Raw genomic sequence first — 109148 nt, 5'->3', positions numbered from 1 at the left:
AATGGAGAACCAACCTGCTAAGGAAGGTGAGGGGCCCTTTATTTTACTTAGACTTCCCTGGTTTTACATTCATTTATTCTACTGTAATGGACAAGCTGGGATAGTCACTATTAATATTAATCATGTGATACTGGAATAGCTCATTTGTTATCTCCCTTATATTTTATATTCATATAGAAAATATTTATGGGAAAACTCATAATATACAGGGTATATTCATTATAATATAGAAATATATAAGATCCTACATCCAGTTTATGTAACCAATAGTCACCTGGGAATGAGGTTTAGTCTCAGTTTTTATATGAAGCATTAAATAAAACATGTGTAGTCAGCCACTAGCCCACTGGTCGGATCAGATCATAATAAAGAAATTGACTGTGGGTACCATAGCATGCTTAGGTAGTATGGCAGCTCCCAATTAGTCATACACACACAAATTAATGAGATGGTATGGGGCCATGGGGAATGTGCTCGTTGCTATGGATATACCCAATGTCGACTAAAAATGGTTATTCCCCGGGTAAATTCATTCTATATCAGTGATAATTAGGGGACTAAACCCATTATTTGTACTGGATAACACATAAACATGTTAGTGAGACTATTGGAAGTTCCATGTGGGTTCATTCTGTGCTGTGATTGGTTTATCCATACAGAATGTGCTCTCCAGAGAAGGAAGCGGCTGTGGGTGCCCAGACACCAGCACCCCGGGCAAGAACTCAACCAACTGCCCGCTCTTCTCTCGTTACTGGGCGTCTCTATCGCTGCATCAAAAAGCACCTGAAGCATGCGAAGAAGATCTGGGACGACCCAGGGACGAGCCAGTTTTTCCATCTGGCCCGAAATGGCTCCGTGTGTTAGAGAGGCTCATAATCTGAAGTCCAGGCCCCGGATGAGTCTCCTGCCCAACATCACAGGAGATAGAAACATCCTCATCCTCAAAAAAGGTACCGTCTCTATGACATGTCTTATATACTGTCCCTACAGAGCCAATCAGTTTGTCAATATACAGTCCTTGTGAGCCAAAATAAAGGGAGTCAGTGTTTACACTTGGGGATCAGACAGTGGAGCTGCTGCTTAGGGTTCACTCCATGTATTTAGAAGGGAAGCGTAATACTCCCTATATTCAAGGGACAATCACTATGGTGCTACTGTGGGCTACACTTGTTATTAGGTAGCCAAGCACTGCATAAACATTGGAACCATGGGGCTGTGACCAACCTTCCCCCTGGGACTCACAGTAAAAATCCTGACCATCTTTATGGCTTCTCCAGGTCTGGACTTTGGGCATCCCATGTCCCTGTGGAACTATAACTATCAGCAGCAAGGCCAAGGCACAGCCAACAGCTGAGATCACTAGGGGTTTCTTGGAAACAGGCAGCTGTCATATTTCATCATAATTATACAAAAGCTAATTCTAAACAAATGTTTCTTCTCAACAGCAATGCAGTAACTGCCACTACCACCTGCAGCTCCACAAGCGGAACATTTTCTGCTACGATTTTCTACCCACCAATGATTAAGTCTCCAGCTTCACCATCATGTCTGTCAGTCCGACTCAATGACAAACATCTCCACCATCTCTTCCTATTAAGTCTCCAGCTTCACCATCATGCTGTCAGTCCGACTCAATGACAAACATCTCCACCATCTCTTCCTATTAAGTCTCCAGCATCACCATCATGTCTGTCAGTCAGACTCAATGACAAACATCTCCAATCTCTTCCTATTAAGTCTCCAGCATCACCATCATGTCAGCCAGTGAGAGTCAATGATGAATACCTCCACAATGGTTTCATCTTTGTCATCTCCTGCAAATTCATCAGCAGCCTCCTCTTTCATTCTAGAACAGCTTTGAACCAACAGACAACTAGACCTTTCACTGTACCATCTCTGCCCCAGTGATGCCTCTTTAACAACCATCTGACACTTTGAAACTTTCTTGTTACCCCAGTCAGTCATGTCTGTATGTCACTGGCCTCTACCTCTACATTGAATTGCCCTGTGTCCCAGGTAGTAGAAGTCTGTCTTCTAATGGGTCCTCCTGCACTGGCACAGTCTGCTTTTCTCTCATAGCCCCTGCCCATAAGGAGGTACATGCCTGTCTGCCTCTGCCTCTTCCTCTTCTCTGTTCTTTGAATTTGTCCTTTGCCACAGATAGTATGTCTGTTTCTAATGGGTGCTCCTCCTGCTCCTGGCACTGCATGGTCCTGTCTAATATTCTTCAAATGGCTCCTGCCCCAGAGGTACATGCCTGTATGGCTCCGCCTCTTCCTCATGCTCCTCATTGAATTTGCTATGCCCAGGTAGTTGAAGCCTGTGCCCTCCTGCTCCTGGCACTGTCTGCTCCACTCTCCTCTTCTTTGAAAAGCCCCACCCCTCAGGAGGTACATGTCTGTATGGCTCTGACTCCTTCTTCTTTTACTCATTAAATGGCCCCTGCCCCAGGAGGTACATGCCTGAATGGCACCGCCTTCCTCTATTATCTTGTTTGAATTGCCCCTGTGCCCCAGATAGTACTGACTTTTAAATGGCCCCTCCTGCCCCTGGCACTGGCTGTTCCCACCTGTTTTCAAATTGCCCCCTGACCTCAGAAGGTAAATGCCTTAATGGCTACACCTCTTCTTCCTTTTATTCTTTGAATAACCCCACCCCTAAGGAGGTACATGCCTGTATGGCTCTGCCCTGGCACTACTGGCTGCTCCCACCTGTTCTTCTTCAAATCACTCCCTGCCCTCCAGGAGGTAAAATGGCTTGTATGGCTCCGCCTAATTATTTTTTATTCTTGAATAGCCCCGCCCCTAAGGAGGTAAATGCTGTATGGCTCCGCCTCCGCCTTCTTTTTATTCTTTGAATAGCCTCCGCCCCTACGGAGGTAAATGCCAGTATGGCTCCGCCTCCTTCTTCTTTTAATTCTTTAAATAGCCTCCACCCCTAAGGAGGTAAATGCCTGTATGGCTCCGCCTCCTTCTTCTTTTAATTCTTTGAATTTCCCTACCTAAGGAGGTAAATGCCTGTTTTGGCTCCACCTTCATTTCCATTCTTTGAATAGCCCCGCCCCAAGGAGGTAAATGTCTGTATGGCTCAGCCTCCCTCTTCCTTTTATTCTTTGAATAGCCCCACCTCTCAGTAGGTACATGCCTGTATGGCTCCACCTCTTCCTGTATCTCTTTCTTGAAATTGCCCCTGTGCCCCAAATAGCACTGACTTCTAATGCCCCTCCTGCCCCTGCACTGGCTGCTCCTGTTCTTCTTCAAATCACTCCTGCCCCCAGGAGGTAAATGCCTGTATGGCTTCCCTCCTTCTTCTTTTTCTTTCTTTAAATAGCCTCCGCCCCTAAGGAGGTAAATGCCTGTATGGCTCCACCTCCTTCTTCTTTTTATTCTTTGAATGGCCTCCACCCCTAAGGAGGTAAATGCTTGTATGGCTCCACTTCCTTCTTCTTTTAATTCTTTGAATAGCCTCCGCCCTAAGAAGGTACATGCCTGTATGGCTCCACCCTGGCACTGGCTGCTCCCACCTGTTCTTCTTCAAATCACTCCCTGCCCCACAGGAGGTAAATGCCTGTATGGCTCCGCCTCCTTATTTTTATTCTTGAATAGCCCTGCCTCTAAGGAGGTACATGCCTGTATGGCTCCGCTCTATCGCTTTCTTGGAATTGCCCCTGTGCCCCAAATAGCACTGACTTCTAATGCCCCTCCTGCCCCTGCACTGGCTGCTCCCACTTTTCTTCTTCAAATCACTCCCTGCCCCTCAGGAGGTAAATGCCTGTATGGCTCCGCCTAATTATTTTTATTCTTGAATAGCCCCGCCCTAAGGAGGTAAATGCCTGTATGGCTCCGCTTCTTTTTATTCTTTGAATAGCCTCCACCCCTACGGAGGTAAATGCCAGTATGGCTCTGCCTCCTTCTTCTTTTAATTCTTTAAATAGCCTCCACCCCTAAGGAGGTACATGCCTGTATGGCTCCGCCTTTCTTTTAATTCTTTGAATTTCCTACCCCTAAGGAGGTAAATGCCTGTTTGGCTCCACCTTCATTTCCATTCTTTGAATAGCCCCGCCCCCAAGGAGGTAAATGTCTGTATGGCTCAGCCTCCCTCTTCCTTTTATTCTTTGAATAGCCACCCCTCAGTAGGTACATGCCTGTATGGCTCCACCTCTTCCTCTATCTCTTTCTTGAAATTGCCCCTGTGCCAAATAGCACTGACTTCTAATGCCCCTCCTGCCCTGCACTGGCTGCTCCCACCTGTTCTTCTTCAAATCACTCCCTGCCCCTCAGGAGGTAAATGCCTGTATGGCTCCGCCTTCTTCTTTTTCTTCTTTAAATAGCCTCCGCCCCTAAGGAGGTAAATGCCTGTATGGCTCCACCTCCTTCTTCTTTTTCTTCTTTAAATAGCCTCCGCCCTAAGGAGGTAAATGCCTGTATGGCTCTGCCTCCTCCTTCTTTTAATTCTTTGAATAGACTCCGCCCCTAAGGAGGTACATGCCTGTATGGCTCCACCCCTGGCACTGGCTGCTCCCACCTGTTCTTCTTCAAATCACTCCCTGCCCCACAGGAGGTAAATGCCTGTATGGCTCCGCCTCCTTATTTTTATTCTTGAATAGCCCTGCCCCTAAGGAGGTACATGCCTGTATGGCTCCGCCTCTATCGCTTTCTTGGAATTGCCCCTGTGCCCCAAATAGCACTGACTTCTAATGCCCTCCTGCCCCTGCACTGGCTGCTCCCACCTGTTCTTCTTCAAATCACTCCCTGCCCCTCAGGAGGTAAATGCCTGTATGGCTCCGCCTAATTATTTTTATTCTTGAATAGCCCCGCCCCTAAGGAGGTAAATGCCTGTATGGCTCCGCCTCCGCCTTCTTTTTATTCTTTGAATAGCCTCCGCCCTACGGAGGTAAATGCCAGTATGGCTCCGCCTCCTTTTCTTTTAATTCTTTAAATAGCCTCCACCCCTAAGGAGGTAAATGCCTGTATGGCTCCGCCTCCTTCTTCTTTTAATTCTTTGAATTTCCCTACCCCTAAGGAGGTAAATGCCTGTTTGGCTCCACCTTCATTTCCATTCTTTGAATAGCCCCGCCCCAAGGAGGTAAATGTCTGTATGGCTCAGCCTCCCTCTTCCTTTTATTCTTTGAATAGCCCCACCCTCAGTAGGTACATGCCTGTATGGCTCCACCTCTTCCTCTATCTTTTCTTGAAATTGCCCCTGTGCCCCAAATAGCACTGACTTCTAATGCCCTCCTGCCCTGCACTGGCTGCTCCCACCTGTTCTTCTTCAAATCACTCCCTGCCCTCAGGAGGTAAATGCCTGTATGGCTCCGCTCCTTCTTCTTTTTCTTCTTTAAAATAGCCTCCGCCCTAAGGAGGTAAATGCCTGTATGGCTCCACCTCCTTCTTCTTTTTATTCTTTGAATGGCCTCCACCCCTAAGGAGGTAAATGCCTGTATGGCTCCACTTCCTTCTTCTTTTAATTCTTTGAATAGCCTCCGCCCTAAGGAGGTACATGCCTGTATGGCTCCGCCCCTGGCACTGGCTGCTCCCACCTGTTCTTCTTCAAATCACTCCCTGCCCTCAGGAGGTAAATGCCTGTATGGCTCCGCCTCCTTCTTCTTTTTCTTCTTTAAATAGCCTCGCGCCCTAAGGAAGTAAATACCTGTATGGCTCCACTCCTTCTTCTTTTTCTTCTTTAAATAGCCTCCGCCCCTAAGGAGGTAAATGCCTGTATGCTCTGCCTCCTCCTTTCTTTTAATTCTTTGAATAGCCTCCGCCCCTAAGGAGGGTACATGCCTGTATGGCTCCGCCCCTGGCACTGGCTGCTCGCACCTGTTCTTCTTCAAATCACTCCTGCCCCTCAGGAGGTAAATGCCTGTATGGCTCCGACTCCTTCTTCCTTTTATTCTTGGAATAGCCTCCACCCCTCAGGAGGTAAATGCCTGTATGGCCCCACCTCCTTCTTCTTTTTATTCTTTGAATGGCCTCCGCCCTAAGGAGGTAAATGCCTGTATGGCTCCTCTCCTTCTTCTTTTAATTCTTTGAATAGCCTCCGCCCCTAAGAAGGTACATGCCTGTATGGCTCCACCCCTGGCACTGGCTGCTCCCACCTGTTCTTCTTCAAATCACTCCCTGCCCCTCAGGAGGTAATGCCTGTATGGCCCCGCCTCCTTCTTCTTTTTATTCTTTGAATGGCCTCCGCCCCTAAGGAGGTAAATGCCTGCATGGGCTCCGCTTCCTTCTTCTTTTAATTCTTGAATAGCCTCCGCCCCTAAGGAGGTACATGCCTGTATGGCTCCGCCCCTGGCACTGGCTGCTCCCACCTGTTCTTCTTCAAATCACTCCCTGCCCCTCAGGAGGTAAATGCCTGTATTGGCTCCGCCTCCTTCTTCTTTTTCTTCTTTAAATAGCCTCCGCCCCTAAGGAGTGTAAATGCCTGTATGGCTCCCACTCCTTCTTCTTTTTCTTCTTTAAATAGCCTCGCCCCTAAGGAGGTAAATGCCTGTTATGGCTCCGCCTCCTCCTTCTTTTAATTCTTTGAATAGCCTCTGCCCCTAAGGAGGTACATGCCTGTATGGCTCCGCCCCTGGCACTGGCTGCTCCCCACCTGTTCTTCTTCAAATCACTCCCTGCCCCTCAGGAGGTAAATGCCTGTATGGCTCCGACTCCTTCTTCCTTTTATTCTTGGAATAGCCTCCACCCCTCAGGAGGTAAATGCCTGTATGGCCCACCTCCTTCTTCTTTTTATTCTTTGAATGGCCTCCGCCCCTAAGGGAGGTAAATGCCTGTATGGCTCCTCCTCCTTCTTCTTTTAATTCTTTGAATAGCCTCCGCCCCCTAAGAAGGTACATGCCTGTATGGCTCCCCCCTGGCACTGGCTGCTCCCACCTGTTCTTCTTCAAATCACTCCCTGCCCCTCAGGAGGTAAATGCTTGTATGGCCCCGCCTCCTTCTTCTTTTTATTCTTTGAAATGGCCTCCGCCCCTAAGGAGGTAAATGCCTGTATGGCTCCTCTTCCTTCTTCTTTTAATTTCTTTGAATAGCCTCCGCCCTAAGGAGTGTACATGCCTGTATGGTTCCGCCCCTGGCACTGGCTGCTCCCACCTGTTCTTCTTCAAATCACTCCCTGCCCCTCAGGAGGTAAATGCCTGTATGGCTCCGCCTCCTTCTTCTTTTTCTTCTTTTAATAGCCTCCGCCCCTAAGAAGGTACATGCCTGTATGGCTCCGCCCCTGGCACTGGCTGCTCCCACCTGTTCTTCTTCAAATCACTCCCTGCCCCTCAGGAGGTAAATGCCAGTATGGCTCCGCCTCCTTCTTCTTTTTCTTCTTTTAAATAGCCTCCGCCCCTAAGGAGGTAAATGCCAGTATGGCTCCGGCCTCTTTCTTCTTTTAATTCTTTGAATAGCCTCCGCCCCTAAGGAGGTACATGCCTGTATGGCTCCGCCCCTGGCACTGGCTGCTCCCACCTGTTCTTCTTCAAATCACTCCCTAAGGAGGTACATGCCTGTATGGCCCGCCTTCTTTTCATTCTTTGAATAGCCCCACCCTTATGGAGGTACATGCCTGTATGGCTCCGCCTCTTCCTCTATCTCTTTCTTGGAATTGCCCCTGTGCCCCAAATAGCACTGACTTCTAATGCCCCTCCTGGCCCCTGCACTGGCTTGCTCCACCTGTTCTTCTCAATCACTCTCTGCCTCCAAAGAGGTAAATGTCTGTATGGCTCCTCCTCCTTCCTTTTATTCTTTGAATAGCCCCGCCCCTAAGGAGGTACATGCCTGTATGGGCCCCGCCTTCTTTTCATTCTTGAATAGCCCCACCCCTCAGGAGCGTACATGCCTGTACGGCTCCGCCTCTTCCTCTATCTCTTTTCTTGGAATTGCCCCTGTGCCCCAAATAGCACTGACTTCTGCTCCCACCTGTTCTTCCAATGGCCCCCACCCCAGAGGTACATGCCTGTATGGCTCCACCTCCTTCTTCCTTTTATTCTTTAAATAGCCTCCACCCCTAAGGAGGTAAATGCCTGTATGGCCCCGCCTCTTCTTCCTTTCATTCTTTGAATAGCCCCACCCCTAAGGAGGTAAATGCCTGTAAGGCTCCGCCTCCTTCTTCCTTTCATTCTTTGAATAGCCCCACCCCTAAGGAGGTACATGCCTGTATGGCTCCACCTTCTTTCCATTCTTTGAATAGCCCCGCCCCTCATTAGGTCCATGTCTGTCTGGCTCTGCCTGTTCTTCTATGAATTGCCCCTGTACCACCCCCTGGTGCTGCTTTGTTTCCCATGGAAGTGAATGGGAGAGGATTGTCATTAATATTGTAACTGTGTAACTGTGTAATGTACAAATAAAATGTTATATTGCAAATGAATTCATGAGTTTTTTATGTGTTTCTGTTATTACGTGATGTCGTCTCTCTCTCCTCTGGGATTCCAGCCCCGAATTCCCTCGCAGGGAACACTCTCTCAATCTCTTCATAAAGATCAGAATGTTATATAATGTAGTCCAGTCCCCGGCCAATGGCCAGACCCAGTGTACTTTTGTCCTCCAATATCTCTCTGTATGTTATCCACCCAATTGTAAGCTCTTGGGGCAGGGACCTCCTTCTTACTGTGTCTCTTACTACATGGCACTTAATGTCTCTATATTATAAGGCTTATCCTCCCTGTGGGCACTTTTCTACACTGACAGATGGTACAGCACTGAGTATGGGAACTATGGTGTAAATAGTGTGACAATGGCAGAGTTTTACATTTAAACCATTGATATTCAAAGGGTGAAACCTGATTGGCTGTTGGTAGCTCCACCCACTTTGTATAACAATGAACTGCAGCCCCCCAGTAACTAACTCTGCACAGTGTGGGGACCCTGCAATTAATGCCGTGAGAAAGGAGCAGTTAATATAAACCAATGACATTTACCAGGTGTAACCTGATTGGCTGTTTGTGGCTCCACCCACTTTCCCCAACCTTTACCCTTAGTCCCTCAGTGACCAACTGTGACAAATTTGGGGACACTGGCGTTAAACGTGTGAGAATGACAGCAGTTTAAATGTCCCCATTAAAATCAATGGGACAATCTGATTGGTTGTTGGTGGCTCCACCTACTTTTTAAAACAATATCTTTGAACGATTCTACAGGTATGGGACCTGTTATCCAGAATATTTGGGACCTGGGGTTTTCCAGATAACAGATCTTTCCATAATTTGGATCTTCATACCTTAAGTCGACTAGAAAATCATATAAACATAAAATAAACCCAATAGGCTAGAGCCTATGGGAGGCGGCCATTGTGTAGTTGGGAACTTCCTGGATAATGGGTTTCCAGATAAGAGATCCCATAGCTGTACTTATATAGTGTATGGGTGTTGCTCCTACCTTGGCTCTGATGGGTGAATTAGACCCGTTCTGCTTCTCTGGAAATTCACTGAAACACATTGAAGTCAATGGGCGACAATATTTAGTTTGACGGGCGACAAATTGTGTAAGAGATTTTTTACCCATTGCAGTCTATGGGCGACATTTTCATGGAGAAACTTGGAGAAAATTCCTCTCATCACTATTAATAAAAGAGCAGTTGTGCCAATGTCTCTGCCAATCCAACAATATTATTCTACTTCCTCAGTCCTGTTGTCTCACACTCATAATCCCCTCTGTATAGAGTGCAAGCCTCTGGGACATTTATCAAGTGACAAAAACAAAATGTGCATTTTAGTGAATCCCCCAGGGGCCTTGTAATAGGAGCAACATTTGCTGCAGTTCTTTCACTAACAGCGACTTGTGAGCAGCCAATTTATTCACCGGATTCTCTGCCAAATTCTGCACTTCGGCATCTGCAAATTTCTGTCGCAAAACTCGGGCAAAAAAAAACCCACTGCAAAAAAAATTTGCAAGAGACAAAAAAGTGAACAAGAGAAAATTGCTGGTAACGCTCCCTGGTTAATGGGGTCAGTGTCCATAACAAGCCCAGTAACTAATTCCCCTGTGTGGCCCCTGTTTCACCTTTAAATCTAAAATCAGAAAAACCCTCAAAAGGCTGGATCCTAATCCCCCCAGAAGTCTCGATTGGAGTTTTGAGCTTTAACATGAAGTTGGGGTTTGGCTTGTGATGTTATTTCCCCTCTTTCCTCGTGGTCAGAGACAGCAGAACATTTGCACCACAGAAAGGCCCAGAGCCCAAATCCCTTTTATTATCACTTTCTATTTTCTATATTTCTATTTAGAGCAAGTTGCTCATTAGTTTCCCAGTGTTCAGCTCACGTCTCCCCATTGACACCAGTCTCTGGGCTCCCTCTCTGCTGCCTCTGAACCCACAACCCAGAATCATTGTCATGAAGCAGCTTCTTCTCTGGGCTCCTCTCTGTGTGGTGGGTAAGTGATGAACTAGGGGGTCTGTAAGTATCACTTGCTGTTAGTATGAGGGGGGGCTGCTGTCTCCTCTGTATTTCCTCACGATCATTTGTGTTTGTAGCAGTCCCTCCCTCTAACCAGTTTAGTTGCACTTAGTCTCTGCACTCTCTCCAGCTCATTTATATCCCTCTTAAGGACTGGAGTCCAAAACTGCCCCCATACTCCAGATGAGGCCTCACCAGGGGACCTATAAAGAGACACAATTATGTTTCATCCCTTGAGTTAATGCCCTTTTTATACAAGAACTTTATTTGCTTAGTAGCCACAGAATGACACTGCCCAGAATTAGACAACTTCTTATCTACAAAGACCCCAAGATCCTTCTCATTTAAGGAAACTCCCAACACACTGCCATTTAGTGTAGAACTTGCATTTATATTATTTTTGCCAAAGTGCATAACCTGCATTTATCAACATTGAACCTCATTTTTCCAGTTTGCTGCCCAGTTTTCCAGTTTAGACAGATCACTTTGCAAAGTGGCAGCATCCTGCATGGAACCTATAGTTCTGCACAATTTAGTCTCATCTGCACAAATAGAACCAGTACTTTCAATGGCCACCTCCAGGTCATTAATAAACAAGTTGAAAAGCAAGGGACCTAGTACAGAGCCCTGCGGTACTCCACTAACAACACTGGTCCAATTAGAAAATGTTCCATTTACCACCACTCTTTGTAGTCTATCTTTTAGCCAGTTCTCTATCCAGGTACAAATACTATGTTCCAGGCCAACATTCCTTCATTTAACCAGTAACCTTCTGTGTGGCACTGTATCAAATGCTTTAGTAAAGTCTAAGTAAATCACATCCACTGCCATCCCAGAATCCAGGTCCCTGCTCACCTTCTCATAAAAAGAAATTAAGTTAGTCTGGCAAGATCTATTACACATAAAACCATACTGGCACACACTCATAGTATTGTTATTTGCTATGAAGTCCAGTATCTTATCCTTTATTAACCCTTCGAGAAGCTTTCCTACCACTGACGTCAGACTAACTGGCCTATAGTTTTGAGGCTGAGAACGGGATCCTTTTTTGAATAGAGGCACCACATTAGCAATTCGCCAGTCTCTCGGCACAATACCAGATCTCAATGAATCCTGAAGTAAAGAGGTTTGGCAATCACAAAGCTAAGCTCGTTTAGGGATGAATATAATCCAGTCCGAGACCATTGTTTCCCTGTTCAAGTTCAAGTCTTTTCAAGTCTCTTATGAATTTCCTCATCTATCAATACTTATATTATTTGTATTGGGACTATTAAGAAGGAAACCTTCATTCATTGGTTTCTGATTTGTGTAGAGAGATGAAAAATAACAGTTCAGAATCTCTGCTTTTTCTGTGCTAATTTGGGGGGCCAGTGCCTTGTGTATTCTCCCTTCCCTGAGGGGTCACATCTCCAGGGCTCAGAGTGGGGTTTTATTACTTCTAAGCATTAAATGTGACCCAGTAAATGCAATTTAATTGCCAAAATACCTTAAAAACAGGAATATCCTCATTGCCTTTGGAGAATAATTCAGCAGGAAATTGTAGATAACATTGGGCCTTTAGAGAGAAATTCACTTTTAACTCATTGTAACAATCAATATATCTCATATCTCTGATTTACATCCACTCTGGGGCTACATTTCTCTCTTCATTCTCCCCCTATAATTCTCTTCCTTCTGTCCAGTCCTCGTCCTCTTCTGCCTCCCACCCTGAATATGGCTGAGCAATCAGCTCACACTCTACCTTGCGGAGATGCTGAACACAAAAGTTCAACACAAAATGAATCTGAATAAAAAAAAAAAATCTAAATTTTAAGGTCAACCACCCCTTTAACATGTGACTCTTCCCCTTATACTCAGAGCCATATTTGGGGAAGATCATAGGGCCAATGTGTAGGGCCAATGTGTAGGGCCAATGTGTAGGGCCAATGTGTAGGGCCAATGTGTAGGGCCAATGTGTAGGGCCAATGTGTAGGGCCAATGTGTAGGGCCAATGTACTGCTCAGGAGACACTTTTCCAAGACCAATTTTTGGCTGGAGGTGCCAGTCTATAGTTTGAGCCGGATGGTTTTATCTTGGCATTTCACTCATTTGGCCAGTAGCCCTATAGGCATTCACCCTGATTGGCTCCCCAAGACCACCCACATCTGTAGTTTCCTAAAACCCTAAACAATGGTTGTTGATGTAAGTCTCCATCGCTGCTGATATGGCAGAGGTTCCTCATCATGTTGGGGAACATATAGTGTGGCTGAAGCTTCATTCCTCTGTAGCTAAATGTTGTGGCCCCAGGGTGGAACCCAGAGACTTTCTAAAGCTTTTACTTTTTTTGGTCTTTTCTGCTCTTCTTCTTCTTTAGTGTCTATAATGGGCTTGTGTTTTATGGGTTATCCAGCTGTAATTTGGATTTAATTCTCCAAGCCAAGTGGATGTGCGTCATGGTGAAGCCTTAACAGTGACGTGTGGCTACTACAGGGGCTACAGCAGCTATAAGAAGTACCTGTGTAAAGGGGCAGGGAGGAAATCTTGCCACATACTCATCTCTTCAGATGGGACAATGAAGGTGATTGATGGGAGATTCTCTATAGAAGACAATATGACCAGCTTCTCCATTACAATGGCCGGGATGAAGCCCCAGGATTCTGATATATATCAGTGTGGCATCGAGTTTACTGGCAATGATGCCATGCACCCTATCACTGTCACTGTTCTACCAGGTACTGGCACTCTTACCGGCAAGGATATGGTATGTTATAGCAAACTGTGTTGAGGGAAGAGAGTCATTTTGATTCATAGGCCTATGATTAAGTGTCCAAGTGCATGAAATGCGTAAGGTTTTCTGAACATCTATTGTTTTCCTAATTAAAATCTGCATTTTCTGTACTTCTCTTTGGGATCTGTGAGTGCTTGTCATTTGGTTTGATACCTCCACCTGGAGCTGTAGATCTGGGGCAAGTGCACCCAGACCCCACATATACACTGGTGAGATTTTATACCCATATGGCCATGCACCTAGAGTCTCTGTATTATATTTAATAAAGAAGGGATTGCATAAAACTCACCTTTAATAACAATAATCAGCAACTTTCCAGCAGACATAGAAGTAAATGTTTACACATTACTGTCCGGGTGGGATTGTCTTCCAGGTGTCTGTAGGGAGACTGCTCCTTGGGTGGAAATGGTGGACTTTCCAGAAAACTTTATATTTGTTAAAGAGAAGGATCTGGTGACTGTCTCGTGCCGGAAGCAGTTTGTGGAGAAGACATTCAGGCTGGAGTGCAGACAGGTATCCCATGAATTCCAGCTTTTCTCACGGTCTGAGGAGACAACTTGTGTAGGTGAGGAACATCTGGGTGACATCTACTTGTCATGTGATATGATTGGCCATTGGCATCTTCCTTATTCTTCTTTCTTCTCATTCTTACTCTTTCAAATTCCTATTCCTTCATAAGAATGAGCTATGAGGGTTGTAGGGGATTCAAGGGGTCCATCAGGTTGAGCGCATGTTGTCTTACTAAAAAGGCAGAGCACAAAATAATACAAAGCTGAGGTGGAGGAAGGTCTCAGTACCTGGAGAAGAGATGACCTTAAGGCAACCAAAGAGTTCAGCCTGAAAACCCTGCGCGAGGGAACGTTTGTATGTGATTTAATTACCAATGGATGGATAAGGCAGATGATTAACAGAAGCACCAAAACCCAAGAAGAGGTCACTGATCTCCAGCCACAGCCCCCCTAAACTTCCTCCCACCTTATACCCCTTCTGTCACTGTCTCCATCACAAAACTACAAGGGAAAGACCCCAACTTGTTGCCTATGAGTTGCCTCCATCTACTGTTTTTTTTACTTACAGAGAAATGCAAAAAAGTTGATCAGTGGGATCCGGATCTGACGTTTAATCCAGATGAAGAATATTATGGGCCAGATGAGTTGGTGGAGCTGTCGTGTCCTGCGGGATATAAACCCAACGACTCCATCATTCAGTGTATAAGGGACAAGAACACGAGCAGCTGGAATGTCACCCAGGTGTCCTGTGAGCCCCTCGGCCCTTCCCAAAGTAAGGCTCAAACTGCTGGAGGAACGGCGGTTTATTATCAGCATGGGAAGGGGTGAACTGCGCAATGGGAAGGGGTGGGATTCCCTACTGAAGTAGGTTTTTAGCAGGGAACATCTGTGCCCCAATAGGTACATTTCTGCTGATTCACTGCACATACTCTGGGCTGCTGTCACTTACCTGAACTCACCATATACAGTATCAGACGGGGCTGATTCATAAATACTGGCCAAATTTGCACCTGTGCAGTAACCTATAGCAACCAGTCAGTAATTAGCTTGTTTTCAGCCAGCTGCAGGTTGAGCACTGAAAGCAATCATCTGATTGGTTGTCATGGGTTACTGCCCAGGTGCAAATGTGCCCAGTGTTTGTAAATGACTCCCACTGTAAATGTCACAATACAAGGCTGATTAGTAACAACTTCACATTCACATTACATGGCAGCATAGGATCCAGCGCAGTCTGCACCAGAATATAATAATCAGCTTTTATGACAGAGAATGTTACTCTGTGCTGGATGATTTCACACGACCCCAGAGCCTACTGAGCATGTGCAGTGCCGCTGACCCACAAATGACGCCTAACAAGATCCATGATGGGGAGCTGCTGGGGCAAAGTCCTGGGTCATTACTGGGGCACTAAGTACAATATATAAAATACTCACTTAATACTCAGACTCTTTTTGAGGCTGTAGGTTTTTTAAATGAAATATATTTTTAGGTTTTTGCATTTCCTGTAAGTGGTGAGTGAATTTCAGCTGATACGGGAGTCAGTGTTGTGTCTCATGAGAGAGAAGTGGGGAAAGCTCAGCCCCCCGTCACCCACAAACCCACAGCCTCTCCTTTTAGCCCTTTGGGTTTCACACACTCCCCAGAACTGCCCAGAATCAGCCCCCCCCCCCGGGGCAGTTAGAGCTTCAGCTGAGCAAGAACCATAGACTGAGGGGCCGACACCAGTGGGCTTATAGCTGTATGGCAGCTCCCGCTTTTGGGACAGTCTCTATGCTGCTCTGCTTTGGGCCAATATCACTGCTGGTACCGACTGTGTGATAGCGAGTGGGGAAACCTCCCATTTAGTGTCACGGCTCATTGGGGAAACGAGTGCAACAAACCCCCCGACATTTCTCTTGTGTTGGTGTCAGTGAATCTCTGCGGATAAAACTTATGAATCAAACACTGACCCCCCCCCCCTTTCTCCTGCATTTTCTGCTGGTGACACAAATCATTTGTTTTAGGCCAAAGCCACACGGGGGCCACTTGTTGCCCAGGACTTGCTGAGGCCACAAAACTCCAGGGAATTCCCTGCCGTGGGCAACACTGAGAATTGTCTCTACTAAAGGATTTTACACAATTGTAAAGGGGAGAAATAAAATGAACTTTGGTGTCAGGGAAGAGCCACAGACGTCACTCAGTCCTACGTCTCCCCCGGGGGCTTCTGTTTGTGCAGCTGAATACGGGGCAATAAGAGGAGACTTGGGGGCTACTTGTCTCTATGAAGCCCCATTGTCTCCCTTATTCTATTGTAAAGGGCAAATATGAAAGAGGAAAATGAGGAGTGTCCCCAAAAAAGTCTTTACATATTGCGGGGCATTACTTTGCCTTTAGTTGTGGGTGGTATTGTGTTTGTTTTGTTAGTAGCTCCCCCCCATAGCAACACAGTAACCCAACTGCATCTCCCCTCATAGCAACACAGTAATCCAACTGCATCTCTCCCCATAGCAACACAGTAATCCAACTGCATCTCTCCCCATAGCAACACAGTAACCCAACTGCATCTCCCCCCATAGCAACACAGTAACCAACTGCATCTCTCCCCATAGCAACACAGTAACCCAACTGCATCTCCCCCCATAGCAACACAGTAATCCAACTGCATCTCTCCCCATAGCAACATAGTAATACAACTGCATCTCCCCCCATAGCAACACAGTAGCCCAACTGCATCTCTCCCCATAGCAACACAGTAACCCAACTGCATCTCCCCCCATAGCAACACAGTAACCAACTGCATCTCTCCCCATAGCAACACAGTAACCCAACTGCATCTCCCCCCATAGCAACACAGTAATCCAACTGCATCTCTCCCCATAGCAACATAGTAATACAACTGCATCTCCCCCATAGCAACACAGTAGCCCAACTACATCTCCCCCATAGCAACACAGTAACCCAACTACATCTCTCTCCACAGCCGAATTTAACCTCACGTCCATTAACTCAATTGGATGTTCTTTATGGAGGTAAGTACTAATGATTCCTAGGCACTTACCTATTCAGCCTTACTGAGGGGCACAGCACCTACTAATGTTACTCTCTGGCCCCTATTTATACAGTTCAGCTCCACTTCTGCTCTCAGATCCAGTAAATGGGAGGAAGATAACTCTGCACTTGTTGGTGTGGGGGGCTGTTATTTCGAGGGAACCCCTCTTCTCCCTCTAGTCTTAGGGTAAAATAAACCAATTCTCTTAATATAATCAGACAATAAATAGAACAAGTTCCAAGCTGAGGCCTAGAAGTTGGGCTAATGCTGAGCAGAGACCTATAGACCTGTGAGAAGAAGACAATCTGGATCTGTATGGGCTACTGATACACAAGGGCAGTGGTACCTTATCAGTATGAGGGGTTTTGGGCCCATGAGCTGACACTCAGTTACAATGTGCAGGAAATGATGAAGATCCCTTTCTTTGGCAGCTTCAGTTTGGCTTCTTTGACCATCGGCCTCCTGCCCGGAATATTCCTGAAGTTCCTGATATTCATTCCCATGGGTGGGAAACTCCTGTGTGACACGGGGAGATGCAGTTCCACTGAGGAGCAAGGTACCTACCTGCAGTCTGTATATCTCATGTACTGAAACATTCATGGCTGCACTAAACCCTCCCAATAGATCACTACAACTCCCAGGATCCATAGGGACTCCCTGGCACTGCCCTGCAATGTGGCCTTATCAGCAACTCTACTGAGTGCCACCAGCACATTTACTATTGGCATCTGTTTCCCCCCATGGGGCATTTAGTAGCCGGGCCCTGGGGCATTCCTTGCATGTGGGGTACAGGGGTTCCTTTTTGAGATGGGAAAGGTTTTTACCTGAGGGGATCGACCCAGTGATAAGTCTGATTATTTAAACAGAAGCGGCAGTTGTGGGTAATGATTCCTCCCTGTATATAAGATGCCTGGGACCTTCTGATCTCCAATATTCACTATAAACAGGTGTATATAAGAGACGTGACTGGGGTATATACAGTATATACAGTGTTTCTGATAATATTCACTATAAACAGGTGTATATAAGAGACATGACTGGGGTATATACAGTATATACAGTGTTTCTGATGTACAATATTCACTATAAACAGGTGTATATAAGAGACGTGACTGGGGTATATACAGTATATACAGTGTTTCTGATAATATTCACTATAAACAGGTGTATATAAGAGACGTGACTGGGGTATATACAGTATATACAGTGTTTCTGATAATATTCACTATAAACAGGTGTATATAAGAGACATGACTGGGGTATATACAGTATATACAGTGTTTCTGATGATATTCACTATAAACAGGTGTATATAAGAGACGTGACTGGGGTATATACAGTATATACAGTGTTTCTGATGTACAATATTCACTATAAACAGGTGTATATAAGAGACATGACTGGGGTATATACAGTATATACAGTGTTTCTGATGTACAATATTCACTATAAACAGGTGTATATAAGAGACGTGACTGGGGTATATACAGTATATACAGTGTTTCTGATGATATTCACTATAAACAGGTGTATATAAGAGACATGACTGGGGTATATACAGTATATACAGTGTTTCTGATAATATTCACTATAAACAGGTGTATATAAGAGACGTGACTGGGGTATATACAGTATATACAGTGTTTCTGATAATATTCACTATAAACAGGTGTATATAAGAGATGTGACTGGGGTATATACAGTATATACAGTGTTTCTGATAATATTCACTATAAACAGGTGTATATAAGAGATGTGACTGGGGTATATACAGTATATACAGTGTTTCTGATAATATTCACTATAAACAGGTGTATATAAGAGACGTGACTGGGGTATATACAGTATATACAGTGTTTCTGATGTACAATATTCACTATAAACAGGTGTATATAAGAGATGTGACTGGGGTATATACAGTATATACAGTGTTTCTGATAATATTCACTATAAACAGGTGTATATAAGAGACATGACTGGGGTATATACAGTATATACAGTGTTTCTGATAATATTCACTATAAACAGGTGTATATAAGAGACATGACTGGGGTATATACAGTATATACAGTGTTTCTGATGTACAATATTCACTATATACAGGTGTGTGGGGAAAGGTTGAGAGAGAAGGCGCAGTCTCTAATGTGTATCGACAGGTAAGTCCTTTCCCATTTATTATTCTTATATGGCACTTACTGCCCCTCCTCACATGTTTATCACAAATGCATCTGTTAATGAAGCTTCTCCCACAGATTCCAGCACTGAAATCAGTTTCAAAAAAACAAACAGATTTTTTTATATTTAATTGAAACTTGTATTTTCTTACTTTCCCAAGTGCCCTCATTCATGTGACTTGTGCTCCAATAAGCTTCAGTCTTTCTTTACTGCTCTCTACCCCCACATGAGGTGTAGTTGAACTGTACAGTCAGAAACTGCCCTTAACTTTATAGTTCAACAAAAACTAAGGGCCTCTTAACATTTACACCGTCAAGAAAAAGGAGAGAACAATTCCCAATTCTTACAAATTTTTACCTAAATTCATCAGCAAATAAAGACAGTTGGTGCCTCAATCTAAACTGCTAGTTCTTTTTGTCACATTTAGGCAAAAATCGAATTCATTACCCGATTCACAGTTTCCTTTATGAGATTAAGGTGATTAAATCATTCAGCAACAAAAATAAAGCGCAAGTTCTAATAAATTGATTAAAAAATATTAGTGAAAAAAATATACTGCTCTAGAGTAGAGTTGATGTTTTGTAGTTTCACCTCGATTCAAATGTGAGATTGGAAATATCAAAAGGGGGGGGGTTATATATAGTGATAGGAGACCCGAGGGGAGGGGCTCTACCTCACCTGAGTCACATGGTCTCATCAGCTCCTCCCCTGAGTTGCCTTCTCTCCACCCCTGCTTAGCTGTGCCAGCCAATCACCTCTCCACTCTCCTATATAAGCTCCTCCCAGCACTGCCCCCTATAATGTGAGTGTATAATGTCAGGGCAAATGTATTTCTGTTGTATTTCAGGGATGGGAAGAGAAGTCAGAGGCAGAGGCTGATGCCCCAGAGGAGTGTATCTATGAGGTTGGAGACCCAGTGTAATGGAGCAAATCTCAAGTCCAGGAGCATTAGGATCACCTGTAAATGTCTCAGCCACACACAGAGAACCAGTTAAAGGGCCAGTAACCCCTTTAATAAGCACCATCCCCATACGATTAGCTCAGTAAGACCAATAAATGAAGATACACAGGTACAGTATTTAACAGCATTTGCAGAATGGAAGGAGACTTTGCTGCATTTTAATGGCTCCCTTATGTTTCTCTGCCGTGTTTCCACTCCATGATAATCTCTTACACATATGTATGGTGGGAAAATGACCAGCAGGTGGCGCTGTTGTAACAAAATTCATTCATATTAACAGTACATGTATCCCTTAATATCTTGGAATCAAAACAAAATAAATAATGGATGTAAATGACAAAAATGCTTTATATTCACTTATTTTAAAGGTTTGCTTCCCCTTTAATCTTGCTTCTCTACAGGGGGTATTGCAAGTGCAGTCTAAGACTCAATATAACATATTCTCTAACTTAATGTCCCAATTTACTGCTGCCACTAATGTCTGTAAAAGACTCTGTATCCCTGTGAAATCTCCGTTGGAAAGAGCAATTAGGGTTAAACAGTAGGACCCCGTTGAAAACACGTTTCTTGGTCTTTCCCTGAGCCGAGTCTAAGTGCAAATCTCAAGTGTTTGGTTTGTTCCACATATAAATTCATCTGTAATGGTTGAACCGAATCAGTTTGATAAAGATAATCAGCAATATTTTTATTATCCACACAGAGATGTAACGTGTCTTGTTATTGCTTCATGATTCCTTCTCACTGTGTATTTGTACTGAGTTGAGCCGACAATAAAACTAAACCTTCCACTTATTGTTCCTTTATCTGACTTTCCTCTATCACTTGTAATGAAACAGAGGGGGATAGGATCACTATATATAAATATATAAGGGGATATGATCACTATATATAAATATATAAGGGGATATGATCACTATATATAAATATATAAGGGGATATGATCACTATATATAAATATATAAGGGGATATGATCACTATATATAAATATATAAGGGGATATGATCACTATATATAAATATATAAGGGGATATGATCACTATATATAAATATATAATATAAGGGGATATGATCACTATATATAAATATATAAGGGGATATGATCACTATATATAAATATATAAGGGGATATGATCACTATATATAAATATATAAGGGGATATGATCACTATATATAAATATATAAGGGGATATGATCACTATATATAAATATATAAGGGGATATGATCACTATATATAAATATATAAGGGGATATGATCACTATATATAAATATATAAGGGGGATATGATCACTATATATAAATATATAAGGGGATATGATCACTATATATAAATATATAAGGGGATATGATCACTATATATAAATATATAAGGGGATATGATCACTATATATAAATATATAAGGGGATATGATCACTATATATAAATATATAAGGGGATATGATCACTATATATAAATATATAAGGGGATATGATCACTATATATAAATATATAAGGGGATATGATCACTATATATAAATATATAAGGGGATATGATCACTATATATAAATATATAACGGGATATGATCACTATATATAAATATATAACGGGATATGATCACTATATATAAATATATAAGGGGGATATGATCACTATATATAAATATATAAGGGGATATGATCACTATATATAAATATATAAGGGGATATGATCACTATATATAAATATATAAGGGGGATATGATCACTATATATAAATATATAAGGGGGATATGATCACTATATATAAATATATAAGGGGATATGATCACTATATATAAATATATAAGGGGATATGATCAATATATATAAATATATAAGGGGATATGATCACTATATATAAATATATAAGGGGGATATGATCACTATATATAAATATATAAGGGGATATCATCACTATATATAAATATATAAGGGGATATGATCACTATATATAAATATATAAGGGGATATGATCACTATATATAAATATATAAGGGGGATATGATCACTATATATAAATATATAAGGGGATATGATCACTATATATAAATATATAAGGGGATATGATCACTATATATAAATATATAAGGGGATATGATCACTATATATAAATAAATAAGGGGGATTCATAGAATTCATATGGAAGAACTGCAGCCATTGGATCTGGTTCTGTTCATTTAATCAAAGGTTCATGTAACAGAATTAATGAGACAATTACACTGATTAGTTAAAGACTTTAACAACATCTTATAATTAAATCCATAAAATAACTTTATTATAATTTAATGTCTTTATTTTCTGAAATATTATTTCTTATTGGTTAGAAATATACAGAACATTTTAGATATACAGAACTAAATGTCAGCAGTGCGGCTCAGGTCAGACTGACCGGCAGTTCCTGGTTCTCTCCCATGTCCAACAGCTCCGGAATTCTACTGGAAATTCCCATAGGTCTCAAAGGAGTCCAAATAAGTCTTAGCCAGTGAGTAACAGAACGAGTACTGATCCTGCAGAACATTATACATTCACTGTGTGTACTGACCTGCACTTATATACACTGTTCTATTTATAAATTATACTATCACTCATGTATTATAAGGGATCATGTACCCCCTACTGTAAATGATAAGGATATTAGAAGTCACTGAGGGGTTGTTCTGTGACCATATAAAGGCACAAGGCTGCAGGCTGAGTTATACAGGGAACTCTGAGTATCACTCATGTATTATAAGGGATAATGTACCCCCTACTGTAAATGATAAGGATATTAGAAGTCACTGAGGGGTTGTTCTGTGACCATATAAAGGCACAAGGCTGCAGGCTGAGTTATACAGGGAACTCTGAGTATCACTCATGTATTATAAGGGATAATGTACCCCCTACTGTAAATGATAAGGATATTAGAAGTCACTGAGGGGTTGTTCTGTGTCCATATAAAGGCACAAGGCTGCAGGCTGAGTTATACAGGGAACTCTGAGTATCACTCATGTATTATAAGGGATAATGTACCCCCTACTGTAAATGATAAGGATATTAGAAGTCACTGAGGGGTTGTTCTGTGACCATATAAAGGCACAAGGCTGCAGGCTGAGTTATACAGGGAACTCTGAGTATCACTCATGTATTATAAGGGATAATGTACCCCCTACTGTAAATGATAAGGATATTAGAAGTCACTGAGGGGTTGTTCTGTGACCATATAAAGGCACAAGGCTGCAGGCTGAGTTATACAGGGAACTCTGAGTATCACTCATGTATTATAAGGGATAATGTACCCCCTACTGTAAATGATAAGGATATTAGAAGTCACTGAGGGGTTGTTCTGTGACCATATAAAGGCACAAGGCTGCAGGCTGAGTTATACAGGGAACTCTGAGTATCACTCATGTATTATAAGGGATAATGTACCCCCTACTGTAAATGATAAGGATATTAGAAGTCACTGAGGGGTTGTTCTGTGACCATATAAAGGCACAAGGCTGCAGGGTGGGTTATACAGGGGACACATATATAAAGTATGTACTTACTACATTAGGAATGAGTTGTCTTCTCCGTTTCTTGAGGGATCTCACTGATTGGGAAACATCCAGGAATCCATCGCTGCGGATCTGGTCACATATTAAACTTCCAGCACAGAAAATGCCCGACCGGGTTGCCCCATCACTGGGAATATATAGAGATGGGATGTTATTCGCCTCCATGACAATCCTCATTAGTTACTAAATACTTTCACATAATGACCAGAATATATGGGGCATTTAGAATATATAGTGAGTATTGCAGGTCATTTTCTATTGGCTGCAGTAGGAGGGGCCATCAGTGGTTCTGGCTTATGGTTGCCATCCAAAAATGTGATTCAGCTCTCTATTCCCTGTGGTACTTGCAGATAACTAGAATAAACCTCTCTTGCCCCCTGCTGGGGTACTTACCTACAGATCACAAGTACATGACTCTCTTTGTCCTGCTGCTGCAGCCGCTCCACTTTGCCAATGAGGCTAATGATGGCCCCCGGGTTCTGTGGAACAGGTTTGTCTTTAGGCCAAGAGTCCAGATGCCACAGCTGCACCTCAAGGATGGGCTGACAGAGAGCAGGAGTGACAGTTTTAGGTGGCACAGGGTATCCCTCTCCCTCAATGTTGCCTACTGTTCACTAGAATAGGAAACCCCACCATGATATGGTACCGGGTCCCCAGCATAATAAACTTATTCCCAGCATAATAAACTTATTCCCAGCATAATAAACTTATTCCCAGCATGCAACGCTCTTACACAAAGACTGTACTTACAGTATGGGAGCTGCAGTTCTGCAGTTCAGTTGAACAAACTACCCAACACTACATGGCACCGCCACACTTACATTGTGAGACACACTAACTTTACATTTTCCTGCTGAAAACCTACAGCAACTCCCTGTAATGTCTCTGCTGAGTGGCTTGCAATGTATTTTTATTGGTAGCCCATATAGGTGCAGGGATGTGACAATTTAGACACCCTCACATAATATTGGCAGGCACATCCTTAAGGTTCTAGACACCTAAATGGGTCCTGATGGGGACTTGTGCCCTTGCTCTGCTTATGTAAGCCCCTGTAGTTCTCACAGTGTACTGTAGATGGTACTGTGCTACAGTATAAAGGTCTAGGAAACCATGTGCTCTGGGTCTAATGCTTTAGCCCTTACCCAGCAGGAAGAAGGGAATGGGCAGTGGAACCTAGGAGCTTAGGCCCTAGTAAAGTGGATAGCTATACTCCAACGAGGGATTCAGATCCCGCATACTAATAACCCAGAAGTAGGAACGAAGTGCATAGACTTAGGGATGATAGAATTTCTCCTGGGTTCCACTTAGGGTACAGGCTGAAAGCTGGGAGTAGCTTCTCAATTGCTGCTTAACTACTGCTGTAACTTTCCCCTTGCCTGCAGGGATCTAGCTGTTCTTTAGTGCTGTGAGTATATGTGCTATCCTTTGTACTATATGTACTATATGTCCTATGAACTCCATTGTGGATTGTGCTGTAAACCACTGGCGCCCATTTCTTGTGCATTAGCACATTGTTACAGTTGCACTACACCCTGCCTCCACACTGTTGCGAGGGCTTGCACCTGAGAAAATCCGTCTCAACCGTGGCACAAATATATTTGAAAGTAAGCTGATTACAGAGACGGTTCCACTCAATGTATTACAGCGCTACATAGGTATCATTTTTGTATTTATTTGTTATTTGTGCTATTGGCTAACAAGGTCCCACAGTTTTTGTTTTGTACTCGGCACAGAGACATTGATGGCAATTTGACTTCCTCACCCTGGTGCTGTGTATATAAGTACTGCTGTATACTGTATATATACCCGTTACCCCATATACCCCCATCCCCATTCTTTGTTTGCACCGCTCACCTCTTTCTTATGCTGCAAGTGAAGTGTCGCCCCAGAGAAGCCGCTGTCTCTTAGGCTGGAAATCTTCTTGACCTGGAAGTTGCTGTAAGTTGATTCCCCAGACACCGGCCAGAAGTGCGGACAAAGCTGTGGGGAAAGAGATGTCAGAGATACATGTGTGTGACCAATAATAACTGGGGACAGAAGAGTTGAACTGATGCATCTGGCGCTCACAGACACACCTGTATCCCAGTGTAATGAGGCATCTGTTGTTTTCTGTCTCCTTCCTCTGGATCCACTACAGTTACACACATCTCACTTGTGTCTTTCTTCAACCTAAACTACTGTGTAACTATGTGTTGTATAATAGAAACTCTGTATAAACTGTATATAAACTCTGTATAAACTGTATAGAAACTCTGTATAAACTGTATATAAACTCTGTATAAACTGTATAATATAAACTCTGTATAAACTGTATAATATAAACTCTGTATAAACTGTATAATATAAACTCTGTATAAACTGTATAATAAACTCTGTATAAACTGTATAGAAACTCTGTATAAACTGTATAGAAACTCTGTATAAACTGTATATAAACTCTGTATAAACTGTATATAAACTCTGTATAAACTGTATAATATAAACTCTGTATAAACTGTATAATATAAACTCTGTATAAACTGTATAATAAACTCTGTATAAACTGTATAGAAACTCTGTATAAACTGTATAGAAACTCTGTATAAACTGTATATAAACTCTGTATAAACTGTATAATAAACTCTGTATAAACGGTATAGAAACTCTGTATAAACTGTATATAAACTCTGTCTAAACTGTATATAAACTCTGTATAAACTGTATAGAAACTCTGTATAAACTGTATAATATAAACTCTGTATAAACTGTATAATATAAACTCTGTATAAACTGTATAATAAACTCTGTATAAACTGTATAGAAACTCTGTATAAACTGTATAGAAACTCTGTATAAACTGTATATAAACTCTGTATAAACTGTATAATAAACTCTGTATAAACGGTATAGAAACTCTGTATAAACTGTATATAAACTCTGTCTAAACTGTATATAAACTCTGTATAAACTGTATAGAAACTCTGTATAAACTGTATATAAACTCTGTATAAACTGTATAATAGAAACTCTGTATAAACTGTATAGAAACTCTGTATAAACTGTATAGAAACTCTGTATAAACTGAATAGAAACTCTGTATTAACTGTATATAAACTGTATATAAACTCTGTATAAATTGTATAATAGAAACTCTGTATAAACTGTATATAAACTCTGTATAAACTGTATAGAAACTCTGTATTAACTGTATATAAACTGTATATAAACTGTATAGAAACTCTGTATAAACTGTATAGAAACTCTGTATAAACTGTATATAAACTCTGTATTAACTGTATATAAACTCTGTATAAACTGTATAGAAACTCTGTATAAACTGTATATAAACTCTGTATAAACTGTATAGAAACTCTGTATAAACTGTATAATATAAACTCTGTATAAACTGTATATAAACTCTGTATAAACTGTATAGAAACTCTGTATAAACTGTATAGAAACTCTGTATAAACTGTATATAAACTCTGTATTAACTGTATAATATAAACTCTGTATAAACTGTATATAAACTCTGTATAAACTGTATAGAAACTCTGTATAAACTGTATATAAACTCTGTATAAACTGTTTATAAACTCTGTATAAACTGTATAATATAAACTCTGTATAAACTGTATATAAACTCTGTATAAACTGTATAATATAAACTCTGTATAAACTGTATAATATAAACTCTGTATAAACTGTATAATATAAACTCTGTATAAACTGTATAATAAACTCTGTATAAACTGTATATAAACTCTGTATAAACTGTATAATAAACTCTGTATAAACTGTATAGAAACTCTGTATAAACTGTATAATATAAACTCTGTATAAACTGTATATAAACTCTGTATAAACTGTATATAAACTCTGTATAAACTGTATAATATAAACTCTGTATTAACTGTATAATATAAACTCTGTATAAACTGTATAGAAACTCTGTATAAACTGTATAGAAACTCTGTATAAACTGTATATAAACTCTGTATAAACTGTTTATAAACTCTGTATAAACTGTATAGAAACTCTGTATAAACTGTATATAAACTGTATATAAACTGTATATAAACTGTATATAAACTCTGTATAAACTGTATATAAACTCTGTATAAACTGTATAATATAAACTCTGTATTAACTGTATAATATAAACTCTGTATAAACTGTATAGAAACTCTGTATAAACTGTATAGAAACTCTGTATAAACTGTATATAAACTCTGTATAAACTGTATAATATAAACTCTGTATAAACTGTATATAAACTCTGTATAAACTGTATATAAACTCTGTATAAACTGTATAATATAAACTCTGTATAAACTGTATAGAAACTCTGTATTAACTGTATAGAAACTCTGTATAAACTGTATAGAAACTCTTCTGTATAAACTGTATATAAACTCTGTATAAACTGTATAATATAAACTCTGTATAAACTGTATAGAAACTCTGTATAAACTGTATATAAACTCTGTATAAACTGTATAATATAAACTCTGTATTAACTGTATAATATAAACTCTGTATAAACTGTATATAAACTCTGTATAAACTGTATAGAAACTCTGTATAAACTGTATATAAACTCTGTATAAACTGTTTATAAACTCTGTATAAACTGTATAATATAAACTCTGTATAAACTGTATATAAACTCTGTATAAACTGTATAATATAAACTCTGTATAAACTGTATAATATAAACTCTGTATAAACTGTATAATATAAACTCTGTATAAACTGTATATAAACTCTGTATAAACTGTATAATCTAAACTCTGTATTAACTGTATAATATAAACTCTGTATAAACTGTATAGAAACTCTGTATAAACTGTATAGAAACTCTGTATAAACTGTATATAAACTCTGTATAAACTGTTTATAAACTCTGTATAAACTGTATAATATAAACTCTGTATTAACTGTATAATATAAACTCTGTATAAACTGTATAGAAACTCTGTATAAACTGTATAGAAACTCTGTATAAACTGTATAATATAAACTCTGTATAAACTGTATATAAACTCTGTATAAACTGTATATAAACTCTGTATAAACTGTATATAAACTCTGTATAAACTGTATAATATAAACTCTGTATAAACTGTATAGAAACTCTGTATTAACTGTATAGAAACTCTGTATAAACTGTATAGAAACTCTTCTGTATAAACTGTATATAAACTCTGTATAAACTGTATAATATAAACTCTGTATAAACTGTATAGAAACTCTGTATCAACTGTATATAAACTCTTCTGTATAAACTGTATAGAAACTCTTCTGTATAAACTGAAGGTGCGACTGACCCGCCGTATGTCCTGCGCCGGGTGCATCACAATGATGGAGGTGCATCTATAATCCCACACCAGGGACCAGAGATCCGGCAGTGTCTCCAATTTGGGGAGCTGAGTGACAATGAACTGATCCTCTTGGCTGTTGGACTGGGGGAAAATGGGGAACATGAAAGGAACACGCAAGGAACACGGGGTTTCAAGGGAAAGACAGAACATTGGTACAGATGCCCCCAGGGTCCATCCAGAGATGGTTGTGCATTAGGTTCTGGGGTGCCCCCTAAAACACATATATGGGCACCAGGGGTTCTTAAACATGTGACTTAAACACTTAGACTGTAAGCTCTATGGGGTAGGGACCTCCTTGCTACTGTGTTCCTTACCCCATAGCACTTAAGCTCTGTGTCCTTATATGAGTTCTGTGTACTGTGTATATTTATTGTATTTATTGTGTACTTTTATATATTCTACTGTTATAGTATATTGTACTGTCATTTACAGTATATTGTACTTTTATGCATTTTATGTGACTCCTTAACAGCACTTTATACATCCGTGTGATCAGTATTATGTACCAGACAAACAATATAATATATAACTTATAAATACAGCACAGTGTCACATGACTGGTAACCAGAACCAATGGACAGGCCCATGAGAAGTGAAGGCCCCAGTATAGAAGGTTATAGGGACATAAATATATATATTATAGCAGAGTCGCCCTATTATCTACCCACAATACAGAATATTTCCATTCTTCCAGATGGTCGTTAGTGACCCTAAACTTATTTCTGGGAATACTCGTTATTACTGTTAAATGGGGCGAGTAGCTATAAGGCTGAGCAAGGGGTGTGATCAGTGAGTAATGGAGCGGAGTCTTGGCCAATGGGGCATGAGTTGGTCATAACAGGACATGATGTGGGAGCCTGGAGGTCAGTGGCCAGTGTTGGACTAGGCTACCTGGGCCCCTGTGGGCCACTATAAGCCCAGACATACCAGTAAGATGACTGCAGTACATGGATTGTGAGCACATTAGCCACAGACATACCAGTAAGATTACTACTATAATGGGGTCCAGGAAGTAGAACTGGAGGCCACTGGGAATATTTCCCTGAAGAAAATAACTCCTATTGTGTCTGGTTTAACTTTCTCTTTCACTAGATAACAAGTTATTTGGTTTATTGGAGGCTGTGTCTGGTTTATCCCACCCCAGGGGCACTTCTTGTCTGTCCCAGAGGCTATTGGCAGGGGTACAAATGAATACGTGGGTATTTAGGGTCCCTCTGGGGCGGGACATTATATAGAATATAATAACTGTACAATATACTTACATTTATAAACACAGCATTGATGTAACCAGGGGCGCCATGTTGGTCCATCACAGACATTAGGATTGGACGACAGTGATCACCTGAGGGTGCAGAAGTTATTGTTATATACGTGACAGCCAATCAGGAACTGATACAAACAGGCCACACCCAGAATGGTACAGGGAGAGGGAGGAGATTATCCTGTACATGGAACATTCCTTCCTTCAGTATCTATAGACATAGATTTGGGTTGGAGCTGCCATATGGTTTCCCTTAGGCAGCACAGTATAATGGGATTTTTTAATTAGGTGAAATACAGTCGCACCCCAATTTTATAGGGCAGTTTATAAATTGTGAACTAGTTGCACCTCCTGCAGTCGTCGGACATTTCTTATTGTGGGAGTTTGTGCCTGTGGTTCTGTTTCACTGCTTATATCTACTCATTAACCTACTCATTAACCTACCAAATAACCTACCTATTAATCTACCTTTAACCTAACCATTAACCTACCCACTAACCTATCCATTAACCTACCCACTGATCTATCCATTAACCTACCCATTAACCTACCAAATAACCTACCTATTAACCTACCCATAAACCTACCTATTGACCTACCCATTAACCTATCCATTAACCTGCCCATTAAAGGGAAGATAAACACTGCTGTTCCCCCATACTTTACCCATTGTTCTTGCACTGCCAAAACCACAATATATTTAACATTTTATCAAGGTTAAGGAATGTTGGGAGCTGTAGTTCAGCACCATTCATGTCATGTAAATATTGCTTAAAGGGGTGGTTCATCTTCAAGTTAACTTTTAGTATGTTATAGAATGGCCAATTCTAATCAACTTTTAAATTTGTCTTTATTATTTATTTTTAATAGTTTTTTAATTATTTGGTTTCTTATTCTGACTCTGTCCAGTTTTCAAATGGGGGTCACTGACCCCATCTATAAACAAATGCTCTGTAAGGCTACAAATGTATTGTTATTGCTAAATTGTATTACTCATCTTTCTATTCAGGCCTCTCCTATTCATATTCCGGTCTCTTAATAAATCAGTGCATGGTTGCTAGGGGAATTTGGACTCTAGCAACCAGATTGATGGAATTGATGGAACTGGAGAGCTGCTGAATAAAAAACTAAATAAGTCAGAAACCACAAATAATAAAAAATTAAAACCAATTACAAATTGTCTCAGAATATAACTCTCTACATCCTACTAACAGTTAACTCAAAGGTGAACAACCCCTTTAATAAAACGTTTCCCCGTCTCTCCAGGGTCAGTGTCGTTATTAATATGGAAAGGAACCCCCCAATTAGAATTCCAGCTGATCTGTGGGAATCTGTTCTTTGTTCCTGCAACTGGAAGGGTTAAACGTGGCTTCTTTATCCCAGAACAAGTAAACAGCAGAGTGTCGTCCCTTCTGATGCCTCATTCCAATGTCATATCTTGGGGCCACATCTCCCCATGTAGCATAAGAGCAAGATGGCCGCTGGGAAGCAGCATTCTCATTGGTCAGTTGCATCAGTAATGATTTGTTTGGGGCATTTACATTAGAGAACTAGGGGCGCAGTGGGGCAGCTGTACTGAGGGTTTCTACATAAAGTGCTGCATTTCAGTGCCTACAAGAGAAAGACAAAGTTGGGGTACCACTGTAAGGATTATAGGGATCAAGACTAATGGAATGACCTGGAATGATGTCGGGATGAAGATTCTTGCAGTGATTCTCATGGGCTTCTCTGTACGAGCAGATTCTATACAGTTCTGTTAGTTTCTCCACAGCCTGAAAGGGTTAACATGTGATGAACAAAACAGTGGGGAGCCAGGAAGTAGGTACAACCCCCCCCCAAATTACAGATGTTGTCCAGGTGCCCCTCACATGGAAAGTCACAATGATGGGAAATGGGCACAAGGCCACTGATGCACCCGGCACAAAATGTGTGAGGCTTCTGAAATGTTGTTATAAATATAAATATATATATTATTAAATTAGTGCCCATTTCTGACTCTAATACCCCCCCTGTATATGGGTCGGTATCAGAGGTACTTCCATAGTATATGTTGGGTGAGTATCTAGAGGTACTTCCATAGTATATGTTGGGTGGGTATCTAGAGGTACTTCAATAGTATATGTTGGGTGGGTATCTAGAGGTACTTCCGTAGTATATGTTGGGTGGGTATCTAGAGGTACTTCCATAGTATATGTTGGGTGGGTATCTAGAGGTACTTCAATAGTATATGTTGGGTGGGTATCTAGAGGTACTTCCGTAGTATATGTTGGGTGGGTATCTAGAGGTACTTCCATAGTATATGTTGGGTGGGTATCTAGAGGTACTTCAATAGTATATGTTGGGTGGGTATCTAGAGGTACTTCCATAGTATATGTTGGGTGGGTATCTAGAGGTACTTCCATAGTATATGTTGGGTGGGTATCTAGAGGTACTTCCATAGTATATGTTGGGTGGGTATCTAGAGGTACTTCCATAGTATATGTTGGGTGGGTATCTAGAGGTACTTCAATAGTATATGTTGGGTGGGTATCTAGAGGTACTTCAATAGTATATGTTGGGTGGGTATCTTGAGGTACATCCCAGGTATGTGTGTGTATCTCGAGGTACCTCTCAAGCATGTATTAGGTTTCTAGCTACAGTTGGAACAAGTGAAAAAGAAAAACAGAGGTATCTCTGCACAGCGCCCCCATCTGACACAGTAAGTATAGGGGGTGGGGCACAGGGGCCAATGAGAAATAGCAAATGAAGGATCTACCAACCTGGAATTCCCTGGTGAAGCCGGATGTGTTGGTTCCAGGATCCAGGGTCTGCATGTGGCGCATGTGAGTCAGGACTCCCTCTACTGGCAGACTGGTGGAACTGCACACAAGTGTCTCCAGCAACACGTCATACAGGAACATGTACTGACCCTGCAATGTGTAACCAAAGAGACTCTCAACTCATTGGCCTTTGCCTAAATACACAACTCAACCTGAAACCTAATTTGCATTTTCAAATGTGGGAAAAAGAAAATAAACGATGATACAGCTGAATGCGACTCCTGCAAGAAGTACAAGAGTTGTTCCCATGCACTTGGCTGGCCAGTCCTACAGGCTCAACTAAAAGGTTTATTTTTGGAACCACAATGATTTAATTTACTGAATGAAACGTCTCAGTCACTGCACAGAGTAATGGGGAAGAGGTTTGGGGACATCATGTGACAAGGAGATTCATTTAAACTGGGAAGAAAAGAAGAGGAATAAGTGACACTGGCAGATAAAAGGGGCAGAGGAGCTTCCAGTTTGGTTACATGGGGTTAATTGTTATAGTTTCTCTCTTCTCACAAGGTACAAAGCTGTCAGTTTACCTGGTTCTGTATCATATTGGGTCGTCTCCTGCGCATCTGGAGGGCACAGTCATAGACATTCACCTTGCCCTCGGCCCGTGCCCTCTTCAGCAATATGTCCAGCGCCAGCAGCGTCCCCGTCCGACCAATCCCTGCACTGCAAATTTAACCCAAAACACTTTCACTATGCACAGAACATACAGAATGCTCAGTGTGTAGAGACAGCAGAAGGAGCACATTCTTGCCCCGGAGAGCTTACAATCCACATAATGTCCAATAACATCACTAGGTAACATTTAAAGGGTATTTATAAAGGGGTTTCCTATTTGGCAGCTTCACATCATGCAGAGTAGAACCCTGTCTATAGCCCCAATGAACATCAGGGATCTTACCTGCAATGCACTATAACTGGGCCTGACCCGGGAAGCTTGCACTTATTCATCTGGTCCATCAGCTGCAGAAGCCCAGATGGCTTACTGGGAACTCCATGGTCCGGCCATTGCAGGTAATGCAGATGCTCTACTGTCCTTTGGGCTGAGTCTCCCACCTGCCGAATGTGGGAGATTTGGGTTAAAGAGACAGTGTATCTCATTCTACCTGTGCCAGTCAGTGATTAGAGGTGGGACCAGAGTTGCAGCTTCTCCTGATGTTGGTAATGTCAGAGAGCAGGGCTGGGACATTGAGGGCAGCTCAGTAATGCTGTGGCACATCCCTATTACTCACTATCACTTGCTAAAGTTTAACTGGTTTTTAACACTTTAAAAACCAAGCAGGAGGTTTTGAACCCGACAGCCCCTTAAAAATGCCCATTTGGCAACCCTGTGTGGGACAGATAAGCATGGGCATCAACAAATGAAATGATTATTTATTTTTTCTAGTAATTATATTGGCATGTTTGGGGTTAATATGCTGATTATACATTTTCTGTAGTAAATATACTGGCACATGTAGGGTTAATATGATTCCCCCTCCCCCATTTTCTGTAGTAATTATATTAGCACGTCTGAGGTTAATGGGCTTGTTACTCATTTTCTGTAGTAATTATATTGGCACATCTGAGGTTAATGGGCTTGTTATACATTTCCTATAGTAATAATACTGGCACATCTGAGGTTAATGTGCTTGTTATACATTTCCTATATTAATGATACTGGCACATCTGAGGTTAATGGGCTTGTTATACATTTCCTGTAGTAATGATACTGGCACATCTGAGGTTAATGGGCTTGTTATACATTTCCTATAGTAATGATACTGGCACATCTGAGGTTAATGGGCTTGTTATACATTTCCTATAGTAATGATACTGGCACATCTGAGGTTAATGGGCTTGTTATACATTTCCTATAGTAATGATACTGGCACATCTGAGGTTAATGGGCTTGTTATACATTTCCTATAGTAATGATACTGGCACATCTGAGGTTAATGGGCTTGTTATACATTTCCTATAGTAATGATACTGGCACATCTGAGGTTAATGGGCTTGTTATACATTTCCTATAGTAATGATACTGGCACATCTGAGGTTAATGGGCTTGTTACACATTTTCTGTAGTAATGATACTGGCACATCTGAGGTTAATGGGCTTGTTACACATTTTCTGTAGTAAATATACTGGCACATCTGAGGTTAATGGGCTTGTTATACATTTCCTATAGTAATGATACTGGCACATCTGAGGTTAATGGGCTTGTTATACATTTTCTGTAGTAAATATACTGGCACGTCTGGGAATATTTTGGGATAAATATATGGGTTGGTATAAAGGGTTATTTCCACAAAGTGGATGTGGCCAATAAATCTTTGCTGTACTTCCCGCCACAGAAAATGTTCAAATTTTGGGAGGTAAAATCCTGTCGTCAAACAGGTGACCCCACTCACTGGCTCCTATACTGGACTGTTGATGCTCCCTCATCTCTCTTGGTTCTGTTGGGCCCTGCTGGCTGCTCACTGCCCAAAAACTCTCTCCTTACGATGAAATAGTTTAAAGATGGCCGTGTGTTCCACTGTGGAACTCACGTCCATCTTGAATCATTTAGGGAGTTTGAGCTCTGCAGGAGGCAGGAGCCAGCAAGCAGTATGGCAGCACTAAGAAAGAAGGCTCTTATATTCTGCCAGCAAATGCTTTCTCTCCTTTTTCTGCAATCATCTAACTGACATATTTGGGGTTGATTTGTTTTTTGTCCATTATTGCAGTGATCTTACTGCCATGTCTGGATTTAGTTAAAGGGGTGGTTCACCTTTAGGGTTAAGGAAACACGAGCAGATTTGGTGAGATTAGTCGCCCCGAAGAAGAGGTGATTTGTCGCGGGGGCGGCTAATCTCCCCGAATCTGCCCATGTGTTCTTACCCTTTTCGTTTGTTATAGAATGGCTAAATCTGAACAACTTTTCAATCGATGTACATTTTTTTCTTTTTAATAGTATTGTATTTGGTTTTTTGTTTGCTTTTTCTTCTGGCTCTTTCCTGCTTTCAAATGGGGGTCACTGACCCCATCTAAAAAAACAAATATACAAATATATTGTTATTGTTACTTTTTATTCCTCATCTTTCTATTCAAGCCTCTCCTATTCATATTCCAGTCTCTTATTTACATTGCTAGGGCAATTTGGACCCTAGCAACCAGACTTCCGAACTTGCAACCTGGAGAGTTGCTGAATAAAAATGGACAATTGCAAATTGTCTCAGAATATCCCTCTCTACATCATACTAACAGTTAATTTAAAGGTGAAGAACTACTTTAATGCTCATAATGCATTTCTGCAGTGATCTTACTGGCATTTAGGGTAATTATTGCTAAAGACAGTGGTAAAGCTCAGTGTCTGTCCATATGTACTAACCCAGAATACTGTACCTTCTGTAGGGTGAAGCTGCGGCTAATGAAAGCTCCTGTCTGGCTCGTACTTTCTACTGAAACTCTGATGTCTCCATATGTCTGGATCTCTTCTGGCCAATAACGCTCACATTTTACCTGGAACCCCCAAAAAAGTAACAGTTACAGAAACATACTGGGGGAGCACCAGTGGCCACAAGCTGGAGCTGGTTCTTTACTTTATCTAGGAAGCCCCCCAGAAAGTAACAGTTATACAGACACATACTGGGGGTGCACCAGTGGCCCCTGGCTAGGGCTGACTCTTGGCTTTATCTAGGAAGCCCCCCAGAAAGTAACAGTTATACAGACACATACTGGGGGAGCACCAGTGGCCCCTGGCTAGGGCTGACTCTTGTCTTTATCTATTGGCCTGAATTCCCAGCCAGCACCATGACTCTCCTTGTATTTCCTATGGGAAGGAACTTTACACTGACTGGTCACAATATGGAAAAATACCTTTTAGAAAACATTTGAAGAAGTCAAAAATGTATGGATTCTCCTCCCCACTTTTCCCATCGAGAAGATTATTCAATATACATGTTCCCAGAATTCCTATTGAGATTATGATGTGACTAGTGATGGGTGAATTTGCGAAAAATTCGCGAAACGGCGCCGGTGTCTAATTTCTGACGCCGGTGCCCGTTTTTGACGTTTTTTCGAATTTTCACAAATTTATTCGCTGATGGCGAATCGCGCAAATTCGCCCCGAATTCGCACCTGGCGAATAAATTCGCCCATCACTAGATGTGAGCCAAGCAAGTCACTGGACTCCTGGATCAGGCTACGGGCCACTAAATCCCTTTCAGGGCCACATCCTTCCGACACTCTGGGTGATCCAATAGGAAGAAACAGATTTTCTGATGATGAGACATATTTGCCCTTGTGTCTATTGTTGAGCCAAACATCCACAATTGGCCAAAGGAAAATCCCATAAAACTGGTACCAACCACAAAGCAGCACATTTGCAGAAAGTCCAGGATCTCCTCACCTTGTTCTGCTCCTCTAAAGCCGTCAGCATCACAATGACTGAGCTCTTCTCCTGCCAAACCATGTGCCAGAAATCTGCCAACGTCTCTGGGAGGGGACCTGGGACCAACACATGCACCCCTCATGTTACTGAACCCCACATTATTTGCAGATAAACCTGTGCCAGGATTACACCCCAACTCCTACTGGTCAGATGAACCCTATCACTAAGCTCAGGAGGAAGTTTATTGTACTCATGGTGTCCCTACACAATAACTAATGGGCTCATTAATAACCCATTGTCATGTTTTTTACCCACAATAACTGTTCCCATAATGTGTGACCATAATGTGTGACCACAACTAAAACGTGTGTTTTATAAAGATATAATGTATCAGAGACTCAGGCTGTAGCGTTGGCCAAATCATTATAAAAGTCTAAGTTCAAGGCTGAGGTTGGGAAGAGACTTACCTTGGGTAGCTATGAAGAATTTGGGCTCTTTGTATCCCTGAAATGAATAGAATGTGGCATGAGGGAAATGTATTTGCTGTGTATATACAACAATGGAAACAATACAAATAATAAAGACTATATAGAGGAATTAGATGTTTAGTTGCACCAATTGGAGATCCAATTCCTTGTCTGACAATGAGTTTGGCACTAAAGGTGGAGAGAGAAGAAACAAGTTCAGTTCCCAGGGGTGTTTGTCAATGAGTTTGGACAGTCTGTGGCCTACACACCATGATCAACAACAGTTCAGCGGCAGAGCTGAGTCCCGACTCACTAGTGGAAGCAACTCCCAGCAGCAACTCCCAGCAAAAACATCTAGTGGGATCTTCCCAGAAGAGTAGGGTCAATTGTAGCAGTAAACAGAGGAGCAACTTTATATCCACCCCCTTGGGTTAGGAACATTGGGCAGGCAGGGTGATCTATACTCATAACTTTATATTGGGAATAAGACACAGGCAGGTGTGTGGGACAAGACTCTGTTGCTGAAGTTACATTCTTAATAGAACAAATACTGTACAAAAAGACATTGGGCTGAGCAGAGTGTTGTTACTATGAGTAGAGCGAGGGGACAGTCTGGTACTGAGGTTGTGTATCAAGGGATCACTGTACTCACATCTATGTACGAGGCATTGATATAATCCGACCCTGAGGGGTTTGAGCGCAGAATCACACGGCAGTTATCATCTGAGGAGCAAACACAGAGCGTGAGAGCTGCTGAGCATTCTGGGTAAATGAGTACCACAGAGTTACAGATCTATGATAATTACCCTACTATTTCACATTACACATAGTTGTACTTACAAGGGATAACATTTTTGTATCGGTCCTTAGTTTTGTTCTGCTCAGATGAGGCAGCGGCACAGGGGTACAAGGGGCCCGAGGGCAGTTCCTGGAAATGTAGGCAAATATCCAATAAAGCTGAGAGTACAAATCCCAGACAACACTTAAGGAGACCATATACAGGCTGAGAGAAGCTGCCTATAGACAAAGTCAGCCCAGTGTATGGGGCCCCAGATGGGCTTCCACGATCAATATCTGGCCAGAAATCGGGCAGGTGTTGATTGGGTACGATTAGAATTCCCATTGGATGGAGGACCGTATCAGCGTTGAGATGTGATCTCTGGGCCCTAGGGAAGAGATCTGCTCATTTGACCCCTTTATACCAAGTCACAATTCCCTTTTATATATAAGGTCAGTATGAAGAGTAACTTTAGGGAAACACCTAGGAAAAGCTTGTCCTACACACCTTGTATTCCTTGGGACGCCCCACAGGTAACATGTTGGAATTCTCCTCATCACCCTCTTTATTGACCAACAGCTCCTCATTCCGAAACCTTTTTACAACCTCAAGTAGATCATCGACTGGAATGTCTCTCTTCTTCTTACCTGTACAGATCAGAGACACAGGCAAGAACTCCACAAATAAGTTTCCATGGAGGAGAAGAAATGGATCATAGCTGTAAGATGTGACAGTTTTACTCACCCTTTATTTAATTAGTCTCTGGAAGGGTTTATACAGCAACAAAGATATGATGGGAGTACTGCTACTAGCAGGTTACAGTATAGCTACAAACACATAACAGTATACATACTAGCAGATGAGATTATGGGTACAAACAGATGGGAGTATGGGTACTAGCAGGTTAGGGTTAGTTAAGAGAGTATGGGTATTAGCAGGTTATAGTATGGGTACAACTAGATGAGAGTATGGATACAACTAGATGAGAGTATGGATACAACTAGATGAGAGTATGGATACAACTAGATGAGAGTATGGCCACAACTAGATGAGAGTATGGGTATAACTAGATGAGAGTATGGATACAACTAGATGAGAGTATGGGCACAACTAGATGAGAGTATGGATACAACTAGATGAGAGTATGGGCACAACTAGATGAGAGTATGGATACAACTAGATGAGAGTATGGGTACAACTAGATGAGAGTATGGGTACAACTAGATGAGAGTATGGGTACAACTAGATGAGAGTATGGGTACAACTAGATGAGAGTATTGGTATAACTAGATGAGAGTATGTATACAACTAGATGAGAGTATGGGCACAACTAGATGAGAGTATGGGTACAACTAGATGAGAGTATGGGCACAACTAGATGAGAGTATGGATACAACTAGATGAGAGTATGGGTACAACTAGATGAGAGTATGGGCACAATTAGATGAGGATATGGGTACAACTAGATGAGAGTATGGGTACAACTAGATGAGGGTATGGGTACAACTAGATGAGAGTATGGGTACAACTAGATGAGAGTATGGGTACAATTAGATGAGAGTATGGGTACAACTAGATGAGAGTATGGGTACAACTAGATGAGAGTATGGGTACAACTTGATGAGAGTATGGGTACAACTAGATGAGAGTATGGGTACAACTAGATGAGAGTATTGGTATAACTAGATGAGAGTATGTATACAACTAGATGAGAGTATGGGCACAACTAGATGAGAGTATGGGTACAACTAGATGAGAGTATGGGCACAACTAGATGAGAGTATGGATACAACTAGATGAGAGTATGGGTACAACTAGATGAGAGTATGGGCACAATTAGATGAGGATATGGGTACAACTAGATGAGAGTATGGGTACAACTAGATGAGGGTATGGGTACAACTAGATGAGAGTATGGGTACAACTAGATGAGAGTATGGGTACAATTAGATGAGAGTATGGGTACAACTAGATGAGAGTATGGGTACAACTAGATGAGAGTATGGGTACAACTAGATGAGAGTATGGGTACAACTAGATGAGAGTATGGGTACAACTAGATGAGAGTATTGGTATAACTAGATGAGAGTATGGATACAACTAGATGAGAGTATGGGCACAACTAGATGAGAGTATGGGTACAACTAGATGAGAGTATGGGCACAATTAGATGAGGATATGGGTACAACTAGATGAGGGTATGGGTACAACTAGATGAGAGTATGGGTACAATTAGACGAGGTTATGGGTACAATTAGATGAGGGTATGGGTACAGAGTATGGCTATTAGTAGGATACAGTATGGATACTTATAGCAGATGTAGGTGCTGTTTGAACTCACTCACCATGAGCATTTCTGTTGCCCATTGGGTTCCAATTGGACAGGCCAAAAGAAGACTGACACATTGCAGATCTGAATTATCAATGACATACATAATTAGTATAAATATAAAGGGAAGACCTAGTGTAAGCTCTTGGGAGAAGGGGCTGAGAGTATCAAATTGACAGACAGTTCTTATTTAAATAACAAGATATGGCCCAAGGGGCCCCAACAGAACTAGAGAAGGTACAGGATACTCATACACAGGGAGTAATGGCTGAATTATAAGTACAATTTAACTGCTAATAAAAGTGCCAGCCGCCTGTTTATCTAAGGGTTAATACCATTTTACAGGTACACCTACCACAGGGGGCAGTGTAGGGACTAGAACATCATCTGGGGATATTTATAGTGAAGGTCCATGTACTGCTCTTCTTCTGCATTGTCTGGGTGGGTGTCACATTGGAGGTACAGTATTATACAGTATTATATAGTATTATATAGTATTATACAGTATTATACAGTATACATATATTATATAGTATTATACAGTATACATATATTATATAGTATTATACAGTATTATATAGTATTATACAGTATTATACAGTATACATATATTATATAGTATTATATAGTATTATATAGTATTATATAGTATTATACAGTATTATATAGTATTATATAGTATTATACAGTATACATATATTATATAGTATTATACAGTATTATATAGTATTATACAGTATTATATAGTATTATACAGTATTATACAGTATACATATATTATATAGTATTATACAGTATTATATAGTATTATACAGTATTATATAGTATTATACAGTATTATACAGTATACATATATTATATAGTATTATACAGTATTATATAGTATTATACAGTATTATATAGTATTATATAGTATTATACAGTATACATATATTATATAGTATTATACAGTATTATATAGTATTATACAGTATTATATAGTATTAGACAGTATTATATAGTATTATACAGTATTATACAGTATTATACAGTATACATATATTATATAGTATTATACAGTATTATATAGTATTATACAGTATTATATAGTATTATATAGTATTATACAGTATACATATATTATATAGTATTATACAGTATTATATAGTATTATACAGTATTATATAGTATTATACAGTATACATATATTATATAGTATTATACAGTATAATATAGTATTATACAGTATTATACAGTATACATATATTATATAGTATTATATAGTATTATATAGTATTATACAGTATTATACAGTATACATATATTATATAGTATTATATAGTATTATATAGTATTATATAGTATTATACAGTATACATATATTATATAGTATTATACAGTATTATATAGTATTATACAGTATTATACAGTATACATATATTATATAGTATTATATAGTATTATATAGTATTATACAGTATTATACAGTATACATATATTATATAGTATTATATAGTATTATATAGTATTATATAGTATTATACAGTATTATACAGTATACATATATTATATAGTATTATATAGTATTATATAGTATTATACAGTATACATATATTATATAGGTTCTGATCCAATGACTGAGTTGCTTTTGGGGACAGACATTAGACATTAGAGCAGGTGCTGCCCCCTATAGGCACTGAGTTTGCAAGAGAAGACATTGAGCCTGACATGAGTGGGTTATTGGGGTGCCCCAACTACAGAACCAGAAATGAGAGGAACTCTCAGGTTACATTCATTGTTATTGACCCCCCCCCCCCCCACAGGAATATTGATTAGTGGGAAAGTATTTATTGATAAAATCTGTCAGGGACACAATCATTGGTCAGTGAGTCTATTCATGGTGTGGATTCATCTCACACAGGTGATCCAAAATCCTCACACCAGGTACAACACCCCAAGTCTTACTCAGTATTTCGCCAGTTCTACGGATCTGAATAACAGAATTACCTGGGTATTTATACTTTGGTACCTCCATAGCAGCACCAAGGCTGCCCAATACAGTGGCCCTACAGACTGCCCCTCCCTTGCTTTGCCTTTATATACAGGAGGGGTCCCCAGTATTGACAGTAAAGACCCTACTCAAGTGCTATGTTCACCCTGTTTTGGGGGTGCTATAACAATAGTTGCACAATACTATAATAAACTGTTCTTACCTCCCCCCAGTACCTGTCACTTCCCTCTATCCCTGGGGCAGGTCACTCAGCAACAGAACTGGCTGATCCCCCTAATTCTGACCTTGTCTGATAGCAGAAACATTATTGGGGTCCTGAGGAAGGTGCTAGAGTTTGTTGCTCAGAGCACATAGGGTACCTGGGGGCAACACACAGTCCTCTCCTTGCTTGTTACTAATTATCTCTTCAATCATCATCTGTGATATTATTATTATTCACTGTTAGAACAAAACTCTACCAACCTGACCAATCCCAGCTTGCAGAAGGCCAGCAGGACCACCAGGAGCAGCAGTAGGGCCCCGCCCCCTACAAGTCCTCCAATCAGTGTAGGTGGGAGGGGCTGGTTTCCTGCGACTAAAGACAAAGACAGAGGCCGTCATGATACAGGTCATGTAAATAAATAAATTGCCTTTCATGCCCTGCTCTAAGCTCAGCTTATGAAGCCCATGGAGGGGGGACATAGTTCACTGCAAGACCCTTTATAGGTGATGTGTAGGTCATAATATAACGGAACTCAACACTTTTATCATCCCAGACCCCCATACCTGTTGTACCGACTGTATTACAAACTGCTCATGGGTTCAGTACAATATTAGCTTCCAAAGGAGTCCAAACATGACTGGGTTTGATACTGGGGGTGTCAGGAATATGTGGGCAGTGGGGCAAGTCACACAGATATTGGTCTGTAGGGAACTAGTACCAAAAACAATGACCGGTCAATATATATTATATCATTTCTCTCTATGTTCCATATATCGTCATTATATTCTTACTCCTGATCATACTCACAAGAGGTTATAAAAACACTCAAACTGCTCTGCCACTACCTATCTAGTTACTTGATGCCCTTTATCTGTAATAGATTGTCAGCTCTTCTGCCCAAAAACTAAATTTGTTTTGGAGGAGCAGTTTTTGTTGAGAGTTCATCCCATTGGTTTCCCCTTGCCCCCAGAACCAGGAAAGTCTATATTTAGTATACTGTAGGTATAAGTACAGGTTTTCTATGTTTTTCTCTTTTATTTTATATTGTGATGATTTTAATGTACAGTGTCTCATGCACTAATATAACTTTTATAATATTAACTATAAATTGTAATATCCTTACTGCTATTAAACAACTTATAGCCTTAAAGTGTGTAATTGTAAGCATTAAAGGGTAAGTAAACCTTTAAAATAAGTGAATGTAAAACTGATGAGGGGGCTATTCTAAGCACTTTTGTAATTTACCTTCATTATTTATTTTGTTTTTATTCCAAGATATTAAGGGATACATGTGCTGTTAATATGAATGAATTGTGTTACAACAGCGCCACCTGCTGGTCATTTTGCCACCAGTCTGACCACCAAGTAGTCAAGGAAGTTGTCAGGAGAAAGAAAGATTCTGCTCTGATGTTCTTTTGCTTAGGAAAACCATTCGAAACCTTTCTCGCATCTTTCTTTAGCAGAAGAACATCAGAGCAGCCTCTTTCTTTCTCCTGAAGCTTTTACACTTCTTACAAAGAGGTCTCTAATATTAGCCTAATAATATCCTCCCATATAATCTGTTTTATAAAATTGTCCACTGTGGATATTCATCTCTGTTGCTGCATATTAAAGACTGTTGCTGAACTGCAACTCACCACATTATAGGTGTGTGGGCCTCATATAGATTGATGGGGACATATATGAGCTGCTGACATTGCACTTTAGTCTCATGAATTATAAGAATGGCTTATTTACTGATGAATTATGTATTAATGAATTATTTCATTAAATTAAGGGTCAAACCAGTAGAGATTCTTATTTTTTAAGATTTGTATTGTTTTTCCATATGAATATTTTGGCCTGTGAGTAGACTGGGAGAATGTAGAGGTGCAACTTACTGAGGAAGGGATCAAATCTGGTGCAGGAGGATTTATTCACCTGTCAAAGAACAAGGAAACATCAATTCATAGAGAACATTATGATCTCCGTTTTTCTCCATTTCACACACGCTGATAAAAACTGATATTTCCCAAATCATTTTAAATCAACAAATTATCTAATGGAAGTTCAGTTGCCCTTTAAAGCCCAACAGAAGTGGAGTTGTAATTCTAATTGCTGCCCCTTACTCCAGGGAGGAGCGAGTTACAAGAGGATTCACAGAGACTAGGGATGCGCCGAATACTGGATTTGATTCGGGATTCGCTCAGGATTCGTCCTTTTTTAGCAGAATTCGGATGCGGTTGAATCCTTGTGTCTGGCCGAACTGAATCCTAATTTGGATATGTAAATTAGGGACGGGGGAGGGAAATCATGTGACTTTTTATCACAAAACAAGGAAGTGAAAAAAATGTTCACACTTTTTCCTTCCCTGCCCCTAATTTGCATATGCAAATTAGTATTCAGATTCGGTTCGGTATGCCAGTGTTTTTCAACCTTTTTTGAGCCAAGGCACATTTCTTTCATTGAAAAAATCCCGCGGCACACCACCAGCTGAAAATGTGAAAAAAAGCTTATATTAACAATATAAGTGCTATTGTTAATGTAAGCTTTTTTTTAAACATTGATGCATGAGGCAGAAAGTTGTCAGTAAGAAAGTAGAAGGAAACATATATGAAAAGGCCAATTGAACTTTATTATATCATCTGCAGTCTTTTTACCTGATAAGATTTTCCAAAGCAGGGTAGCGCTGCCCTCTATTTAAGATGGTTGGGGCAATAGTTCTCTCACGAACACAGAGATTAAATTATTTTGTTATTGTGTTTTTTTGTAATAACACTCCCCCAAATATTTTATAATTGCTGCCAAGACCGTTGGGGTTTTATAAATAAACAATACTGATAATCAAATCTCAAATCTAACTAACTAGATCTGGTGCTTCAGCTAGCAACTGTGCAAAGGGAGAAGCAGGTCACTTATTATTATTTTGTTATTACAAAAAAACACAATAACAAAATAATTTAATCTCTGTGTTCGTGAGAGAATTCTCACATTCATCATTCAAGGCCAGGGTAAGCTTGCTATGCCGGGTACCCACGCTATTGCCCCTACCAGCTTAAATAGAGGGCAGCGCTACCCTGCTTTGGAAAATCTTATCAGGTAAAAGTTCAATTGGCCTTTTCATATATGTTTCCTTCTACTTTCTTACTGACAACCTTCTGCCTCATGCATTGCAGCCAGACAGCTAGAAAGAAATATGGTTCTCCTTATTACAGCATGGCTAAGCCGCAGGGTCTTCTTCCTTAATATTTTGATAACAGCACTAGCCGTTCACCTGTCAGTCCGTGCACTTCTGCCTTCTGCCTTCACATCGAAGCTGCGCGCAGTGCAGCCAGCGACCTCCCTGATCAGCCAACCCAGGCACGGCTCTTCTGCCCGCTCAGGTCACGTGACGTCACGTGAAAGGTCCGCGCACTTCGGCCTTCAAATTGATAGCGGCACACCTAACATTAGTTTGCGGCACACCAGTGTGCCGCGGCACACAGGTTGAAAAACACTGCGGTATGTGGTCAAATCTTTCACAAAGGATTTGGCCAAATCCCAAATAGTGGATTCCCTAACCGAGACACACAGGGGCACATTTACTTAGCTCGAGTGAAGGGTTAGAATAAAAAATACTTCGAATTTCAAAGTATTTTTTGGCTACTTAGACCATCGAATTGGCTACTTCGACTACGAATCGAATGATTCAAACTAAAAATCGTTCGACTATTCGACCATTCGATAGTCGAAGTACTGTCTCTTTAAAAAAAACTTCGACCCCCTACTTCTCCACCTAAAACCTACCGAGCACCAATGTTAGTCTATGGGGAAGGTTCCTATAGGGTTTCTTGCCAATTTCTGATCGAAGGAAAATCGTTTGATCGATGGATTAAAACCTTCGTATCGTTCGATTCGAAGGATTTAATCGTTCGATCGAATGGTTTTTCCTTCAATCGTTTGATTGAATGAATTGCGCTAAATCCTTCGACTTCGATATTCAAAGTTGAAGGATTTAACTCTGAAGGTCGAATATCAAGGGTTAATTAACCCTCGATATCGACCAATAGTAAATGTGCCCCACAGTGTAATGTTTCTCTCTGATGTTTATTGGGGATCTTTACGTTTGGGACATTATTATTGACACTACTCCATGGTTACTCATAGTTTTATATCTTTATAAAGAAGAAAAAGATGAAGAGAGATCAGAGAGACCCCAGTCCTCAATCCTCTCAGCTCAGATCAGATGTAGATTTGGTGACAAACATTTCCTAATGAGAATATTGTCTAATTCAGTCAAATCTAATTCTAATCACCTTCTAAATCTCTTTTCCATCCTCACTGGGTTTATAGTGTAAAGGTGCCATACACGTTACAATGACAATGTTTCCATAAAAGATCATTCATTTCAATACACACGTGTAGAGCTGAATAAATACATATAAATACATATAAAAACAATAGAATTCTATCTGTATCTGATGATTCAGCAGTAACAATGGCCGATGTTCAGGTCCCTTCAAGGCCCCAATCAGAATGTTACAAGGAGCCCAACTGATGAGCCGAGCGATATCCAAATCTTCTGCCAATATTGATCAGCTCATCTCCCGCTTTACACGTATGGCCACCTTAACCGCCATTGTATCTGTCCCTTTCTCTATTCTGTACTGCTGGTTCTGACTACATGTACCATCGAGTCAGTGTTGCAGTAATGGGGTCACTTGTCTCCAGTCTCCAGAGGAGATAGACCCTGTGACTATGGGGGAGGGCTGTGAATATATTGGTGACCCCTGGTTTTTTATTGGGGGGGGCTGAAAGTTCCAAAATGAGCTGTTTCATGAAGTACAGAGCTGGGCAGTTGATGCTCCCTCTATGGTCACTTCCATTCCCAGCTTTGCCTGAGTGATCAGCGAGTGTCGGTTCTGACCCAGTGAACTTGCTCCTAGTCACTGAGACCAAGGCTGGGAATAAAAATGAAGCAGAACATCAGCCAATGCAGCTCTTGGAATAAACTCAGTGTAGTAGAGATCTACCTGCTTCCATGTGCTGGTGACTCTCAGGTACACCGTGTAGTTCTGATGTGGGCTCAGGGGAGCATTGTAGAAGCTGCCATAGTGCAGCCCATCCCCGAGGGTCAGACTCCTACTCCCTGTAACATTCTCAGCTGGGAGTAGCAGTGCCGTGTACAGACTCGGGGTATGGCTGCAGTTGTATCTTGTGCTGCTGTAACTGCTGCAGAAAGGACTCAAGCTCCCGTTCCATCCTCTGCTGATGATTATCTCATAGGAACTGGGGAGGGAATGAGATATAATGAGTAGGAACAACAGGACAGAGGTGCAAAACAGAAGCACCCACACCCCAAACACATAAAGGAAGGTTAATTGGCTCTTCACAACACTAACCCAAGTCTGCCAGCCTTGTGTAATATATTTTATCAAGCCCTTTTCAATAGAAACACGGTACTAACAATTGATAAATAAGGGGTGTTCTTTTGCTTTCTTTATTAAATTGTACCTACTGATGTAGGTCAGACCTCCCTTTTCAATCAATTCTATTTGTATCCTTGTAGATAGATCTTTTCCTCTACCAGACAAAGTAATGTAGATTGTAAGCTCATTGGAGCAGGGAGTGATGTGAATGTGATATGCACCTTAGATTGTAAGCTCACTGGGGCAGGGACTGATGGGAATATGATAGGAACCTTAGATTGTAAACTCACTGCGTCAGGGACTGATGGGAATGTGATAAGGACCTTAGATTGTAAGCTCACTGGGGCAGGGACTGATGGGAATGTGATAGGGACCTTAGATTGTAAGCTCACTGGGACAGAGACTGATGGGAATGTGATAGGGACCTTAGATTGTAAGCTCACTGGGCAGGAACTGAAGGGAATGTGATAGGGACCTTAGATTGCAAGCTTACTGGGACAGGCACTGATGAGAATGTGATAGGGACCTTAGATTGTAAGCTCACTGGGGAAGGGACTGATGGGAATATGATAGGGCCATTAGATTGTAAACTCCCTGGGACAGAGACTGATGGGAATGTGATAGGGACCTTAGATTGTAAGCTCACTGGGACAGAGACAGATGGGAATGGAAAAGTAACCAGGTCTGGATTGGGAGTCAAAATAGGCCCTGACATTTCAAGTAGACAGAGGCCCAATCAGGCCCCACCAGCCCAATAAACAGTGAATGTCTATGGCATCTTACAGCAGCACCTCTGTCATTTACCAGAACCCACAGATTGTCAGTCTGGGCCTGATAGGGATCCATTGGGGCAGGGACTGATCAATAATTTGGGTAGTGTGATGTGTGACTTTTTGGCAATATAAAAATAACAGGAGCCAATAGCAACACACAACACCTTTGGAATTACCCATATAAACCATTTTTCTATATTTATATTTAAAGAAGCTGATTGGATGGGGTGAGTAGCACTTATGACCTCAGCTTTGCACCCCTTAACAACACTTGTACCTGCACCCAGATTAAATAAGTGTTTTTCTGTTATTTCCCTGGGGGATAGAGGCGTTTATACATAGGGTATAATTCAATAGCCCCCAAAACAAAGGATTTTACACAGTGTTATCCTGTGTTACCCCAAAGGATTCTTATTATATGTAGTGTTACCTGTGGCAGTGTTATTTTATGACTTTTCGGGTCTTTCCAAGTCTCACACTAAATGACTATCCAGCGACTAATCTCCCCGAACTGCTTTCCCCGTCTTCCACCTGCTAGAATGAAAAATCGCCTGTGGCACATCATTTTCCGAAGTCGCCCGAAGTTTCCTTGTGAGGCAACTTCGGAAACCGAAACACCGCACGTTCCATGCCGCAGGCAATTTATCATTCTAGCAGGTGGAAGACGGGAAAAGCAGTTCGGGGAGATTAGTCGCTGGATAGTCATTTAAAGTGTGAGACTTGGATAGACCCGAAAAATTCAGGGAGATTAGTCTCCCCGCAAAGAAGAGGCGATTAGTCACCAGGCAACTAAATCTCCCCCAATATCCCCATGTGACCTTACCCTAAGGGATCAAATAGGCATTTCCTCCAGTCTTACCCTAAATGACCTTCAGGCTGGACCCGACCCACAGTCTGGGAGTCACTGATTCTTGCAAAGGATTTGATACATAGAGTGTTTTGTACATTCACAATTATTCTGTTACCCCATGTTACCCCGAGTGTTGTGCCACCACAATTAATTGCTTTAATTCATACACAATTATCCCGTGTTTCCTCCAGTGGAATAAATGACTGTGTGTTCTCCCGGGGGGATCAATGTTATGTGAAGAGCAATGATAAGAATAACAGGTCTGTTCCTTCATGACTAACCTGATTGGTCCGTGCTGATTGGGAACAGGATAAAGGATAAACATGGCCGTCTGTTTGTCTAATTTGATCTCATTCATTTGGTGCTTCAGAGGTTCTGGTCACAAAGAAAGGATTGGTGGGACCCATTGGATTGTTATGATTTAATGTAAATATGCTTTAAGTGTTATACATTATACCATTATATTTCAAATATATGATTGGCTGCCTGTGATAGTGGCTGCACACGCCCAGTCAGTTCCAGTCCCTACAGTAAGTACACACTTACCATAATGACTTTCAGAATATCAGGGGAACAAAACGTTACTGCAGGTTTGAGGGGTGAAAAGCCCAATGGAAGGGATAAGGTTTTGTGGCTACTGAAGGTTTCTATGGCTTATGGCACACAGGGCAATTACCCCTGAGACACCCTTGTTGGGCCCAGGAGTGGGAGACAAGGGGAGATAAGACTTGTAGTTACAATATATTTGCTCCAATCGGATGGGACTGAGGTTTATGTGCAGGTCACAAAGACATACAAGATGTGCCTTAGAATTAGGAAGCTCCATAATACCAGAATCCTCTATTTTTTATTTGCTAAATGGGATCCATGGGAACCTTTTCTTGGATTCATCATTTTATTTGTATAATGGATTAGTCAGAAGTTGATCTTTGTTGCAATACTGCCCCACAGTAATAGACATGTAGTAGAGCCTTTCCCAGCATTTGTGACATTACATTTACTCTCATCTACTTCTCAGCTTCTTCATCTTCATCTTCCCATCTTTTCTACGTACAGCCATGTTTCTTACATTACATTTTACAGATTAGCCAGAGATTATTTAGGGTGGCACCCCAGAGAGGTGCAATTCCGCTTCTATTTCAAAGGCGTAATTTGGCTGCATCAGGCCCACCCACAAAATAATCTACTAAGGGGCCCGGCATGAAACCCCCCCTTTCCAGGCTCTCACTGCCTCTATTTTAAAGGTATAACCCCCCCCCCAAGACGGTGGGATCTACTGTATGGGTAGTTACAATTACGCTTAAGATTCCTAACATGTTTGAACATTTTGCCCAACACATTGTGGTCCTACTGTAGCTCCTCATGTTTCTGTGACTAACATTAGTCCTACAAGCTGTATCCAGACATGGGGTCAGTACCTCCAGTGACTACCTTGATGGGGCAAACTCTGTCTGTGCTCACTAGCCTGTCAGCCTCTGAATATGTCAGTCTGCTCCATTTAAACCTGGTCTACTTAAACCATCTTGGATTTTAATCAGGTCAAAGAAGTTTTTCTATTCTAACCCAAATATATAGGTTCCTGGGTCTAGGACTCTTCCCTACAATCTTCTCTAGGGGCCCTCTCTGTGGTCAACCTTAGGGGCTGCTCTCTAGTGACTGATTTGCAAATTGCATTTATTTATTAAAGAATATATTTGACCTCTCACATGACTATTGCTACGGATCCCACAATCCTTACCTGCTATAGGAGTCTCATGAGTCCAGACTGCAGGTTCCCCAGGTCCAGCTGAAGTGAAGCCTTGGAGAGTCACAGTGTAATTGGTTCCATGTTTGAGCTCCATATTAAACTCCCTCACGTTGGGTCTCAGCCAATGAGATTCTGTTTCACTGAATGACAAGTCGTATTCTCTCTGGGCCGAGATGTTCAGCTGATCAGATTAAAGACAAATATTATATTTTTATTCATTCCAACCATTTCCCCATTGTAACTAAATGATATTGTACCATAAAGCAGCACTTGTGTAGACCCTCTTTATCTTCTCTCCCACAGCAAAGATAATAAATAAGGAAAAATAAGGAATTACAAACCAAAAAAACAATAAGAAAGATAAATGCATGAAATATGCCCCATGGGGCTATGGGAATGAGGCAGGACTGTGTAGGAACAGATAGAAAGGGAGGCAATATTTTGTACCCTGATATTTATTCAGAACAAATGGGTCCCTATAGATGTCCTGACCCCCATTCTCCTGTAGCAGCTGTGCTAATAATAGTGGGGTACAGGGGTGGGATCACTAATATGCATAGAGGTCTCTGTTACCTGGTACCCAGTAAGAACTCCATGTGTCTCTGACAGTCGCCATTTAAGTATATTATTATTATCATTAACACTTGGACGCTGAGTGAAATCTGGTCTCCCCGGAGCTGAACAAAGGAGGAAAAACATAAATATTACAGGTTAAACAAACATCACCCATGTCACATGCAATAATTTCCCTGAAAACAGAAACAAGGGGAAGCAACACAAAGTTAATCAGGATGAACCCTCAGGTACCCTGTCTGTCCTATCTACACTAACTGACATTATAATGGCAAAGTCATTCATGTAACTGTATTTACTGGTCTGCACAGAATTGTCAGCTCATATGGTTTTATCTCTTACTTTCATCCAGCACTCCTTTACTGTTTCTGGCCATTCAGGTCTAGCAGTCCATAGCAACCAGTGAGCATGTCAAAGCCAACTCATGATTGGTTGCTATGGGTTACTAGACCTTTTGCAAGTGTTGCATTGTTTAAATCATTCCCCTTATGGGTTTCAAGCAAACATCTCATGTCTGGCATAGCCAATACTCCCCCATTATGGATTTCACTAGCCAATATAAATGCGCTGCTGACATTACTGTTCTATTACTGTTCAAAGACTTTGAGATATCATGTGTCTAACACTGCAAATGCTAAACAATGATTCCAAATCTGAGGAGCAAGGAGCCCAATGTGGCATCATCACAACTTCATAGGATTGTCACACGGGAGACTGGAGAAACATGTGGATTAATGACATTTTCATAAAAAAATTATATTTATCTTTGTCATTTTTTAATGTTATTAAAAACATACACATCCATATACAGACACACCCATACACACATGCACACACACAGATTTATACTTTATCAATACTTTATTATGAATTTAAAGGCAAAACTTCACAACACGATGCCCTATTCAACAACATATGTCCCCTAGGCCCCTTATCCGACTTGGAGCTGGGGTTATTTTTAAAGGGCAAGTATCACGAAAAATGAAAATGTATTATAAGCTTCATCATAATGAAATAAGAAACTTTCTAAATATAATCAATTCAATATTCTGCATAGTTTCCGAAATAATCAAGTTTATATTCACTATCCTTCTCTCAGAATCTGTTTCTCTTCATTCTCTCTTCATGCAGCAGTTGGGTGTCAGATATTCACTGACAGTTACATCCAATATATCTTATAGGGGGGCTCCTTTTGCCTAGAAGATGTATTAGAGGTCACTCTATTAAACTCACCAGACATCATGTCTCTCTACATGCAGGATTTGTGCAAAAGCCAGTTATTTTGTTACATTTTGTTTGTACTGGAATCAGTTGAGTGACCTCTAATACATCTGCTAGGAAAGGAGCCCCCCTATAAGATATATTGGATGTAACTGTCAGTGAATATCTGACACCCAACTGCTGCATGAAGAGAGAATGAAGAGAAACAGATGCTGAGAGAGGAATAGTGAACATAACCTTGATTATTTCGGAAACAGTACAGAATATTTAATTGATTGTATTTAGAAAGCTTTGTATTTCAGTATGATGAAGCGTATATTACATTTTCATTTTCACAATACTTCCCCTTTAAATAAACCTTTTCACCTGGAGGACCAGAAAATAACACTGATAATTAGTTGCTTCATTACAAAGTGTAGGGGGGTCCCTAATACAAGATACAGCTTACTGGGACCAGTAACCAGATTTTAAATGATCCCTAATGACTGTATGTAGGGGTGTAAATGTGAGGAGCTATGCCCTGGAGTGGAATATGTTCCCACTGGCCCAGGGGTAGTGATTACAGTCCCTCGTCTATAGGAGCAGAGGTTCAGTGTCCAATAAGTAACAGGGCGAGTTTTAGCTGCTGTGAACAAATCAAAGAAAACAAACAAGGAGACATTAGGGGAAGCAGAAAGACCAGTATTAGTTGTACAAAGGGAATATGTTTGTGATAAAAATGAAAAAAAACCCCACAAGAGCTTTGATATAGATTTGACTTTAATACAAACAGATTCTACTCAGAAGAAACTATATTGTCCCAATCAATGGTTGTTTGAATAGTGCATTATGGGGAAACCATTGGCCCACTTGGGAAAACCTGGAACCCTCATTCCCAGGCCAACCAGAGATCAGAAATGTTTTTGGACAATCCAATAACAGAGTGTAAATAGCTGAGACACTTATATACCTGGCGACCAATAAAGCTGGAGGGGCAGATGACTTTCTAGTGGCACAAAATCAGCTTCAACACAAGTTGCCTGTGTCTAATCTTCCAGAAACACTAAAGAATTCTCTAAACATTAGATCCCTTAATTCCTCATTCTTCTCAGCAATAATTATACAAATTATTAAATAAGGAAAAGACCTGGACCTGTGTGACCCCTACTGCCCTATCTATATGATCTCTCACTGATCATCAGGTGTAGGATAAAAAGTCAAGTTACAATGGGGGTACAAGACAGACCAATCCCAATGAATCTGTGGAATGTGATTGGGAAGAATCAGGGAGGAAATAGTACTTTATGATGAATATATAATTCTGTTTGTAGCACATGCGGAAGACTCCCCCATGTCTGCCTTCGATATACTCACTGAATTTGGGACAATGAGTGGATGGCAAGTCAGTGAAAGCAAATCAACCCTGTTCTCTAATTACAGACCAATAACATCCCAATAATGTCCTGTAAATTGTTGGTGGCCCCAATGGGAAGGGAGGGAGGGTACTTCCCAACTCATAAAACTATTTCATGGCCACAGAACTCTTTGAAGAACTTTATCCAGACATGGCCACCCACTGATAATCCTCCATGCTACAATGTTTGCTTCATTGAGACTAATCCTATTGCCCCATACAGATGTCTATAAGTCCCACATCCCATTCCAGTGGTACTAGAAAGTACAATTAAAATGTGGTCAAGAGTAAAAAAGAAACAAACAACCTTCCTCTCATCTTTTCCTGAAATTAACCCTTTGGAGAAATTCCAATCTTCCTCAAACATCTTATGGACTTTTACCATCACAGTTACATCTAAATGATCAGACTCGGAAGCCTTTCAGCACCATTGTGTTTGATTTATGTAGAGTGCAACTGAATTAACTTTGATCATTGCTTTTGATGCAACATCCCCCCTGTCAACTATAATGATATTTAATGTAATACCAGAACCAGGCACAGATCCCATTTATTCCTCCCAGTAAATACAGGGGAGGTCATTCCTACCTGATTCCTTTGTCCTGATGGTTCTTCTCTCCAGTTCTGTCCATTTTCCTCTTCTGTTCCCAAAGAAGATTATTATATACTCAGTGTAGGGCTGTAACTCACTGAGTGTCACTCCCTCTGTCCCTATTTCTGTCTGACTCTTTCCTTGGCTTTGCCCCAATGTCTCATAGGAAACACCAATGTGCCAGTATGATTGGCAGGGCCCAGGGCCACATTCCCATTGGAGGGAGATGCTGGTGGGAGTGACACGTGTCACAGTTACCTGGAAAGCTGTAAGAGTAATAGATTTGTGTCAGTACATTGTGCTGGGAACTGACCCAGTTGATATACAGTAAGGATATAAAGTGTTATTAGTGGGGGTGCATATTATTTACATGACACTGAGCCTAATCCCCTCAGTGTGTCATAGTAACATAGTAACATAGTAAGTAAGGTTGAAAAAAGACACATGTCCATCGAGTTCAACCTTTTTTTTTTATTAACTACCTATCTGCCAGTTGATCCAGAGGAAGGCAAAAACCCCATCTGAAGTCTCTCCAATTTGCCTCAGAGAGGGAAAAATTCCTTCCTGACTCCAAAATGGCAATGGGACCAGTCCCTGGATCAACTTGTACTATGAGCTCTCTCCCATATCCCTGTATTCCCTCACTTGCTAAACACCATCCAACCCCTTCTTATACCTATCTAATGTATCAGCCTGTACCCCTGATTCACTTCCCAGCTCTCCCTGTAACACCCCTTTCCCTCCTCTAATCTCATTGGCTCCCTCCTGTCTGCTGGGAGGAGCTACTGGTGAATAAAGCATCCGACCCTTCCTTGTACCTATCTAATGTATCAGCCTGTACCCCTGATTCACTTCCCAGCTCTCCCTGTAACACCCCTTTCCCTCCTCTAATCTCATTGGCTCCCTCCTGTCTGCTGGGAGGAGCTACTGGTGAATAAAGCATCTGACCCTTCCTTGTACCTATCTAATGTATCAGCCTGTACCACTGATTCAGGGAGAGAATTCCACATCTTCACAGCTCTCACTATAAAAAACCCCTTCCCAATATTTAGGTGGAACCTCTTTTCTTCTAATTGGAATGGGTGACCTCGTGTCAGCTTGAAAGACCTACTGGTAAATAAATCATTAGAGAGATTATTATATGATCCCCTTATATATTTATACATAGTTATTATATCACCCCTTAAGCGCCTCTTCTCCAGAGTGAACATCCCCAATTTGGCCAGTCTTTCCTCATAGCTAAGATTTTCCCTTTACCAGCTTAGTTGCCCTTCTCTGTACCCTCTCTAATACAATAATGTCCTGTTTGAGTGATGGAGACCAAAACTGTACGGCATATTCTAGATGGGGCCTTACCAGTGCTCTATACAGTGGGACCCCCTCCTCCCGTGACTCTCTGCCCCATTTAATATAACTCAAGACCTTATTTGCCCCTGATGCTGCTGACTGGCATTACCTGCTACAGACAAGTTTATTATCTACAAGGACTCCAAGCTCCGTCTCCATTATGGATTTGCCTAGTGCAGTCCCATTAAGGGTATAAGTGGATATTGTTACATCCCAGGTGCAGGACTTTACATTTATCAACATTGAATCTCATTTGCCACTTAGCTGCCCAGATTGCCAGTTAGTCAAGATCCTGTTGCAAGTGCCACATCCTGGATGGAATTAATTGGGCTGATAGTTTTGTCTCATCTGCAAACACTGATACATTACTTACAACACCCTCCCCTAAGTCATTAATGAACAAGTTAAATAAAAGTGGCCCCAATACTGAGCTCTGAGGGACCCCACTAAGAACCTTACTCCAAGTAGAGAATGTCCCATTAACAACCACCCTCTGTACCCGATCCTGTAGCCAGTTTCCTATCCATGTGCAAACGACTTCATTAAGCCCAACAGACCTTAGTTTAGAAAGCAGTCGTTTGTGGGGCACAGTATCAAACGCTTTGGCAAAATCCAAATAGATCACATCTACTGCCCCCCACTATCCAGAATCTTACTTACAACATCATAAAATGCAATCAAATTCGTCTGACATGACCTATCCCTCATAAAGCCATGCTGATTGTTGCTCATAATGCCATTCACTAGGACAACATTCTGAATGTGATCCCTTAACAAGCCTTCAAATAATTTGCCCACCACAGATGTCAAGCTTACTGGCCTATAATTGCCAGGCTGAGATCGTAATCCCTTTTTAAATATTGGAATAACATCAGCTTTTCTCCAATCCATAGGCACCATACCAGATGACAGTGAATCTGAGAAAATCAGAAATAAGGGCTGGTCTAAAACTGAACTAAGCTCTCTTAGAACCCGGGGGTGTATGCCATCAGGCCCTGGAGCCTTGTTTACATTAATTTGTATTAAAGCTTTATGAATCATATCCTGAGTCAGCCACTGACTAGATTGAGCTGAGCCATTAGTGCAGTTATTAAGTGAGCCTGGGAACTCAGACTCCTCTATTGTATACACTGAAGAAAAGAACTGATTTAACACATTTGCCTTTTCTGTATCTGTTACAACCATACTGGTACCATTATTTAATGGAGCAACACTCTCAATCTGCATCTTTTTACTATTAATATATTTAAAAAACTTTTTAGGATTAGTTTTCACCTCCACCGCAATTAACTCTTCATTTCTTTTCTTAGCCTTCCGGATTGCTGATTTACAACATTTATTACAGTGTTTATATTCATTAAATGCAGCTTCTGTCCCTACAGACTTGTAGCTATTAAATGCCTTTCTCTTCTTTCCCATTAACTTCTTTACTTCTATATTAAGCCACACAGGATGATTCTTAGAGCTTCTACGTTTAGTCCTTAAGGGAATAAATTGAGAACAGTAATGATTTAATATCAGTTTAAAGGACAACCATTTCTGTTCTGTGTTTTTAGCTGAAAACCTAATGCACCAATCAATACTCTGTAGGGCAGCCCTCAAGGCACTAAAATTAGCTTTTCCAAAATTCATGGTTATAACATTATGGTCACTATTACCCAGGGGTTCAATGATTTGCACATTTGCTATAAGTTCTGGCTCATTAGAGATCACTAAATCAAGAATAGCATTTTTTCTGGTTGGCTCCTCAACAACGTGTGCTAAAAAATTGTCGTGCAATAAGTTTATAAACTTGTTCCCATTAACTGATCTGGCAGTACCGTTGCTCCAGTCAATATCTGGCTAATTAAAATCCCCCATTATCATTACTTTACCCAAACTAGCAGCCTTTTCTATTTGCATCAGGAGCTTATCCTCCTCCTCGTCACTTACATTAGGGGGTCTATAGCGACCCCTACAATTAATTTGCTGGATTCTTTACAATTGGTGAAGAACTCCACCCACAAGACTTCTGCCCCCTCATTTTCTAACATAACCTCCTCCTTTATATTAGATTTAAATCCTGCCTAACATACAGACATACCCCTCCTCCTTTTCTATTGCCTCTGTCCCTGGAAAACAAAGTATAGCCACTGATATTTACTGCCCAGTCATGTGACTCATTCAGCCATGTTTCGGCCACACCAATCACATCATATTTTCCTTCCATCACCAGCAGCTCCAGTTCTCCCATTTTACCAGTCAGAGTCCTTGCATTTGTAAACATACATTTAATACTGGCACCATATTGAACATATGACATGTGCTCCTCCCTGTCCTTGTTATTTGTATCAGTACTCACCAATACAGGGGTTTAACATGTTCCAGTTAGGGTGGGCACCACGCCATTCACATGTAATTGCCCCAGATATGGCATGATACCCCCGGGCACAGGTCACTGTTACAAATTCCCATTGATCATAGAAATCTTTGTTCAGAGATAAAGGATTGATTCCTGGTCCTGTCGGCTTTGCACATTGTTCTGGAAATAAAGAGAGAGAATAGAAAGGAATGAGGGAGATTTAAATTGTAATTTGAGCAAAAACAGCTAAAATGGGGAGGAAAAAGAACAAATAAGAGAGAGTGTTATAGTAGTGAAGGGATCAAGAAAGAAACCAGTGTATAAATTCACATATAAATAAATAAGGAATTAATATAAAAGGAAACATTGGATACAAAGCTTGGCACTCACTAAGTATTAAACACAGTATTTTATTTTGATGTTGTGAAAAGCCATAGTTACAAACATATCCCCTTTTTCAGCAGTTACAGGGAATTAGAAGAACCACTAAAGGAGAAGTTCATGAGTACCACATTTACTAGTGTCCTTTCATTGGAAATTCTCCTAGAGTGTGCCAGGGTACCAAACATTTTGCAGTGGTCACTCTCTATTGGGTCACACTACAGAAATCCATGGCAATGATATCTAATGAAAGGTTGGGTCGGGCCTGTGGCAAGTAACAAATCCCAATATTCATCCTGCTTCCCAGTAACTACTAAAGGTCTGACAAGAACCTCTTGTAAAAGCAGCATAATGATTTGGGTCAGTACATTGTATAGAGGAATAACCCAGTTGATGGGCCTTTGCTCCCACCCCTGAACAAGACGGTCCCACAGCTCCTATTAACTGTGGCAGAGCAAGTACTGGAAGCCAAAGTAGACAATAAAGTTGAGGAAAGTATATTTGAAAATGAGGAAAAGTACAGTAAAGCTATAGCATAGGCAGTAAAGATAGATCGACTTGTCACAGTAGTGGCCCCACCTGAAACTACACTCAGTAAATACAGTCTCCACCTCCCCTGAGATTACAGAAGCCTTTTCAAACTACAGGTATAGGATCTGTTATCTAGAAACCAGTTATGCAGAATGCTCAGAATTACAGAAAGGCAGGCTCCCACAGACTCCATTTTATCCAAATAATGCAAATGTATAACAATTATTTCCTTTTTCTGTGTAAAACAGTCACTTGTACTTGATCCCAACTAAGATATAATTAATCCTTATTGGAGGCAAAACCAGCCTATTGGGTTTATTTCATGTTTATATGATTTTCTAGTAGACTTAAGGATCCAAATTACGGAAAAATCCTGTAATGTAAGGTATCCCAAAACTCAGGGCAAACACCAAGGTCTCAGTCACGGCTCACAATTCTGCCTATAGCAGTCACCTTTCATTTTGGGAGGAGCCCTCCACTACTCAGATGGCACCAGGTCTTCAAATGAGAGGACCAAGGAGAGAGTTTTGGGCAGACAAGGGAACAAAACAAGTACAGGGAAAAAAGGGGAGTAGTTAAGGGACAAGCCGCGGTCAATGCCAAACATACAGTCTGGTAGTGTTGGACCGAGCCAGCCGGACACTGGGAAAAACCCAGTGGACCCCAGCCCTCATGGGCCCCACTGGCCCAGACTGGCCCTTCCCCCTGCCCAATCACATAAAGAAGATGGTATGCGCCAGTGGGGGGGGGAGAGGGACAGATGGGGCCCTGCGACCGGGGATGGCAGCCCCTGGGGGGCGGGGGCCCTGATGTGGCAGCCCCGGTGGGCCCTGACCCCGTCTGTCTGATCCTTGCAGTGCGGTACAAATTCAGGAGGCAGAGATCACAGGCCGAGGTCAATTCCAATCAGTAACAAAGTACAAAGTCAGGATCCATAGAATGGTCAGGCAGTGAATTAGCAGAAGTCAGGGAAAGGCAAGGGTCAAAGAACAGAGATAACAAGTATAAGTGCACCCAGGAACAATTAGGAAATAGACCTACATTGGGCAGTGAGTGTTTGGTCGAGGTCCCTGTAAATATTTGAATTTCACATCAAGTTCAATGACGTCAGACATGGCGCAGTGAGAAAACCGAAGAGGACACGTGCATTGGCAAGACCCACCAGGAAGGACGTGAGTGTCAGGCATCCCCACTGCCCCACAAGACTACCAGGTACCTTTAAATTACCCCCTTTCTATAGGGGCTATCGGACCCCTAGGCTTAGAGGAAATTAGGCCCGAATATCAGAGACAGGGACCATAACCTTTCCGATGTTCCAGATATTGTACTTTACCTCTGGAAAGGTGAAAGTCCACTAACCTCTGCACCAAATATTCAGGCTGACCTTCAACAGAAATCAGAGGAGGAGAAGAATGCCACTGAACAGCTCTGGCAGGCTTTAACAACGACACATGAAAAAAATAGAAATTTTAAGTTCATGAGGCAGTTCTAATCAGGGAATACTTCGGATACAGGAAAAGGACCAATGAATTTAGGTCCCAGCTTGGCAGAAGGAACATTCAGTGGAATGTTCTTAGAAGATAATCAGACCCTGTCATCAACTTGATACTCAGGTGACACTTTATTATGTCTATCAGAGACTCTCTTTTCGGCAGCTACTACAGAAGATAATGAATTTTGAACCTTCTGCCAAATCTTAGAAAAGGGATCAACCAATGGCAGGAACATCTGAGGAATGACCAGAAAATTAAATGACTCTACAGTGATAGCCAACAACAGTAAAGAATGGAGAGTGGACAAATGAGTAGCCCACAGAAGAAAGTCTGCCTATTATGACTGATGATTGGAGACGTAACATCTGAGATATTGCTCCAAGGGTTGCGTTGATCTTTCTGTCTGGCCGTTGGTCTGGAGGATGGTAAAACTTGTAGGCACAAGGTTATTTTAGGTGATTACATATATTATACACCCAGATCAAGTGGATTTTATGCCTGGAGAAACTACTGCAGTATATTTTAGGTCATTATTCACAAACAAATTACATTACAAATTAGATACAAGAATGCAAACAGAGCCGGACCTCCAGACTGCCCCCCACAAACAAATGCACATCCATGTGTTTGTTGGAACTTGCTAATTCGGACTAGGGGTAGACAACAGGGAAGGTACGTGCCTAGTGCCCCCAAGCTTTGCACCTTAGGCACATGCCTCTTCTGCCTACTCCTAGTTCCATCCCTAAACACAGGCTCCGGGGTAATATTATCAACACCCAAGGTGACAGAACTCCAATTTAAAACTATGGAGGAGATAACATCACTATATGCTGCAAATAGTCTGGGACTCCTCCTGACCTGTAGGTAATTACTGATTATGGGAAATATGTTGTCTTAACAATAAACAAAGACAAGTCAGCCAAACTGTATCATCACAACCAATCTCCTGTAATAGATGGAAAAACCTGAGTGGCCTGGACCTCCAGAATTATAGTACTATTATTTGGCCTCACAAATATCTGTCCCCAAGAATCTGGGGAATACTTATATAATAGTCCCTATAGATCAGGACAGTGTCGGACTAGCCTGCCGGGGCATAGGGTAGGATATTGGTAGGCCCCTGCCTTGGTGGGCCCTAGAGCAGTGAACATTGATTGGGCAGTGGGCCCACACGCCGCTGCCCACATCACAGTGCAGGAAGATCAGTGCAGGAGCAGCAAACCAGCTCAGAGCAGCAGCAAGCATGTCTGTGTCTGCCCAGTCTGACTCTACTTAAATTACTGGAGTAGAGCCGGCGAGGACCACGTCACCTCCCGCTCTTAGACATGGTGGCTAGGCTGCCTGGGTGTGCTGTGCGTCCCCTGATCTGCCGGGGCGTAAAAAAAAAATTTCGCTCATGCGTGCATGCGTACCGTGTCCCTGCATTCCTGTATGCAAGTGGCCCGTAGGTTTGTGACCCAGTGGTCCCCCAACGTCCATTCTGACCCCGGATCAGGAAGTATGGCACCAAAACCCCAGGGGAGTGACTGGATTACTGCTTAGGTGTCCTCTTCTGTCTATATCAGTCACCTTTGGCTTTGGGTCTGGCCCACAGCTACTCAGGTGTCTGTAGGACGTACTGCATGAGAATCCAGTACTCCCACAGGAGCAGGCAATGGCCCCAAATGTATATTCTAGGGGAGGAGCTGATAAGAAAGGGGCTGGACCTAGTCAGGCAGGCCGGGTCAAAAACAGATAACAGAATCATGAGGCAAACTCAATTTCAGGAACAAGCCGGTCAGAATCAGAATGTTACACAGGGATGAGACCAGGAGTCAAAGGAACAGTTGAAAACTAACCCTAAAAAGTTTGTTAAACATATTATTAATAAAAAGATGCAGGTTGAGAGTGTTGCTCCATTAAATAATGGTACCAGTATGGTTGTAACAGATACAGATAAGGCAAATGTGTTAAAGGACAAGGAAAGGCAAAACAATAAAATCCCATTTTTACTTTCTTTAATGAAAAATAAACCTATCTCCAATATACTTTAATTACAAAAATGTGTAGAGTTGTTATAAGAAACCTGACTGTATTCAGTGAAATTCTCCCTTCATTTACTGCTGTGGATAGGAATTGTCAGACGGTCCCTAACTGCTCTGCAGGGAAACAATCATACTTATGAACAGCAGGGGGAGCCCCCGCCTTACTTCCCAGCCATGCAGAACTCAAGCAGCTTTGTTTATGACGATCCCTAAGCAGCCCAGACCACACTGAGCATGTGCAGGGTCAGGGTCAGGCCAAGATGTATAACAAAGTTACAAGATGGTGACCCCCAGTGGCCAACTTTGAAAGCAAAAATCATTTGTTTGATTAGGCTTGTGGTGCAGTAAGTTCATGCTTATGTTTAGTATACAAAATACAGCATTTCTAGCCTTATTCTATTTTACACTTTCCTTGTCCTTTAAATCAGTTCTTTTCTTCAGTGTATACAATAGAGGAGTCTGAGTTCCCAGGCTCACTTTATAACTGCACTAATGGTTCAGCTCAATCTAGTCAGTGGCTGACTCAGGATATGATTCATAAAGCTTTAATAAAAATTAATGTAAACAAGGCTCCAGGGCCTGATGGCATACACCTCCGGGTTCTAAGAGAGCTTAGTTCAGTTTTAGACCAGCCCTTATTTCTGATTTTCTCAGATTCACTGTCATCTGGTATGGTGCCTATGGATTGGAGAAAAGCTGATGTTATTCCAATATTTAAAAAGGGATTACGATCTCAGCCTGGCAATTATAGGCCAGTAAGTTTGACATCTGTGGTGGGCAAATTATTTGAAGGCTTGTTAAGGGATCACATTCAAAATGTTGTCCTAATGAATGTCATTATGAGCAACAATCAGCATGGCTTTATGAAGGATAGGTCATGTCAGACTAATCGGATTGCATTTTATGATGTGGTAAGTAAGATTCTGGATAGTGGGGGGCAGTAGATGTGATCTATTTGGATTTTGCCAAAGCGTTTGATACTGTGCCCCACAAACGACTGCTTTCTAAACTAAGGTCTGTTGGGCTTAATGAAGTCGTTTGCACATTGAAACTGGCTACAGGATCAGGTACAGAGGGTGGTTGTTAATGGGACATTCTCTACTTGGAGTAAAGTTCTTAGTGGGGTCCCCCAGGGCTCAGTATTGGGGCCACTTTTATTTAACTTGTTCATTAATGACTTAGGGGAGGGGATTGTAAGTAATGTATCAGTGTTTGCAGATGAGACAAAACTATCAGCCCAATTAATTCCATCCAGGATGTGGCACTTGCAACAGGATCTTGACTAACTGGCAATCTGGGCAGCTAAGTGGCAAATGAGATTTAATGTTGATAAATATAAAGTCCTGCACCTGGGATGTAACAATATCCACTTATACCCTTAATGGGACTGCACTAGGCAAATCCATAATGGAGACGGAGCTTGGAGTCCTTGTAGATAATAAACTTGTCTGTAGCAAGTAATGCCAGTCAGCAGCATCAAGGGCAAATAAGGCTTGACTTGTATTAAATGGGGCAGAGAGTCACGGGAGGAGGGGGTCCCACTGTATAGAGCACTGGTAAGGCCCCATCTAGAATATGCCCTACAGTTTTGGTCTCCATCACTCAAACAGGACATTATTGTATTAGAGAGGGGACAGAGAAGGGCAACTAAGCTGGTAAAGGGAAAATCTTAGCTATGAGGAAAGACTGGCCAAATTGGGGATGTTCACTCTGGAGAAGAGGCGCTTAAGGGGTGATATGATAACTATGTATAAATATATAAGAGGATCATATAATAATCTCTCTAATGATTTATCTACCAGTAGGTCTTTCCAGCTGACACAAGGTCACCCATTCCGATTAGAAGAAAAGAGGTTCCAGCTAAATTTGGGAAGGGGTTTGTTACAGTGAGAGCTGTGAAGATGTGGAATTGTCTCCCTGAATCAGTTGTACAGGCTGATACATTAGATAGGTACAAGGAAGGGTCAGATGCTTTATTCACCAGTAGCTCCTCCCAGCAGACAGGAGGGAGCCAATAAGATTAGAGGAGGAAAAGGGGTGTTACAGGGAGAGCTGGGAAGTGAATCAGTGGTACAGGCTGATACATTAGATAGGTACAATGAAGGGTTGGATGCTTTATTCACCAGTAGCTCCTCCCAGCAGACAGGAGGGAGCCAATGAGATTAGAGGAGGGAAAGGGGTGTTACAAGGAGAGCTGGGAAGCGAATCAGTGGTACAGGCTGATACATTAGATAGGTACAAGGAAGGGTCGGATGCTTTATTCACCAGTAGCTCCTCCCAGCAGACAGGAGGGAGCCAATGAGATTAGAGGAGGGAAAGGGGTGTTACAGGGAGAGCTGGGAAGTGAATCAGTGGTACAGGCTGATACATTAGATAGGTACAAGGAAGGGTCGGATGCTTTATTCACCAGTAGCTCCTCCCAGCAGACAGGAGGGAGCCAATGAGATTAGAGGAGGGAAAGGGGTGTTACAGGGAGAGCTGGGAAGTGAATCAGGGGTACAGGCTGATACATTAGATAGGTACAAGGAAGGGTCGGATGCTTTATTCACCAGTAGCTCCTCCCAGCAGACAGGAGGGAGCCAATGAGATTAGAGGAGGGAAAGGGGTGTTACAGGGAGAGCTGGGAAGTGAATCAGGGGTACAGGCTGATACATTAGAAAAAAAGGTTGAACTTGATGGACATGTGTCTTTTTTCAACCTTACTTACTATGTTACTATGTTACTATGTAGTAATCAGAGTGACCAGAGCACCTAGGAGCAAGCAGACTTATAATGGGCAGTGGGTCAGTGCAGTTTTATATGAGAACTGGCAAACAGACACCCAACACCAGAAGACGGGGGGGGGGGGTGGAAATTACTGATGATCCATTAACCCACCTGGTGTCATGAAAGGTCAAACTCATTTACATTCCTAAGTAGGGTGTATATCACGGCACACAAACTATATTTTATTGGCTGTAAGGAAAATGATACATCATAGAACCACTCCCCAGCCCACTACCTGCACATGTGGGGGGAATGACCCAGAATTAATATTGGGAGATGGTCACACAATATTTGACTGATGGACTGGGTAAGTCACACTTGACAAAGGGCATGGCCCGAAACATGTTGTGTAACTCTATCCCCCAATAAAGAATCCTGCAGTCAAGTTTGCTGCCTTGGATTTGTTCCACAACAACACAAATGTATCGACTTATCAATTGGGATATCAAACACAGGATAACCCGTGGAATAAACGGACAAGAAATCTTGGTGAGCCGCACTTACTTTCTAATTTGTACCTATTTCAGACACTTTGCTAGACATCCTAGAAGACCTAGTGAATGTAAATACAGCAGAACATACCCTACTTAAAATACTAGTTTTCTATACCTGAAAGACTATTTATACACCAGATGGGGCAAAGGGACCCTCAGCAAAGAAATGGAGGAGGTTAGTAAATGCAACATTCCCTCATTTATGAAAATAGAGGATGTCTGGGCAAATACCAGAAAGTCAGGGGTCCATAGATGACAATAGATCCAGCTTCAGACAGAGTATAAATAAATGACTGGGAAGAGATCAGTGATAATGAGGTAGTGCCCCCCCTCAGAACATCAGTAACCCCTCCATGTACTAATGTTTGTTATAACGTTTATGTTTTCATGTTAAAATCAATAAAACACATTTTGGAAAAGAACCCCAACAAAACTGCACAGTGTATCATTGTTAGTGGCCAGAATGTACCACATATTATCAGGGTACAAAGACTGGGGGAAGTTTGTGCTGATATTCTGCATTCCCCTCAGGGTTACACTGTCACATGATTACTGTTACCCCCCCCCCCATTAAGCCCAAACTCATGGTACTTACCCACACAGTGAATAGGGCCTGTTACATCCCACACATTCTCATATTGTTCAGCTTTACATGTTATTGTGTTGGGAGAAGCTTTATATCCTTCTTTACATCTCACAGACACCTCATCCCTGGGCCAATAATATGATTTATCAGGAACAAGCTGCACATTTGAATCCATGGAGAGGGCAGATTTCTTGCATTGCTCTATAAGAGACAAACAGGACAGGCTCTTACTATTCATCATATGTCATTTACTCTCATTGGGAAAAGCTTATGGGGGGAGTGGGAGACTCTGTATTGCCCTGATGGTCAGACTTGCCCCCCACGTACCAGTATCTCATAGACTTCATTAATTTCCCAACTAACTGATTAATTTATTGCCCCCCCCCACTGATTTTACATTAAATGTTTAGAAAACAGGACAGTGGCCAAAATTGCCACCCAATTGAGCAGAACAGTCCCGCTTTTGTACCGAAATGTCCCAACTTTCTCTTTGATCTTCTGCACTGAACAGCCAGAAAAAGATACAAACTTGTGATTTCTTTATAGGACATGCAGGGAATCAAATGATCATTGAATCTTTCCTACTACCCATGTCCCAATATGAGTTTCACAAACCAATAAATCAGACCCATCAACACCCCCAGATTTCCCAGACACCATCCAAATGTATATACCCACTCTGTGCTAGTTTTGAGTCTCCCTCCAACCCCAAGTCTCTCTTACACCCCCATCCCTGTTACACACAAATGTTCTACCACCTCTCTCCCCTTCCATAACCAAGTGGCACTGACAGAAACTCTTAAGGAGGAGGGAGCTGCCATTCGCTTGAATTCTAAAGGGCTTATTATTGGATGTAGTAGATCATCTAACAATCACTTGTGCCAAAGGAAAGCTGCTCTTTGCCAGATCTCTGAGCTCACAGCCTGAATGTTGCCCCATCTGCTCCTCTTTGATAGAATAAATGCATCACTGCCGGGTCAATCAGCAGGTCTCTGTACTCTCATGTCTGTACCTTCTGTTTGAAGAATGATTTCTCTGGTTTCCCAGTATAAAGGAAGGGGATTTCCCCCAGGGAGATGAGTAAGTTGCTGTGGGTGAGTAAATACCTGTGCAGGGAACAAGATTATCCCATTTGGGTCTCATCTCATTTCTCATACATGTTATTGTCTTGTACTTAGGGTAATATCCCTGTACACATGACACTGTCACTGATATCCCTGAATCATAATATTCCTTGTATCCCTCAGTCTTGTATATTCCATTTATCTGTGACAGACGACACTGGGCTGGAATAAGAACAAAGTACATGCAATTATTATAATCACACAGGTTATCCTGAGACATTTCAGTTAATTCCTTATCATACAATTCTGGGGGTATCTGACATGTTACTGTGGGAGGTTCAATTATATACCAGTAACATGTAAATAAATATATATGTAAGGGGCATTAGGGTTAAGCTCCCATATGGTCTGAAAATCTCCACATGGTTGGAAATGCCCTACTCTGGGCAGTGTTGGGCCTAAATTGTATGTGAGTGTGAGTGTCCCATGTACAGTGAGCCCTGGCTTTGACCAAAAGGTGCCACTGTTGAGTCATTTCTTTACAAAGAAGAGTTGCTATGTACTCAGTCTCTATTTCCCTTCCACCCCAGTCGGGTTGGATGTGGCTGGGTGGTGAGGCCCTTGGTGGGCTTGGGGATACTGGGACAGTGATGATCATGTGAGAGCTGAACTGGAAGATGTCTGGAGCTCACAAACAGTAGAGAAACTAAAGGAGCTGCCTGGAGATAAATTCCAGTGAAAGAGGCTTGTGTGTGCTTACACTCCGGATAATTGTTGGAGCCGGGTCTGATAGTGCATACTTTTGTGAGACTGTGGATGCCTGTACCAGTTCTTGTGTGAGCCCTCTACATGAGGAAGTGTATTGGAAGGTTAAAGCATGTGGTCCCCTCTGTGAGGACAGGTTTTTATTGAGAGTCTGCTATATGGGAGCACCTGCCTTGTCCAAAGGGAGAGGTACTTTGGGGCAGATAGCGCTACCTGGAGAAAGTTAAAGAGATCTTGGGGGAAGAGACTGAATTGGAGTAATAAAGCATATAATTACAACAATGTATAATTACAAAGTCATTAAAGTGGACCTGTCACCCAAACACAAAAAGCTGTATAATAAAAGTACTTTTCAAATTAAACATGAAATCACATGTACATCTTTAATTAAAGCATTCATAGCTGTTGTAAGCTAATTTAAAAATCGCAGCTGTCAATCAAATATTGTCTGCCACTCCTCTATGCCTAGGCCCTCACTCTCTATGCAGTCTCCCCCACTCTCTCCTCTATTTCCCCAGTCCTTGATATATTCCACACCTTACCCAATTGTCAAGCCATCCCCCGCCCCCTTACTTCTTCCCTAATATCTGTGCAATCTCCTACTCCACCCTACTCCATTGTGACTATTCATGCAATCTCCCACTCCATTCCAGTCTCTGAGTAATCTCTCCTTCCTAAGTACTTATATGAGTGGTGCACTGGGGGTATAATCACATGTGTAGTAGACACCACTATTTCTGGGAGACACAGGGGTGTTCACCTTTGAGTTAACTGTTTAACTGAGTATTATGTAAAGAGGCATTTTCTGAGACAATTTGCAATTGGTTTTCATTTTTTACTATTTGTGATGTTTGAGTTATTTAGCTTTTTATTCAGTAGCTCTCCAGTTTCAGCAAACTTGTTGCTAAGGTCCATATGATCCTAGCAACCATGCACTGACTTGAATAAGAGACTGGACTATGAATAGGAGAGGACTGAATAGAACGATGAGTAATAAAAAGTAGCAATAACAATACATTTGTAGCCTTACAGAGCATTTGTTTTTAGATGGGGTCAGTGACCCCCATTTGAAAACTGGAAAGGGTCAGAAGAAGGCAAATAATTAAAAAATTAGAAAAAAGAAAAAATGAATGCCAACTGAAAAGTTGCTTAGAATTAGCCATTCCATAACATACTAAAAGTTAACTTGAAGGTAACCAGCCCTTTAAACCCCCTTACTCACACACTCTGCAATCTCTGTAAAATCGCCCAATCTCTATACTTCTATTGCAGATCTATGTGCAATATCTCATCCTCCTGTCATTATTTTAATATTTATTCATTTGTAGCCTCCCGATCACCTAGATCTCATGTTTAAAGGGAATGGGACAGTATTATAAGCACTTACTGTACAATATTAGTCCTCATTATTCTTCTGCACATGTTCCTTTCTTTCCCTGCACAACATTGCTCAGAAGAAGAAAAGCAATTCCACATGAAGCCCAGGACTAGTAGCTCTACTGTTGCCCAGACAAGTCATTGTGACAACAGTGAGTTGAAATAAATCATTGTGAGGTGCCCTTAAATCCTGTGGAATGCTAACTTGTCCTTAAAAGAATGGAAACTTAACTCTAACTGGGCTCCATGGAAAGAGTGAGTCAGTGCAAACAGTAAATTACACATCTAATTTATGCAGTTGGCCAAGTTTATCAGTCATTTATCTCATTAGCAAATATTGCTAAACTTGAATCTATTCGAATACACAGAGAATGGCAACATGAGGCTCAAAGCCAATAAAGGGGAACACACTCCTGTTCCCATCTGACCCCAAACTTGAAGTACTTACCCACACACCCAAAGGGTATATTTATATCCCACACATTCTTATCTTGTGCAGATTTACATGTTATTGTTTCCTGGGAGGGTTTATATCCCAGTTGGCATCTCACAGACACCTCAGTGTTGGGCCAATAATATGATTTATCAGGAACAAGCTGCACATTTGGATCCATGGAGAGGTCAGATTTCTTGCATTGCTCTATAAGAGACAAACAGGACAGGCTCTTACTATTCACCATATGTCATTTACTCTCATTGGGAAAAGCATATGGGGGATTGGGAGACTCTGTATTGCCCTGAGGGTCAGACTTGCCCCCCATGTACCAGTATCTCATAGTCTTCATTAATTTCCCAACTAACTGATTCATTTACTGCCCCCCCCCCACTGATTTTGCATTAAATGTTTAGAAAACAGGACAGTGGCCAAAATTGCCAGGTGCCTAATTAAGAGCTGATTTGTTTTAGTGACCCACTCTATGTAATGAGTGTGATGTGACCATTGATGTTTGTGAGTGGAAGCTAAGGGGACCCATAACCAGTATCCATTAGAACTTTACTCCATGTACCCTGAGCCACGGGAGATGTGGCCACATAAACACTCACACCAGTGGGTTACCAACACAACTGGTTATTGGGGGCAACACTCACATAGACATTTACTGACCAACTTGTACAATAACCTGTATGTGCAGTCACTTTAATAGGGTGTTTATATTGAGTTCAATTGCATTACTATGGAATCATAGGGTCTACAAAACAACTGTATTAATATAATGAACTTGCAATGTACAATCTCTGTGATTCCTTTATAGGAAATGCAGGGAAGCAAAGGATCATTGAATCTCTCCTACTACCCCCATCCCAATATGAGTTTCACAGAACAATAAATCAGACCCATCAACACCCCCCAGATTTCCCCAGACATCACCCAAATGTATATCTCCCCCCAACCCCAAGTCTCTCTAACACCCCCATCCCTCTTATACACAAATGTTCTACCACCTCTCTCCCCTTCCATAACCAAGTGGCACTGACAGCTGCAATTTGCTTGAATTATAAAGGGCTTATTATTGGATGTAGTAGATCATCTAACAATCACTTGTGCCTAGTGATGGGCGAATTTATTCGCCAGGCGCAAATTTGCACGATTCGCCGCCAGCGAATAAATTCACAAAACGCCCGCGAAAATTCGCGTCAAAAACGGGTGCTGGCGCCAAAAACGAGACGCCGGCGCCGTTTTGCGGCGAAGCGAAACGGCGCAAATTCGCCCATCACTACTTGTGCCGCAGGAATGCTGCTCTTTGCCAGATCTCTGAGCTCACAGCCTGAATGAAGTGTTTCCCCATCTGCTCCTCTTTGATAGAATCTAGTGCTGGTAATTTGTTTACCAGAACCTTATTATTTACAAGACTCCAAAACAAGGAAGGTTCTTCAGAATAACTGATTTATTTATTAGACAAAACATTGGAATCCTGTTAAGCTTGCCACAATGTCACACTTAGTATGGCACGGAGGGCTCCAAATGTCATGCCCGTTTGACCAAGTTTATATAGATTTTACAGAGTATTCACTATAAGGAAGAAGTACATGAAATTGCCAGACATGGCCAAGAAAGTACTTACATGTGAGCAGCTGCAAGTATTACTGGAAATCATTACACAAGTAACAGTTTCCTGTGTCCTACGGTTTGTAAGCCTTGTGGTCTAACACTACTAAATATAGCCAGGATGTGTACTTGTAGTTCTGTAGCTACAATTCTATCTCGTCTTCCTAACTGATGTTAACCCTTTAGCCTAGCAGGGCCTTGGCATTATGTGAACACAGTTTGATATGACATTATAGGGCCGCAATTAAATTTCCTGCACCCACCCGGCTTAGGTCTTGTCTTAGCGTATTTAGGAAATTGGGGAGTGATTTGTCCCTTTATACAGACAATTTGCCCTTCATTGGTGGTCTGTTCTCCTTATTAATTCATTTTATAAACAGTAGGCAGCACTGCCGGGTCAATCAGCAGGTCTCTGCCCTCTCATGTCTGTACCTTCTGGTTGAAGAATGATTTCTCTGGTTCCCCAGTATAAGGGAAGGAGATTTCCCCCCAGGGAGCTGAGTGAGTTGCTGGGGGTGAGTAATTACCTGTGCAGGGAACACGATTATCCCATGAGGTGATCGCCCCATTCCTCATACATTTTATTGTCACTCTCGTAGGGTAATATCCTCCTATACACTGCACTGTCACTGATTCCTCTGGATAATAATATTCCTTGTCTCCCCCAGTCCTGTTTATTCCATTTATCTGTGACAGGAGACACTGGTCTGGAATAAGAATAAAGTACATGCAGTTATTATACTCACACAGGTTATACTGAGATATTTCAGCTCATTCCTTATCATATAATACTGGGGGTATCTGGCATGTTACTGTGGGAGGTTGAATTAAACCAGTAACATATAAATACATATATATGTAAGGGGCAATAGGGTTAAGTTCCCCTATGGTCTTAAAATCTCCACATGGTTGGAAATGCCCTGCTGTGTTCAGTGTGGGGCCTAAATTGGATAAGTGAGTGTCCCATGTACAGTGAGCCCTGGCAGATTCCAGATTTGGCCAGAATGTGTCACTGTTGAGCCATTTCTTTACAAATTAGAGCTGCTATGTGCTCAGTCTCTATATCCCTTCTACCCCTGTTGAGGTTGGATGTGATTGATGGATTCTAGTGAAAGAGGCTTGGGTGTGCTCACACTCTGGATGAGTGTTGGAGCTGGGTCTGAGAGTGTATACGTTTGTGAGACTCTGTGGATGCCTGTACCAGTGAGCCCTCTGCCTGAGGGGATGCTATTGGAAGTTATTCTGTAAAAATGTTTGGCTTCCGCACCTTCTACGCATCTGCAACCACAAGTTCAGAGTCCTAAATAGCTAAAAAACCCAACAAAGTACCACAGAAGAAAGGAACTGCTAAAGAGAGTTATTATGTTGCACAATCTATAACAAATTGAATGTAAAATTAACGGTGTTGTGCTGAAATAAAGCGTGAACAAGGGAATCACATCTTGGTGTAATTAAATATTGGCCACTTCAATTAATAATTAAATTCATATTGTGAAAGATAAAAATTAGTGTCATAATTGAGTATTGTGAAAACCAAAAATAGCTAATTCATAGTTACAGTGCTGGTAGTGTGTAAAGTGCCAATTGTCTGGTACGAGGTTCACAAGTTAAAAACACTTAGGGGCAGATTTATCAAAGGACGAGGTGAAGTTTGGAAGTCAAAAACTTCGAATTTCGAGCTATTTTTTGTGTACTTCGACTAGGGAATAGTCATACTTCGATTCGAAGTTGAAAAAAGTACTGTCTCTTTAAAACTTCGACCATTCGCCACCTAAAAGCTGCCGAAGTGCTGTTTTAGCCTATGGGGGACCTCCTAGAACCTGTATGGAGGCAATTGGTGGAGTTTGAGAGATCAAAGGTCGAATTTAAAAAAACTTTGAATCGAAGTAGCGCTTTGACCGCAAAAAACTTCAACCACCATTCGGTTGGTCTTTTTGAATTCCAAGTTCAAAGTTTTTTTAACTTCGAACTTTGACCTTTGATAAATATGCCCCTTAAAATTGATAGATGTATACTGATCTGGTATATAGATTATTGGGATTATAGCATCTATAATAGATTGATATACATCGGCCTAAATGCCCTCTAGTTACACATAGTATGTTGTGCACACGACCAGGAATGGTGTCTGGTCCGGCAGCCTTTCGTGGATTGACCTTGGTTAAGGTTCACCTCATGTCGGCCGTGGGCAGACAGATGACTTGGTCGGTGAGAGGAGGTGTGGCTTTCCTCACAGGCTCTTTGTTTAGCGCGTAAAACTGTGCGTAGAACTTGTTCAGTTCCTCTGGGAGTGTGGGGTCTTCATCGTTGCTGCTCCGCGCAGGCTTGTACTGTGTGACAGCCCGAATGCCTTGCCATAAGTTGCGTGAGTCTTTTGAGTTGTCAAAATGATTTTGAATCTTCAGTGTGTACTCCTGCTTTGCTTGTCAGATGGTTCGAGAGAGGTTGGCCCTGGCTATTTTAAGAGTAACTCTGTCCCCTGATCGGAATCGGCATCTCTCTCTCTTAGCCGTGCACGAACCTTTGCTGTAAACCAGGGTTTTTTGTTGGCTCTCGTGGTGACAGTTTTGGAGACGGTAACATCCTCTATGCATTTGTTGATGTAGCAGGTCACAGAGTCTGTGTACTCTTCCAAGTTGATGGAGCTATTGTGGGTAGCAGCCTCCCTGAACATGTTCCAATCTGTGCAGTCGAAACAGTCCTGAAGCGCTTCCACAGCTCCACTCGGCCAGACTGTGATGGTTTTTATGGCTGGTTTGGGCGTTTGAGCAGCGATGTGTATGTGGGTGATAACATCACTGTCCAGTGGTTGGAGGAACCTATGTGGGCGCTCGCGAAGGCTTTGAAGGCGCCGCGCAGATTCGTGTAGACTTTGTCCAAACAGTTCTCTCCCCTTGTAGCAAAGTTCACATGTTGAGAATTTGGGAAGTCGGGAAGCACTGACTTCAGGTTCGCGTGTTTGAAATCACCAGCAACAATGATAAATCCGTCCGGGTGTATTTGAAGCTTGTTGATAGCCTCGTACAGCTCTCCTAGCGCCAGGTTAACATTTGAGCTAGGCGGCAAGTACACAGCTACCACTAGTACTGCGGTAAATTCCCTCGGCAGATAGAAAGGCCGACATTTAACAATTAAAAACTCCACTTGTGGTGAGCAGTGGCGAGTCACTTCAGCAAAGTTCGTGCACCAGAGTTTGTTGATAAAGATGCACAAACCACCACCTCGGCTCTTGCATCGTTTCTATCGGCTTGGTAGCAGGCTAGCTGGGCTAGCTGCATAGCCGAATCAGCGATGTTTGTGTTTAGCCATGTTTCCAGGGAAAATAATGATGCAACAGTCCTTTATTTCTCGCTGGCTTGAATGCTGGAGCCACAGATGATCCATCTTGTTGTCCAAGGAGCGAACGTTCGAGAGCATGATTGACGGTATCGCTGGTCAGACCGGGTTAGCCTTTAGCCTGGTGCTAATGCCCGCTCGCTTTCCTCGCTTTTGTTTACGAGCACATTGCTAGGCCCACAGTCTCCCCTGGGGTGCCCCACATCACCAGGCCAGCAGTCTCCCTGCAGCTCAGCAGTCTGCCCAGTTCAGGCCCCCAGCTCAGTCCCGGGTACCTCTACAACTCGAGTCCCTGGCTTCTGTTGAGGAGGTAGGCCCCATTTTGTTCTCCGGCTCTGTGTGTGCTAGAGAGCCCGTTTTTCCTCCTTTAGGCAGCGGATGTCCCTTTTAGGCTGCTGGTGTGGGGGATGTTGGCAGAAGGGGACTTGTAAAGCACGGATGGGCCCAGATTTTAACAGTGCCCTGGGAGCCCTTGCAGATGTGTCTTTCCTGGGGGAGGGTGGGCGTAGCTAGGAAGGAAATGTGCTCCGGAGAGCAAGAAAGGGCCTGTAACTCTCCTACCCTGCATGCCAAGGCTATGGCTAGTAGGAATAGAGTCTTAAGGGAGCAACACCAGGTGGAGACACATTCCAGGGGCTCAAAAAGTGGCATGGGCAAGGATCTTAACACAAGAGGAAGACTCAATGCTGGAAGCAATCTGTTTGCAGGAGGACAAAGCTGAAGAGCTGCCTTGAAGAACCTTTTTACCAGAGGTTCTTCAGACCAAGACTTTCCAGATAGGGCCGATAGAGCAAAGTGATGGACCCTCAGAGTACTATACTGCAGGTCTTTGTCTAGACTAGCCTGGAGGAACCTCAAAATTTGGGAAAGAGAAGCTTCTGCCAAGGCACCAAGACAGAAAAGATTCCCGTACTCTGTAATAAGTAGAAGAAGTAGAGGGCTACCTTGCCTTAAAAAGAGATTCAACCACCTTCTGAGGTAATCCTAACCCTGCCAACATTGAGCGCTCAACCTCCAAGCCTGAAGGGACAGAGCTGCTGGGTTTGGATGCAGAAGAGGACCTTGGCACAAACGATTCCTTCTCCTGGGAAGAGGCCAAGCAGGACCCACTGATAATCTGAGGAGAAACAGGTACCAAGGCCTGCATGGCCAATTTGGAGCCACCAGAATGAACTCGCTCTTGTCCTGAACAATATTCAGAAAGACTTTAAGGATGGGAGGAAAAGGGAAGGCATAGGCTAGGTTGAAGGACCAAGGCTGAAGAAGAGCATCCAGCCCTTTTTCTGTAGGACAAAACTTCCTGGAGAAGAATACTGGATGTTTCATGTTGGAACTTGTTGCAAAGAGGTTGATCTCCGGAACCTCCCATCTTTCTCTCAACATCTGGAATACCTTCTGATTCATAGCCTATACGTGACTCGAGATGGTGTTGCGACTTAGAAAATCCGCTTTCTGATTGTCTATTCCCGGAAGGTAATCTGCAATTAGCAAGCAGAGATTTTTCTCTGCCCAATCCAGGATCAATTGAACCGCTTGAAGTAGAAATCTGCTCTTGGTTCCCCCCTGCTTCTTGATGTAGGACACAGCTGTTGTGTTGTCTATCAGAAGCTTGACTGCTGGTCCCTGACGAACTTTGGCAAAAGAAAACAAGGCTAACTTTGCCACTCTTACTTCCCCTGTACCCACTCCGAGCTCAGGTGTGCTCCCCAGCCCAGAGTCATGGCATCCGTGACTAAAATTTTCCATTGAGGTTGATACAGAAGAACACCTTGCTCCAGGTTTCTCTCAGACATCCACCGCTGAATGGAGTCTTTGAAGGACTGGGAAAGAGGAATTAACTTGTTTCAGTCCTTCTTCCACCTGTTCATATGATCTAGGAAGAGGTACTGAGCTGGCCTCATGTGCCATCTGGCCCATTTTGTGACTGGAATGGTGGAGGCCATGGAACCTATCAGGGACATCATATCTCTGGCTGAAACCTGCTCCTTGATTTGAAAGCTTGAAGCAGGATTGGTGAGAGTACTGACCCTCTGGGGAGGAAGAGAGACTGACCCTTCCATGTTAAACCATGATCCCAAGTAAACCAAGGACTGGGAGGGGATCAGCTGGCTCTTCTCCAAAATTACCAACCACCCATGGGTTTCCAGAAAACTGATGACACAGTTCCAATGATGGAGCAGGGTGCTTCTGTGTCTGGATGACACTAGGATGTTGTTAAGATAGTGCCAAATGGAAATGCCCTCCAGCTGGAGAGCTGCAATGAAGGTGACTTACACTTTTGAGAATACCCTTGGGCTGTGGACAAGCCGAAGGGCGGCAGGCACCGAAACTGGAAATGCTTTCCTGCAATGAAGAAGTGAAGGAAGCATTTGTGAGACTCCGCTACCGGGATATCCAGGTAGGCATCCCATAAATCAAAGAAAAGTAGCCAATCCCCTGGATGCACTGCTTCGATGAAAGATAACATGGATTCCATTTTGAACTTTTGAACCCTCGGGTACCTGTTGACAAGTTTCAGTTTGTTCTTCTTGAGCAAAAATAGGACTGAGTTAAAAAAACACTCTTATTCACAACTCCTTCATTTAATTTGTCACAAATTAGGAAATACAGACAGGAGATTGAAGTGAATGACATGGCAATCAGCCAATCGCTGATTGCCATGTCATCCGTCCCACCCCTAATGTCACCGGCCCACCTCTGTCACCCGCCACCCAACATCCTGGCCCACTCCCCTACATCACTGGTCCCCACCGCCCGCTTTCTCAGAAATAAATGTTGAGAACCCTACTACTTACCCACACAGCGAATGAGTGTATTTACATCCCACACAGACTCATATTGTGCAGATATACATGTAATTGTGTCCCGTGAGGGTTTATATCCCAGTGGGCACCTCACAGACACCTCAGTGTTTGGGGGATAATAATCTTGGGGTGGAACAAGCTGCACATTTGGATCCATGGAGAGGTTAGATTTCTTGCATTGCTCTATAAGAGACAAACAGGACAGGCTCTTACTATTCATCATATGTCATTTACTCTCATTGGGAAAAGCTTATGGGGGAGTCTAACACTGTGTAATAATATGTAATAATATGTAATAATATGTGTTGCACATATGAAAATGAATTCAGAGGGTAGGGTAGGAAAGAAGTCCATTTATTGCAGGGAGCTGAAAGACAACAGGAACATTCTCTTAATCCTGCACATGGGAACTGGTGCATCAGGTAAAAGTTCCTACCTCAGCTGAGCACATTGGTTCCCTCTGCAGTAGCAGAACAGGAAGTGATCCTGGAAAATACAGTCTTATAGGAAACAAAATGTACTGAACTTGTTCTATTGCACAGATAGATTAATTATGGGGGTGCTTAACGTTGTACCTTTTGTACCTTTGTACCTCTTACAATTGCCCTGAGGGTCAGACTGTAACAGTCACATGATCCCTGTTATGCTGTTTAACCCTTAAACTTGAGGTACTTACCAACACAGTTAATAGGGGCTGTTACATTCCACACATTCTTATCATGTTCAGCTTTACATGTTATTGTCTTGTGTGAAGCTTTATATCCTTCTTTACATCTCACAGACACCTCATCCCTGGGCCAATAATAATATTTATCAGGAACAAGCTGCACATTTGGATCCACGGAGAGGTCAGATTTCTTGCATTGCTCTATAAGAGACAAACAGGACAGGCTCTTACTATTCATCATATGTCATTTACTCTCAGTGGGAAAAGCTAATGGGGGAGTAGGACACTATGTATTGCCCTGGGGGTCACAAGTAACTGTGTGGCCCTCAGTGAATGTGTAGTTTCAGAGTGAATTCCTGTCTAATTAAATTTGGAAAAAGTGGGAACAGTTAAATTAGCTGATTTGGTGGATCAGACTTACATAGTAAGGTGGGCTGTACAATATCTTATGCCCATTGAGTTCAACCCTACTCAACACTGTCCACTTCCCACTTATTTCTATTAGTTCCTCAACAGATACTGTGGGGGGACGGAGGTTCCATCAGATCTATTTTTATTCACACCCCATAGAGTCTCCTTATACCCCCAAGTGATATCACAGGACAATTAATAGAGCAATTTGAACAGACACGTGGATGGCCAGATTGTACAGATGTGATGGTGGACAGGGTTGGATGTACATAGCGGGCGCCCCTAGTCCTGCTTCCATTCCTCATGCCTGTCTCCTTGCTTTCACATTTCCATCATTAGGTTGGGAGCACTGAGGATTGGTGCAACGGAAATTAAAAAAAACTATTGTATCTCCTCAGTAGCCCCAGAACTTCTGAACCAAATGTGGATTTGGTTGGGCGGCATGTGCCATACCTCCCAACTGTCCCGTTTTTAGAGGGACAGTCCCTCTTTTGACAACTCAACCTGCACCTGTACTTTTGACACTAATAAAACTGACACTAATAACTTGGGAATTACAATCCAGAATGGGAGTCAATCCAGGTAAAAAAGCAGTGGTTAAAATGACACATGTGCAATAAGTTAATAACACGGGGCAAGTAGAGATGAGTAAGTTACTGTGGGTGAGTAATTACCTGTGCAGTGAACATGATTATCCCACGAGCTGCTCGTCCCATTCCTCATACATCTTATTGTCACTTCTTTAGGGTAATATCCCACCATACACTGCACTGTCACTGATTCCTCTGGATCATAATATTCCTTGTCTCTCCTGTATATTCCATGTAGTGCTGACAGGTGACACTGGACTGTAAAATCAGTAAATGACACAATTTAACAGTTAAGTTACAATTCTTATCATACAAGCCTGGGGGTACCTATAGGGTAATGTGCAGGAGCGTTGCACCAATTAGGCGAGTTAAAAACCTTTCCTCAGGCGGAAACTCCCGGCAGGTTATGAGGGGCGGCAAAAGAAAATGCACCTGTACCTTTAAGAGCCAAATGTCCAGTCTTTAAAGGAGAAGGAAAGCTACGGAGGAATTTTATTGATAATAGATTAGCTGCAATAGTGCAAGCTAGAATGCTATATTTATTCTGTAGAATGTTTTACCATACCTGAGTAAAAAGCTCTAGAAACTCTCTGTTTGTTTAGGATAGGAGCTGCAGTATTAATGTGGTGTGACATCACTTCCTGCCTGAGTCTCTCCCTGCTCTGGGCTCAGATTACAGTAGAGAAGGGAGGAGGGGAGAGGAGCAAACTGAGCATGCTCTTGCCCAGGGCAATGAGGTTTAAGCTGAAGGCAGGAAGTCTGATACAGAAGCCCATGAGTACACAATAGAAGGAAAGAAATGCAGTGTTTTTTTTGACAGGGGACTCAGAGCAACATTACTTTGGGGGTTTACTGGTATATTTAGATGGACCTTTCTGATAAGGTTTACTTAGTTTTAACCTTTCCTTCTCCTTTAAACCAGAAATGTGACTTTTCTATTATAAGAGAAAGTAATTGTGCTCTCTGCACTATAAATGTGATCTCTGGGGCAGAAGGGGGCAGCTCCAGAATCAGCACTGGTAATGTGAAGCTGAACAATTTCAATAAAATATATTATAACATTACATCCTCATCTGCATTATTATGATTATTATTATTATTAACATGTATTTTAAGAGCACCAACATATTTTGCAGCGCTATAAAACAAATGAGTTTATACAAAGAAATCACATGCATTACATACATAGAACATACAGAATTACGCACATAGCGACCAGTACTGGTACAAAAGATGAGGAAGGCCCTGTGCAAAAGAGCTTACAATCAAAAGGGGAAGAGAATGAGACTCAAGGTGTGGGAAGGGGAAGATCAGAAATCAGCAGGTGAGAGATTTAGTACTGTATATGGTATTGAATTTGGTAGCTAAACAAAGTGAGGAGAGCCTTCTCTAAATAAGTGTGTATGAGATGTTTTGAAAGCAGAAAGTTTGGGGAAAAGTGGGACCGACTGTGGGAGAGAATTCCAGAGGAATAGTGAATGTGAGGAGGTAATGAGAGAAGAGTTGAGGAGCAGGTCAGTAGAGGAGAGTAAAAAAGCAGTTGGGTGAGTATATAGAGATGAGATCAGAGATGTAGAGAGGGGCAGATTTATAAAGTGCTTTAAATGTCAAGGTCATGAATTAGAATTTTATTCTGAAAGGTAGTGGAAGCAAGTGTAGGGATTGGCAGAGAGACTGTCAGAGAGACTGTCAGAGTGGCACATAGAGAGACTGGCAGAGGAGGAGTGGGTACTGATGTGTATAAGCCTGGCAACAGTATTCACTGTGGACTGGAGAGCTGACAATCTCTGGTGGAGAAGGCATTAATACTAATACACATTTTTGTAAATACCCAATCCATATGGATAACTGACTTCTGTATAAGAGATCCCATTCCTGTATTTCAAGGATTGGGCTTAGAGAATATAGATAGATATAGGGTTGGCACCCATGTGGCTTTGATCTTTACATCATAGGCCTGTCCATTCAAAACTCTGTCATTTTCAAAACGTTGAAAAAACCCAACAGAAGTCCAGCCATTTGCCTCCAAGTGATGCAATAACCCCCATCATAACTCCACCAGCATCAATGAGCCCACCTCTAATATCATCACGCCCCTCCCCATTTATTGGGGTTTAGCCACTTGCAAAACTGTCAGCCCAATCCATCACACTGGGCAGAGTAAGAACTTCCTTATAACTCCTCGTTCTCAGTTCCCTCTATTCCATCTGCTCCTTCCCTAATCCTTGTGTAATATCTGCCTCATCCACACTCCTCTCCTTTCTTTGCCATTGTCTTCTCAGATGGGCAACTTGTTTACCCCCCTTGTTTAGTTTCTGGGGTCAGTGACCCTCAACAGCCAGACACCATAGTCACCTACTGATTGGAGACAGTTAGGGGCAGATGTATTAAGGGTCGAATATCGAGGGTTAATTAACCCTCGATATTCGACTGGGGAATTAAAATCCTTCGACTTTGAAGTCGAAGGATTTTGCGCAAATAGTTCGATCGAACGATCGAAGGAATAATCGTTCGATCGAACAATTAAATCCTTCTAATCGAACGATTCGAAGGATTTTAATCCATCGATCGAAGGATTATCCTTCGACCAAAAAAGATAGCCAAGCCTATGAGGACCTTCCCCATAGGCTAACATTGACTTCGGTAGCTTTTAGGTGGCGAACTAGGGGGTCGCGGTTTTTTCTAAAAGAGACAGTACTTCGACTATCGAATGGTCGAATAGTGGAACGATTTTTAGTTCAAATCATTTGATTCGAAGTCGAAGTTGTAGTCGAAGGTCGAAGTAGCCCATTCGATGGTCGAAGTAGCCAAAAAAACACTTTGAAATTCGAAGTATTTTTTCTTCTATTCCTTCACTCGAATTTAGTGAATGGGCCCCTTAGAATTTTGAAAATTTGAATATCGAAATTTATCATGTACTATCTCGACTTTGATGATTCACCATCTAAAACCTGCCGAATTTCTGTTTTAGCCTATGGGGGACCTCCTAGAACAGTGATCCCCAATCAGTAGCTCGTGAGTAACATGTTGCTCTCCAACCCCTTGGATGTTGCTCCCAGTGGCCTCAAAGCAGGTGATTATTTTTTTAATTCCAGGCTTGGAGGCACATTTTGGTTGCTTAAAATCCAGATGTACTGCCAAACAGAGTCTCCTGTAGGCTGCCAGTCCACATAGGGGCTACTAATAGCCAATCACAGCCCTTATTTGGCACCCCAGGAACATTTTTCATGCTAGTGTTGCTCCTCAACTCTTTTTACATCTGAATGTTGCTCATGGGTGAAAATGGTTGGGGACCCCTGTCCTAGAACCTATTTGGAGTCAATTGGTGAACTTTAACAAATCCGCTTCGACTAGAACTGCTTCACTGTCAAACCCACAAAAGCTGAATATAACATTTAGGGGCATATTTATCAACAGTCAAATTTCGAATTTGAAAAAAAAAAGTCCAATCGAAATTAAGTCGAAATTTTTTTGGTTAGTTTTCGATCGAATAGGTCCGTATTCGGTCAAATTCAAATCATATGAATCGAAGTAATAGTGCATTTGAACTAATTCGAATCAAAGTCTTTCCCAAAAAACAGTGAAGCAGTTCTAGTCGAAGCATAATACTGGTGGTCCTACTTAGTCTGCTAAAGAATGTGTATTACACAATTGACAAAAACAATTGAAATGTTTCTTAGAATAGATTCAACTCACGTATAATATAATAATACTTAATACGGTGTTAAATAGTTGAACTTCCCCTTTGACTCTTTTTCTCACATCTCTCTCTATCTCTTCTGCCTATTTCCGCAGCTGTCTGGTTGTTGGGGGTCACTGACTCTGGCAATCAATAAACAAACTGACTAAGAGGCATCAGTGATATGGCTACACTTAGGGGCAGATGTATCAAGGGTCGAATATCGAGGGTTAATTAACCCTCGATATTTGACTGCCAAATTAAAATCCTTCGCCTTTGAATATCGAAGTCGAAGGATTTTGCGCAATTCGTTCGAACGATTAAATCCTTCGAATCAAAGTTTCGAAGGATTTTCATCCATCGATCGAAGGATTATCCTTCGATCATAAAATTGTTAGGAAGCCTATGGGGACCTTCCCCATAGCCTAACATTGGCCTCGGTAGGTTTTAGGTGGCGAACTAGGGGGTCGAAGAAATTTTTAAAGAGACAGTACTTCGAATATCGAATGGTCGAATAGTCGAACGATTTTTAGTTCGAATCGTTCGATTCGAAGTCGAAGGTCGCAGTCGAAGGTCGAAGTAGCCAATTCGATGGTCGAAGTAGCCAAAAAAACCATTTGAAATTCAAACTATTTTTCCTCTATTCCTTCACTCGAACTTAGTGAATGGGCCCCTTAGTTTATTTTTAAATCCTATTTCATGACGTTAGGCAATGTAAACAAACTTCACTTACACAATATAAAGTATTTCCATCAGTGTTGGAATTCACAGTCACAGGTAGGAGCAATGTTGTAGACAGTGTTCTGAAGACAAGCTTTATATCATGCCAAGATTCTGTGCCAGAATGGGCCACCTAATAACTAAGCCCATGCACTGGCTACACAATTCTAGACTGAGGGGGAAAGAGAAGAGGGCAGTAGAGATGTCGCGAACTGTTCGCCGGCGAACTTGTTCGCGCGAACATCGGGTGTTCGCGCTCGCCGGAAGTTCGCGAACGTCGCGCGACGTTCGCCATTTTGGGTTCGCCATTGTTGGCGCTTTTTTTTGCCCTCTCACCCCAGACCAGCAGGTACATGGCAGCCAATCAGGAAGCTCTCCCCTGGACCACTCCCCTTCCCTATAAAAACCGAAGCCCTGCAGCGTTTTTTCACTCTGCCTGTGTGTGCTGAAGAGATAGTGTAGGGAGAGAGCTGCTGCCTGTTAGTGATTTCAGGGACAGTTGAAAGTTTGCTGGCTAGTAATCGTTTTGATACTGCTCTGTTATTGGAGGGACAGAAGTCTGCAGGGGTTTGAGGGACATTTAAGCTTAGGTAGCTTTGCTGGCTAGTAATCTACCTTCTACTGCAGTGCTCTGTATGTAGCTGCAGTGGGCAGCTGTCCTGCTTCTGATCTCATCTGCTGACTGCTGCAATAACAGGCAGATTTTTCAGATACATTTTTGCCCTTGATCCCCCTCTGGCATGCCACTGTCCAGGTCGTTGCACCCTTTAAACAACTTTAAAATCATTTTTCTGGCCAGAAATGTCTTTTCTAGATGTTAAAGTTCGCCTTCCCATTGAAGTCTATGGGGTTCGCGAACCGTTCGCGAACCGCTCGCATTTTTGCGCAAGTTCGCGAATATGTTCGCGAACTTTTTTTCCGACGTTCGCTACATCCCTAGAGGGCAGTGATATCCAGGAATTGCAGAATAGAAAAGTAATTGCCTAAAGAATAGAGGAGGGACATGCAAAATATCATTGACTGCTGAGGTTTTTAAATGAGTTTATAACAAGTATTTTTTGGGGCTTTCACGTTTAATTTGAAAAGGACTTTTATTAAACAGTTTTTTTGTGTCTGAATCATAGGTCCCCTTAAATGTTCTTTCTCATTGATGTTTTATGCTGACATCCAAAGTCAGCATTGGATGTAATTGGTTGCTGGGGTAATTAAACTCTAATTACTGGTTGCTGGGGTAATTAAACTCTAGCAACCAGAGCTGCCAAGCAAGAAACTTTAATATTTGAAATAATAAAAAATAAAGTGTAAATGTACATTTTTTTAGAATTCTGCTGTCAATATTATAGCAACAGATTTAAGTTACATGACCCCCCCCCCGCATAACCCCAAACTTATGAAACTTACCCTCACACCGAATGTCGGTTACATCCCACACAGACTCATATTGTGCAGATTTACATGTAATTGTGTCCTGCGGGGGTTTATATCCCAGTGGGCACCTCACAGACACCTCAGTGTTTGGGGGATAATAATCTTGGGGTGGAACAAGCTGCACATTTGGATCCCTGGAGAGGTCAGATTTCTTGCATTGCTCTATAAGAGACAAACAGGACAGGCTCTTACTATTCATCATATGTCATTTACTCTCATTGGGAAAAGCTTATGGGCAGTTAAATCATTCTGATGTTGCTCTGATCAGGCAGGAGATGGAAACCTTCTGATCTCTTACTTGAGTAGAACAACATCAGAACAGTATGTGGGATATAGAGGTCCCAAAACGAAGACAAACGCATATGGTCTGTCATTTCAGGTTGTGCAAAATCAATACATTAACAGCATATTTCCCACATACTATTACTTACCAAGATAAATCACCCTAAATATGAAAGCCTGAACAATTTGATGCCCAATGTACATTTACGTTTATCAAAGAATATAGAATGTACAGACCCCAAAATCTACCTGCTGCTTGTTCTTATTTGATGGGTTACATTTGGGGGCTGATTCATTAAGGGTCGAATATCGAGGGTTAATTAACCCTCGATATTCGACTAGGAATTGAAATCCTTCGACTTCGAATATCGAAGTCGAAGGATTTAGCGCAAATACTGCGATCGTACGATCAAAGGATTATTCCTTCGATAGAACGATTAAATCCTTCGAATCGAACGATTCGAAGGATCTTAATCCAACGATCGAAGGAATATCCTTCGATCAATAAAACACAGGCAAGCCTATGGGGACCTTCCCCATAGGCTAACATTGACTTCGGTAGCTTTTAGATGGCGAACTAGGGGGTCGAAGTTTTTTTTAAAGAGACAGTACTTCAACTATCGAATGGTCGAATAGTCAAACGATTTTCACTTCAAATCCTTCGATTCAAAGTCGTAGTCGTAGTCGTAGTCGAAGGTCGAAGTAGCCCATTCGATGGTCGAAGTAGCCCAAAAAATACTTGGAAATTCAACGTTTTTTTACTTCGAATCCTTCACTCGAATTTAGTGAATCGGCCCCTTACACTAATTTATAAACACTGCCAGTTTTATGTGGGATAAAAGCTACAAAAAACTATGGCGACCCCTGAAAATCATATGTTTTTGGAAAGTGTTGGTGTGTGCATTTGTGTATAGCTCAGAAAAGTGTATAAATATGTAAGTGTATAAATGTGTGTATATGTACACAATCTCCATATTCACAAACTTAAATCCGATACAATACCGACTCAACTGCCACGTTTCATATTCTGGTGAAAGAAACAATTACAGACACTTTTGTGAATATGTCGTTAAAACAACAAACCTAGACAGATTTTTTTTTTTGTAAAATGCAGTAAAGCTCAGTCTAACAATTCCACCTGTGTGAGCTCCGCATTGTCTCCCCCAATCTCTATTCACCCCACTTTTGGGTGCAGTATGGGGATCAGCAGCCTATTGTCAGGGTACAAGCCCTGTGTAATCAGAAATGAATAACAATAGGTTTATCAACAAGAAAAACTGTTTATATTAACATAGTAACATAGTAAGTAAGGTTGAAAAAAGACACTCGTCCATCAAGTTCAACCTTTCAGTTTTTTTTTTTTATCTGCCAGTTGATCCAGAGGAAGGCAAAAAACCCATCTGTATTATCTGCACCCCATATATATTATTTCTATATACAAAGGTCCAACATAAATAGGTGACAAAACCTTGTTTATGCCTCACATTTGCATTATTTTGTTATTTGTTGCTAAATGAACGGGGCAGTGTTAGCATTTAGAGCAAATGTATACATATATGTATTATAGATCTTTATTTAAAGGGTAAATAAAAACACCCTGGGTTTAGTACCAGTACACAGCCCACCCCCATCATGCCCAGAACAACAGAGCTTCCCATCAGCGTTGCACCTCTTTATCTGTGTCCCTTCTATTCCCAACACCCATCTTGCTAATCAGTGAGCAGCACATACACAATGGCACCTAAACTGGGATCTTGGCTACTGGCCATGTTCCTAGGGGAGATGGAATGGGATAAAAGTGAGTGTTCTGTGATATTGGCTGGTTAAAGTGGCAGGGAATCTCTGAAGGGCACAATCATTAGTAGGAGGCAGAGGTATTGTGAGAGTCACCTGATGTCAGACTGACAGGTGTAGGCGGAGCAGCTAAAGGCACAACCATTAGTAGGAGGTACAGGTACAGTGATAGTCACCTGATGTCAGACTGACAGGTGTAGGGGGAGGAGCTAAAGGCACAATCATTAGTAGGAGGTACAGGTACAGTGAGAGTCACCTGATGTCAGACTGACAGGTGTAGGGGGAGGAGCTAAAGGCACAATCATTAGTAGGAGGCACAGGTACAGTGAGAGTCACCTGATGTCAGACTGACAGGTGTAGGGGGAGGAGCTAAAGGCACAACCATTAGTAGGAGGTACAGGTACAGTGAGAGTCACCTGATGTCAGACTGACTGAGATTTAGGAGGAGCTAAAGAGGTTTGTGACTATGGAGGGAAATTTTATTTTGTGAATTCCCCCTATGTCCCTCTTATATTTTCCTATGTACAAGTGAGAGCACTGCTTTTCATTTCATCTTAGTGTTTTGTGTCACTGAAAAAACAAGGAACTGAATAATGTCCTCCAAATCCAGCCCAGAACCTTCAGTATAAACACATGGAATAAGGAGTCTCCTTGGGTCTCAGACAAAGATGGCGGATAAACTTTACAAGCGAGTGGGGCCTCACAGTCTGAGATTTAGGGGCAAAATATAACAATTGACTAACTTTTCCCAAAATGAAACCTTCACTACAACATTGGCAAGACACAAATGTAATCCTTCTTATTCATAATTCTTATTCTTATATAAATACTTCTACTTTCAGCCAAACAATCAATTGATGTGGTGTCCAATACCCCTGTCTGCTGGTCATGTGCAGATCTATCTCTCCTCTCCTGGTCTCAACCCAGAGCTCTGCCTGTCTCATGTCTCTACTTGGATTCCCCAACAATCCCTTCAATTAAACCTCTCTGAGACACAAAGGGGCTGATTCACTATGGGTCGAATATCGAGGGTTAATTAATATCGAATATCGAAGTCGAAGGATTTAGCGCAAATGCTACGATCGTACAATCGAAGGATTATTCCTTTGATCGAACAAATAAATCCTTCGATCGAACGATTAAATCCTTCGAATCGAACGATTCGAAGGATTTAAATCCAACGATCGAAGGATTATCCTTCGATCAAAAAAACTTAGGGAAGCCTATGGGGACCTTCCCCATAGGCTAACATTGACTTCGGTAGCTTTTATCTGCCGAACTAGGGGGTCGAAGTTTTTTTTAAAGAGGCAGTACTTCGACTATCGAATGGTCGAATAGTCGAACGATTTTTAGTACGAATCCTTCGATTCGTAGTCGTAGTCGAAGGTCGAAGTAGCCCATTCGATGGTCGAAGTAGCCCAAAAAATACTTCGAAATTCGAAGTTTTTTTACTTCGAATCCTTCACTCGAATTTAGTGAATCGGCCCCTAATCATTCTCTTCCCCCATCCAACACCCAAAACATCACAGTTAACAATTGCCCCATCTCCTCACATCACTTATTAAATCATGTCTAAGGAATATTTCCAAAATACGATCATTTATCACTGAAGAGGGAGGAGTACTTTATACTATATAATGATATAATGGCATATATACATGCGTCTTGGTGCTAATTTTGGATAGACCATTGGTAATGTCCTGTAGTTAATAGGGATATTCTCTGGCCACTAGATGGAGCTGGTACAGATGGGGTGATGGGTAAAGAGGGTTTATAAAGCTGTTGTTTCTATGAATGTGATGTGGCTTTGCTCCAATGGGAACTGTTGAGAGAATGATTCACACCCAGTTGTGTCTTCACACTCTTCTCCCTTTACGTAAGGCCAGTGATGCCCAGGGAGAACTCCCTCATTCTCTTCCTAGAATTACTGGTGGCAAATGCCAGACCTATAACTGACTTAAACTCCAGGAACTCACCTTTTTGGTGTTGGGTGAGCTCCAGGGGGTACAACAATGTGACTGGAGGGGGTCCAGGATGCTAGAGAGAAAATAAAATTGTCTCTGAGCTACAAGAGCCACATTTCCAGTTTGACAACCAGAAATGAGGCTGTTTAAGTTACTAGGAGCATCGTATTTGGCAACTCTTGTAACCAGTGGGGCTCTACCTCCTGAGCTGAATTTCTCACTTGCCTCATTAGTGCAGTTTCCCTTTTAACCTCTCTCATGGGGTAGAGTCCTGCAGTGGGTCGGGTACCCGCGGGTTCCCCACAAAAACCTGCTGTACCTTGCAGGTTGAGGGGAGAAGTTCTGGGTGCGGGTAAAGACGTGGGTCGGCGGTTCTGCAGGTTTCGGGTCTTCTCAATAACGATATTTACTCCTTTTTTCTGGTCACAGCTACTTCCAATGATGTCACTTCCGGTTTACAATGACAGCACTTCCTGAATCCTGATTCTTAATGGTCAGCGGGTCGCGGGTCCGAGTTGCGAATAAGGTACTTGCGGATAGGGTCGGGGTAGTGGTTCTAAGCGGGTAAGAATGTAGGTTGTGGGTTCGGGTTATGGATTGCAGGTTGCGGGTACGGGTCGGGTACGGGTCCCAAAAAATGGACCCACGCAGGACTCTATCATGGGGTCCCAATGGGCTCCCCCTGCTGACAGTTGCCTCCTTCCTTCTGGCCCTGCGCACTGCTGCCAAAATTGTTTCTCTCCGTTATTTAATTTTTATCTAGTGGTGAAGCATCATGGGAGAAGAGTCATTGAGCAGAACAGGAGGAATTCACTGGATTAAAAACTCATATTTTGTCTATCTCGTTAAAAATATAACAATTCACAAGGAGACGTTTGTATTAGAAAACCTCAAACACTTGATGGGCATTAGCCACTTCCTCAATAGCCAGTCCAGTCCCATAATGTACATGAGTTTAAATTCCCATAAGAATCTGCTCACTAAAAACAGTAACCAATATAAACCACATCACAACATTTCCCAAAGTTTATAGAGGAATCAATACACTAAGGGGCCGATTCACAAAGGGTCGAATATCGAGGGTTAATTAACCCTCGATATTCAACTGGGAATTAAAATCCTTCGACTTCGAATATCGAAGTCGAAGGATTCTAGCGCAAATAGTGCGATCGAACGATAAAATCCTTCGAATCGAACGATTCAAAGGATTTTAATCCAACAATCGAAGGATTATCCTTCGACCAAAAAAACGTAGGAAAGCCTATGGGGACCTTCCCCATACGCTAACATTGGGTTTGGTAGCTTTTAGATGGCGAACTAGGGGGTTGAAGTTTTTTCTTAAAGAGACAGTACTTCGACTATCGAATGGTCAAATAGTCGAACGATTTTAAGTTCGAATCCTTCGATTCGAAGTCGTAGTGGAAGCTCGTAGTAGCCCATTCGATGGTCGAAGTAGTCCAAAAAACACTTCGAAATTCGAAATTTTTTTTACTTCGAATCCTTCAAAATAAAGCAGAATTTCCCAGTTAATAATAACAGTATAACTCTTATTATCAGTTCATAGCCCCATAATTATCTGTCGTTTTTTTTCTTTAGTATTTTCAAAACAAAACAGACAAACAAACAATAAAGAACGAAAATTAAGGGAAAAAGATAGAGAAAAAAATTAATGCGACTGATGAAAGAAAATTGAAAGTTTCTGGGTCACATGTGCAATTGGACAGATTATATCGCTTCACAGCTAATAAAATCCAGAAACCATCTTTGTATTTTACTATTAACGTCAATGGGGCAGATTTAATAAAGGACGAAGTGGTCGTCGCTAGAAAAAATTCACCAGAAATCCAATCCGCAGGGACATCGCCAATTTACTAACAGACATAGAGGACAATTCACTAGCGAACGGTTACATCACTAACGAAGTTCCTCGCCCTTCCGCCAGGCGAATTTTCAATCAGGATAATGATCACTACTCCACGAAGTCACTAAAGTGTGACTTTTCCATTATGTTTCCCCTTTCGCCAGCGTTTCCTTCGCCAGTTTAGAGCAGGTCAACTGATAATACTAAACTACATACTCCTCACTCATATGTCAGTGACATCATATATTTTTAACAATTTGAGGGGCAAACCACATTTGTTTTAGGGTGGGCTCATGTCTAGGACATTAGAGGATCTTTTGTCTTTATTTTTCTTCCTTGGACATTTGTAATAATAAGTGGCTACTTCAAGTATTTACACCAACATCTCTAATAAAGACGTATATATATATGATCTATATGTACCCGCCCTATTCAAATTGACCTAGAGCATGTACAGTATGTATGTATATTTTTATTTGTATAGCGCTCCTCGAGGGCAAAGCACTGTACCGCAAAACAATAAATTAGTAGTAACAAACAAGGGGTCATTGAAATAAAAAAGTAACAATAAGTGCATTATTAGAAATACAATTCACATAAATATAAAATATAATTACAATGCAGATTAAGTGCTCAGTGTCAAGGAAACAAAAGGCTAGAGGAGCCTACCCCGTAGAGCTTACAATCTAAATGGGAGGGTAACATACAGACACAATTCAGAGGGGTATTAAGGTTTTCAGCTAAAAACACAGAACAGAAATGGTTGTCCTTTAAACTGATAGGACTAAACGTAGAAGCTCTAAGAATCATCCTGTGTGGCTTATTACAGAAGTAAAGAAGTTAATGGAAAAGAAGAGAAAGGCATTTAATAACTACAAATCTGTAGGGACAGAAGCTGCATTTAATGAATATAAACACTGTAATAAATGTTGTAAATCAGCAATCCGGAAGGCTAAGAAAAGAAATGAAGAGTTATTCTGATTTTCTCAGATTCACTGTCATCTGGTATGGTGCCTATGGATTGGAGAAAAGCTGATGTTATTCCAATATTTAAAAAGAGATTACGATCTCAGCCTGGCAATTATAGGCCAGTAAGCTTGACATCTGTGGTGGGCAATTTATTTGAAGGCTTGTTAAGGGATCACATTCAGAATTGTATCCTAATGAATGTCATTATGAGCAACAATCAGCATGGCTTTATGAAGGATAGGTCATGTCAGATGAATTTGATTTGCTTTTTATGATGAGGTAAGTAAGGTTCTGGACAGTGGGGGGGGGGGCAGTAGATCTATTTGGATTTTGCCAAAGCGTTTGATACTGTGCCCCACAAACGACTGCTTTCTAAACTAAGGTCTGTTGGGCTTAATGAAGTCGTTTGCACATGGATAGGAAACTGGCTACAGGATCGGGTACAGAGGGGGGTTGTTAATGGGACATTCTCTACTTGGAGTAAGGTTCTTAGTGGGGTCCCCCAGGGCTCAGTATTGGGGCCACTTTTATTTAACTTGTTCATTAATGACTTAGGGGAGGGGATTGTAAGTAATGTATCAGTGTTTGCAGATGACACAAAATTATCAGCCCAATTAATTCCATCCAGGATGTGGCACTTGCAACAGGATCTTGACTAACTGGCAATCTGGGCAGCTAAGTGGCAAATGAGATTCAATGTTGATAAATGTAAAGTCCTGCACCTGGGATGTAACAATATCCACTTATACCCTTAATGGGACTGCACTAGGCAAATCCATAATGGAGACGGAGCTTGGAGTCCTTGTAGATAATAAACTTGTCTGTAGCAAGTAATGCCAGTCAGCAGCATCAAGGGCAAATAAGGTCTTGACTTGTATTAAATGGGGCAGAGAGTCACGGGAGGAGGGGGTCCCACTGTATAGAGCACTGGTAAGGCCCCATCTAGAATATGCCCTACAGTTTTGTCTCCATCACTCAAACAGGACATTATTGTATTAGAGAGGGGACAGAGAAGGGCAACTAAGCTGGTAAAGGTAAAATCTTAGCTATGAGGAAAGACTGGCCAAATTGGGGATGTTCACTCTGGAGAAGAGGCGCTTAAGGGGTGATATGATAACTATGTATAAATATATAAGGGGATCATATAATAATCTCTCTAATGATTTATTTACCAGTAGGTCTTTCCAGCTGACACAAGGTCACCCATTCCAATTAGAAGAAAAGAGGTTCCAGCTAAATATTGGGAAGGGGTTTGTTACAGTGAGAGCTGTGAAGATGTGGAATTGTCTCCCTGAATCAGTTGTACAGGCTGATACAATAGATAGGTACAAGGAAGGGTCGGATGCTTTATTCACCAGTAGCTCCTCCCAGCAGACAGGAGGGAGCCAATGAGATTAGAGGAGGGAAAGGGGTGTTACAGGGAGAGCTAGGAAGTGAATCAGGGGTACAGGCTGATACATTAGATAGGTACAAGGAAGGGTCGGATGCTTTATTCACCAGTAGCTCCTCCCAGCAGACAGGAGGGAGCCAATGAGATTAGAGGAGGGAAAGGGGTGTTACAGGGAGAGCTGGGAAGTGAATCAGTGGTACAGGCTGATACATTAGATAGGTACAAGGAAGGGTCGGATGCTTTATTCACCAGTACGCCTCCCAGCAGACAGGAGGGAGCCAATGAGATTAGAGGAGGGAAAGGGGTGTTACAGGGAGAGCTGGGAAGTGAATCAGGGGTACAGGCTGATACATTAGATAGGTACAAGGAAGGGTCGGATGCTTTATTCACCAGTAGCTCCTCCCAGCAGACAGGAGGGAGCCAATGAGATTAGAGGAGGGAAAGGGGTGTTACAGGGAGAGCTGGGAAGTGAATCAGGGGTACAGGCTGATACATTAGATAGGTACAAGGAAGGGTCGGATGCTTTATTCACCAGTAGCTCCTCCCAGCAGACAGGAGGGAGCCAATGAGATTAGAGGAGGGAAAGGGGTGTTACAGGGAGAGCTGGGAAGTGAATCAGTGGTACAGGCTGATACATTAGATAGGTACAAGGAAGGGTCGGATGCTTTATTCACCAGTAGTTCCTCCCAGCAGACAGGAGGGAGCCAATGAGATTAGAGGAGGGAAAGGGGTGTTACAGGGAGAGCTGGGAAGTGAATCAGTGCTACAGGCTGATACATTAGATAGGTACAAGGAAGGGTCGGATGCTTTATTCACCAGTACGCCTCCCAGCAGACAGGAGGGAGCCAATGAGATTAGAGGAGGGAAAGGGGTGTTACAGGGAGAGCTGGGAAGTGAATCAGGGGTACAGGCTGATACATTAGATAGGTACAAGGAAGGGTCGGATGCTTTATTCACCAGTAGCTCCTCCCAGCAGACAGGAGGGAGCCAATGAGATTAGAGGAGGGAAAGGGGTGTTTCAGGGAGAGCTGGGAAGTGAATCAGGGGTACAGGCTGATACATTAGATAGGTACAAGGAAGGGTCGGATGCTTTATTCACCAGTAGCTCCTCCCAGCAGACAGGAGGGAGCCAATGAGATTAGAGGAGGGAAAGGGGTGTTACAGGGAGAGCTGGGAAGTGAATCAGGGGTACAGGCTGATACATTAGATAGGTACAAGGAAGGGTCGGATGCTTTATTCACCAGTAGCTCCTCCCAGCAGACAGGAGGGAGCCAATGAGATTAGAGGAGGGAAAGGGGTGTTACAGGGAGAGCTGGGAAGTGAATCAGGGGTACAGGCTGATACATTAGATAGGTATAAGAAGGGGTTGGATGGTGTTTAGCAAGTGAGGGAATACAGGGATATGGGAGAGAGCTCATAGTCCAAGTTGATCCAGGGACTGGTCCGACTGCCATTTTGGAGTCAGGAAGGAATTTTTCCCCCTCTGAGGCAAATTGGAGAGACTTCAGATGGGTTTTTTTTTGCCTTCCTCTGGATCAACTGGCAGATAGGTAGTTAATAAAAAAAAAAAAGGTTGAACTCGATGGACATGTGTCTTTTTTCAACCTTACTTACTATGTTACTATGTTACTATGTGCTGTGGGTTACAGTTTGTTACACTGTTATATAAGTGCCAGTTCAGCTGTTATCCAGGTGCTCCCAGAGGGATTCTTTGAGTTTTGTTATAAAAACACTGAAGGAGGATTCTCTCCTGAGAGATTCAGGAATGACATTCCAAATATAAGGAGTCACAAGAGAGAAGGGTTTGATACGGGAAACAGCAGTAGTAGTGGGGGGTACAAGCAAGCGGTTGCTCTGAGAGGAGCGGAGGTTTCGGGCAGGAACATATAGAGAGACAAGAGATGAGATGTAGTGAGGTGCAGAGGAATGAAGGGAAGGTTATGAGGAGGAGGAGGAGTTTATAAGTTATTCTTTGTTTTATAGGAAGCCATGATAAGGACTTCAGCAGTGGGGGAGGGGCCTGTACCTTTTGGATGAGAGGAGGAGAATTCTGGCAGCAGTGTTTAATACAGACTGTAGAGGGGAGAGATGGCAGTTAGGGAGGCCAGTTAGTAGAAGGTTACAGTAATCTAGTCAGGATAGGATGAGAGCATGCATGAGAGTTTTGGATGTATCAGGTGAAAGGAAGGGACGGATTTTGCCAATATTGTGTAAGAAAAAGTGACAGGTTTTGACAGTGGAGTTAATATGATCAGAGAAGGAGAGAGAGGAGTCAAAGATTCCCCCCAGACAGTGAGCTGAGTTGTCAGGGTTAATGAGCCATCAATAGAGATAGTAAATAGGGGAGTAGGACCAGGCTTAGGTGGAAAGGTGATAAGTTGAGTGTTCGGTTGAGTTTGAGGTGGCGCTGGTTCATCCAATTTGAGATAACCAGGAGGCAGTTAGAGATCTGAGCCTCTGTTTCAGCTGTTAATGAAGGGGTGGATAAATATATTTGGGTACATCAGCATACAGATGATAATTAAAGCCAAATGAATGGAGTAAGAGAACTAACAGAGTTTTGCTCAGCAGAAATGAATGTTAGTGAAAGTTTACTATGAAATGCTCGTGCTGATGAATTAACGTTTGATGAAATGACGCGAGAGTGTGGCGGAGCCTTTTGAGGTGAAATTCACCCTTTATTGAATTCCCCCAAAATGTTTTTAACAAATTTTTGCCACTTGTTCAACTGGCCAAACCAATTACAGTAACAGTCAGAACTAACAGGTTCCTGGTGAAACGGTGAATAAGGGGCAGTACTTGAGAAAAGCAATGGCATGAAATTCAACCTTAAATCTTACACATACTGTTGTTTATAAAGAGTAAAGAGTTACAGTTCAGCTTTCTCTACCCCTCAATACTTTCATAAGGTGGGAGAGAGGGAAGCAAATAAAACTGTGAGATATTGCCCATATGTACCTGTGATACACAATGATGTAAATACCTGGAGTCACTGGAGGAGAATTGTCCCCGTCTGCTCCTCCTCGTGAGCCCCCCCCCCCCGCTGCTCTGGCTCTTCTCCCCCCCTTGTGTCCATCTCATGTTGGGCTCTAGATGCTGATCTCAAATCTCTCTCTCATAAGCAAAACATAACATTTTGGGCAGGTTTTCATTTAATAATTCAGTAGTTGGGTGGGTTTTTAATAAAACAATAAACCTTATTTTCATAGTGGCCACTGGCCCAATTGGGTTCTTATTAGGGATTTTGTTTGAGATTCGGCCAGGGTTCTGCCTTTTTCAGCAAAATTCAAATTTTGCCCAAATTCTTGCGTCTGGCTGAACTGAATTCTAATTTACATATGCAAATTAGGGGCAGGGAGGGAAATCACTTAACTTTTGTCACAAAATAAGGAAGTAAAAAATGTTCTTATATCAGCATTTAAAGGTGCCGAAGGAATCCATTTAAGATTGGAATGTAGTGTGCAAAGTGCAGAAAATATAGCACAATCCCAAACCTCTCAACTGTGCTATTTTTCATGGGACAGTCCCGATTTTGATAGCTCAACCCACAGTTTGGATTGTTACTGAAATGTCCCAACATTCTCTTTGATCTCCTGCACTGAACAGCCAGAAAAAGATACAACGTTTCTAACTTAATTGGCTTTAACAGAGAGCCCAGAATATGTGGCAGCTGCACTTAGATACATTTGTAACAATGTAAGATAAGCAAAGAAACAATTGTAACAACGTAAGATAAGCAAAGAAACAATTGTAACAACGTAAGATAAGCAAAGAAACAATTGTAACAACGTAAGATAAGCAAAGAAACAATTGTAACAACGTAAGATAAGCAAAGAAACAATTGTAACAATGTAAGATAAGAAAAGAAACAATTGTAACAATGTAAGATAAGCAAAGAAACAATTGTAACAACGTAAGATAAGCAAAGAAACAATTGTAACAACGTAAGATAAGCAAAGAAACAATTGTAACAACGTAAGATAAGCAAAGAAACAATTGTAACAATGTAAGATAAGCAAAGAAACAATTGTAACAATGTAAGATAAGCAAAGAAACAATTGTAACAATTTAAGATAAGCAGGTCTCTTGGGTAAACTGTGATTTGCAACTTAAATGGCAATTCACCTTCATTAGCAAAACTGTAATAACACATTAAAACCACAGAAATGTGTTCAAACTTTCATAACCTGCCAAATTTTGTAAAATGGACATGGTAATTATGGGGTGTGGCCACAAAAATGGGTGTGGTCAAAAACAATTGCTCTGTTTGAAAAAATCTTTTGGTCCAAAATGTTGGGAGGTGTGAAATGATTCCTGAAATACATTTGCACCTTGTCATAGAAACTGTGCATAAAGGTTATTATTTGCCACTACAAGTCTGTACCCCAGTGTCTTTGTCTAGTTAATGGGCAATTAAATGTGGGCAATGCTCAACTAGAACTCACCACTTAACTTGGAGGAAAGCTCTCAAGTCTCTCTGCTTTGGGGACTTCAATGTTGGGGCTGAGCAGCCTAAAACAAAGGAGCCCCCTGTAAATAGACTTAAATAATTACATGAGAAGGGTGTGAGTAGCTGCCGCTGGAGCTGCCATACAGATGCTACACTTCCTGTTGAGCTGTAATGAGAATACCTTGTTCCTCCTTTGTTTCCTCTGTCATCTACAGAGACAATAAATAGAAAGTTCTTTCCCAATCACTGACCACAAAGCAAGAGAGTCAAGTGCTCACTTTATAATCTGACTGCGAAAATTCTACTGAGTTTGTTCCTCAGTCCCGGTGCAGCGCTACGTTATATGTTAGTGCTATCATTATAATCTGTAGGGACTCCTGTACTGAGCCCTTATGTAACCATGTAGTGTATGTGGGGTGTATCCCCCAATCTCAGGTGGTTACCCTAATTCTGTCTGTATAAATGAGCAAATGTAACCCCTCCCCCCCAACAATCAAACTTGCCCATCTCCATGGATGGACTATGGGAATTCCTGACATGCAACTAAATGAGTCTGCGCAAAATAATAAAGTGTCAACTAAACACCTCAAACACCCTAAAAATCTGTCCCAATAATCATGTGATTTTGGTTGATGAGGTTCACCGATCTCAATAACCAGATGTTGCTGCAATTTTCAGCCTGGATAAAAAAGGAATATAAAGCTATAATAAGTAATTCTTATTGTATATAGTTCTCCCTGAAGTGAGAAACATAAATCATACCCCCCAATGTTTGAAAAATATAAATTGGGATGAAAAAATCCAGGAGTTTGTAGAGGAGCAACATTTTTGACACATCCCCTAATTACCTTGTCCATTTGGCAAGTAACTTTTGCTAATGAAGGTGAATTTGCCCTTTAGGTTGTGAGTCTCAGTTCCCCCAAGAGAACTGCTTACCTTAAATAGTTACAATTGTATCTTTGCTTACCTTAAATAGTTACAATTGTATCTTTGCTTATCTTAAATAGTTACAATTGTATCTTTGCTTATCTTAAATAGTTACAATTGTTTCTTTGCTTATCTTAAATTGTTACACATGTATCTCAGTGCAGATGCCGAGTGTTCTGGGCTCTCTGCCAAAAAGTTTCTTGTTTTAATTAAGTTGCAGAAACGTTGTCTCTTTTTCTGGCGTCAGTGCAGGAGATCAAAGAGAAAGTCGGGGCATTTCGGTAACAAACCCGGGACTGTGGGCTGAGCTGTTAAAATCAGGACTGTCCCACAGAAAACGGCCCAGTTGGGAGGTATGTAAAGTACAATGAGACTGTTGTCTGTATTGGGACATTCCCTTCCCATCACCCAAGAACCCGCATCACCCAACAGAACTGTCTGTATCTCAGGAACACTGATGTTGCTTCTCATTGTCACACTGTGATGTGTCTGTTGTTTGATGTGTCTCTCATCTCATTAAGTATCTCTAGACTTGGGGACTGGACCCAGGGGAACCAGCTGGGAACATTATGGGAGCAGATCCCAAGGTTCTCTGAATGATGTGACCAATAAACAGGACAAAACGATTCTGGAACTCCAAGTACATTGATCCTGAAGGTTTATTGGTCAGAACTAATCACAGGCAACAAATATAAATAATATAGACTATACGAAAATACAGAACCATCACATCATGTTTCATTTTTCATAAGTGTGCAGGAGGGGTATCTAGAGGAGGGGTATCTAGAGGAGGGGTATCTAGATGAGGGGTATCTTGAAGGGGAGTATCTAGAGGAGGGGTATCTTGAGGAGGGGTATCTAGATGAGGGGTATCTTGAAGAGGAGTATCTAGAGGAGGGGTATCTAGATGAGGGTTATCTAGATGAGGGTTATCTAGAGGAGGGGTATCTAGATGAGGGGTATCTTAAAGAGGAGTATCTACAGGAGGGGTATCTACAGGAGGGGTATCTAGAGGAGGGGTATCTAGAGGAGGTTTATCTAGAGGAGGGGTATCTAGATGAGGGGTATCTTAAAGAGGAGTATCTACAGGAGGGGTATCTACAGGAGGGGTATCTAGAGGAGGGGTATCTAGAGGAGGGTTATCTAGAGGAGGTTTATCTACAGGAGGGGTATCTACAGGAGGGGTATCTACAGGAGGGGTATCTACAGGAGGGGTATCTACAGGAGGTTTATCTAGAAGAGGGGTATCTACAGGAGGGGTATCTACAGGAGGGGTATCTACAGGAGGGGTATCTAGAGGAGGGGTATGTAATGGAGTCATTGTAGGTAATATTGTGTTCAGCTCAACCTCTAAAGATCACTTACACTTCCCCTTTCAGGCACCGCTGCCACAAACCATGTAGTGAAGCAAATAAGCAAATTAAAACCAAACAGGAAATGAACCAAACTGATAGAATTGTGATAATATAAAATATCACCCACAGAATTCAAATCATTTTTCTGTGTTAATAACAAACAATTTAGGTCTATTTATTTCCAGCAATAATATAAATATATAAATATATAATATAAATCAGCTAAAATATAAAATGATTGAGACAGAACTGAGATCTTACCGTCTACTTCGCTATTACTTTGCCCTTTCGCTCCTTTCCCAAGCACTGCGAGAGTGAGTAGGAGCAAACAGCACAGACGAGATGGAGACATGGGTGATACTGGTGGGTGCCCCACTGATGCCTCCTGTGCCCTCCTTGTTGCCCTGTGTCTGTGTGTCTGTGTCTGTGTGTCCCCAGCTCAGCGGCTCTGATATAAAACTAACAGTCAGGTCTGTGGTTTAGAGACTGAGTTGCTCAAGGTTTCGTCTTTGTGAGGAAATAGTCACTTTATTCTTATTCTCTTCCATTCTCTGCCCCCCCCCAATCTGTATCACTGAGTTTCTATTCTTGTTATTGGTGTTTGTGATGATTCTCTCTGTGTCACCCATATCTCACTTGCACCCCACAATCATTATCTATTGTCCTGTAATTCCTCAGTATCTCTCTTAAAGGGCATGTAAAGGCAAAAAAATAAAATCCCACTTTTACTTTCTTTAATGAAAAATAAACCTATCTCCAATATACTTTAATTAAAAAATATGTACAAGAAACCTGACTGTATGCAGTGAAATTCTCCCTTCATTTACTGCTGTGGATAGGAATTGTCAGACGGTCCCTAACTGCTCTGCAGGGAAACAATCATACTTATGTACAGCAGGGGGAGCCCCCGCCTTACTTCCCAGCCATGCAGAACTCAAGCAGCTTTGTTTATGACGATCCCTAAGCAGCCCAGACCACACTGAGCATGTGCACAGTCTTAGTCTTGCAAAGATGTATAACAAAGTTACAAGATGACAGCCCCCAGTGGCCAACTTTGAAAGCATAAATTATTTGTTTGATTAGGCTTGTGGTGCAGTAAGTTCATGTTTATGTTTAGTATACAAAATACAGCATTTCTAGCCTTATTCTATTTTACACTTTACATGCCCTTTAAGCCCTTCATTAGGCTGGGCAGAATGTATCCCCTTAGCTCATAACAAGGTTACAGATATATAGAAACATTGGGGTAACAGTCACCCTGCTATAGTTCCAGGGGTACCCAGGGTACAAATAATCACTCACCCCAAATCTCCCCCTAACTGGCCTTCAGACTGGGCCCCCTTAGCTCATAACAAGGTTACAGATATATAGAAACATTGGGGTGTCACCCTGCTATAGTTCCAGGGGTACCCAGGGTACAAATAAGCACTCACCCCAAATCTCCCCCTAACTGACCTTCAGACTGGGCCCCCTTAGCTCATAACAAGGTTACAGATATATAGAAACATTGGGGTCTCACCCTGCTATAGTTCCAGGGGTACCCAGGGCACAAATAAGCACTCACCCCAAATCTCCCCCTAACTGGCCTTCAGACTGGGCCCCCTTAGCTCATAACAAGGTTACAGATATATAGAAACATTGGGGTGTCACCCTGCTATAGTTCCAGGGGTACCCAGGGCGCAAATAAGCACTCACCCCAAATCTCGCGAAACGGCGAAAAATTCGCGAAACAGCGCCGGCGTCTCGTTTTTCCCCTTTTTTGACGCCGGCGTCCGTTTTTCGAAAAAAAAAATTTTGACGCCGGTGAATTTTTTCGGCAAATTTTCGCGGGCGTTTCGCGAATTTATTCGCCTGCCGCGAATCGCGCAAATTCGCCGCGAATTCGTGCCTGGCGAATAAATTCGCCCATCACTATTTCCCACCAGTCTGACCAGCAAGTAGTCAAGGAAGTTGTCAGGAGAAAGAAAGAGGCTGATGTTCTTCTGCTTAGGAAAGATGTGAGAAAGGTTTCTAATTATTTTATTAAGCAGAAGATGAGGTATCATCAACAAACCTATTGGTATCACATCTTGCAAATGCAGATAAGTCATAATAACAGTTTTGAACATGGGGTGCAGGTGTGTAGGTAGGGCACCCATGTTTAGAATGACAGTAGATGATGTAATTCATATGATGCTAAATATCTTCATGAGTTAAATCTGTCTGATTGTGTAAAAATCCGCTACAGCCCAATTCTGGAGAGGAGTGTAAAGCAGGGGTGATTGCATTGTCAGTGGACATATTGGTTCTTTATGCAAATGTAAGTGGAGTTAAATTGGACAAAATAATGAGGTTAATGAAATTTAAGACACATTCCTCAAAGCACTTCATTGCCTCTGACACAATTTAGATTTATTGATTTTTGGGGACCAGAATGATTGTGGAGGAAGAGTGAGGGACAAAAATATCATTTAGCGAGTTGTTAGAGATGTTGGTAAAAGTCCACTAATTGTTCCACACAAGATTTCAGAAGATACCATATGGCTCCATGAGTATTTGTGGGTTCATCACTTTGAGGGCCTCTTCACCTGAGACCCAATCCTTTTGATTTCACTCTGATGACACAGTCTTTGTCTGTTGAGATCATCTGGGGGAGTGAAGAACATATTCATGAAGTGTCCTCTTGTAACCTCTTGAATGTTCTACCAGAGCTTCCAGGAGTCGCAGGGAACTGCATAACAAACCTGCTCATATTGTTCTTTTAAGCTCTTCTAATTGACCTGCATATCTGGAGATCTTGTACCTCACTGGGTCACAAGATGAGAAAGTATAAATGTAATCATATGATCAAGGCAGTTCAGAGTCTCTGCTTTGCTTTACACCCAGGAATCGACCCATCCAGCACTTCCACTATGGGGCATTTATCATCAAAAGCACACAGCTCTTCTGCTGATCTCTGCCCACACTTTCCATTAAAAGGAACAATAACCCTGCTTCTGGCAATCTCAGACGTGCCTGGGTGAGATGTACCTCTGGCAACATTCAGTGACATTTCCTCTGAGGCACTTTTTGGAACGCCAGCCATAGTGCCCTCTTCTTCTCATCTATCCCATCCGGAATCTGCCAAACCTCAAGGACCAGGCGTATTATTTGTCACACAATTACTTGGCACAGCCTATGCACTAATAACCACATCTTCCAACAGAACCAGAGTGCGAGTAGAGATGTCCATCTTTCCTCACTTCCTCAAAGTGACATAGTTCAATGCCCATTTCAGGCTCCCATTGGCAATCTACTTAACATTAATGGAGCGACCCATTGGTCATTTGCCCGAATAGGTTTATTGCCAGTCCGGGCTTGCTTTCAAGCAGACAACAATTTTTTCCTACTCAGCCCTCTAAAATAATTCACTTATCACCAAAATCTAAAGACACATATATCCTCAGGTCTTACCTTCACACACCACTCCTTTGGGTGCCAAATGTAACCTTATTTTTCCACCCAGGACTAGCTCCTACTTACAGTAAAATGTCATAGAGCACCGCTTACATTAGACCATCACTCTCAACTGGGCCCTCACATTTATGTGTGGAGGAAGGGAGAAGATTCTAATGATGCTGGGGGACCCTCATTCTAATGACAAAATTCACATAGCAGCCTCCAATAATAGACTCAAAGCATCAGGAAGAGCCATCATTTGGATTCTGAGTGCCAGAAGTGATCCAGTCCCAGCTCTGTTGTGTCTGATTTTTTTTTTTGAGTTTTTTTTTGAGGCAACTTTTTTCCATCCATGCGACTTTTTCGGCTCACAATACATCGGACCCTATGGTTGCTTTTTAGTGAACAAATGTTTCCATCATGATCAAGGGGAAAATTATATGAAAATGCTGCAGTAAAAAGGACAGTGGTCAAAAGAAGAATCTCAATTCCATGATTGGGTTCAGCCGCAGCACAAAAGCCTCAAAGATGACCATAGAATTCAATTTTGACTTCCATGACCCAGTGGCAACCAGAACTGTGGGCTTTAAGCTTCCCAGAGAAGGAATAAATAAGTCCCATGAACCATCTCCCCTCTTCTCCTTACATATTCATGAAGAATATGGATTAAAGAAATCCATAAACCCATAAACTGCCTGTTATTGACTGGTCTATTCAGCGCCGGATTTCAATGTGCGGCGCCCCTAGGCCGCGCGGTCCGACCAGGCGGCCGCGCGGTCCTAGCGCCCACCTCACCTCCCCTTCTCAGCACGCCGGCGAAAAAACGCCGGCGTGCTGAGAAGGGGAGGTGAGGTGGGCAGCTGCTGTAATTGAATGGGGACGCACGCGTCCCCATAGTGCGGCTGGGCGGCATGCCGCCCCTATTTTTTTGCCGCCCTAGTCCCGGGCCTATGCGGCCTTGCCGCAAATCCGGGCCTGGGTCTATTACACACCAACAGCACATTCATCTGCAGAAACAGGGCAGGGATTATACTGGAGACTCCTTACTATACTGGAGCTCCTTATTCACCTGTATGATACACTATAAGGTTTGACTGTGAGGCTTCATTTCTTTGTTATAATGTGTTTTATTGCTTAACACTCACTGCAGTTTGATTTAGATTTCTGCCACCTACACCCTGGTAAAATCTCTTTTTAAGCTGCAGTTCCCCTTTAATTGGTGCTTCATAACCTTTCTGGACATGTGAGCTCACCATTCCTTGACTGCAGCACCAGAAACCCTTAGTGAATGGGCCCCACCTATTGTGCAGCTGGCAGAACTTCTGTATACTGAGAATAATGGGCCAGTCTGTATTTGCATTGCCCTTCTGGGAAGTTTGTAGGGGGGAACTGCCAGTGTCACTTCTGCAATTGCTGGAGATTTAGCTCCATCAGCCAAAACGTGAGGGGGGGGGGAATCAAACACATGAAAATGGAAATAATGACAGACTTGAATCATCTGAGGTCTTGCAAATTCCATCTCATTTTCTCATTAGATCTAGGGGTCATGAATTATTAATATATTATTATTATTAATATTATATGTGCCTGTGCTGATTGCACTACTCACTGCCAACCCCAAGTGCCAACCCTGACCCTCTGAATAGAGAAGTAGTGATGGGCGAATTTACGCCGTTTCGCCGGAAAATTCGTAAAACGGCGCCGGCGTCTCGTTTTTTCCGACGCCGCGAATTCGCTCCTGGCGAAAAAATTCGCCCATCACTATAGAGAAGTGATTGTATAAGCATTTTTATATGGCACAGAGAACAAGCCATTGCCCCATTGGCCAAGCAGCCGTAGCCAGTAGGTTTCCAGTGGTTTAGGGAATGACCCTTCAATAAACACCATTTCTTGGCAGGGTCTCTATCCCCCTGACTTTGCTTATAAATCTTCATAGGGAGCAATGGATGTAGGGTTGATAACTGCAGATGACAGGAACATAATCACGTGTCCATTATCAGACTGGGGCCCACCAGGCAGCCTGACCTTGAAGGAATACTTGGTCGGCCGTAATTTCCACATAGAAACAAATAGTTGTTTCCATGGTAACAGGACATTGATTTATATATATATATATATATATATATATATATATATATATATATATATATATATATATATATATATATATGTAGCACCTATTTGGCTGTACATAGACAAATACCCACTAGTATGATGGAGCATTGGCTACACTGTAACTTACACAACAGGGTCAGGGCCTTCGCCAAGTGGAAGCTATCCCTTTAAGATGTAGTATAACTACAACACACAGGCTACTGCATATAAAAATGGATTGATTGGATGCCAGGAGGTTCTTGATGCAAATAAAGTAGATGGTTTATTGAACAAATATGCAAATGCAAATGACCACAGGTTTACTCACGCAGGAGTTGATGCAGGTGTAGCATAACACAGAGGAGGGAGGATAGTAGTAGATGAAACAGCACAATGAAGACTGTCACTCCCATAAGGCATAGTAGTCAAGTGTAGATCAATTCCCAGAAGACAGATATACCTCTGTGGGGATCGGGATCAGTGGAGTAGTTAGGGAGACGAAGTCTAAAGCCTAAAACCCTATCCACTGAGTCCCTGCACTAAAGGCAAACAAGAAGCCTTTGGGAGGCTACTCCCTGCTACTATCCTTGATGGAGCACACAGCTGCTCATGCTATATAAAGCTGACTATCTCACTCTCCTAGAGAGACTATTAATGATCTGCCCTAATGATAACTAATCCTCGTTCACAGGGTTTCCTGGTCCCTGAATTAATCACCAAAGGTACAGGTCCCTTTGGGGTAAATGGCTTTACTGGGGCCTTGGTGATCCCAGGCTCAATGAGAAACACCAGCAGCACAGACACCAGGAGCCAAAGTGGAAGAGGCCACTCCCTACACAACACTATTTGGGATGGGTGAATTTTTTCGCCTTGTTTCGCATTGTTTCGCAGTGGAATTGACGCCCATAAAGTTGTATGGCGCAGCGCGACAAAAGTTAATTTGACGCCCATAGACTTTAATGGGCATCGGTGACATTCCGACCAGCGGTGAATTTATGGCCAAGTGAAACGGGTCAAATTCACCCATCCCTAAACACTATATAGCAGTGTGGCAGGAACTGGTATTACACCCTTTGACCAATACCGAATGTACTAAATGAACTGTAACAAGGCTTATGCCTAATAACAATAGATACAGTATAAGAGAAAAGGTAGGGATTTAACTCTATAGGGCATAGTAGATCCTATAGGCCCCTACATATAGAATGCAAAGTTTTGGCATGAAATAATACCCTCTCTCCCACAGCCGGACAACAGCCTGTCTATGGGGCCACAATTGCTTTTATTGCTTATTGATTTTGGATTCAGGTCCCCCCTGTTCCTTTTTATCCTGACTGTAATGCAAATGCCTTGTTGCTAGGGTCAGTGAGTATAGCAACCAGAAAGCAGCCTAAATTCACTGCGGAGAACAGGCTAAAATTCTAACCAAATAAGAAAAAAGGACCATCTGAAAAGTGTGTACAAAGCCAAGGCCACAATCAAACAAAGATGTGCTAAGCTTCCCCTTCCTCCTGCCGACACTTTGTGCTGAATAATCACAATTCACAGCTTTGTTCTCACTTTTCTTACAGTAAATGTGTCACTGACCATTTCCCATCTTCCTCTTTCACTCGGCATCAGATTTGGCCCAAGTGCAAGTGGTGCAAATTGTGTTTGTGCTTTTGTGTGTTTTTGTATAATATGAGTGTGACTGTGTGTGTCAGGGCAGGTGGAAGTGATGTGTAATGTGCAGCCCTGGGCAACAGCTTCTCCTGCCTCCTGAGTGTATCACAGTAACACAATAGTGTAAATCTACATATCCTTGTGTAGTCACTTCTCTTACCTATCCCTCATATTGCCCTCTGCTGGCCAGTCCTGTTTACTGCAGGGAATCTAGTGCCCATGTGCAACCGACATCCCTTACAATAATGGGCCTGACTGGTAAAAATAATACTTGATTCCAATGTTATTATTAGGGAAGAAAGATAAAAAATAGAGGAAGGCCGGTATTTCTTTCCAGAAAAGGCAGCAACCCTACTCGCAAGTGAATAATAGGCTTACAAGTGCATAATAAAAATATACAGTGGGTTGCAGTTGTACAAGAGCACAGCTCCTCCAATCACTGACAGCGTAACCGATGAGCTACAATCACAATGTTCAAAGTGCAACTACATTACATCTATTGGGCCAGGCCCCTACATCAATAGAAGTACTTTTGCTCATTGCATAATTGGAGACAGGACAGAGGCAGACCTCCCAACTGTGCTGAATTTCACAGGAAAGTCCTGATTTTGACAGCTCAGCCCGCAGTACTGGATTTGTTACTGAAATGTCCCAACTTTCTCTTTGATCTCCTGCACTGAACA

At 41.9% G+C, this 109148-nt stretch overlaps 3 protein-coding genes across 6 annotated transcripts in view; 1 reads left to right on the top strand and 2 right to left on the bottom strand.

Moving 5' to 3' along the window:
- Positions 1-837, bottom strand: part of LOC121399218 (receptor-type tyrosine-protein phosphatase alpha-like) — a 39190-nt gene extending 38353 nt beyond the window's left edge. The window contains exon 1 of the mRNA XM_041579293.1: positions 658-837. Coding sequence (XP_041435227.1) covers positions 658-837 — 180 coding nt within the window. The remainder of the gene's footprint in view (positions 1-657) is intronic.
- Positions 838-12926: 12089 nt separating this feature from the next.
- Positions 12927-14479, top strand: LOC121399206. The gene is made up of 3 exons (XM_041579292.1): positions 12927-13086; positions 13516-13707; positions 14220-14479. The coding sequence occupies exons 1-3, from the start codon at positions 12927-12929 to the stop codon at positions 14477-14479; spliced, it is 612 nt and encodes a 203-aa protein (XP_041435226.1).
- A 7490-nt stretch (positions 14480-21969) lies between these two features.
- On the bottom strand, positions 21970-101768 carry LOC108704998 (receptor-type tyrosine-protein phosphatase alpha). 4 transcript variants are annotated; one of them, XM_041580719.1, is made up of 34 exons: positions 101554-101768; positions 86274-86462; positions 80558-80731; positions 79482-79673; positions 78797-78988; positions 73193-73372; positions 71067-71258; positions 68519-68698; positions 67422-67613; positions 59138-59317; positions 55446-55715; positions 52244-52347; positions 51662-51851; positions 50205-50298; positions 47905-48160; positions 44794-44833; positions 43174-43285; positions 40738-40805; positions 38900-39039; positions 38455-38542; positions 38267-38337; positions 37615-37651; positions 37166-37263; positions 36160-36276; positions 33694-33848; positions 33323-33458; positions 32736-32885; positions 31655-31748; positions 29978-30057; positions 28662-28796; positions 25207-25332; positions 23746-23894; positions 23344-23479; positions 21970-22323 (listed from the first exon to the last, which is right to left on the bottom strand). In XM_041580719.1, exons 1-34 carry the CDS (start codon positions 101642-101644, stop codon positions 22249-22251), a joined length of 4683 nt encoding a protein of 1560 aa, XP_041436653.1. In that variant the 5' UTR covers positions 101645-101768; the 3' UTR covers positions 21970-22248. The 4 variants fall into 4 exon arrangements, with proteins under 4 accessions (XP_041436653.1, XP_041436654.1, XP_041436655.1 ...); XM_041580720.1 differs by lacking the exon at positions 59138-59317; XM_041580721.1 differs by lacking the exon at positions 86274-86462 and having other exon boundaries at positions 21971-22323.
- Between the last annotated feature and the right edge of the window lie 7380 nt (positions 101769-109148).

Source organism: Xenopus laevis, chromosome 1S (genome assembly GCF_017654675.1).
Source record: "Xenopus laevis strain J_2021 chromosome 1S, Xenopus_laevis_v10.1, whole genome shotgun sequence".
NCBI classification, from domain to species: Eukaryota; Metazoa; Chordata; class Amphibia; order Anura; family Pipidae; genus Xenopus; species Xenopus laevis.
The sequence above is the reverse complement of the archived record's forward strand: the minus strand, read 5'-3'. Positions and strand labels throughout refer to the sequence as shown.

Excerpts from the sequence above, each read along its gene's own strand:
- LOC108704998 (XM_041580719.1), bottom strand. The coding sequence starts at position 101,644 with ATGTCTCCATCTCGTCTGTGCTGTTTGCTCCTACTCACTCTCGCAGTG. Across the intron at positions 79,674-80,557 it reads TAATCATGTTCACTGCACAG|AGCAATGCAAGAAATCTGAC; the intron begins GTAATTACTCAC and ends TGTCTCTTATAG. Across the intron at positions 31,749-32,735 it reads GCTTCACCAGGGAATTCCAG|GCTGTGGAGAAACTAACAGA; the intron begins GTTGGTAGATCC and ends TAACCCTTTCAG.
- LOC121399206 (XM_041579292.1), top strand. The coding sequence starts at position 12,927 with ATGAAGGTGATTGATGGGAGATTCTCTATAGAAGACAATATGACCAGC. Across the intron at positions 13,087-13,515 it reads CACTGTCACTGTTCTACCAG|GTGTCTGTAGGGAGACTGCT; the intron begins GTACTGGCACTC and ends ATTGTCTTCCAG. Across the intron at positions 13,708-14,219 it reads TGAGGAGACAACTTGTGTAG|AGAAATGCAAAAAAGTTGAT; the intron begins GTGAGGAACATC and ends TTTTACTTACAG.